This window comes from Rhipicephalus microplus, chromosome X (assembly GCF_043290135.1).
Source record: "Rhipicephalus microplus isolate Deutch F79 chromosome X, USDA_Rmic, whole genome shotgun sequence".
Classification (NCBI taxonomy): Eukaryota; Metazoa; Arthropoda; class Arachnida; order Ixodida; family Ixodidae; genus Rhipicephalus; species Rhipicephalus microplus.
This window is the reverse complement of record NC_134710.1, coordinates 3,224,809-3,368,987: the sequence shown is the minus strand read 5'-3', so window position 1 is coordinate 3,368,987 and position 144,179 is coordinate 3,224,809. Positions and strand designations below refer to the sequence as shown.

The 144,179-nt window shown below is 45.2% G+C and overlaps 1 protein-coding gene and 1 non-coding gene across 2 annotated transcripts; both read left to right on the top strand.

Moving 5' to 3' along the window:
• The first annotated feature begins 27,006 nt into the window (after positions 1-27,006).
• On the top strand, positions 27,007-94,578 carry klu (zinc finger protein klumpfuss). The gene is made up of 2 exons (XM_037426522.2): positions 27,007-27,730; positions 94,057-94,578. Exons 1-2 carry the CDS (start codon positions 27,007-27,009, stop codon positions 94,083-94,085), a joined length of 753 nt encoding a protein of 250 aa, XP_037282419.2. The 3' UTR covers positions 94,086-94,578.
• Positions 94,579-99,901: 5,323 nt separating this feature from the next.
• Positions 99,902-100,020, top strand: LOC119177416 (5S ribosomal RNA). The gene has a single exon (XR_005110602.2). It is a non-coding gene; the product is annotated as a 5S ribosomal RNA (ribosomal RNA).
• Positions 100,021-144,179: the final 44,159 nt, after the last annotated feature.

Genomic DNA, 144,179 nt, shown 5'->3' with positions numbered 1-144,179 from the left:
AGCAGACACGGACATTTGATTAAACACAAACAAGCATTTGCAATAGGCAGGAGATTACAAAAATAGCAGATAAGAGAAAAACGCTAACACGCGATGAAAAAAAAACAGCTACAAAAGAAACTATGCTCTACAAGAACGCTACAGAAGGTACAAATAACCACAACGCGGAATGTTAATAAAATGAGAACATGATGAAAATAAAGAGAATTACAAGGAAATAATTACAGAGCAAACATTATTCTCTCGCTTCTGAATGTCCACGTGCGGCGCAGCGCACCCAACTACCCTTATTGAAAAGCTGGGTATAATAAAATAACAGTTAAAAGAAGTCACAATAAAGAGGTATTAATAAGGGCGGACAGACAGACAGACAGACAGACAGACAGACAGACAGACAGACAGACAGACAGACAGACAGACAGACAGACAGACAGACAGACAGACAGACAGACCAAAATTTTTGCGTCGAAGGTTCCGGAGAAACACTATCGTCTTTAAAAGTTCCATATAAACCATGCCAGCTCTTGGTACACGTAGGGGAGTTGACGGGGTGTCGCTGAAGATCTCGCCAGCTTAGTGGACGACGTGGATGCCCAGTAATGCAGCCGTCTTAATACGTTGGGCGGGCCACTCCATGCTCGTCGCCTACGCGAGCCTCGTGACACCGACGACCGCGCTTCTAGCTGGTCGTATGTCAACTGCCCATTTCAAAGCAGTCAAACGTTTTCTTGGCGCACGCGTGCTCCCGTCCTTTCTGGAGGTCATTTCTTTTTTTCTCGAACATATGCGTGCCCCTTTCGATAAAGTTGTAGGGAAGACGCGGTGGCGCCGTTGCTCGGTCGTTAGTCGCCGGATGTCGTCTTCCCGGCACAAACGCGCTCTTCGTTGTACGATGGGGCGCGCGGGAGAAGTGAAAAATGCGGTCGTTTTTGACATTTAAGGAGCCGAGACGTTCAAAATAATCATACGGCTTGCCTTGTATATATAGTCATATAATTTCAATGATCATTTCACCTTTTTTACATTGTCTTCCCTTTTTGCGGCATTGTAAGTGACCGAGGCAGTGTTCATTTTTGTATAAAAAACATGCTTGCCCCATTAGCCAGGCCACTCTTATAGCGCTGTTGTGTACCTGATCCATCGATGAAAGCTTTCTGCTGAACGGTTACTTAAGATTTTAATTGTATTTTCACATGCGCGTACACGTGATAAACACAGTGTAGCGCAAAACGCGGTCAGTCACTGAGCTTTCCTGACTAGACTTATCGACAGTCCCACATTTCATGGTGAACAGAATGAGAGAGAAAAAAAGTCATATGCGTATAAGGTGCGAATGGTGGTACTGAACTAATCGCACAGATATTTGGGCTTTCTACGATCTTTCTTTCTCTCTTTTTTGTAGCTTGTAGATGACAAAGATATAAAAAATAAATAGTTCACTCACGCTACAGCAATGCGTTGCAGGTGGAACGCAAGCTTACTCCGTACAAACAACAGAGCAAAGGCGTGATGTATTGCGAAAGCGTGAAGAGAGCCATACACGGCACGCATATCTATGAAAGGCAGCATGTGCTTTACTCGCGGTTAATGATAACGTTGTATAAGATTCGTGCCCCGATTCATTAGATAAGAGCGTAGATATTAGCAGTAAATTGTGGTTGGCGCATTTTATCCGCCAACAATCGGCTCAGACCGCATGCAAAGGAGCGCCGCGCGCTCCATGTATTTGTATACGCGCCACCAACCGCCTATCCACACTTGCGCGGAGATGGTACTGCCACCTATAGTCCGATGTCGCCACGAATAGCCTCGAAGTACAGTTCTTTTGCCTTTACTTTTATTAATTTTACCCTATTTTGGTGTATCTCGTGGCCAGTTGGTTCTGCGTGTTCAGCCAGTGCCTTCGACGAAACCTTCGCTCTTACATCCTACATGGGCCGCTCCAGTCTTTACTAAAGCTAGGGTGGCTAGAACGGGGAGGTGGGATGACCGGCCTCCGAAGGCTGGTCCAAAAGCATGTTCCTGCCACGCGATGGCGTTGTCAGCGGGGGCACCGTACTTTTCTCGCGTCGACTGCTTGCCTCTGGGTAGGCAAGGGATTCGACTGCACTCAGTTTGAACGCTGCAGCGTTTTCGATGCTGATGGACTTGTTTATTTAGTGTATAATGAATGGATGATGACAAAACTAAGAAAAAAACATGCATCATCGCAGAGTAAGACCACGAGATCGGCGCTCGAGCTCCACCATCTTCCTCGTCCTGTCGGTATCTCGAATCTTCCACCTGCCCATTAGGTTCGCCCAAAAAACCTCTTTAAATTTGGTGGATCGTGCTGAGTAACCCCATCACCTACACCCTGGAACTCCGATCGCGCACTCTGCCGTCGACCATGCAAGTTGACGCTGCCCAACAAACAGTACCTCTCGCGGCCGCTACTTGCCCCGGCCCGGTTCCCCAGCGAGACCCCCCGATCTTTGCGAGCACCGAAGACCAGGATTTCGAGAACTGGCTGTCGTCATACGAGAAAGTCAGTGGACCCAACAGGTGGGATGACGCTGCTAAGTAAAGCACTGTCAATTTTTATCTCATCAACGAGACCAGCTGTGGTATACGAACCATGAAACCGAGTTCGCGAAGTGGTCCGCCTTCAAGGTGGTGATATGTGCTGTTTTTGGTCGCCCTGCCTTATGGAAGCTACGCGCCGAACAACGTCTGCGCACACGGGCATAGGAGCCAGGTGAAACTTTCACCTCGCAAATAGAAAATGTGATTGATCTCTGCCGGCGCGTCGATGCTTCCAAGAGCGAGAGTGAAAATACAGCACATTATGAAGGGCGTCGACGATGACGATTTCCAGATGCTTCTCGCGAAGTCTCCAAGCACTGTGGCCGAAGTAGTGACTTTGTGTCAGAGCTATGATGAATTGCGGAGGCAACGAGCTCAGACGTGATGCTCATTCCAGACAATCCAACCAGTGACCGCACTGGACGTCATGACTGACCAAACAAACCTTCTCGCACAAATGAAAGACTTCGTGTGAGAGGAAGTGGCTCGGCAGCTTTCTCTACTGCCTTTTGCTCAACGCCAGGAGCTCTCGCAGCAACAGCCACTGCGACACCCACCGCCATTGGCTCCCATGATCCGACATGTGGTCCAGGAGCAGATTTCCGAGGCTATGCCGGTGCCTTTGCAGCAGCCCCCCGTCACCGCGCCTCTTACTTACGCGGAGGCACTAAAGCAGCATCAGCTACACCAGCCCCCGCCGTTCAAGGGACTGCCGCATATCTCAGCCCCGACTCAGGCATCCACCGCCTGGGCTCCTCTCATTGCTACCACAGCCTCAACTTACCCGTCCGCCGCAAGGGCTGCTCCCCTCTTCGCCAATACTTGAAGAACGCGCGATAACCGGCCCATCTGTTTTGCGTGCGGTGGTACTGGCCATATTGCCCGATACTACTGTCGTCGAGTACCGCGATACACAGACGTCCGGACACAGAACAGCTTCATTGACCTTCCTCCATCTCGTCTGGAAAATTCGGATTCTCAGTCAAGCTCTCTTCACGGGAATGTCCGCGTACTATGTCGGGTCACTCACCTTCACTCCATCGTCGCTCCCTGTCCCCCATGCGTCGTCGGCCAGCTCCTGAACACGAGGGAAACTAACCGCCGCCGTTCAGGAGGCAAGGACTGCGCTGTCGAAATGCTCAAGTCCTCGGACATTGCCGTCGAATATTGTCGAAGTTTTTGTAGAAGGTACTCGAGCACATGCTCTATGTGGATACAGGTGCTGCCGTTTCCGTGATAGACGCTAAACTTTGCCGCAAGCTCTAAAAAGTGACTACGCCTCTTGATATGATGTCCTTGCAAACAGCGAATGGGGACCCTGTTCAGCCTGTAGCCTCCTGTACTGTCCGACTGATGATCGCGAAGGACCCCTACACTGTTGAGTTTATTGTCGTTTCGTCAAGCTCACACGACATCATACTTGGATGGAATTTTTTATCGTGTAACCATGCCGTTATTAATTGTGCAAGATCGGAACTTGAACTCTTCCCGTTTTACGAACAACCAACCAACCGCATTCAGCCTGCCGTACAAAAACTCGTCGTCAAAAAAGGCACTGAAATTCTGGAGAGCAACACGGGGAGCAACACAGCAGCTGTGTTGCTCCCCGTGTTCTGTGACGGCATTAGGGACGAAACTGCATTCGTTGAACCATCAAGCCTCTTCCTAAGTCGAAGATAACTTCTTCTGCCTTATTCAACCTTCTCTATTTCTGAAGGAAACAGTGCTGTTTACCTCATCAATCCCCTTCCTTATCCCGTCGAACTGTTTCAAGGTGAATCTCTTGGACACGTGCATGTCATTGATAAAGAACAAATTTTTAGCATGCCGCCAGATTGTTCCGGTGACTACGACGCCATCAGTGCCATCAATCCTTCCATTGTGCCACCTTCCGAGCTTTTCGATTCATCGATCGCCGATGAACTATCGCCATCTGAACGCTCTGAGCTTCTTCAGCTGCTCTACCAGTTCCGTGAATCCTTTGACGTTGCTCAACCTACCCTTGGCCGAACTCCCAGTTTTTGAATGCGAAGCATTTCTTAGCGAATTTCGGTGACTTTGAGCGTATCTATCTATCTATCTATCTATCTATCTATCTATCTATCTAGCCGCTTACGTTTGGGCGCTCTCGTGGTCACCCCCTTAATGTGACGTGAACCAAAATATTATGGGAGGGTAAGATGGTTTGACGAATATTATGCGCTCGTCAAGACATGAATAATATCAGAATCCCGTCGCGTACGTCGTCAAACACTTCCCGTCAGACAGTGGCACATACCCAGTGGCTGGTATGTGCCACTGGTATGCGGGTATGTGCCACAGGTAATTGACACTTAGTATCTACCCAGAAACGACGTCAACACTCGTGGACAATTTTAACGCGCGAGCGTCAAGAAATACCCGACATCGGTAGCGTCGACCCGACGAATTTAAAGAATAAATGTCAGGCTCCCAGCTGGAATTGAACTTAAGCATTCTGCGTGGCAATGAAGCATTTTACCACAGAGCTACGTCAGGTCTCGGAACTACTTTTCAAATAGACGCCATTCTTCGTGAAACGTCAATAGTTGTTGCAGTGCTGCCTACTAAAATTTATAAACATTACTTATGTACTCCTTTGATGCAGCCGTCACGTCAGGTTAAAGTAAATTGTGGTTAGTTGCCGTATGCGCTGAAGTTGATTTATGTAGCAGTGTTCAGGGCCACCATCCTCGCGAGCATCGGTGCTTCTTATCAGCTTCTCGTGTTTCTAATACGCATGTTCTATTTGGCATCGTTGCGCAAGCGCAAACAATTCGTTATGTAACTATCTGCAACTCTTCGACTTATGTATGTGCGTGCAACATTTGTATATATATTTAGCGTCATATCATGACGTGACGCTCAATAAAAAATTGACACGGTCACCTTCCCTCCGCATGCTTCGCATAACGTTGATTCCTAGGTGCGTGGGATCTGCCAAATTTTTTTTCATTGCATCGACACAGGTTCCAACGCACCAGTACGACAGCGACCATACCGTGTTTCCGCCGCGGAACGTCTGCTTATCTCCGAACAGGTTGACGATACGCTCAAGCGCGACGTTATCCGACCTTCCCAAAGTCCATGGGCATCACCTGTCGTTCTTGTTAAGATTGATATGTGGGGTTTAACGTCCCAAAACCACCATATGATTATGAAAGACGCTGTAGTGGAGGGCTCCGTAAATTTCGACCACCTGGGGTTCTTTAACGTGCACCCAAATCTGAGAACACGGGCCTACAACATTTCCGCCTCCATCGGAAATGCAGCCGCCGCAGCCAGGATTTGAACCCACGACCTGCGGGTCAGCAGCCGAGTACCTTAGCCACTAGACCACCGCGGCGGGGCCGTTCTTGTTAAGAAGAAGGATTCTACAATTCGCTTCTGCGTTGATTACTGGCGCTTAAATAGGATCACTCGCAAAGACGTGGACCCTTTGCCCAGGATTGATGACGCCATTGATTGCTTACAAGGTGTCGAGTTTTTTTCGTCGTTAGATTTGCGTTCAGGGTATTGGCAGGTGCCCTTAGCAGATGCCGATCGTCCGTAAACAGCCTTCGTGACACCAGACGGGCTATACGAGCTCGATGTCATGCCCTTCGGCCTCTGCAATGCGCCGGCCACATTCGAGCGCATGATGGACTCGGTTCTGCGGGGTTCGAAATGGAACATATACCTCTGCTACCTCGACAATATCGTCGTCTTCGCACCCCATTTCGCAACACATCTTGTACGCCTGAAACATGTCGTCACGTGTCTGAAGAATGCGCAGCTCCAACTGAATCTGAAGAAATGCCACTTCACTGCTCGGAAGCTCACCATTCTCGGTCACGTCGTATCAAAGGATGGCGTTCTTCCCGACCCGGCTAAACTACACGCTGTCGCTGAATTCCCCAAACCGACTACTGTAAAACAGTTAAGCAGCTTCGTAGGATTGTGCTCCTACTTTCGTCGGTTTGTGCGCAACTTTGCCTACATAATTGTCCCTTTGACCCAACTTTTAGGCAGTGTCATTGACATCTCGTCATCGTCTTCCGAGTTTGATCACGCATTTACCACTCTTCGCCGTCTTCTCACATCACCGCCTATATTGCGCCACTATGATCCCACGGCTGCAACTGAGATCCATACAGACGCCAGCGGTGTCGGTCTCGATGCAGTTCTCGCTCAACGCAAGCCTAGATCCCCTGAGTATGTCGTCGCCTACGCCAGCAGAATGCTCAACATGGCTGAGGTAAACTACAGAGTTACCGAAAAAGAGTGCTTAGCTATACTTTGGGCGATTGTCAAGCTTCGCCCATACTTATATGGCCGCACGTTTACTGTGGTTACAGACCATCATGCCTTATGTTGGTTGTCGTCGCTGATGGATCCATTAGGTCGCCTTGCTCGTTGGGCTCTGCGACTTCAAGAGTATGACATCCGCGTCGTGTACCGTTCCGGCAGCCAACATGCCGATGCTGATGGGCTCTCGCGATCACCAATTTCCACTGAGGCTGCCTCTATATCTTCTATAGAACATGCGCTGTCAGCTATTGACATCGACATAATGTCCTCTGCACAGCGCGACGATCCATGGATAACTCCGCTTCTGGATGTTTTATCTGGGGTACCGACACTTCCAACCACTCGAGCAATGCGACGCCAGGCTTCGCACTTCACCATTCGAGGTGGCCTCTTGTACCGGCGCAATTACTAACCAGACGGCAGGAAGTGGCTGCTCGTTATTCCCCGAAAGCTGCTCTCTACAATATGTGCATCCTTTCACTCCGACACGCAATGCGCTCACGCCGGTGTCTTCAAGACCTACGGACGTTCAAGGAGGCGGTACTACTGGCGTGGGATGTTTACATTCGTTCGACAGTTTATTCGCGGCTTCCACGAGTGTCAGCGACGGAAACAGCTACCGAATCCAGGAGCAGCTCCACTACAGCCGCTTGCGTGCCCCGACCGCCCTTTCGATCGCGTCGGAATCGACCTTTATGGACCACTGCCATTGACTACAGCAGGTAACCGGTGGGCTATCGTTGCTGTAGATCACCTGACACGGTACGCCGAAACCGCTGCTCTCTCTGCGGCGACCGCTCAGCACGACGCATCTTTTATCCTCTATCGGTTTGTGTTGCGTCACGGCCCTCTTCGCGAGCTCCTCAGTGACCGGGGCCGTGTATTTCTATCCGACGTAATCCAAGCACTTCTCCGTCAGTGCCATATTGTACACCGGATGAGTACTGCTTACCCCCCTCAGACGAATGGCCTGACTGAGCGGTTTAATCGGACCCTGGGTGATATGCTCGCGCCGCATGTGGCATCTGACCAAACGAACTGGGACCTAGTTCTTCCGTTTGCCACCTATGCGTACAACACCGCTACCCAAGTCAGCACCGGCTTTTCCCCATTCTTCCTTCTATACGGACGTCAACCATCGCACACAAGTGACACTTTGCTGCCATACGCACCAGATGCATCTGAATGCACGACCGTGATAGCAAATAAACTATTATAGCAAAAATTATATAAACATATTAAATATTTATTGAGCAAATATATATTGAGCAAAAATACATTATTGAGCACAGAACAACACTCATGACTCGGAATTGGTACGCAATTACTGTCACTTAAAGGTATTGTTTTCTGTTTTTAACCACCTACGACATTCCAAAACTTTTTGGCGTTCATTACAAGTAACGAGAGAAGTGTGTTTTTATAAAACGTTTCCTTGGCTTTCTCGACTGCCTGCCTATACTGCGTAGTACATTCAAGATAAGCGCACCATCGACTTGATTCATTACTCAGTTTGGCCTTTTTAAACGCACGGTTCTTCCTATTTAACAGGCGATTTAACGAAGAAGTAAACCAAGGGAACTGATGTTTACCTGAAATAGCACGCACTTGGATGTACCTGTCAACCAAACCTGCAACCTTGTTATTAAAAATATTCCAGTTGGATTCAACAGACCGTTCTTCAAATTTTAGCATGTATAGTCGTCAAGGAACGCACCAAGTTCGCGGTTAATTCCAGCAAAATCTGCCCTGTTGTAATTTCTCATAAGCTTCGGTTGGCTAACAGAGTGTTTAAATTTACCTTGAATAGATAAAGTATACGAAAGAATGATCGCTTAAGACGGGTAAAAAGCATAGTTTATGAACCATATTGGGGAAGACGAGGTCGAGTATATTTGCGCTCGTCGAAGTTGTTCGGTTGGTTCGGTGATAACTTCTTAAAGATGTAAGTCATGGCACAAGTTTACAAATTCTGAGTCTTTACGGGATAAGTTGCTTTCGAGAGCACCCGTTGAAGACCACTTAATGCTTGGAAAGTTGAAATCGCGCAACAAACATAAAGGCGCGTATGGGAATCGGCAATAACATATGACAAGGTGTCGTGCAAATCAGTGAAAAACGAGGAAGAAAAAACAGGTGGTCGGTAGCTGCAGCAAAAAATAATGTTACGGTGGTGCGTACGCACACAGAAATAAGCCATAAGGAACACGTGGTATAGGTACAACGTATGAGTGTAAGTGATTTGAAATGGCGATTAAAACCCGTCCTCCCTGTCTATTATCGCGATCACAACGATAGATGTTGAAGGCCACGCTACATTCAAGTATTTCGTCGCTAGTGACACTTGGTGAAAGCCACGTTTCGGTGAGTGCTGCTATGTCAGTATTACACATGTCGATAAGGAAGGACAGGTCAGTTCGCTTGTTCACTAGGCTGCGTACACTTGAAAAAAGAAAAAAAAACATTTCGACCGGTAACCTCGGTATCATGTTGCTCACAGCTCGATAGCTACACTGAACAGGCCTGTCCATCGGATAAAGTAGTAGCGTCCTTCACAAGAGGCACTTCGCTGCCGTCCGTGTCTATTTTGCATACGCTACCAAATAACGGGAAATAAGCATAACACTTTTTGTTAATAAATAATTTATCGCAGCGAACAGAAAATTGCTGGCCACTGGCCTTTCCATATTTAATTTCTGACGTGAAGTGCGCATGGCAACACAATAATCGTCAGATATTTGAATATTGGAATTCCTTAGCTTTGACCAAGCGGACAAAACAGACTCCTTTAACCTAAAGCTTGAGAACTTCGCAATAACTGAGTGGCATTTGTCAGGAAAAAATTTCCCTAGTCTGTGTACCCGTTGAATCGCGTCCTCAGATAGTTGCAAGTCAAGTGCGGAAGACAAAAGTTCGCGCACTCTTTTTTCGGATTCGGACCAATGACTCAGATTGACTGTCCTTGGAGCCACAAAAAAAAAATCAAATTACCGCACTTCGAACGGTCTTCATACTCGTCTAGACGTTTGGCGAGACTGCTTGATTCTGAACGGGCTGCTTCTGCGTTTACTGTCCGAAGTTCGCTCGGCTTTTGTGCAACAGCCAGTTTTTTTTTCTCGACAGTTGTAAGCCTTTCCTTTATGCTGTTCACTTGCTGCTCGAGATTTAGTTGCATTTGTAATACTTCAGTAATCTGGCAAAGTACTTCCGCATGGTTTTTGTCCATTTTAGTGCTTGAACGTTTCAGACTTTGTTAGAATGGCAAGGGTCTTTTTCCGGCGGCCCAGGGCTAAGTGCCACGTCGCCGCCTAGCAACAATAGCTTCATAACATGCACACATTAACAAATGCAGCTTATGAGAACACTGGGGCATGAAAGCAGCAGCAAGTTGACGTTACTAAAACGCTTACAGTGCAAAAATTGACAAGGGCTAACCTGTCGAAAACTGCAAAAAAACATTGGATGCGTCTGCCTTGTAGCCGCTCTTCTATGCCCACTGGTCAAGTCAGGTGGCGGGCCTTGATTTAAAGGCGGCTGGAAGCGTGATGTCTGGGTCGTGGATGCCATCGTGGTACACGAAAAAACAGGCGTTTTCACTTGAAATTCCGGCACCGGACAGTATGGCTGGTCGCTCAGCGGTGAACTACGCAAGCGCGGTTGTTCAGGGCTGTCCATGGCTGTTGCACACGAGAGCGATAAGCACAAGCCGGCTGGCCGTAGTATCTGTAGAGAAATGCAGAAAAACTTTGGATGCGTCTGCCTTGCAGCCGCTCTTCCATGCCCACTCATTAGTTCATTGGTTCACATATTAGTTGAAAATCGAAGTTAAACATAATAGTAACATTATTATATCGTATTTGTGCTACTTGGGGTTGTACTGTGCGTTAAAAATTCTTCGTGGCAATATTACACGAACGATGTGCGCATGTTTGTGTACGTGTAATAAATATTGTGTGCTTTGAGGGTAATTTAATTGATGTTATGTTTGTGCATGGTACGGCTGCGCACAATTTTTTATGTAAAAATTTCATCTCATATTGATCTCAAAATGTTCCCCGATGGTTGTGAATAAAAACCCCCATACTGACCTGAAAAAGTTTCCTCATTAATGTAAATAAAACCCCTTAAAACCACGCGAAAACCCCGTCCTGTTGGAAAATAAATTTTTGCTCCCTCCAGATGGTGTTTATAAAACCTCCATTGGGGCATGCTTTAGAGGACAAGCCATTTACTCCCATCTCTGCCTATTTTTTGTTTACAATGTAGTGTTGAGAGAAGCGCTCACTGCGCGTACTTCAGCTGACTGCACGTGTAATTTGCCTGTTTTTTCTTACTCTTAATTCTTCCATTCGCAATCTCATTGCTCTGTTAGTCATAGGAAAAATACTTTTATTCATTCCATCCTTAAGCCTGTTCATTTTGCGTGTTTTTACGCACGCACCCACGTCCTAAAGCTAAGGCCACTAAAGCTAAGGTCACGCTGATGCCGCTTGGAACGTGCGTTTTTGCATTCTTTTGTTGCCCTGGTCACTAACACAACGCTGAAAGGTTGCTAAGCTGCATCTTACACCGCATTATCAAAGCTAAGTAAACTTCAAGTGCCCTGTGTGGAAACACAGCGCGAAAACCCGCAGGGCGTATACGCCCCTCGCTTTCCGCGCGCTCCCGGGCGCGGAAAGCCCCCGTGTCCTAGGGTGCCTCGGTGCGCACGACCCCGCTCAGGGTGCTGCCACCTTTTGTACTGCTCCCTCCGCCATTGTAGCGCCTGCAGCATCTTCTACAAGCTGTAGATCCCACGTGCCGAGGCATGTTATGGTGGCTAGAAGGGGCAGTGTGACGGGCAGAGGCCAGCAGGTGCACATACGGGTGATGCAACATAGCGGCGGGTTTAGGTGGCGCTGCGCGCGTCAGGAGCGCGTTCCCTCGGTTGTTCGGGCGCGGCTGACGGATACTGTATTTTGAAATTTCGCTGATTGAGCGGCATGCATTCGTCGCACGCTAAATTTCGCATATAATATGCCACTGAGAAACTTTGTTGAGTTGCCAGTCTCTGCCCGACATATGTACAAGGTGGGTTCGGCGGAAGGGCAGGAGACAGAGGCTACTGTTTCTTATGTAAATTTCTGTGCTAGGCGTGCATTATATAGATAAAATGTGCTGAACTTTTTTTTTTGCGTTGCCTCGTTCACCTCGCCACGGTGGTCTTGTGGTAAAGGTACTTGGCTGCTGACCCGCAGGTCACGGGATCCAATCCCGGCTCGGCGACCGCATTTTATATGGAGGCAAATATGCTTGAGGCTCATGTGCTAAGATGTATGCGTTAAAGAACCCCAGGTGGGCGAAATTCGTGGAATCTTCCACAACAGCGTCTCGTATAATTATATGGTTGTTTCGGGAAGTTAAACCCCAACAGTCATTATTAACTTAAATGCTTAAAATGGGGCTGCATTCCCTTACTATTTATATACTGTGCATGTCACGATGCTACATTTTGGTCATTATGCTACCATTAAGTATATCCAAAAAGCGTTTCTGGCAGTGTAAAAAGATATGCTTGCACGATGCATCCCGCTGGTTCTGCAATTTTTTATTTTTTTACTTGGTAATGCATAAGTTGAGAACGGCAAAAAAAAAAGATAAACACAGTTAAAGAGAACAAAGCACTACAACAATTCAATTAGCACAGCTGAGAATTTCGAGAGAAAACAGCCACAAATTTTCACTTCTCTCAACCTGCTGGCACCTTCGCAACTTTGGGTGCTTCTGTTTCTGCCGCTGGACAGATGTGTCTTTATTCAGTGACTTAGTGTAAATGTTCAGGCGTGTGAGCAGAAAAAACTGCACAATTTTCACAGTAAGCTATTAGTTGTTGTTGACACAGCCAACTTTATGAAGCCTAACTGTGCCCAAGAACACAAAATCATGGATTATGACTGCCTACAGCCTCTCAGTGGAGAAAAAAAAAGTAAATGCTTCTTCCGATGTGGCTAGAAGAATGGCCAAGTCATCTCCTGTAAGTAGCAAGCCTCCACGACCAAACATTTTGGTAAATATATTGTCTTCTCCGTCTGCTACATCCTCTTTATTTATAGTTAGCTTGAATGCACATGCATTGCAAGAATTTTTTTTCTGAACTTCGTGGCTACATAGCCTGCCAAGTAGTAAACCAAACGACTGTCACTTTTTTTTCGAGCACACAGCTACTGTGATCGCTTCCAAAAGCAGACTGAATGGCGTAGTCAGCGCTATATATATCTCCAGCCTCGAGCGTGTCTTCAATGATATCTTTCAGTCCAAATACAGCACTGTTACTGGCGCCTGCTGAGATGTGTCTAGTAGAGCATTCACAGCCTGTGCCGGGGAGCCTCCGGACTTCGGCGGTCGCGCGAGATTGTAGAAAGTCAGACAATTTACAGTAATGAGAAACTGCCCAAGGCTTGGGTGGTCATTGGCACCGGAATATTGCCTTATTATGCCAAAAAAGTTTTGCAACTTGTCTCGACTTAGTCTTGATGTCGGCAAGTATTTAAACATCACTGGCGATGTGAGATACTGCAGAAGTGAGAGTGTACAGCGTATCGTAACCCTCAGACCCTCAGCAGTACATTTGCTTATGAACCCACCTCCGCATTTTTTGGAAGCTTCTTCCCATACATCTTAGAACACAAGAAATGCGTCAACCTCAGCAACATCTTGTGATGACGATTTAAGTCCGTGTTTTGAACACCTAGACGTCATTGTAGAAATAAGCAGACTGAGGCGTCACACAAGTTTTTCAGTCGCGGACACTGAATTGGAGCACTGCGGTAGATCTGATCGGTACAGAAACATGCCTTTAAGAACTTTCTCACTAAAAAGCGTGAAAGCTAAATTTACTTTCAGCTTCTCAAATGAGTTCGGTCTGATGTGGGCCTTTGTTAGATGTGGCATCGCTTTAAGGGTCAAAGAACTGTTGTCCCTGTCCCATGCTGCTTCTATACCTTCAATACGAGCACGGCAATTCGGAGTCGCGAACCCTGTGTTAACAAATGTATTCCGGATGCATTTCACTAAGTGTGAAAAATCTGAGCAGGAGCGACCGTGCTATTTTAATTATTAATTGTAATTTGCTATAATAATATATCTTTTGCAATAAATATTTTTTGCTCAATATATATTTGCTCAATAAATATTTAGCTGTGCTTCTTGGAAGACACGTTACAACTATAAGAAGTACGTTTGGCATGTACTTTGCAAACTCGGAATTGCTGAAGCCAATAGCAGCTGGTAATCGCAATAGCCTCTCTAACCAAGATGACCTACCGCAACATGGCAGCCCCCATACAACCCAGACCACCTGCTTTCATCCAAATTTGCGCTTTTTACTGGTGCTCTACCCAGACAGCAAGAAATAAGCGGTATAACCTGTCATCACTTAGTCTCATCTAAACCTGAAGACAAGGCATCAGGTATCCTTGGCGTGGGAAAAATACAGTCATCTAACAACCCAGGGATCCAGCTGTACACAATAAACAAAGCTGGTGTAGCCAACGTGCCCAGTAAGACCACTATTTGCACATAACTACTACACTGACCAAAACACATATATCCACCTTGTACGTTTAACTGAAAGCAAACAAATGCAGCATAGACCACTATTCGCAGACTGTTTCGCATGAAACCCATTCTCACAAGCTGTTGTATGTGCTGCATTTTTTCTTCTTTTGATTCAGAAATTAACATAACTGAGCTCGTAATACATATGTATTTACACTCTAAGTAGGATTATTTATGAAAAAAAAGCATAAACAAAAATGTTAATGCCTTCTTTTTTTACAAAAGAACACAAGAAGGCTTGTGAGAAAGTTATCCATAAACCTAAAGGTGGTAGAACTGTTTACTTGAGCTCTTCGCAATAGGAAGACCATCAATGTTTATAAGAAGTGGGATGGTATTACTTGTGATACGGCCTGCTTGCATCATTTGTTCTAGCATTGATTTGATACCAACGTAGTGATAAAAACCAGATGCCCCATTTTTCTTTATCTGCAAGACCTCGGTGTCCGCATTAGGGTTGGTTCGCGAGTCACTTGGTAACTCTGGGCGGTGTTTCTTCATTTTTTTTTTCAGAAGCAGTGTTAAATGAGATGCGCACGCTTTAGCTTCACAGGCCTGAAGTGCCAGCTCGCTGGCCAAGCTCAGCTGTTCTTCATAACTGGCCTCAAAGTGACTTCTGCCACATTGCTGGCCAATATTGACTGTTCCTTATTCACAGTCTGCCAACTCGCTTCAAGCTCTTCAATTCCTACAGTTGACGTGCTTGCAAAAGCATTTGTAGGGTCGACATGCTCTTGATCTGAAGCCTCCGTGATATCACTGCTACTGTTGTCTGCTTCATCATTTGTGAAACTGTTATCCTGCTCAGAAAAAGACGAAGTTGCAATGTCTGCAAAGAGTTCGTGCACACATTCAGCAACTCCTTTTTTTCTCTGCAAATGGCCGACATGTTGTGTCTCCGGTACTGTTTCACATCTGCATATGATATAGTGAGTGATTTCAATATAGGTTGACACACAATGAAAACTAATTACTGCGGTTATGCGTGCTAAAAGTGTGATAATATGGCATTCCACAGAGAAGGGGGTACTCAGTATCAATTTAGGCCAGCTGGGAATCTTTTATGTGGATTGAAATGTATATGTTTCCTTGTACTTAGCCGCTTCGCGATGCGGTGGCTGTGACCTCGACTTCAGCTTCATGACAGCTGCTATACACTGCCATGGAGGGTAAAGGGAAAAGTTCAGAGGAAGATGGAAGCTTGAAGACATGAAAAATTTGCGAACACAGGGTGTCACTGGAGTGAACCTTTCGAGAAGCTGATTTGTTTCAGCCTGGCAGAAACCTTTCAAAATGTTGGCTCCAGCAACACTCTGTGTGCAATAATTTCTCCTCTCCATAACCTAAAGGTTATGCAAACGTCACAAGAGTACTTCTGGTCACAATCAAGCCCGATCGTTTCTAGATCGCAAAACCGGTGACACAAGGACGCTTCTGATCATGAACCACTACCTCGCGTTGCAGCCTGATCTGAATCGTGTTCGGTGCAAACATCGCACAAGTAGCGATTGGACCTGATCGCGATTAAAATTGACTGTAGAAATGGTGGAACACGAGAAGTTACGGCCGCAAAAAGGGGTGATCTGCAGAAAGGATGCTTTGCCGGATCAGGTGCTGGTATACTTTGCCACCTCAAATTGCGATTAGCCGCTATCGCAACGCCATCTAATTTCCAGATGGCGCTTTGACTGACGGCTGCGCCAAACTCGATTCATGGATTGAATTTTATATCACCGTGGTTTTGACGTACAGTGCTGGTCAAAAGTTCCAAGGCCACTATTCCACGTATTCCTATGAAAGCGTGCCTGGGAGCTTTTGACCCCCCCCCCCCCCCCCACTCTGTTTTTTGTCTCATCCACGGCGCGGTACCACGTGACATTGGTATGACATGCATGCAGTGGTTGCACTTCATCGAGAGTAGCAGCTTTAAAGTGCAATGAACTCATTTATGCTTACCTTCAATTACTGTCGCTAACAGTATTCACAAGCGTGAACGAAAAGCGCACCGGTCTCCTCACCACTCGTTTACGCTCGCCAAGAAAACACGAACCCCCCCCCAAAAAATGGCACTTCCATGCCGACTAGAGCCAAAACATTAAAAAAGCATGGTAGGTGTTGTGTGAAAAAAGTAAATGTTGCATCTAATTATAATTGCCAGTGTGTAACAAAAAATTGCATAAACAGACCATTGTTCAATAAAGTAGTTTTTGTTAATCTAATGAAAATGTGTTTTTACGTTGGTGTTTTTCAAAGCATTAGTAAACTCTTCACTAGCGTCGCCAAACCAGTTGAGCAAAAGCAGAGGCAAAAACGGGGCTGTGCCCGTGAAATGGCATGAAAATGGCTGCAATCGTAGAAAACGAGCTCCGCTAGGGCTGCAATGGCCCATAAGTGAAATTGGCGTCGTAAAAGGTCGTAATCGTAACAAAATTTGATGGGGGGCATCGTTTCGCAACATATGAAGTGCGTGTGCATCATCTGCAAAACTCTAAGGCTTGTGTTGCGACATGTAGGTACCGGACGCTGACATTCGATAGTCGCACAGTGCCCCGCTCACAGATCTTTTGAGACTCTCAGCGCTCGCCTACTGTGCTTTTTATTTGATAGCGCAAGGTGTTGGTGCGTTGATGCCGACCTGTCCCATCTTATGACATGTTGCCTAGAATGTGCTAGCTGTGTTCAGCGTGTTACCAATTAAGGTCAGTTGGTGGTGCTATGCAGCAAGGGTAGCTAGTCCAGCTGCACACTTCTTTTGCGCGCTGTCTTCGCGCCATGCATTCACCGAAGTGGCGAAGATGGGAATGTGTCCATTGGCCATATTTTGTTGGTTGAGATGTCATGTCTGTGCATGTATTGACTTTCGGCAGGACATTTTCAGACTAGTGTTCAGCTATTTTGACTGAGTGGGAGACCGCACGTACAGTTATATACGAGGCGTGTTACTCGCACACTTGCGTTACGTCTCATATGTAGCTTCCCTGTTGCTGTTGTAGCTAAAAAGTTATATTGGCTTAATGCTTTTCATGGGACATCTCGTTTTTGGCCAATTACGGCGTTTCATTTGGATTGTACTCCAGATGAAGGTGTAACTAACCTCATCGTATTAACGCAGTGCCTACAATCCTGACTGAGTTGCTGCATCTCCATTAAGTTAGCACAATAAGAAGTTCAAATCAATCGCAAGGTGCACACAACAAAAACGATGTGAAATCTGGTATTGGTTTTTGTCGAAATATTGTTGCACTAGAACAGACTATATGACTGCTTGTAGAGTGTTCTTACTGCCATGCTTCCTTTTGTGCAATAAAATTCGAACAGCCGAGACTATCTTCACTGTCATTTCATGATGTTTTAACCATCTGGTGTTCTTAAACGACATCGCAGCGTGCAGTTGTCGGAAAGCTTAACTCGAACGCTCCGCAGCGTGTCTTGGACTGCCTTGACTGAGGCCAGCCGCGAAACACGGGGCACTGTTGCCGAGATAATAGCTTGGTAAGCTTGGGCAGTATGTCGGCATGCATGCGTAACACCTCAGCGAAGCTGCATGGCGCTGGCGTCAACCAAGCTGTTTCAGGACAAGCTTTGGAGCATTCGAGTTAAGCTTACTGACGACTGTACAAAGGCCTCTGGCATTTTGCCTCGGTCGAAATGATGTGTAGCTTTGGCTGATGGTGTTGAGACGGTTAATGAAAACAAGTCAAAATCAGGAGCATTCTTTACATGCTCACACTACCATACTTGTAGGGAGCAGTAATTGTTACTGAGATGAAAAAAACGTTTTGACATGTTAACTACAAAAACCCCATAAATTATCCGAGATTCTGGTATCAGCGTAAACTATAAAGAATATTTATATTGATTCTAATGTAGTGATATACAAAAACTAGCAAAGCTTGTTCTAAGCCGCTCAGTGCTTGAAACGGCAAAACTGGACGATTGTGAAGGCTTATCTGGTTGCTTCTAGGCTTTAGCTAGGTGGTGATATTATGTTGTTCTTACGTTGATCTTCAGGCCAAGAAGTCCATAGACAATCACAGGCACGACACGGTTATTCAAATTCCAGAGACAGAAACTCGCCCTGAAACTGAGCGTCCACGCCTCTTACAGATCGACAGGCACGTCTTTAGCACAGGCCTTCCGTTACTTCGGGGTCTTTTCGCCGCTGCTGTTGCCTTTCTCATTCCCTAGTGCTTTCTCATACGGGCTCGGGAGTCTTCGGCTCGATGTTGCTTCGAAGCTGTTTGTCGGGCAAAATTTTGCCTTCATCATTTTTAGGTGACCAGTGGCGAGTAGTGAGATTGGCCTAGTTTCTGTCACATATACCCATTTATGATAATGATAGTTTTCTAGTAGGCTGCACAGAGGCACATACCTGTTACAATAATAGTTTTCTGCCACCTACTTGCGATTTGATAAACAGCTTCGCTTTTCGAAGTCTAAAGGATCGCAAAAGCCTGGTGAGGTCATGCTACGATGTAGTCTCTCAATTCTGTTATCTTGTCTTTTCCGAATTACCACAATTTAAACTGGTCTTCTGAAATAAGATAGTTAACAATACTTACAGAGCTTCCGGCAATTTTCATTATAACTTGCATTTTGCCCCTTCATGAGTCAAATTCTCGAGCTTTCAAAACACAAATTGGCCAGAAGTAAAGTAATTATGTGCAGTTTGAACCTAGCCCAAATGAAATCTATGGAGCTTGACCTTAGCCGTGCAGTTGTATTAACATGCTACAATTACTCACACTGTACCACCTAGTGTCGCTCAGATAAGAACTCAGGCGTAGACATAACGAGGACCTGCAATGCATAATTACTAGAATACACCTGTAGCACCGAATGCATACGTTTCATTTTAACTTCCAAACAGCGACATCATACTTCAGCTCACACTCATTGCCATAAGGCTGTCTATCCACCTCTTGTTTGCACAATGACCCACTATCACTCGTTCTCTAGGCCCCCCAGGACTGGAACCACCATTCAGCGTCACCATCATTTAAACCTGGATAGCTTAAAATCTTTGTTTTATTTACAATATTTGGATCACTCCCTCATGTAAAGCATTGGAACCTTTCATGTGTACTACATAAATTGCATTACTGTTTTGCCAACCTTGCGTGAGTTATAACACCAGTGATCTTGGGAATGAGCAGGGGGCGCAAAAGCATCATTTGCCCAAGGCACACAAACACCGCAATGCGACACCCAAGACCAACTCATGCCGACGTCGATGGTAGTGTGGCTGCTAAAGTACATGCCACAGTGATGCGTGAGAAACTTGAAAGCTAGCACAAATAAATGACCAAAAGATAGCTGTGCATGACATTTCAAGCAGTGAGACCCGTTCGTAAGCACACATAATAATTGATTGATTGATATGTGGGATTTGACGTCCCAAAACCACCATATGACTATGAGAGACGCCGTAGTGGAGGGCTCCGGAAATTTCGACCACCTGGGGTTCCTTACCATGCACCAAAATCTGAGCACACGGGCCTACAACATTTCCGCCTTCATCGGCAATGCAGCCACAGCAGCCTGGATACATAGCATACATATAATAGCTCCAATATGCACGAAGAATAGCCGCATTGACTGCACTGTGTTATTGTAAATATGATTATTTGGTGTCACTTAAAAACAATTTCATTTCTTTAATGAAATAATGACATTGTTTTCTCTATATTGCATAGAGCATTGTTTTACATCATGAAGTATTTCTCTGCAGCAATAACTTGATAAACTTCTCGGTTAATGGGCCTTCTTGGCGAATAATGATGGTAAAATGTTGCATGAATATTACTGGAATGCTTACCTATTGCGTTAATTATTCGTGCGATTTTAACATTTATTAATGTTTAAAATATAGTATTCGATGTGCACTGTTTTATTTTAATTTTGCACAACTGTTCCACATTCAACGGTATTTTAACAGTATATTTCGAATATATATACTGAACGTTTGACATACAACACAGAACGTTATACGTTTCATGTAAAACATAAAACGTGTCTTCACCATTGACAACAAAAATACAGCGTTACTGAAATATTTTGTGCTACCTGGGACGCAGATGTCTTCAACAAAGAGGAACGCTGGCGGCATCGCTACGACAGATGAAGCCAGCCGGAAGGCACGAGCCGGCCCAGCATGTGCACGAGCTTCTACCGAGTGGCCAACGAGTGCGAAGAAGAAAACGACGGTATTCGGGTTGCAATTAGGATTGAATTTGATGATATATATCCCAAGAATGCAAAAACTATTACCATATCAGAATATAAATGTCATCTTGGAAGATCATTTGGTCAATCTAGAAACATCCATTGTGATAGCGACTGACGCTTCTGTTTATGAAGGGAAGGCTGGCGCAGGAATCGTGTCATCCTCTCTAGATTGGGCTTTCTCAATTCGATTACCCGACTTTAGCCCCTTTACCAAGCTGAACTACTGGCAATAGTCCTAGCATTGCATAAAGTGCCCCAAGATCTCTCAACGGTGATTGTTCTAACAGACGTCTCTCGGTCTGTACTACCTTAAGCTCACCAACTTTTTCGCGTACCTCATTTAGAAACTTTCTACTCGCTCATTCCTAGACATGTGCGACTCGTTCGACTAGTTTGGGTACCCGATCATAGATGTTTAGCTCTAAATGAGAATGCAGATGCACTAGCTGTATCTTCCCTTGTTTGTCATGTTTTACCTATTTTGCCTACCTCTGAATATACCACAGCAGCAAGCTTTCAAAAACGCACAATGGCCAATAACTTTGAAAAATCTCTTTTGTTTTTATCAGACTATCCACAGCTTAAGTTCCCTTGGAAGAACAAGTGGTGTTCATCAAGAAAGGAAGAAATGGCAAATGCCCATAAATTACAAGAAAACTGTAGCTATGACTTTCTCAAATAAAAAACAGCCTCTCAGTTTCAGTTATAACTACAATGGGTCCACCCTAGCACATGTGAGTGAATTCAAATACCTAGGCATCACCTTTACACATGACCTTAAATGGGGCAAACATGTTGATCAGATAACTTGTCAAGCTCTAAGGAAACTTGGTTACTTAAAGCGAAGATTGAAAAACTCCACAAAAGATTGTAAGTTAGCTGCCTACAAGACACTAGTGAGACCGATGCTCGAGTACGCCTGTGTGGTTTGGTCGCCTCATCTTGAGCAAGATAAAAACAGGTTAGGATCTGTGCAGAATAAGGCTATACGGTTCGTTTTTAACCGTTATGATCGGGACTTCTCCCCGTCTTCACATGCTCATTTGTTGTCACTTCATTCACTGGAACACCGCCGTACACGTGAGAGTATTATCTTGTTGCACAAGATTGTACACAAAATGACCCGCGTTCACGCGCCCTTATCTTTCGCTGATATACCAGCGCGTACAACACGTAGTACAGACGCTTTGAACCTTGTACAAACCCATCAGGTCTCGTTTGGATTGTTTCAAATTCTCTTTTTTTCCGCGTGTGGTGGAAGTTTGTAACAAGCTTGATGGTGCATTGCGTAGAATGAACACTGTAGAGCTCGGGAAAAATTTTATGTGTTAGTCATATAAATTTGTGCGCACTATTGTTTGTTTCTGTGCTTTCGTTGATTTTTCTGTACCCGCTCCTGCAATGTCCCAGGCATGGGACAGCAGTATTTGTAAATAAATAAATAAATAAATAAATAAATAAATAAATAAATAAATAAATAAATAAATAAATAGTGAATGCAAGGCTGCGTTGTCGGGTCCCTTCATTGAACTTTTCCCTTCACAGGTCGGGTCTGGCACAGTCGCCGTTGTGCATTCACTGTAATGACAGTGAATCTTTGGAGCATTTCTTTTTGTCATGCCGAAAATTCAAAAGTCAAAGGAAAAAAACTACTAGAAGAACCTCTACGAAAACTGGACTTAAACTTGACACTTCCGGTGATTCTTTCATTTGGCGCAATCGCATATGGTTTCAGCCACAGCACCGTTTTACCGCTGTTACAAATTTCTTTCGTGAATCTAAAAAAAAATTAAATGCTAAACATAGATGAATTGTTTAATGTATAGATTTTTTCTTTTTTGTTTGTTTATTATGTTATTTTTTCAAGTTTTTTTTTGGTTTCTTTAGAAGTCTAATACCTCTGAATTATTACCTATATTACCTAATGAATTCAACCCTTCCTTTCAAGAAGTGAATTTTTAAAAAGCAAGGCACCGTGCCATTCATGGCCCATCCCCCTAGGTGGATTGCGCCAAGTTGTTGAGGAACCAACCAACCGAGGCTCGCTAGTACTATGGACGTTTGGCTCTTTTTCCTAAATGCTGTGTATTTCCTTTGGCTTTGGGCACAAGTTCGCCCTTATTAAACCTTGTAAACAGAACATCCTTGTAGTGATGTCAGGCTTTTTACATTTTCTGGTGGAGCTGTAGGGTAAACTATTCTGAGCTTCACATGAGAGCCAAGTCCAAGTACTGATGAGCCGGAAGCCGTGGAGCTTTACACAAGTGCACCAACGGGTCAGCCACCGTATCCAAGGGGACTCGCCAGAATTCAGACCACTTTACCCTGTGTCAAGGGCATCGATGACGGAGACAAGTGACACAACCCCTTTGACGAGTCAAGTTACGCCGGGAAAACTCATCGTAAGCCAACCTGTCATTTCAAAGGTGTTCCACAGTGACCCATTAGAGGACGCGGAAGACTGGTTAGAATATTTCGAGAGGGTGGGAAAGCTAAATCAGTGAAACGAGGAAAGTAATTAAGCTGCGCAACGTCTACATTGCGTTGGAAGAATCTGCACGAGTGTAGTATGAAAACCACGAAGCATCTCTGACGTCGTGGCAAGTGTTTTGGCGGCAACAACTGAGTACGTTCTGCAACAGTGATCGCCAGGAAGAAGCAGAAGCGGCTCTTCATACACGAAATCAACGAACGAACGATGTACATAGAAGACATGGTCCGACTTTTCAAGCGAGCTGACCCCGGCTTGACGGAAGACAAGAAGGTGCGTTACCTCATGCATGGCGTAAAGCAAGAGCTTTTCGCGAGACTCGTTTGCAACCCACCCCGAACTGTTTCTGAGTTTCGGTCCGAAGCAACAACCACCGAAAAGACGCTTCCGCAGAGCCCGACAGTACAACCGCGACGTATAGCCAGTACATCAGCTGGAGTCTACTCGGCAGGCATCGTGGATAATCTTGACACCTTGCGGAAGTTCGTCAGGCTGGTTGTCCGGTAGGAACTACGGACACTGCAGTCACCCCATGTCGCCCCAGAGCTGTCTCTCGCTGAAGTTGTCCGAGAAGAAATTCGGCAGTCCATTCGGGAGCCACGGATTGATGCGCCACCGACACGACGGGTGTCAACGTACTCTGAAGTGCTCAGGTGACCTGCTCTGGAGTGTGCGTCGATCGAGACGCCGACTACTTACGTGCAGACAACACGCCGTCGACAGGGTGGCGACCGTGAACACTCTCGCAGCTCGCAATGCGTGGACCGAGAAGCAGAAGTGGAGTGTGGCCGTGGACCGCCTTCGGGGTGGTGCCGCGGCATGGCACAGGTACGAAGGCATCAGGCAGCAGTCCTGGACAGAATGGAGTGCACCACTGATTGCCGCTTTCGGCCGAATTCTCCGTGACTCCAGCAAGTCCTGCTCGATATTCACCGAGGATGAAGCTCAAGTAGGGCCCCACCTCGAGGCTGCATCTGCGTGCTGCAGCTCGCCCGCAGAGAGCTGCACAGCTGGGCCTTGTAACCACACAGGACTGAAGATATGCTGTTGCTCTGCCTCAATATCCGGTGCCAAAACACCCATTCCAGTGGTCGAAAGCTTTCCGCATCTATATGGATCAAGAAATCTGTACCCATGCTTGCCATCACTTGAGCACTTAAATGCACAAGCCCACGTCGCAGCGGGTGTTCCATCCCCTATCAGGCGCCTCGCTACGGATTTCACAAACATCTTCTCTGACAAGACGGACGCGGATCTGCGTGTGATGCATTCATTGGCCGAACGTAACAGCCCTATGGACTTGCTCAGAGAGGACTTTTCAGAAGACACGAAATTCTGTGAGCTCAGAGAGGACTTTTCAGAAGATACGAAGTTCTGTGAGAAGTCTAACATCAAATTCATCGAACACCTTCATGTGCAGCCCAAGTCTTCTTTTGCAACGGCATCCGACGATGATCTCCCACCTGTGCGCAGCGAGGCATCAAGAATTGCAGACTTGATAACGTTCAAGAAACCAACAGCAAGCCCTCTGCAAAAGCACCAGGCACACCACAGGTCGGCGCCAGAACTTCACCTTAAGTTCACGCAGAAGTCGAGTAGGACATCTAGGCACCTCTCAACCAGCTGCAGAATGCGCAGACGGCCTCGCGTGGTGCTACCTGTTGCGTTGCTGGATCCACCAGTTCGTGCCCTGTCTTTCAAAATGGGGCGAGACAAAGGGAGGTGTTCCGGAATCAACGTGCGACCATGTCAATCTAGTCAGGACAACCACCAGAAACATTACTAAGGAAATTGGACTCCCAACCACATCACTGCAGGAAACTTGCACTACCACGAGACTGCCTGCTCCATCCATCAAAGCAAAATCAAACTGCTTTAACTAAAAAGTCGCAGCGTAGCCGAGGTCGTAGACCACCATGACGCAGTCAATGTCGACCACCAGAGTCATCATAAACAAAGGGATCAATTGAGACCCAGTCTCCATCGCGACATGACCAACGACTCAGATGACATGGCCAGTGTCAACCCCCGGAGCCAATTTTGACAAACTTCCAGCGTGGTCGGGGCCGACCACCACGATGCAGCCAACACCACCCACCTGAAAGCAGCTCCACGCGCACGCAGGCATGACCGAGTGTGATGACAGCGGCATCGGAGCTCCATTGCGCGAGGAGCTAGGCGAGCGAAGAAGGCAGAATAAGAACAGCCGGCCTGGCATACAGGCGTTGTCTCTTTCCTCTCCTCTACAATATATATATATATATATATATATATATATATATATATATATATATATATATATATATATATATATATATATATATATATATATATATATATATATAGAGAGAGAGAGAGAGAGAGAGAGAGAGTAGAGGAGAGGAGATAGTATATCTATCACTATCACTATCTATCACTAAGGAAATTGGACTCCCAACCACATCACTGCAGGGAACTTGGACTACCACGAGACTGCCTGCTCCATCCACCAAAGCAAAATCGAACTGCTTTAACTAAAAAGTCGCAGCGTAGCCGAGGTCGTAGACCACCACGACGCAGTCAATGTCGACCCCCAGAGTCATCATAAACAAAGGGATCAATCGAGACCCAGTCTCCATCGCGACATGACCAACGAGCCAGATGACATGGCCAGTGTCAATCACCGGAGCCAATTTTGACAAACTTCCAGCGTGGTCGGGGCTGACCACCACGATGCAGCCAACACCACCCACCTGAAAGCAGCTCCACGCGCACGCAGTCATGGCCGAGTGTGATGACAGCGGCATCGGAGCTCCATTGCGCGAGGAGCTAGGCGAGCGAAGAAGGCAGAATAAGAACAGCCGGCCTGGCATACAGGCGTTGTCTCTTTCCTCTCCTCTACTATATATATATATATGTATATGTATATGTACTATATATATGTACTATATATATATATTGATTGTAGTTCGGCGTCATCCGATGAAGTTGATTTATGTAGCAGTGTCCAGGGCTACCATCCTAGCGAGCACCAGCGTTTCATGTAAGCTTATCACTTCTGGTGTTGCTAATACTCGTGTTCCTGTCAGCTTCATTACATAAGCGCAAACAAATGGTTACATAAACATGTGCAGCTGTTCAACATATGCCATTGTGTGCAACATTTGTATACTTAGTGGCATTCCACAACATGTGCCTCAATAGGAAAATTACAACACACGGTCACTTTCCCTCGGCATGTTTCGCATAACGTCGATTGCCAGGGTACGTGGAACCTGCCGAATTTTTTTAGCCGCTCTGGGTCGAGCAAGCTTGGATATCTCACCGCCATATCGTTGGCCGGAATGCTTGTCAAGTCCCACTCTCAGGTCACTCGCGCGCTTTTAAAATATTCGATTATATAATTAAGCGCTCTACCAAATGCGTGAAAGTTTCGCCAGCTTAAACACACGTGCGGCCACAGATTATGATCGACAACTGCGACACAGTAACGATGAATTCTTTCGGATTGATAAAATTTACTCCGAAAGCACTAACATCGTTCATTTAATCAATGTGGGCATATCAGCAAAGGAGAAAATCACGGCTTTTAAAATTTTCTGTCAAAATCTCTGCGCTTAAAGATTTCAAAGATAACTTTAGGTGAATTGCATTGAAACTTGGGTCCCATGTAGAACAGCGCACTTAATTTGTACTGATCAGTGTAGGACGCTGTCTTTGACGTCACAGTGATTGGGTCGCCACCCACATTCTCCCAGCGTCTTTCGGCGGTGGTGATTCTGGCACAAGGAAAATCTCGTCAGCGTTGAAAGCAGCGCACCGCGGCGATCAAGCGAGGGATGTGGGCGGTGGCGGGGGAGGCGCTGGGCGCTCATTGGCTGCGTGGCGCACGGGGGCGGCCTGCCTCGCAGCCGGCGCCGCAGACGCGCGCGTGGTGGCGGCGCGTGCACGCGGCGACCACGACCAGGTGTGCCGCGCTGGCGCCGTACGCCGAGATCGCCTCCAGCAGCGCGGATGGCCGCCGGGCAGCCTGGCCAGCCTGGGCCGCCGACGACATGACGAGCAAGCGGCGCCGCCTCAGCGCCGTGCTCGACAAACTGGCCGAGAGGCGCGACGTGTTCTCGCCGCCGGCCACCAGCTCCTCGGACTCGTCGTCGTGCTGCGCCGAGGACGGGCCGCTCGACCTGTCCCTGCCGGCGCACGTGTGCTCGTCGTGCGGCCAGGGATTCGCGCAGCGCGAGCGGCTCGCCAAGCACGTGGCCTCGCGCCACGGCCGGCCCGACGGGCGCGCCTACGGCTGCGACGTGTGCGGCCGCTGCTTCGCTCGCAGCGACATGCTCACGCGCCACATGCGCCTGCACACGGGCCTCAAGCCGTACACGTGCCGCGTGTGCGGCCAGGTGTTCAGCCGCAGCGACCACCTGAGCACGCACCAGCGCACCCACACCGGCGAGAAGCCGTACAAGTGCCCCCTGTGCCCGTACGCCGCCTGCCGCCGAGACATGATCACGCGCCACATGCGCACCCACGCGCGCTACGACTCGAGCGGACCCGAAGACGAAGGTATGCCATCGGCACGAAAGCCACTCATTTTCACGCGTCTATACCGTCGGTAAAGCACACCCGTCAACCACAAAGCTGGTCGTCAAGTGAACAACCTCACAAGAGTCGCTGGTATTGAACGCTTGGCTATTTAACATTAGCTTTATTAAGTCGTACTTTGAGTACCAAGCTATTTTCTCCTCTTTGGAAAAATGCAACATTCTGAGGGATACGAAATTAGATAGCCAAGTTCGCGCGTTCATTTTTTGTTGTTGTTTTCGCAGAATATTTGGGAATATGGTTTCTTCCCTTTCTTTTATTCTGTCTGGTATCGTGTAAAAGCAGGTCTTTCAAAGGCCTTGAAATTTAAAAGTACATTTTCAAGGCCCTTGAAGGTCCTGCAATTGTTTTCTTTAAAACCCTTCAATTTATTTGTGCTTAATGTGGACTTTGGGTGCTGCTGAACCGCCATCAGTCTTCAAGGGCACATTCCACTGCAATGTTTTTATAGTCGCTCCTTGCCTTCTGGGGAGACTTTTTAAATGAGGCGCCCCAGCGGAAGCATATCTTATAGCTCCTTACGCTGACGGACCTGATAAATCTGTACGGGTGGGTTATATACCAAAGGCTGCTTGCGATCAACTATTCGCTGTCATGCACTGTCCTGCTCACTTGTCCATGTGTTTCGTTCAGCGCTTGATTCGGCAGAGTAGCGCAAAGAAGCATACGGACAGGTCATCCTGATCCGTCTGTGTGCTTCCTGTACTGTTCTCAGTCTGTTTTTTTTTTTTTTTTCAAGTTAAATGGATATGCTCCAAGTTGCTTGGCGTTCCAAGACAAGTTCGTTTTCTACGCGGGGGAGTCACATGCGTAGATAGTGACTATTCTTCAGATAGTGACTATTTCCAAAAGAGAATCAATGTGACTCTCGAAAGAGGGTGCTCACTCGTATAATAACCGAGTCAAAGAATGCCGTTTCCTCTTGAGTTCGCAACCCGAGGACAGCTTAACAACCGAAGGACATTGCGATTCCATTTGCTGCTTAAGCACTCGCAACATCACCTCCAGTGTTGAACTCAACACTTTGCCAGAGTACTAAACAAAATTACCTCACAGATGCAGCTGCTTTTAATTTTTTTTTGCAACATACCTGAGCATTTGCAACCCAATTTCGTGTTTGTACCGCACAAAAATATTCATATTCTGTAGTGAATGGCGCACCGGAAAGAGAGAAATCGCCTTTTTCGTTCTTTTCTGCTGAAATTTCTACCAGTTTTTCTTGCTTTGCGTGCTTAAAAACCCTGACAGGTACCGTGGCATTCGAAATCTGTATGAAGCCAGTTAGATAAAACCAAATTGTATCTCTCGTTCGGAGACAGCCACCTCGAATAGCTTGGTATAGCGTAACCTGGAATCAAGAATAACGAAAAGATTCACAGCTATACAGTTTCTTGTGTGGAACCGACCGATGTTGTGCAAGGAAATTAGAGGCGTCGGCTTCTTTATGATGCTCCTGTTAAGAGTAGAGCTTTAGAAATACTTTACTAGCAATCTCATGTCCCCGTTTACTTTCTAGTTGTGTCGTCCAAGCATTTTCTATTGGGATTCGCGCCGCTAAGTTTATACTTGCATCGATACGATGAAATATTTTGAAAGTTACTGGACAGAAAAAAAATAAACATTTATACGCGTAAATAGACATGAGCAGAAGCAAAGGTGTCAGTAAAAACTGATTTACACGGTGCTGCCATTCATTTCTATCCTCAACCAACTTCCTTGTTTACCTCTTTTATTTTTATGCTTTGCTTTTCGCGTAACAGAAGTCTACCTTTACTAGATGTGTTGTTCAATGCTAGCCACCATTAACCGCCACTGCAAGCAGTTGAACGAGAATGCGTATGCTAGTGTTGTGCATTCGGGCAGATAGGCACCGATAAGGCAATGATAGACGCTTTTAGTTTACTCCGCGCAGGGCTGCTTACAAACAAACGCCTAGAAGGAACTGTAGTGCTATAGCAGCGGCACGTCTCCGCTGTGGTTCCGCCGTCACTTTGCAAGGAACGATCAATTTTCTCGCAGCAGCGGTGGAAGTCTTACTTCGTCGTGCATTTGCTGGTTCGCTCTACATTTTTAGATAATTACCCAGTTCCTGCTGCTGTGGCACTGTTTGCCGAAAAAAAAAAAATGGCATGGCTCGTGACCTTTGTCTAGCATGTAAAAAAAATCAATCAGCAATGACTGTCATAAGATCACTTGCTGCGGTTACATATGGCACGCATTTTCTGCCACAAACGACGCAAGGAAAGGGTGCGAGAAAGACGTGTTACTCACGAGGCTCAATTACTGCCACGCTGGACTCTATAAGCTGTACTGCAAAGACAGGTTGTGCGCATAGACTCGATGATATAAAAATACGTCTCAATCATCTTGCGCAATTACCAACCCAGTTTGATCGCATGAAAAAAAAAAAGCATGAAGCGAAAGGCTCTCTTCTGAATAAATGCAACAAAATAATGACAAAAACGCAACCTTGCGGCATGCTAACAAGGCTCTGCAGCGACAAAATGAGAAGCTGTTGAGCCTTGTCATGTCCTTGGAGGAATACTCAAGAGCAACAATGTTGAAATCAAGATAATACCTTTGACACGGAATGAGAACTGTGAATTACTAGTTCAGAAACTCCAAGACTATCTTAGTTATCCAATTGAATATCAAGATAAAGACGTCTGACATCGTATATTACTGGCGCACAACGCAACTGAGAAAACATAATTGTTCGGTTTGTCTCAAGGAAAGTCAGGAACGAGTTTCATCAACAAGCAAAAAAAAAAAAAAGCGACTTTCCGCGGATGTACGGGCCTTTTCCACCGTAGCAAAATAGCCGATCTGCATAAATAAGCACCTCACCCGGGAAAACCAGAGATTGTCGGCTGATGCTCTGAAACTAAAAAAAAGAAAAACAAAGTTGGTGTTTGTTTGGACAGAACGATGTCAAATCAAGGCACGTCAAGGACCTGATAGTTCTGTAGTGCGTGTTACTTGCGTCGTATCTTAGTCGCATCGGCTAAATAGCCAAATCAGACGACGTCATGACTTATCTCTCAGCGGAAGATTTTAATGCTTTGACAGTTTCTGAAGACGTGCCGCTGGGCGCACGTTTCAGTGCGCGAAGTTTACGGAAAAAAAAAACCAGGACGAAATGAGCAACTTTATTGGCCTATTAGGCATAATGTTCCCCTTTATTGGCATATCAGAGACATGGTTGTCTGCAAATGAAGTCAGACTGTACAATAAACCTGGTTACTATATAGATGGAAGCAAAAAAAGAAAGTCGTACGATCCAGAATTAATCTATCATGACTCATGGTGGTGCTGCTCTGTGCATAGATGACATTATTACATACAGGCCTGTGTGCTCAGATTTGGGTGCACGTTAAACAACCCCACGTGGCCGAAATTTCCGGAGCCCTCCACTACGGCGTCTCTCATACTCATATCGTAGTTTTGGGACCTTACAACCCACATATCAATCACACACAGACGACGATTTGACGTTGAATTTGTAACACCTCATTGTGAGTCAGGGTGGGTCGAAGTCGATGAAAGTCAGTCGTAGCTGTCACAGAACCTTATTGTGGACGTAATATATAGGTCACCGTCTGCACCTTATCAGGGCATCTGTGAAAATGTTGACTCATTCTTTAATACATTCTTGGGTTCTCATGCGATAGTTATGGGTTATAATAATATTGATGTAAGTGATGATCGTCATTCTTCTTCTTGTTATGCGTTATACTAGTTATGGCTATTCACAACTTATAAACAAACCAACTCGCCTCTCCGAATGCTTAGCAAACGATGTATTGTCAAACGCCCCAGTTTGCAAACGTACAGAAGTTCTTGATGTGTGCATTACCGATCACTATCCTGTGCTTTTCAAGAAGTGTTTTAAACAGGCAAGAAGTGTTTTACATGGACATTATGCAATGCAGACGTATTTGTGCAAAATGTAGACGTGATTGATTGGTCGCCCGTATATTCTTCGAAATGTTCTACCAAATCTTACAACGCAGTTGTAGAGACGTTTACAGAAGCTATATCCAACACTGCAGATATCCTTATAATACCCGATCGTGAGGAATCTAACCTAATCAATAAGCTTAATTTTGAATTAGAAATATTGCACAACTGTTGCAAATCGAACGCTGTTAACTTAAACCCAACGACAAAAGTTTTTATTTTATTACACTCTAAAAAAATAACAAAGAAAAACGACTGTTCATTCCGGCGTCATTTACAATCACTATCCCATAAAACATTTTAGCGAGACAAAGTTTTTTGGTATTATAATCAACAAAACCTAAAATTTCACCTTCATGTGCGCTCTGTAGTTAACAAAACTATCTATGGCTTGCACGTACTTTCAAAATGTCGCAACTGCTTCGCTTCCAACATACTTATAAACCTTTACTATGCATTTGTTCACCCTCACATTAGTTACTGTGTAGGGTTTGAGGGTAGCACATACAAAAGTCATTTGTCACCATTATTCAAGCGTCAAAAAAAAAAAAAAAGAGCTCTCCGCATTATAGGACCTAACACGACGCACATTAAGAGCAAACATTCATTTCAGAGTATCAATATTCTCAATATTTCCGTTCTGATGACATAGAACATTGCCTTACTCATGCATCAAATAATCAATGAAAAACCCGTCACGACAACATTCTCGCTTCAGCTAAGTAATTGCAATGTAAATGTGAAGAAAAAAAAAGTGCACGAAAAGATAACTTGGCAACAGCAAGATCCGAACGTGCGACCTTCAAATAACGCGTCCGATGCTAGAGCATAGGACACGTTATTGAAAAAAAGTTAGAAAAAACAAAGATAACGTTAATAATAAAATGATCCCACTCCGGAGCACTGGGAGTGCGGGATGTCGAGCTCTCAGCTCTAGATTCAGATCTCCTGGGCTTGATCTGCCGAAAGCCACACGTTCGGCAGTTGGTCTAGCTTTTGATCACTAGGTTAATTTGACGTCATAAAAAGTGATTAAGCGTCCTCGACATTTTTAAATGCTGCAATGAAGGTCGCATGCATTACAAGGTGAAAAAAAAACTTCATTTTGGTTTCATTCTTAGAAAGTCTGCAACGAAATGTTAACAGCTGAAGGAGTGATTTGCGGTTTAATTCTAAAACTCGAACTGTTACTGGATGGCTCCTTGTATGGTTGATTCAAAAAAAAAAAAGTGAGATGTGTTGCGTGTACCTATGTGTTGCACTTCACAAAAATGAGCTGCTCAAGCGCGAACCGTAGAACGCAGGAGTATGTGGGGTAGTGTATTGTAGTAATGCTTCCCTAGCTGCTAACACGCGTAACAGTGGTGGCGCTTTCCCCCTCTCCCCCTAAAACAGATTGAGCCTGTGTTTAGTTCGGCGCGTGGGTTTTCTTTGAGAATCGGGAAGGCACCGCTGCGGCCGTGGTTACCTCGGCTTTCCTGCTTCGTGCGGCTTCCGGAACCAATGCTTTCAAAAGTTTGTTCGCTCTCTTTGTCTGTACGAAGGGGGAGTTCATTGTGTGCGACTGTGTGCAGCGCTGACTATGGGAACTTCTCTGACAGAGGTTCGGACGAACGCGCCCGTGTGTCTAGACAGGGAGGACAGTATGGCAAAAGTTTGGGAAGGGGGGGGGGGGGGGGAGAGGTACAAGGTGAGATTGCAGTGAACAAAAGCACCGTGCCATCATTAATACACATCACAACTTCAAAGGAGCACTTCTGCGGTTCGTCACGGTTTTGACTGCCAGGGGACGAACTGCTTAGTCCTCAGTAGCTTCCAGCAACGAAAGGTCAAGGAATAAAAGTTACCCCTTTTTGAAGAAAGTGGCTGTGTAGGGACGGTTTATTACAATTTCTATTGGAATTATCGAGAACTTGGAGGTTAATGAATGCATTTGAGAACATATGCAATCAATACACAAGAAGTAAATTCATAAGCAAACTACGGAATATTCACGACATACACAGGATTCGAACTCACGACCATTAAATTAGCAGTCGTGTACGCGTACCACTATATGGCATTCCAGTTTTTTTTTATTTATGCACCACACCACTGTACATAGCAGAACGAAAATTACCGGCGCATATGTAGGCACCGTCTGGGCGCGGCGCGTTCTGCCGTGTTGTTCAACCTAGGAAGATTCCTTATGTTAGACTTAAGCTTTCAGGGTGCGGCAAACAACCATCCGGTGATGACGATGGTTAAAAATGTAAAATGCGTTGAATAACTATTTCTGCGCGCGTGCTTCAAGCGCACTTGCGTGCTTGATGAGTGTATGTATCTATATATGTTCTCATATAGGTTGTCGTCGCTGTGTCAAACTTGCTCACTTCTCATAGTACAGAGCGTGGTTGGTTATGTTGTTCAGCGAAATTATGTTCAATGAAGAAGATAGAAAGTAAAACGGTTTAAAAAACAACCAAGTTTATTCAGCGAGTCGCGTCAATTCGGTGCCATCGTGCGCACCCATCAATTCAGGTTTTTATTATTACAAAACATAGGATGGCTTCCCTGAACTCCAGGAAAGACAATAAAAAATGCAGTGTTTCATGGGAATGGACGCTTTCCAGCCGACTTCACCAAGTGCACCCGCACCATCGACAGCTGCTTAGAGCTTGTTCATAGCTGCAAGATGTTGATTTTCCTGGGAAGGCGCAACGCTCTCAGTTTCCTGAAAAAGTAATTGCAGAAGCATTCATTATTTCCGACAGAACTTTTCGTGCACTTGTAGTTGCGTCCCATCGCCTCAGCTGCAAATGCCGCATGCGTAAATATTAGAGGAAAAATGCTTTTTCACTAAACCTGTCATAATGTGAACCAACAGTTCAGAACGTGTTATGAAGCTCAAAAATGACGCTTGGGGGCCATGATTATTAATCGCAACGCTCGTGCTTCATTTTAGAGATGTAGAATGAAAAGATTCCTAACATCTCTACAAACGAGTGAACTCGCCAACATGGTCACCGACTGCCTGTGTTAGCGATGCCAAGCCAAGCTATACTTCCAGTGTTAACAGCCAACCTTCCTAAATTACTTGTTTAACTTGTAAAAGATGACAGTGTGCGGTGTTTAAGTGAATTTTCTTTTCAAAAGCCGCGTAAATTTTTGATAAACAATGATTATTTTCGCTGCTCTGAAAACAAAACAATTTAACAGCTGTACTTGCTACAGCTAATGTTGAACCCTCATTGAGGCTACCTCGTTTCGATGGCCCAGCCATGGCGCTGGTAAATCTGTAGCAGACGGGGCAGCACTCGCAACGATGTGCAGCTTGTGCTCATCAACCATGCGAGTTTGTTTGCGAAGAACGTGAGTGTTCAACAAGCGGGGATCGTTATATATCAACAGCACACAGGTAAAATCTCGCGGAGCGATGGCAGCCTTGTTTACACTCACCTCTCAGGTGATATCCCAGTCGGCGCGCATAGAGTTTCCATAGCGTAGCACTTCATTCCAGTAGCGGATCACATTTGCTACAGCGCAAAGATGATTAAAAACACACAAGAGACAGCAATCACAAGCACTTAACAATAACACGTCCACAACGCACCGCTACATCAACGAGGGTTAGCTTGCCGAGAACACCACGCCGCGCAATGATACAGCGCAAGCATATTTCTTTCTTTTCTTTTTTTTTTGGGGGGGGGGGTTACACTTTCGCTTATATTTATGCTATATAAACAGTATTACTTTGCTCCTGGTGTGTAGTTGCCGTAATTGTCACGGCCATTTCATCATCATCATCATCATCAGCCTGACTACGTCCACTGCAGGACAAAGGCCTCTCCCATGTTCCGCCAGTTAACCCGGTCCTGTGCTTGCTGCTTCCAATTTATACCCGCAAACTTCTTAATCTCATCTGCCCACCTAACCCTCTGTCTCCCCCTAACCCGCTTCCCTTCTCTGGGAATCCAGTCAGTTACCCTTAATGACCAGCGGTTATCCTGTCTACGCGCTACATGCCCTGCCCATGTCCATTTCTTCTTCTTGATTTCAGCTATGATATCCTTAACCCCCGTTTGTTCCCTAATCCACTCTGCTCTCTTCTTGTCTCTTAAGGTTACACCTACCATTTTTCTTTCCATTGCTCGCTGCGTCGTCCTCAATTTAAGCTGAACCCTCTTTGTAAGTCTCCAGGTTTCTGCTCCGTAGCTAAGTACCGGCAGGATACAGCTGTTATATACCTTCCTGTTATATACGGCCATTTACACTGTATTAAACTGTTAACAGCTGAGTTCTTTGATGAACTATAGCTTACGCGCATGCTGACGAGTCCTTCGAGGCCGCCACTGCGCCGGAAAGTTCCATGGAAGTAAACTTTGCTCCGTGTGGTTTACCAGTTCCTCCCTCAGTTTGCACACGGCACCCTCATCTTTCAGTTAATCCCTCCCTTGACTAATTGTCAGTTGCGTGTACGAAATGGAGCACTTAGTCCTATTTATCTCCTTCGTGGCTTAGAGTGTAATGTTCGTGAAAGGGTAGTAGATGAAGAGTTAACTGTTTTCCGAATTTGCTTAGAACTTCTTCATAACATATCAGGTAAGGTAGAAGAATAGAAAGAACGTTTGACTTTAGCTGCGAGGGTATCGAAAAGCTTTTCACTTGCTTTGTATTTATCTCATGCGTACTCGGTGTCTGAATGGTTAGCAGAGCGGAACTGGCGCTTCATTATTTTGAAGACGTTTTAGTGATGCGTCGAACCATGGGGTTAAGGTAACAGCGGAAACGTAAACATTTATCAGGTGCTGTAGTTTGGGTTTAAATAGGTGCCAGTTTGTTTTGACAGTGCGCAAGAAAAAATTGGTTGGGAAGGATTCAGAGAAAGAGTTCATCATTTATAGATGTGTAGTCGCCCTTATCGTATAATGTTGTTCTTGGGATTAGGTAAGTGGAGCTGAGAGGTTGTGTGAAAAACAGAGTTATCGATAATGGCTGTTACATATCACACTGTACTAAGATAATCTGGGTGAGACGTCAGCAACCTATAGGTCCAGAATATTGTATGAGTGCTACGTTTGTCGCGTCCGTTTAGAGATAAGTTGTTATAGGTCAATCGTTAAAGAGGAGTTTAAGAAGTGGCTTCAGCGTTGTGCTTTAATGCAGTCAGTGTCGCATTTGACTATGTTATTCTGGAGAAATTAACATCACAAAGTAAAATAAGTAGTGCGTTTGGAAATTCAGTTGTGACAATATAAAATGCACCATAGAAACGTTTTGTGAAAGACGTATCGGCTTCAGGAGGATGGTAACACACACTGATTAAACAAGTGAATTGAACGCCTGGCAACGCGCAAAATATTTCTAAGGGCGAGGACACATCAACGACGAAGCACTGCATGCTGTTATGGGATACCAAGATACCGCCATGTCACGTTTGTTTTCATGGTCGCAGCAAAAAAACGACGAAATCAGGGAAACAGCACTGTAGTTCGGCGTTGTAAACGGATGAATTTAGCCAAGTTGAAAATACAAAATTACACTCCGTGATATCTGTTACGTGTCAAAGTGTGGGCGTTTTGGCAAGATACTTCTTACGTTCGTATATACGAAAGACAGGGGTGTGCGTGAAAATTCTTGCTGAGAACAGTACCATGGTTGTTGAACGACCTTCTTCTCAGTTGAATCAAAATGTTAAGTAGTGTTATGGAGTATAAGTTTATCATAATGACGTTTGAAAGGTTTACGTTGAGTTCCACAATTTTTTTTTTACGGGCGAGGCGAACAGCTGGCGAGAAATGTGCATGTCTCGTAGTTGGCGCGCTTATATGTCCCGCCGCGGGGTCTAGTGGCTAAGGCATTAGGCTGCTTGGCCGCAGGATCAAATCGTGGCTGTGGCAGCTGCACTTTCGATGGAGGTAAAAATGCTGTAGGCCCATGTGCTCAGATTTGAGTGCACGTTAAAGAAACCCAGGTGGTCAAAATATCTGGAGTCCTCCGCTACAGCGTCTCTCATAATCACACGGTGGTTTCGGGACGTTAAACCCCACATATCAATCAAATCATCAATAAATCAATGGCCCGCTTCTTGATAGTACGCCCTCCTTATTTTTAAGTGAGAAAACCGGACAAATATGGGTGATATGGTCGAAAGTGGCCCATCGTGTGAGCGCGGTCTATGCCTCTTGGTTGCAGAGAAGTTTCAAGGTTCGTGCTGCAGAAGTCGATGATTATCTTTTCTGATTTCTCGCATGTTTAACATTCTTTGAGTCCAAAATACACTCGCCTTGAGCGTGTAGCCGTATATCTTGGGAGTCGTCCAGTCTGGTAGCCAAAATTGCGCGTAACTTAGTACTTTGCTCTGCCATGCCTCGAAACAACGGGCGTTTGTTCTTCGATCACCTCACTCAAAGAACGAACGCCATCTATTTCCTCTAGATTCTTCTTTATCTCTTCAAGAGATTTGTCATTTTCTGATAATTTTATGGGAAGTGATTTCATTTGATCTAATAGTGTTGCTTGTCCGGCCTGAATTGCACTCAGCACTGGAATTATGTCATCAGATAGCCGTGATGAAGAAGACCGAGTGTTAGGACCAAGGTTTTCTTCAATATTGCCTGGTAGAAGCAAGAGGTTAAGAATAACATGAGTACACTCACGAATCATGACAATGCAACACCGTGCGATTAGCAACGCGACTAATGCCGTGTGTCGGGTACGGCGGGGAAGAGAGAATGAGAACAGTTTACCTGCACGAAAGCCAAGCGTATCACCTGAGTGTAAGCCGTTGCCGACATGCTGCCAAGCCCACTGGAAGCAGGTGACGTTTTGTCAGGCTTTATATAGTGCTGCTGTGACATCATAGTGGTTGACGTAGCAGTGAAACATCCACAGAAGAAAAGAGCACTGGGCAGCTGAGTGATGACGTAGGCAGGGGTGTGCTTGCGAAGAAGATCAGGCCACTCGTTTTCCGAGCCAGGATCTGAGGTGCTATGGCCGAGTTTGGCCGAGTTTATCCCGAGTTTCGCCAAACTCAGGAAATTACTAAGCTCTGGCGACACCCATATGAACGAACCAACATTAAGAAAAGTCAAATCCACCCTTCGGTGCGCGGCGTTTCATTGGTTACGATGAAACCAGTCATCGCGTGGAGAACGGTCGGCTAAGTCTGGCGGTTTTTTTTTCGAACCAGAAGCATCTTTTTTCATTAGTATGTCGTTCCACTGAGTGCAGAAGTGCACCCATGCAATAAAGGTGTCGAAGACTTTTCGTGATGATGTTTTTTTAGAAGCACTGGGTATTTAAATTTGTTTGAAAGCTTTTAATGCATGTACCAAGTTTGTTTCGGAGTAATCAGCACGGTGGACTCTGAGATCAGTACCGGCCGAGCGTTTTACAACATCGCGACCGCAACTAAACCCGAGGCCACGTGTTAATCACCATGGTCAGCCAGTACATTATAGCGCGCTGCTTGGCCGGTGCGCGTCATCTTAGTCGCCATAGCCCGCTAGCACATGAGCACGTGTGGTCGCCTAATTAGCTATTAGGGGCGAACTCCTAAAGTTGTGGAGCTCGTAGTATATGACAGTCTAGTTCTAAGAATCATTCAGCAGGTGTGGACGGACGGGCAGGCAAACAGACAGATGGACGGATGGACGGATTGATTGAATATTCACAGTTTACTGATAAAACCCTCCGAAGCTTCGCCCCACTCATCATCATTCACTCTGTGGATATGCCATGATTTTTTGGCTGGATGGCATACTTGGATGACATGCTATTGACCAAGCTACTTAAGCCAAGTCATGGTAAGGCTGAGGTATTTACGCCACATTTTAAGACCGTGCTAATGAAGCCATGCAAAGCTAGAACCGGGAACCAAGCACAGCACCGGGTTAACTGGCGGAACATGGGAGAGGCCTTTGTCCTGCAGTGGACGTAGTCAGGCTGATGATGATGATGAGGACGCGCTCCTCACTTCGAAGCCGACCACGCACTTGAGTACATGTCCAACTTAAAAAGAAGTCACAGCTCGCCGCAAAGGCGAAGCAATGAACGCGATAGCAACAAATTGAGAAGTCACGCGCAGTATGGCAAGTAGATAGAAAGATGCCCCGCGTTTCTCACGCAGAAATGACGCAAGAAACGTACTCACAGGTACAGATGGATGCGAATAAGCGTCTCGGTTGTTACTTCGCTGTGTCTGGAGAGCGCGTTCTTTTCGCAAACGAAGGTGGTGCAACGATTGCAGTGACTATTGTGCGCCCGGTAACTACAACAGAATCGTACCGGTGAAAGCCCAAGGCCAGCCAGGACGTACAATTGTCCCCACCGCGAGATAAGCGCGGGCCGTTCACCCTGCTCCCCCTCCGTGGGGCAAAGTACGCGTGGGAGATGAGAGCGCGCGCCGTCGTGTCGTGACGATGTGGCGACGCACGCTCATTGTGATATCTTGCTGATGATCCTGAAAACACGATTGCCCCCCCCCCCCCTCCCGAGAAGATGCCATCACCAGCGGTAAGCGAATATAAATAGCTTGCCGTTTGAACGTTGAAGGAGGCGCTCCTTCGTGGCTCAGTGGTTAACGCATCGCATTGACAATTCAGAGGTCCCACGTTTCATACCGCGTGCCACAGTCGCTTTTTGACTCATTTGCGGCATGAAATTCATAAAAGCGTGGGTCTTTCCATCCCTTGTATGTATGTACGTGACCGCCTAAAGTTCCACCTTCGCCAACTGCCCACTACTTGGTGCTTGCAAACATCTCACTACGCCCCATCACCAATCCACCACTTCATTATCCAAAGTCATTATAATGAAGGGGGAATGAAAGCGGCGTATATATACCACTTACAAATAATGGAATTTGTTGTATAAACAACACAGTGTTTGTCACGTCTTTGATCATGTAGTGGGCGATCTTCGCGGATAATCCACGGTTTAGCGACTAAACCCTCCAGCGCTTCGCCCCACTTATTATCATGTACTCCGTGTATATGCCGCGATTTTGTTCTGGCGTTTTCACACACACACACACACACACACACACACATATATATATATATATATATATATATATATATATATATATATATATATATATATATATATATATATATATATATATATATATATATATATATATATATATATATATATATATATATATATATATATATATATATAGGCAGGCATGGTGGTTGAGTGGCCGTAGCGTTGCATATAGTCCAGTAGATACTCCGTGAGTGGTCACAACGGGGTTTATTTCGACGTTTCGGCCTAGAGTGTGGCCTTCATCAGGATTATAGATACAGTTTGTTGGTGCTCAGCTTTATACAATCTCAAATCAGAGGGTGAGGAAAGAGGAAAAAAGACACAAAAGAAAAAAAGGAAAAAAGAAAAAAAGAAAAATACAAGAAAGACAAGAAAAAAGAGAAGAAGAAGAGAAAAATAATATACGGTGGACGCCCCTCGGGTGCCCCCTTCCACTCTTCCTTCCACTTCCCCCCTCCACTCTTCCCTCCACTTCCCCATTCATCTCTCTCCCCCTTCTCCCCTTCACCTTTCTGATGAGGGGAGAAGGGGGGGGAGAGAGATGAAGGGGAAAGTGGAGGTAAGAGTGGAGGGGGGAAGTGGAAGAAAGAGTGGAAGGGGGGCACCCGAGGGGCGTCCACGGTATATTATTTTTCTCTTCTTCTTCTCTTTTTTCTTGTCTTTCTTGTCTTTTTCTTTTTTTCTTTTTTCCTTTTTTTCTTTTCTGTCTTTTTTCCTCTTTCCTCACCCTCTGATTTGAGATTGTATAAAGCTGAGCACCAACAAACTGTATCTATAATCCTGATGAAGGCCACACTCTAGGCCGAAACGTCGAAATAAACCCCGTTGTGACCGCTCACGGATGATTGATTGATATGTGGGGTTTAACGTCCCAAAACCACCATTTGATTATGAGAGACGCCGTAGTGGAGGGCTCCGGCAATTTTGACCACCTGGGGTTCTTTAACGTGCACCAAAATCTGAGTACACGGGCCTACAACATTTCCGCCTCCATCGGAAATGCAGCCACTACAGCCGGGATGCGAACCCGCGACCTGCGGGTCAGCAGCCGAGTACCTTAGCCACTAGACCACCGCGGCGGGGCAACCGCTCACGGAGGATCTACTGGACTATATATATATATATATATATATATATATATATATATATATATATATATATATATATATATATATATATATATATATATATATATATATATATATATATATACATATACATATATATATTTATCTCTCTCTCTCTCTCTCTCTCTCTCTATATATATATATATATATATATATATATATATATATACGGTGAGTGACAGTGACGCCCATGTCGATGCCGGCGCCTGCTGCACAATGCAGCCGAGAGTGTCCTCATATTTTTCTATCGCAGTAAAAGCTGCAAGAAGCGCTAGGTGAGCAGAAGCTTCTCTGTGGCTCCAGCCTCGCACAAGTACTTTAAGCTTACCAAATTACTTTATATGCAAAGAATCTGCTGCTTAGCGTTCATCGCATCAACGCTTGACAATCACACTGGCACTATCACAGTCACGGGTTGAACTCGGGCCTTTTCAGAATCAACGAATTTGTATCCGAGTTCACGCGTCAATCAGTTTGATTGACAGACGCTCCCAGCAAAGCTCAGGTACGCTCACAACGCTTGCTCTTGCCGAGTGTCGGTACTCACGTCGAATGGCATGCTTAATCTATTAGCTTTATCGCGCAGACTATGCACACGTGCACGCATAAATAAAAGTATATACAAGCAGCTACGATGTCTCGCATGAAATTTCACCGTGCTCATTAATTGTATGGATGTGGTGGATTGTTGAGTAGCCTGTTCTAAATCCTCCTTGTTCCAGTGGTTAGTTAAATCCTCATGTGTTCTTAATTTTGTCATCAATTACCTTTGTAAATAGCTTGCATACGACGGAGAGCAAGCTGATCGGCCTGTAGTCCTTCAAGCCCTTAATTCTCATCTCCTTTCTTATGTAATAAGATGATTATTATCATTCTTCCAAGATTCTGGTACTCTTCCCGTCAGGAGACGCTTCGTAAACAGGGTGGCTATAGTTTTTCTAACACATCTGTCCTCCGTCTTTCAGCATATCTGATGTTACCTGATCTTCGCCAGCAGCTTCGCCTCTTTGCATTCCCTCCATGGCTTTTCTTATTTATTCTCTCATTACTGGTTGGATGCCATCTGGGTTACTGCTAGTTCTTTTATTAAGGTCGTGGTTGTTCCGGCTATTGTAGACATCTCTGTAAAACATTTTAACTCTCCTATACAAGTTGGTAGGTACTTCGCCTTCCTTGTTTCTTAGTGCATAAATCTGGTTTTGGCCTATCCCAAGTTTTTTCTTCTTCACTTTGATGCTTCCTCTGTTCTTCAGAGCGTGTTAGATTCTCTCCATGTTATAACATCTGAAATTGGATACCTTACGCTTATCATTCAACTTCAATTTATCTGCCAATTTCATTTAGTCTGGTGTATTTTAGGCTTTCATGCTTCTTAATGAGATTCTTCGTTTTCTTGACAGCTTGCCAGTGTCCTGTCTAACTACCGTACCTTCAACTTTCATTGCACACTCCGTAATGGTACTCGTCAGATTAGCATTCATTGCGCCAACGCTATGGCTGGTTTCCTCAATAAGAGCCGAGTACCTGTTCTGAAGCGAAACTCTGAATTCTTTTACTGTCCCTCTCAGTGCTAGCTCATTGATTGCTTCAGTTTTTGTCGTTACTTCTTCAAGTCTAGGCGAATTCGAGACTGTACCATTCTATTGTCACTGCATGATGCCTTCCCAAGCACTTTCACATGTTGCGCAATGCCTGGGCGTGCACTCATTGTAAAGTCTATTTCGTTCTTACTTTCGCCATTATGGCTCCTCCATGTCCACTTACGGTTCTCTCGTTTTCGCTAGAAGGTATTCAAGATCCGTAAACTATTGCGTTCTGCGAATTCTGCTGATAGCTCTCCCAGGCATTTCTTGTACTGATGCCATAATCTACTGGCTGGTCTCCAGCCTGCTTTTTCCCTACCGTGGCATTGAAGTCGCCCATCAGTATAGTATACTGTGTTTTTACCTTACATTGCCGATTCCATGTTTTCATATAAGCTTTCAACTAACGCGTCATCAGGGCAGGATGTAGGTGCGTAAGCCTGTACCACCTTCATCTTGTGTCTCTTATTGAGTTTATTTACTATGCCTACCACCCTGTTATTAATGCTATATTGTCTGAGTAGTAACCACACGTCCAGTTCTCTTCTGTCAGATAAGCCACGATAGCAAACGGCAGGCACATTCTGTAGCACTGTATAGGCCTCATCTTTCCTCCTGAGCTCACTGAGCCTTATTACACTCTATTTACCACCCTCTAGAATCTCGAATAGTACAGCTAGACTTGCTGCACCAGATAAGGTTCTAGCGTTAACGTTGCCGAGTTCATGTGTCAATGGCGGCCTGTCCAGACCCAAAGATTCTTAGCACCACCTGCTGCGTTGCTGACCGCCTCCATGGTCAGCTGCTTCGCAGTCGCTGGGAACAGAGGACCTTGAGTTAATTGACGTATGCATGTGGAAGGTAGTGGCCAGATACTGCACCAGGGTGGCCAATCCTTCTCTGGTGAGGGTGTGCGTTACCGGTGGTCGTCACCGGTGAGGCCGCACTCCAGGCCTGATGCAGTTCCATTGCCACGCAGATGTTTTTTTTTAATCCGGTTTGGAGCAGCATGGCACCGAGATTCTAACCACGGACCTCTTGCTCGTGAGGCTGATACTCCAACCACTGCGCCATCAGTGTCGCTTTACAGATAGTACAAGCTCTTAACCCGTTCATAGGCACGGAAAATGGCAACAGAGCTAAGCAGTGAGAATAACACTAGGAATAAACAGTGGTAGACGCGAAGCAAAGCAGTTCAAACAGCCCAGTCATCTGGAGAAGTAATCTCATGAAATCGCAGAGTGATGATCAACTTGAGGGGGAGTTAGTGCCGCCAGTGTCAGTTTCACTTCACTCCGAAGTGGGAACAGGGATAACTCGTTTACTGAGAAGATGGGGGATTTCAGTATTAAGGAAAGTATGTAAAAAAAAAGAGTGAACGAACAAGAAAAAAACCTCTCTTTGGAGCTGAGAAATGGTGTTTTGGTGTCGCTCATGCAAGGATATGCGCAGAGTGTAGCGAGACCAGGTAGTCGTTCCCCACAAGTATCACGCAGACTTCTGCCTGTTTCATACGGCCCAATTAAACTATAAAGCAAAAGCCCAATTAAACTTGGGCTTTTGCTTTCCAATTAAACGGTTCAGTTAAATTTGGAAGCAAAAAGGGGAAAAAGAACTCTCTTCTGCAAAGTGCGTCTCACCAGTCCGTTACAATTGGAGAGTGACGTTCCGGTGCGAGGTGTTAACGCTTATTGGGAGCTATGCAGTACATTCCTCATAAAGCAAAGCCGAGTATTTTTTATTGTCATTTTAAGCAGATATTTTTATGTTAATTGCCACAAGGCTTTGCCGCCTTTCCTGTGAATATTCTGTTCACAAATGGAATTAAATTCAGCGCCTCCGATTAAAAAACGCCTTGTGGCACAAGCAGTGTTGCTGCGGAAGTAAAAGATAGCGCGGCGCGATCGGTAGACAGCAGTATTATTCGAGGCGTCCCAAAACAACCACAAGCTTTTGATAGACTTCGGGTTCCGAAAATCACGACCACCTGCAGTTCTTTTCGGTTCATCTTTATCTAAGCACGTAGGCGGGCCTCGGTAACATTTTGCCTTCGAAGAAATTTCGCCTGGACTCGGTCGCCAGTCGAGAGCACATGGGTACTGCGGTAGATAAAAAAAAATAATTTTGGTTAAACTTGCTCGAGGCAGCGCAGGTATACCGCAAAGCACGCGCGGTGAGCTCAAACGTTGAAATAAGACACGATCGATTGATTGATGTGTGGGGTTTAACATCCCCAAACCACCACATGATTATGAGAGACGCGGTAGTGGAGGGCTCCGGAAATTTCGACCACCTGGGGTTCTTTAATGTGCACTTAAATATGAGCACACGGGCCTATAACATTTCCGCCTCCATCGGAAATGCAGCTGCCGCAGCCAAGATGAAATAAGACACGATGAAGTCATGAAACAGATGACCTCGTTATTTAAGACCCCGATCAGGTCCATGACTCATAATTTTTTGCATTCAAGTCGCTCGGGCTTGTGTACAAGTTCTACTGGTTCTATAGCGTACACGAATAACCCCGTTGCGCCTCCGATCTGATTAAAAACAAATCTGATAAAAACAAGATCAACCGCTAAAGAATCTGCGAAATTGCAGAATGTTCAGTTGGTATCCAGATATCTAGACACGCGCACGCACGCACACGCACGCACGCACGCACACGCACGCACATAGTACATATATAACTTAGTTCGTGAACATGGTGTTTTTCCAGAAGCCACGAAGAAAGCTCGAGTATCAGTCATTTTAGGAGCGAAGCTCCTTAAGGCGTGGGCTGTGCGTCCCCTGTATGTAGCCACCTCTCGTTCAGTTCTAAGTATTACGCTAGCCACCACCCGATCTAAAGGGTACAGCCATATCCATCCGTCCATCCGTCCGTCCGTCCGTCCATCCATCCATCCATCCATCCATCCGTCCGTCCGTCCGTCCGTCCGTCCGTCCGTCCGTCCGTCCGTCCGTCCATCCATCCGTCCGTCCATCCGTCCGTCCGTCCGTCCGTCCGTCCAAAAGATGCAAGATGTTATAAACTAGACGGCGGCACGTGTAGTTGATTATGAAAGATGCGAGGTGTTATAAAATAGGAATGATGCCACATATGGCGCGTGTCATCGTTCGATATAGTGCGGCGACGTACGCTAGGGGGAGCGTTGCAATAAAATTGGGTGGGCAAAATGTACGGAGGATTCATGGTTTACCAGGTTTACCTCCGGAGCTTCGCCCACTCATCATCATTCACTTCGTGGATATGGCGGCATTTTTTTAGTCAGGCTGGGATACACACGTAAGTTTTGTTTGCAAAAAGCTTTTTTCGGTAACAGGCGTGATGTCTCATTGCCGTAAGATTTTGACGCTCAAGGTAAAATTTGAGATATACTGTGAGCTATTTAGTTCCCATCTAATGTATTGCAGGCTTGTATGGGCCACTACAAGCAAAGCAAACATAAATCGAGTCGTTACCTTGCAAAAAAAAACATAGTCTGCCAGATTGGAAATTTTGAACCGCTCGAAACGACGCATGGAGCCCTCAAAGAATTCAGTAAGATACGAGCTAACAACCTTTACACATTTCACCTATTGCTCACACTTTATTTTTCGTATGGGGAGCTCTCCAACTTTATCAGATAATTGCCATGCCTTGAACATCGTCTCATTACAATTCTCACAAGAAACACAGATATTCGGTTCGTACCACGTTTCCGCTATACATCTAGATGCCAATCCTTGGACTACAATATTCCCACAACACTTGACACGCACGAAAGCACAATCACCTACAACAACATCACTCACATTTCTGCCCTCTGGCTTCATCGTAACATGCGCAGAAACTATTCCCATGGTTCATGTAAAATTTTTGTTCCATAGTTTAGTTTACTGTAAAGAACTTTTATCATGTTACATCTTGTTATCTTGCGTTGTACTCGCGATATGAATGTATGTGTGTTCAGGTAAATGTATACATGTGTTTTCTTAAGCTTATAAATTTTAATGTATTCGATGGTCTATGCATGGATATTGCTTTTTGGAAAACCATTTTTTATTATAGATGTAGAATAATCAGTTGGGAAACCATTTCTTGACTTAGTGTGCATTGTTCATGTTTTATATTGTACTTGTCTATGATGTACTTGTCATCGTTTCCGCGCTACTTCCATGGGCATGTACGGGTCTTCAGGGCCTTTGTCAAGCCATTCGTGCCTTTTAGTCTTGGCAACTTTCCAGTTATGTCTGGTAAATAAAATTTTGAATTTGAACTTGAAAGCTGAATTGGAGAGAATGTAACGATTACCGAATGCGTCTAGTTTTATGTCGCTGCCATGACTGTAGCACGAGAAGGCATTTTATGTGAACGATTGATGAAACATTGTTGAGGAGTTAGAGTTTTTGCGCTTCCTATCATAAAGTAGCGATTCACCGACGCCTGCTTTTAGCCGCTCCTCTTGAACCCTCCTACCCGAGATTAGCCGCGGCGCTACCCAGAAATAGCCTTACGGCTCTCCCAAACAGACGCCATTGGGGTGGTGCTTTGAGCAATTCTGAGGTTTTAATGTCGATACAAAGCCGTCAGTTGATACTCCTCAGGTTAAAAGAGTGAAGAGCGTTTTTTGTTTGTGCTACATTTTCATCAATTCGACACTCGTTGCTTCCTAAAATATTCTGGACGTGCCAGCATTATCATTTTCCAATGGTATCCGATCCTAATTCATTCGGTCGTGTTTGGCTGCGAGCCGGTTGATCCTCAGAGCCGGTTGATCCTCAGAGCCGGTTGATCCTCAGAGCCGGTTGATCCTCAGAGCCGGTTTCGGAGCCTTGCGAAATGCAAGGCTCCGAAAAAAAAAAAAGGGAGCGAGAACTTTCTAAAAGACCAAACACAATCGCGTTTCTTGGCTCGTTAAAACTTGTAGAAATTTATCTTTTTATTGAAAATCGGAGGCTGTTGCTTGGCGTTTTTATTCCTGTAGCAAATTAGATGTTTTTTGTAGTTTGTTTCTCCAAAATCTTCAATTTTTCGAAAACCGTTGTTTGTATTGTAAATTGCTGCAATTTGTTAACCTTATTTACAATGCAAATGCGTTGCTGATAATCTTCCATCCCTTCATTTTATTACGCCCTTTAATAAAATTGTTGATGTGCACTGTTGTAAACTTGGAAGCTTGGAAAGGTGCTTATCAGCTGCTTTTCCGAACCTCCCTCGTCTTTTTCATGAAAAATAAAGGATAATCATTATACCTCCCAACTCATAGATAAAGAGATATCTAATACGTCTGGGAGCTTTAAACGCTCAGATACACATACAGACACAAGTATATGGATACAAAACACCTCTTTTTCTTCGTACATCACAACCTTAAAGGGGTCATGACACCCGATTTTCGACCATAATCTGAGTTGTGTGGGTGTGTTCTTGTGCGTTCGCAGACAACCTGGCAAAACGCTAGCGCATTTGGTCATGTCGTTAATTAATAATCGAATATTTTAATAAACGAGTGAGTGGCCTGAGAGTCGTGCAACACTGGCGCGCTCACTAGCCGTGACGTGAAGAGCCGTTGGCTGGGCGAGCTGCTGCACAGTCTGCATTCCGAAGGACGATCGTATTCCGTGGTCAGCTGCGCTTGCTATCAAGCTTTTTCTGTGTTGTTGAATTTGTCAGTGGAACTAAATGACTGGCAGTAGATGAAACAATGCTACTGCGTCGCCGATGTAGCGATGGTACTTGCATCAAACAATTTCTGTCAATCTGCCTGAGATCTAAAAGTCTGCTGTGAATGCGAAACGCGTGTGCCGTTTGCCGCTACGGAGAAATATTTATTGAAACTATTCGCAGGTAGAATCACGGTTAAACCTCACACTTGTTATTTTTTACCGGAACCGAATGCAATCGACAGAATTCAAGCAAAGAATCCGTCGAAGTGTGTATCGTGAGTGATCCTAGCGCCGCATGACATGCCGTTTGGTTCGGCTAATTTTTACGTATGCCGAACAACAGTCCCAACGCGCAGAATCGTTACGACTACTTATTTAATATGTTCAGCGCCGAAAGTCGTGCATGCGCGTATGCTGGCAAACAAGAATATGCTTGCTTTTTCCATTCCACTTGCTCGCGAATGCAGCGTCGACAGGCCCCGTAACTCGCTTGTCAACCTCGCACGCTTGAAATAAACTGCTTATCATTGCGGCAGGCCGTCTGCAACGTTGGCCACAACATCGAGGTCGTTGGCCCCGTCTTCGTCACTTGACCATGGGGTCGAAGTGACGTCGCTGCTTCTGCCGCTCCATGAACCACGTGCTGCCCCAATCGTAAGGTGATGATGGGCGTGGCGATGGTATACCGGTAGCACGCCGCAACACATTGGCACGAGCGCACCACGCGGCAGGAGGATGCAACTATATTACAAAGGGTTCAGGGGTTTCAAGCTGGCCGCTCGTCTGCGGCGACCTCTTCTGCCCATGCAAGCAACATTCGCAAAACAGTGAACACACTGACCGCGTGTGATAGGTACTGCTTGGTAGCAGACACGGCTCCTTACGGCTTTCGATGTCACGCATGCCATGGCGAAATGGTGGTTGCCGGCGGTGGGTGGAGTTTACAGCCGACGATTTCTACGGCTCATTTCGGATTAAAATATTCTTTTACAGTCCAGTTTTCACACGCGTACAAGCATATTTGACCATATAGCTTCTTTTTCGCCGAAAACCTTCAATTGCTGGATGGCCATCTCATGACCCCTTTAGAGCTTGTAATATAAGCAAGCATTGATGAATCTCAACTTTGAAAGTGTCCCTTAAACGTTGAAAAGGCCTTTTTTTTAAAAAAAATCAGAGTTTTTTGTATACATTTGAATTGTAAAAATTTTTTTCCGACGAGTGTTCATCAAATTCTTTTCAAATGTTTCCGAAAACAGAGACCCCTAGTGATAAGGCATGCTCACAGGGTCAAGTCCCGAATGATGGAAAACATGAATTTAAGGTCGAGAGGTGGGCGAAATGATGCATTTTATTCTTCGAACCAAAAAAGTCCGCTTCGCCGCAAGGGCGAAACAATCAATGTGAAAGACTAATTAGAGTGTTAATCTGAGAACTGCAAGTAGATAAAAAACGTGCAGCGCGCTGCTCACGCACAAATGACGCACGAAAACCACACACACAGGACGAGAGCCAACTAACAATGTTTACAGCTTGACACTTTACGCGCTGTTTAAGCAAAAATGATGGACGAAACGTAATCACAGGTACAGCTATGAGTGTGAACTAACAAGTGTCTCAGTTGTTGCTTCGCTGTTTTTGAAAAGCCCGCTCTTTTCGCTAATGGAGCCTGTCCAAGGAGCGAAGCAATCTTTGGGCGCCCGGCAACTGATCGCAATCGTTCCGATCAAAGCCGAAGCCACACGATTCTATCCACCACAGGGTAAGTGCGCGGATTAGGCCTCTTTCCTCCGCGCACAAAGCACGCGTGGGAGATGAGCGCATCGGCGCATCGCGACGATCTGGGCGCCGACCTTTGCGCGGAGCTAGGGTTTCCTTTTTTGCCGCTTTGGAGGGTGGAGACAACTGCGTCGTCTGCTACGGAGTCCGCCATTACGATGCCTTTTACGATGACCAGCCAACGATTGTTGCGCGGCCGCATGCAGAGTTTTTTTTTTTTCGTCAATACGTTCGGTACGCAAACAACATGAGAGAAATACCAAGTTTTCGCATCGGGAGTGTGAAGGTCTTAGATTTCTAGTCTCTAGTCATCATTTTTAAAGCGACATTAGCAGCTAGAGTTCCTCGTAGCAGAAAAATACCATCGACACCTGCCGAGTTAACACCTTCAATTAGTGTCTTTTTGACTAGTCAGTAATTATTTATACAGGTTAAAGACGTGAAACACACGCACCTAAGTCACATGACTTTTCATTGTGGCTGTGTGTTGTGCGCCTCCCACAAAAGTCTAAAAACAGTTTGCCATTTGCCAGCTGGCAGGAAAAAAATAGAAAAAAATATTTGTTGTCGTGAAACGAAAAAAAATCACAGCATATCCACAGAGTGAATGATGATGGGTGGGGCGAAGCGTCCATCCGTGCTGTCCGCGCGTTCCTCCATGCGTCCGTCCATCTGTCCATCCGTCTGTCCGTTCGCGTGTACGTGCGTCCGTCCGTTCATCCATCCGTGCGTCCATCTAGCATATCCAAGGAGCACAACATAGTACGGACGGACGAACGCTTCGCTCCACTCATCATAATGAGTGCATGCGTTGAAGCATACGTCCGTACGTGCTTCCGTTCTTGCTTCCGTCCATCCTTGCATGTGTCTGTCTGTCTCTGTCTGTCTGTCTGTCTGTCTGTCTGTCTGTCTGTCTGTCTGTCTGTCTGTCTGTCTGTCTGTCTGTCTGCCTGCCTGCCTGCCTGTCTGTCTGTCTGTCTGTCTGTCTGTCTGTCTGTCTGTCTGTCTGTCTGTCACTCACACTAGCATGACATGCTGAGTGAGCCATACAATTAGGTGGTTACGATCCGGTCACATAAATGCAATGACAAACCCATGGTTTTACAAGCTTCGCCCCTAAAACTGTGATTGCGTACCATACTTTCATATACTGTTTTTGAAGTATTCAGTAGCTACTTCATTTACAAATCACACCCCGCAACGCACAGTATACTGTATTTTGTTTTCATCTCTTTTACCCTACTGCAAACAGTAGATTTGCAAAAAATTGTTGAGCCCCGCCCTGGTGGTCTAGTGGCTAAGGTACTCGACTGCTGACCCTCAGGTCGCGGGTTCGAATCCCGAGAGCATTGGCGAGAGCATTTCCGATGGAGGCGGAAATGTTGTAGGCCCGTGTGCTCAGATTTGGGGGACGTTAAAGAACCCTGGATGGTCGAAATTTCCGGAGCCTTCCACCTTAGCCACTTCACCACCGTGGCGGGGCTAGCCTGGCAATAGAGAAAAAAAATTCACTAGTGTAAATTGTACATCAGAGCGTATAAAATAAGAAATAAAAAAGTCACAGGTCTGCCGCAAAGCCGACGCAGTTAATGCGATAGCAACAAATTGGAAGGTCACGCGCAAAATGGCAAGCAGATCGAAACGTGTCCCTTGTTTCTCACGCACAAATAATGCACGAAACGTACTCACGTGAATGAGCGTCTCAGTTGTTACTTCGCTGTGTCGGAAAAGTGCGCTCTTCTCGCAAACGGAGACTGTGCAACAATTGCAGCGACCTTTGTGCGCCCGGTAACTACAACAGAATCGTTCCGGTAAAAGTCAAAGGCCAGCCAAGGCGTGCGATCTTCTCCACTGCGACATAAAGGCGCTTCAGGGAGTGTCCACCCCTTCTCCGCGAGGCAATAGTACGCGTGAGAGATGAGAGCGTGCGCTGCCGCGTCATGACTGACTATGTGGCAACGCGCTCTCATTGTGCCATCTTGCTGGTAGTTGTGAAAACACGATAGTTCCCCCCCCCCCCCATCTGATATGCACGTCACCGTCGGTAAGTGGTAGATATATATAGCTTGCCGTTTGATTGATTAAGGACGTGGTGCTCCGTGGCTCAATTCTTAACGCCTCGCACTCACGTTTCAGCGGCCACACGTTTGCTTCCGAGTGCTTTAGTCTTTTCCTATATTTTTATTTCTTGCGTTTCATATCTATAAATACGTATCCATGTACGGTGAGTGATGGTGACACCCAAGTCGATGCCGGCGGCAAAATATAGCTGAGGGTGTCCATATAATTGCTATCGCAACGAAAAGAAAGCGGCAGGCTGGCGCTGAATGGGCAGCCCATTTCTAGCAAAAGCTATAAGAGTGGCTGTTCTAAAGCCCTTTTTTAATGGGTCTTGTCATGGTTACTCAACGATTGACGGTTTTCGGCCCAAAACGGAGGCAAAATATAGTTCTTATAAGTTCCTATAAGTTCTTATAAAAAATTCGTAAATGCGGCTGCTTCTTTGTTAAAACATTTAAATTATGTGTACATTACTGCTTTTTTGCGCTTTATAGTCTGGGACGCGTTACGGCACCTTGTCAGGCATTAATTTGCCTTTTTGCCAACTCTGCCCTTTACTTGTGTCTACTGTATTCTGTATATTTCTATAATAAAAAAATGGTCCAGTATGCTAGTACGCATGAAAAGTCAGCTGTAAACTCTACCCACCGCCGGCGACCGCAATTGTGCCGTCGTCTGCTACCAAACAGCGCCTTTCGCCCGCGGTCAGTGTCTTCACTGTGTGGCGAGTGTTGCTTGCCGCGTGGGGCGCACGTGTCAGTGTGTGGCATGGGTCTCGGCGTATTACCATCGCCCTGTCGTCGGCCCCATCTTCACGTCATGATTCGGGCAGTGGTTCATCGAGCAGCAGAAGCGGCGATTACGTCGTGTACGCTGCGCATTTTATTTATTTATTTATTTATTTATTTATTTTTTCAGCATAACGGTCGATGCAGGGTGGAGTACTGATCAAGACAGACAATGCATCTGACAGCTTTAATCTAATCTACACTATACAGACCATACAAATCGTAATGCGAGCGAAAAGCAAATCTAACCAAAAGTACAACACGCAAAAGTATTCAAGTTTTACAAAGCAGTGAGCAACATTGAGCGGAGAGTAACACAATCACAGACACTACACTCAACATACACTGTTCCGATGCAAAATCAGCGCTTCAAGGCATCTATTCTTGCTCTAGAAGTGGCCAATTTTATACGTGTTAGCGTTAGGAATTGTCCAAGCATTCAACCTAACACACAGGAGTGGTCAACTGATTACACACCTATGAATTCCGGGACACAGCGGCCTGGTTGGTAACGAAATAGCCGATAGCGAAGTAAGAGCGGCAGTATACAACGCTCCTATGTACGTCAAAGTACCGTATTGGCGAAGTGACGTCATTGCATTCTTGAGATCGCTCATGCGCGAATGCGCTGCCACTTACTGGTCGCTACCAGATCATCGGAACAAGCGTCTGCGGGAAACAGACCCCGGTATGACTTTTCGTCTTCCAGATAAAATAAGCTGAAGACATGCTAATATACTGCACCGAATTCGCCTGGGCGTCGCCTTCACTCGCCCCTACACCCACCTAATCGGCCGTGCGGACAGCCCGAATTGTGAACGCTGCCAAGTGCGCGAAACGATAGCTCACATATTTTGTGACTATGCATTATACGGGACGCAAAGAAAAATGCTAACTGCAACGTTGGCAAGCATCGGACGAACACCATGCATTAAGTGAAAGCCACTTGTTGTCAGCAATGAACGACTAAACAGTGTCAAAAACTGCTACAAAGGCTGGTTTAGACTTTATCAAAAGCACTGGACTAGATACTAGACTGTAGGGTGTTATGCTAAGTGGCTACTGTACATACGAATCACCTCTTCTTGTCCTCATCATCATCCTTCATCTCTTTTCTTCCTCCTTTCTTTATACCCTGTGTAGAGTAGCAGGCTAGAGCGAACTAGCTCAGGCGGACCTCTCTGTCTTCTAATAAATTCTCACTCTCACTCTCTCCATACGCTTCAAAAGTATAATAATAAAACTTGAGAACTTTTTTTATCGTTACGTTTAATTATTTGAACTCATATCAAAGCATACAAGCCGCTTATCACTGGGGAAAGATAAGAAAGGTAACAAGAAATTTATACCCCATCGCCACCAACTCAAAGAGATGAAGGTAGCGTTGAGGACGGGGCGAACCCGAATACCAACAGCCTCGGTGTGTGGTAGACATTGCAGACGGCCTTCCACAATCATTAGGAGCTTTATTTTAAGCGTGCCAAGTTGAAAAGCGCTTTGGGGATATGGAGGTCTGTCGACGCTGCCTTCGAGAGCAAAGTGTTACATTGCGCAATGGAATGCTAAAGCGTGCAGATTTTTGTTTGCCGCCATGCGTACATACACGCACGACTTAATAAATGAGTGGTCGTAACAATGTTCTTCGTTTCTTTTCTGCGGTTGTTGCGTGCGGCATGTAAACATAAGCTGAAGTGAACGGCTTGTCAGTGCGGCGCTAGGGTTACTCACGACATACATTTTGGTCGAAATTTCGCTTAAACTCAGTCAATTGCTTTCGGTTACGGCAAAAAATAGCAACAGTGATGCTTAAAGGGAAATTCCGGCGTTTTTTTTTCGATATTCACTCATTTCAATGAAACTTTGCATATGCGTTCGCGTTGGTACCATAGTGATATGTGCCAAATAATACAACCACAAGTCATTTAGTTTTTCAGAAAACACATTTTGAACTTGGTAGCTGATTCTGGAATCACACTGGTAAACGCGGGCTACCCTGTGTATATGACGTTAGGGCTACTCTTTTTTCCAAAACCCCGCCTTTTCCAGCAGACAAATGCAGCGCACGATTTCTTCTACGAGGTGGCAACGCGAGCGCAGTTCAGTTTTGTCAGCTCCATACAGCGTGTTAGTAGTCGTTGACGTCGGGTCCTACAATATTGAGCAACGAGGAAATCGATTCGGGGCATGTCCGACGCTTCAGGCGCCGGAGGGTCGAAATCGAAAAGCGATGCTTCCGCGCTCAGATAGTAACTGCAATAATAGCTGAACTTGTCACTGGTAAGTTCTGACGAGCGGCACAGCGTCATTCCGCGTCGGACGATATCGCCAACTAGCTTTTCGCGCATCAGAAGATCGAGGCACGTGAGCTATGTTTACATCCTGGCCAGCGGCTGCGGGGTGTAGCAGATCTCGTGACGTCATCGGATACCCACCATGGACGACAGAGCCGCTCTGTGTTTGGGTTTCTGTTTTGACTCGTCGTTTTTTGCTTGATTAAAATTATTGACGAGTTCCTGGGCAGAATGATCTACCCTAGCTTTTTCAGGACTGTCAATACTATTAGGAAACAGCATTATCTCAGTATGGTTGAAAATGCACCAGAGTTACCCTTTAACCATGGCACTGTCTACGAGGACTTTCAATAAATATTTATATGTAGTGACAAACGGCATACGCGTTGCAGATTGACTGGACACTTTTTCGTGTCAGACAGATTAACAAAAACTGTTTGCTGCAAACACCAGTGCTGCATGGGTGACGCGGTAGCATTGTTTCAACCACAACAAGTCATTTAGTTTCAGTAGCAAGTTGAACAATGCAGGAAAAGCGCATTTGCGAGCACAGCTGATCACGGAACACAATCGTCCTCCGGAATGCCTACCGTGCAGCAGCTCGCCCAGCAAGCGCGCCTCGTTAAGTCACGGCTAGCGGGCGCACAAGTGTTGCGCGGCTCTCAGGCCGCTCACTCGTTTATAAAAATATTCGACGGCAAATTACGGCGTCACCAAATGCGCTTAAATCTCGCCAGCTTGTCTGTGAACAGAATCAACCTACACAACACAGACTATGGCCTAAAATTGGGTGTCATGACCTCTTTAAACACATGTCGGGTAGTTTTGCAGATGCGTTATGCGGAAACCCGCAAGGTGGCGGAAGGGCCAACAAAGTTTTTCTAAGAGGTTTTGATTCTCAGCAATCCGTACGGATTTACTTCTGGCTTGGGGCTTCAAACTGGTGGTTGTCTTTATTCTTAACTCGTTGGTTAACTGATACAGGCACCCTTGCAGGATACGCATGAAGTTGTAATTCAACGAAATTTCAAGCGCCGGCGTATATAGCTCAGTGGTAGAATACTGCGCTGGCACGCAAATGACCCTGGTTCGACTCACATTGGGGCCATGGTGTTTTCATTCACTTGACTTTTTTTTTTTTCATTTCGCCTTATAATGGTGGTGGACATCGGCAGCGGTGGCAACTACTGCGACAAAAACAACTGTTGTTTTGATTTAATGAAACATTTCGCTGTAAAAAGGGAATACCTCAGGTAAGCACTAGCCGGGCTATCAAGTGGGTTAACCCCCACTTCAAAAAAAAAAAAAAAATGTCGAGCGCCCCACGACTCGTTCTGCCAAGCACCACCTCCATGTGTTTCACATTCCTCGTCACCAATCTCGTCAGTTTCTTTCGCCTCTCTCTGCTCGGCTGCTGACCCGCAGGTCGAGGGATCGAATCCCGGCTGCGGTGGCTGCATTTTCGATGGAGGCAAAAATGTTGTAGGTCCGTAGGCTCAGATTTTGGTCACGTTAAAGAACCCCAGGCAGTCAAAATTTCCGGAGCCCTCCACAACGGCATCTCTCATAATATGGTGGTTTTGGGACGTTAAACCTCACCCATAAATCAATGTAGGTAAGGAACTTTTGATGCGTGCGAAAAAAGAAACGAATATGCAAAAGGCCATAACGCTAAAACGCCTCATAAGGTTAGAGTCATGTCTTCCGTACCACTGGAGTACCACCCGCTGAATTAGCGGCGAGGCAGCTAGAACCGCTGGGAAGCAAATTGATGTGCTATACCCTAGTTTTTTCTCTCTCTTTTTTTTGATTCTCGCATCGTGCTTACACTCCCATTTTAAGAGAATGTCGACTGTACAGGTGTTCAAGACCTGCTGCGCGAAAGCGGCTCAGCGGGAGAGGTTCCGAATTTCAGGCACGATATGATATCGGGTGCACGACGAGCTCCGCCATTGGCGCAAGCGGGAAACTTGTGCGAGCGGGAAACCTGCGCAGCCACTGTTTAGCGGCCAGGGACAGCTGATGCGCAGTCAGTTTTCATTCGATGGTTGGCGTGGTCCTCGGCGTTCCGCTTTCTATCATTTTCTTTTTATTCGCTGATGTAAGTCACTGCAATTGTTGTATAGGTAGTCGCTGTAGAGTCATTCCACACCAAACGTACCAGCCATTTTAGCGACCATCTGAAATGTATTTGAAAAAAAAATTGTGTTGATTTACTGCATTGAAAACAGCGACATAGTAGAATATTTTCGAGAAAAAAAAAATTGGTCTCGTGGCTGCCTTCCGAACTTCCCGGAAGGTCGTTTGGGTGTTGTTTGTCGATACATTTATTTTAAAAGTACCGCTCTTTTTTTCTGTACCAAGTTTGGTCAACATGTTAGGTAAAGGTCCTTGTGTAAGATGTTTGAAGCTCAGTAGTCTTAGTGTAATTTTACTAGCACATATAGCGCTAAGTATTTAGCTAAAATGTGTTGTTTGAACTTTTTCTATTGTATTACTGCACTTTGTATCAATATCTCAGTTAAAAATACTTACTACACAGAAGGTTTGTTTTGAGAAAATATATTTTTAGACCGTTCAAGTTGCTAAACTTTGCAAGAAACTATCACAATTTTTGTGAAGTAGTCATTTCTGCCCGCATTGAGACACAATTTGCACCATGTCGTGGTCCACTTAAAATCAGCTTTATTCTTAAATAGGAAGCAAAATTGCATTTCTTTTCACATGGCAAGTCTTACCACTACATTCTTTGTTTTAAGGAAGAAAATAATTTTTGAACTTTCCCATCGGCGCCTATCTTGCCGATTGGTCATAAGACCGCTGCTGCCTTGCAATACCTCATCGCCGTCAATGGGAAAGTTCAAAAATTATTTTCTCTCTTAGGAAAAGAAAATTGTAATGATAAGATCTGCCATATTAAAAGACCTGTTATTTGCTTTCAATTCAAGTATAAAGGTGATTTGTGATTGGACCATCACATGGTGCAAATTGCGTCCAATATGGACAAAAATAACGATTCTGAGGAAGTGATTTTTTTCTCGTAAAGTTTAGCAGCTTTAGAGATCAAAAAATGTTTTTTATTTAAAATATATCTTCTGTGAAGTAAGCATTCACTACTCAACTATTCAGACAGAATGCATTATTGCAATAAAATGCAAACAGAACAGATTTTGACTAAATTCTTGGAGGCGTATGTGCCAGTAAAATTGTACTTATATTACTGAGCTTCAAGAACATTACACAAGATGCTTTACTTGATATGTAGACCAAATTTGCTATAGAAAGAAGCAGCGGTACTTTTAAAATAAATTTTTCAACAAACAACAACCAAACGGCATTTCGGGAAGTTCAGAAGGCAGTCACGGGACCGAAAACAGTTTTTATTTTCGAAATATTCTATTGCTTCACTTCTTTCAATGCAGTAAATGAGCACAATTTTTTTTTTCAAATATATCCGAAATTGTCGCCAAAATGGCTGGGACGTTTGGCATGGAATGGCACTCCGGCCTTTCTGACGGAGTACAATCGAGCGCTTGCATGTTACCACCGACGTCGCAAACGAATATAACTGTCTCGTAACTATAAGCCTCTGAGCGTAGACGCCCCAGATGTAAGTTTAATGCGACAAGTTAATGGGGTAACTTTCGGTGATAAAAAAGAAAACATGGTTGTGGGATCATAAACGTTGTGTGATCATGAACGCAGGCTGAAAGCGCGTCGCATCGATACTCATCCCTCCTTGTGCGGACGCCGTACGCAAGAGACAAGGGTTCATTCAAGTTAAGCGATAGCAAGGCTTTACTGTACAGTCATTCTTACTCCTCGGCGTAGCATGTTATTCAACCCCAAAGCACCGATGACATGTATAACTGACTCGGCCGGTAGGGCCTACATTCGTCCGGAGGTGTGTGTACTCGTACCGGTCACATTTAGTTGGACCGATCTCGGTGCAGGTAGCTCGCGAAAGTTGAAGTTTGAGCATTCCGCAAGCCTGTCACTGCAGGTCGCAATAAAATACAGACGAGATAATCAAAACTATAAGAATCGTCATAGATGCACTTGAGTTGTGGCTTTGCTGACAGGCGTTGCTTTTCTGGCGTACACACCGCGGCATTGCAAGTTAGATCGGACGCCGGATCGTAACGCTCGTAGATAATTTCTCGGTCAGCACTGCTGAAAGATCGTACCAACTGTATTTGTAAGCGCCTATAGCTACAACTCTCAGACTTCAGCATAAGTGGCTTCACCGCATTGAGAACGATATGAGAGAATGCCAGCTGATAATTAGAATTTAGTAATGAAAATGGTGTTTAATGGCATGCAATTTTATAATAACAGGTCGTCGTGCCTACAGAGTACCTAACGATCACCAGATACTTTCACGTGCTAGATATATATTTGCTCTTGAAAGTGCGTATAGTAGAGATGTTGCGCCACCTGCACTAGAAGGCGGCTAGACACCATGAGTAAAAGTACCGGTTCTTGTATAAATGGTTGTCCAGAGGTATACATGTGCAGTGTGTTGCTCTGTTGCCTATGATTATCATGTGTATGCAGATGTTCGTCCGGTATGTGTGACGAACACTTGACGTAATCTATGCAGTGAATTGTGTTCAGAAAATGCTCGATATAACTTTTTTTAGACGTTCGCCTTAGCGCAGCAGGAGTTATTCAACCCATCGAGGGAGTTGATGCACTCTAGCCCTACCAGATTGTAAAACTCTGTGAGAGAGTAGCACAACTCCTGCAGAGGGTGTATGAACTCTATTTCAGAAGTGTGACTGTACTCTGGCGAGGGAGCCTGTTCACCCTCGTTCAGCCGGAGTGCAGGCACTCTGTCGAGAGAGTGTGTCTACTCTGTTCAGCAGAGATTTCCCAGCACTCCTGAAAAGAGAGTGAAATATGGTACAAGCCTCTACTCGCGCAAGGAGCACTCTCTTGGGGCTGTGAGTGCGACGCATGGCAGACAAAAAGGCCTGGCGGCAAAACCCCGGTGGCCAGGTTCCCGGTGCTCGCGCACGCGGCGGGAACGAGGCTCAGCGGTTGGCAACACTGCACACACATTGCAGCCACGCCTCGCACATTCCCGGCAGCAAAGTTTCCTGTCCGGTGGTCTTCAAGCGAGCGGGAGTAGATGGAAAAGAGGGCCTTTGATAGATTTTTTTTTATAGAAAGGGTACTGCACCACGTTCTACCGTGCGTGCTTTGGAAGGCTAACCAAAACGCCGACTAGAGTCTTTGTGAACTTCATTTGGGGCACTCTCAGCTTTTCTGTCTTCTCTCTCTCACTTTCATTTCGGAGGTGACGTATGATGATTGGAGGTGACGTATGAATGCAGTGGAGTTTGCTGGATGCATCGCCATGTGCTGGTTATCTCACTCAAACCCCACGGATGGAGGTCAGTCAAAGGCGGTATAAATGGGTAGAAGATGCGAGTTAAACGTCTGAAATGATAAAATCGAAGGCATAAAAAGGTGCGAAAGTGCACCTTCCTATGCTCTCGACATCTGCGACCAGCCATAGATGGGTCACGAAGTCGTCTGAAAAAAAAATTACACTACCCTCCGAGTAGCAGAGATCGATCCTGCGTTCAAATGTTGAAAGCGCGAGGCACAACCTGAATTCCGCCACAACGAATTCGTGTAAACCGATTAGTCCAAGGCTCACTTGCACTTTTAAAGTTCAGCCATCGGGACTAGCAGTGTAGCTGGAGTGCTGGTCCAACTAATTGGAAAAAATTACACCATCTTGCTCTAAAGGCAACCATGTGTAGATGTGAAGCAGAAGGTGCTATCGCTTACACTGGCGGCGATTTTGATGCTGGCACTCATCGCGCAGTTCGCAGGAGAGAAACCTGGAGAAGCGCAAAGCACACAGTGATAGATTGCTGTTTCCTACTGGAACGTGCCAATCGCTGCTAATGGGCAGAGGGATACCGAATATTTTGAGTGGACACAAAGCGTCCGCTTTTAGTTAACGCGCACCCTACGAATTTTGATTTTTCTACAACGGACAGAAGAAATCTCGTACCAGCGCTACCATAGAATAAAGAACCACTTTAGAGAAGGGAAACTTTAGGCTTGACAACTGTACGAAAGATAAGCAGCGGTAGCACATGGAACTGCCGAGGCCACCCAAGAGATGGCGCTGCGTAAAGAGAAATCAGAGACGAAAATTTGTTGCGTTTTGTTTGTTTAGGTTAAAAAAAAAGGCCGTCTTTTTTTCTTTCGTACTCCGTGCGTATGCGCCTGCGTGGTTGCCTCGGCTGATTCTCTCTTCTACGGCTTTCCTTTTTTAAATAGAAGTGGACGAAAGACACCAGGACTTGTACAGGGCTACGGGTGTCTCGTTATCTTTCGCCTGATTGTTTAAAGCACATCGATACGCCCAGCAGCACACCAAAGCGTCCTTCGGAACACAGTACCTGTGCGTACATAGCTTACATGGGACCGAAAGGCATTCAATGGCAGCTGGCACCAGTAAAAACAATTCTCGAGTGAGTACGGGTAACAATATTGTTTTTATTGACAGCATACTAGCAATCATATTTCAACGCAAAAACAAAAAGCATCGTGTTAGAAGCATTATCGAGATTTCGCAAAAGGCACGCCTTCGTTTTCAGAAGCAAAACGAACAGAAAAGCGTGTCTCGTTTGTATGAACTATCACTACAAAACAGTCGTAAAAATCAGCATCAGGTGCTTCAGCGAAAGCTTCGAATAGCAGCTCCTGCTTTCGCCGAGCATGGCTTAACACCCCCAATTTTTAGTGCATTACGACATAGTGCAGTCGAGCGGAGGACACAAAAAGGTGGGGTTTCACGGTGGTGCCAAAGTCGAGAGAAGCGCAAGCATTCGAACACGTGCAGGACCAGCGAATATGTACATACGTATTACACAAAAACAGCACCGACAGCGGAACAAAATCTGAGCCAATGAGCCCGCCAAACTCGCTAGCAGATGCTACCTGCATCGGCGTTGCGAAATGACAGGGGGGAAGTGTATGGAATGAGAGGAGAAGGGACGTGCGTGCGCGATGGCGGAGTGAACGCCGCTAGCAGGGATGCCTGGAGAAGAGAGGGGGGTCAGCGAGCAGGCGCTGCCTGCGTCCCGCCTCTTCCAGGCAGGACGCAGGCAGCGCAGCTCACAGACTAGAAATGTACAATCTGGCACAGTCAACCTTTAAATAATTTTAGAGTTCACTGCCTTGATGTTGTGGTATTGATGCACCCCGCTTCTCTCGACAAGGTCCAGGCGCTTGCGTGCATGTAAAATAAATAAATAAATAAATAAATAAATAAATAAATAAATAAATAAATAAATAAATAAATAAAAGCCTTTTCGGCGTACACTGACTTAAAACGCTCAAGCAAAATCTTGATGGTTTTCTTGGCGCACTTTTTCGCTATTAAGATACGCTTACGAAAAAAAACAACGTTGAAAGAGTTTCAATAGTGCAGTCGGGCTTCCGCCTTCACGTTTTACAAGCAATGTGATCATCGTAATCAGTAGCAGCCAGACTATAGCGTCTGCTTTACAGCACATTCCACTCCCTTGTTTCAGTGCTGTTATTCAGATCCCCAAAAGGATGTGAATATCAACTGGCCATTTAATACGCTCGCCTTCTGTCACGTTTAGTGGCCAACAGTCGTCTTGCTGCATCGTCGCTTGTCCTGCCCATTTTACTGTGATAGCTGTGTGGCTGTTGTAATACTTGTGAACGTCGTGTGCTTATTTGTGCACGTGTGATTGATGTTGCGTGCTTGGATACTAATTCAATCAAACATCCTCTGGCACATGATTTGACATACGTTTATTTTTTGATCGATACAAAGATTTACTTCCGTAACTACCTAACAAAGTTCCCCGAGAGACGTAAAATAGTATTACCCTCAGTACATGCAAAAACTCTGTCCCTTATGAAAGATGGAGAACCCCCATCGGAGTGGGAGGAAGGTGACGACAAATCATTCACTCCCGGCATGGCTTTATTTTTCTCACGCTGTAGAACTCAACGTGACCAAATTCTATCATTCGACTGTTAAAAATAGGCAAACTCCTTTAAGATCCTGGATTGACCGATCATTCGGACACCGTAAGCAACTGGCGCAGCTTGCGCTCACTCGAGCAAGGCTGGCGCCGAGCAAAGCTGGTGTGCACCCGGCTGGTCCTGGCTTTACTGCGCGCACGTGCATTCACATGCCCACGCTCGGAGTGTTAACGTGGTCACATTGCCATTTACGAGTATTGCCTGTGTATCGATCGTGTTCTGATGGGAATCGCTTGGCAATCACAGGACCAAGTACTATTAAAAAGCGGCGGAAATCATGATGACTATAAGGGGGACGCGCATGTTGCAATGGCGGTAATTTTTTATACATGTTTTAATAATAATAATAATAAACGACCATGAATATCGGCACCTGGTCAGAAGAAACAGGATTGAGTATCCAACAGTCTATAACCGGCATCACCTGGTGAAGTTAGTTTAGAGACTCGCTGGCAGGCACTAACATTTTTGCAGCTGCATCATCCGGGCTAAAGCAGCATGCAATAAAATTGGTCGCATTTCTGCTAATGCATAAACGTATACGTGCTTAGAAGTACTTCATTTTTGTTCTATGAATTACACTTCACAGTTTGTTTCACGGAAAGTGCGCAAAATGGGAAGATAAATGTCGAGGGAGGACACTCGCATGGGCTTTGCTCCAGCCTGCAAATAAGGGGGCGTCCTGGCCATCCATAATTCACTGCACTGCCTTTAAAACCTGATTTAGTTTACTTGACCTAACTAGCATATTCGAGGCTTGACCTCAATTAGCTGGATTTCCTTGTCAACCTACGCCTAATTAGCCGAATCAGAAATAGTCACACACAGACTTTGTTAGTATTAATTAGTGTTAGCTCGGCACAACTCACCGAGCTTGGCGTGACTCGGCACACGGGAGTCTCAGCTTGGCTTAATTAGGTTTTATCAATTCAGCTTTCTCTTGATCAGCTTAGTAATGCGTAGCTAATTTCGTTTCACCATACCCAAGAAGGTTGAAGAGGACTTGTCTACTACTACCTCGGCTTAATTAGGCAGGGGTAATTCTAGACGCCTAAAGCGCCACAGCAAGAAATAATCACAGAGAAAGAGTGTCTTTGTGATTATTTCTTCATGGGGTGCTTTAGGAGTCTAGAATTACCCCTCAGTATGACGAACCAACTAGCCCAACAACAAGTACTTCTAAGTTACATTTCTTCTATAGTGGGCCCTGCTTTCTGTTCTAATCTTTCCAACACGGAGCCGCTACTACTAGTCGCACACATTGCTTCTGCTACGTGTCATGCGAGATATTTGGCTTTCTGCATAACAGTGGAATAATTCCTCTTGAAGTGCAAGCCTTGTTCGGAACAGTCAAGCCTTCAATGGGCCATTCGAAGAGGGTATGCCGGATCTGGAAATCTGAAGTTAGGAGGCAAATCAGGTTTCTGCAAGACTGTCTACGAGCAAAGTGCTTCGAGGTGGACACGGGGTGGTACGCTCATCACAAGTTAAAAAGATATCATCGAGTAATCGCCCAGACAACGGAGTTTTGGTGGCGATGCACACTAAACTTTTTGCCGAAGAAACCCAGGAGGGTACCTGCCGATCCAGCCGAGCTTCATTTGCCAGACAACGTGGAGCTACCTGAACGAATTTCTAGCCTGTTGAAGAAAGGAACGAAGTTTTCGGTACCACCGAACCTCCGGGTTCACGAACTACTGGCTACTAATAGGAGGATAGCCAAGGGTGCGCCCGGAGAGGACGGAGAAAGGTGCCTATTGGATGGGGTGGACGTTCTTTTGAAGAACGTTCAGCGAACGCATCTTCACCCTAAGGATTCTACTAAGGCTGTCGTCACGCACTTTCGGAGGAACCATCTACAGCTCATGCAAGCCAACAAGGAAGGTGGTTTCGTGGTACTGACAGCCAAAGCCTTTGGTGAAAAGGCTATTCAAGCTCTACAGAAGAACTTCGTACCAACGACGTCACAAGCAAGCAAGGTGAAGGCTAAAGCTATTCTGCTATGTAAAGATCTTGAACTTTTAAAAATTTCTAAGGCTATTAGCACCTCCAGGCAGGCAACCCTGTCCGTGTTCTTCAGTGCAAAAACACACAAGGTTGACGTGCCTTTCAGGTGCATTGTGAGTGAACGTGACTCGTGGCAGTTGCATGTCAGTAAATTTTTACTCAAGCACCTTAGCACGGTTAAAGTCAGAGACCCTTTTGCAGTGAAGAACTCGAATGACGTTACGCAGACTCTGCACTGCCTCCAGGGTGGTGCGCACGGCTTTTCAGTCGATGTTGAAGACCTTTTGTATTCTGTGCCGCACTCGGAGCTATTCGAAATCGTTAGAACCTGTATTGAGACGGAGTTCTAGCGTTCGAGAGGGTCGCAGGCGTATCTCTAGATAACTTTATGACGTTGTTGGAGTTCAATCTTACCTCAACCTTTGTATTACATGATGGTAATCTTTACGTTCAGCGACAAGGGATCTGCATTGGCTCTTGTGTCGCTCCAGTGCTGTGTAACATGTTCTTATCCGCCTTAGACACTGCTTTAGCTCAAGCAATTGACGATGCAAAGCTGCTGAAAGTCTTTCCGTACGTGGACGACTTTTTAGTCATTTTAAACGCTAACCCTCTGAGGACCACCACTAGTTTAGTGGATGATATTTTAGCACTTTTCAGACAACATGCTAACGGCCTTTCGTTTAAGCATGAGCTTCCCACTGACAATAAATTGCAGTTTTTAGACTTGAGCATCATGTTCTCGGAGCGACACGTGTGCTGGGCGTATCATCCACGTTCGCGCAAAGAGCTTTTACCTTTTGATGCAGCTCATTCTAAACTTGTAAGAAGAGCCATCGCAACCATGTGTCTCGAGGGAGTGCTAGTAAAATCATGCCATCACAGGATGCAGGATAGCTACTTGAATCAGGTTAGGCGGCTGCATTCAGCTGGCTATCCTAACTCTGTCATTGTATCCGTTTCGGAAACCCTCCTTCAAAAGTTCAAGGGCAAACGAAAATGCAGGCAGCCGAGGGATAAACGACCTATGGTTGTTCCATATGTTCATAAGGTAGCGCACAACCTTAAGAACGTGGCGAGCAGGTACAATGTGTCTGTTGTTTTTTCTGCGCCACGAAAGCTGGCTGGCCTATGCCCACGTATATCTAAAACACCGAGCGCCTCCACCTGTGGAAAAATACACGCTTCGATGTATGTGGTTTGCGTAGTGGGTGTGGTGTACTTAAGCCCACTTATATTTGTGGCCGGGTTTACATCGGCCAAACTGGATGGTGTTTTAACGTGAGAATTAGGGAACATGAGTTTTCTATTCGAAATAATTCCGGAGCAAATTTGCCTGCGCATTGCCGTTCCTGTTCTTGTGAGGCGAAGTTTTCAAGCGTTTCTGTCCTCGCCAAAAGCCCAGATGCTGTGGCCCGTGAAATAATTTAAGCGTTCTGGATAAAGAAAAAAGGTGACTTGTGTATAAGTGACACGTCAGTCGTCTTGTCCAAGTCTGAGTTTGATTTTTGCGCTTCGTTGCTTGATTAGATATGCCGGTTGAACGTCCTCAGTTTATGTCTGTGGTCATGTGACTAGGTGAAGTAGTGTGCTCTGCACATGCGTGTGCGGCTATATATTTCCTTTCCTGCGTTTCTTAGATAGATTTGTGGGTTTAACGTCCCAAAACCACCATATGGTTATGAGAGACGCCGTAGTGGAGGGCTCCGGAAATTTCGACCACCTGGGGTTCTTTAACGTGCACCCAAACCTGAGTACACGGGCCTACGACATTTCCGCCTCCATCGGAAATGCAGCCGCCGCAGCCGGGATTTGAACCCGTGACGTGCGGGTCAGCAGCCGAGTACCTTTCCTGTGTTTCTCCTGCAAATAAATCAGTTGCGAGTTGACGCTCTTTCTCTGTGATTACTTCTTCATGTGGTGCTTTAGGCGTCTAGAATTACCCCTCAGTATGACGAATCAACTAGCCCAACAACATGTACTTCTAAGTTCATTAGGCAGAGCTATTAGGTTGTCTTGGCGCACCAGCATCATGGTGGTTTCTTTACATCGCAAACCGAAGCGCGCGTTACACCTCTGCTGTAAAAATAAAAAAAGAGCAATGAAGTAGGAAATAATTAAATGTGTTTGGCAGTGCTTCCAAGCTATGCAGTGCAGTCGGGCATCGTTTTCTTTTTCTGAAGAGTAAAAGAAGTCTTCGCCGAAGAATCGGCGAATGACTTGGCATTTTAACGTCCCAACACGTTGCTCTTACTTTTGTCATCGTTGACGACTGATGGAAGCAAGCTATGTCACGAAGGTCTGGGTTTTGAATCATTTTTGCTTTGTTTTGTTGCTTTGTTTTTCTTTCCGGGGCGCTGCTCTCAGCTTCACGCGAATTTAAAAAAAAGATGAAAGCCATACAGTACAGGCTGGAAGAAACGCGAACTAAACGTTGATGTCCAGAAAAGCTGGATCTTGTTACATGTGTTATCAACACTCGTCACACTACTGAGCATTCATGTATCGCTTTTTCCGGAGTTGTTTCACTGGCGGGACTTTCAGGTAGAACAGCTGCTTGCCACACGGAAGACGTGATATCTATTGCTTTAGGAAAACGTGAATTATTATATATTTATTCATTTCCACCTACTTCAATTTTCGGCTCACAGACCTGCCATTGCACGAGCGTGCTTCAACAAACCACACTCACGCTTTTGGCAATGTAGGCGCCAAGTGGGCTGCCGACGTTAGTTCTCGAAGAAAATACTAACGCAGTAGCGGTACGATTCTCCTTTTGTAGCCAAGACGTACCTTTCGCGAGGAGTATTTGTTTACAGTGGCGTCTCTTTGATACATGAGAGGAGTGCATACTCGCTCGGAATCGTGCACATACCAATTTAAATACTGAGGTGAATCGAAAGTCTGGAATCGGCGTCCACGTGCCATAACCATCATCATCAGCCTGTCTACGCCCACTGCAGGGCGAATGCCTCTCCCATGATCCGCCAATGAGCCCGGTCTTGCTCTTTCTGCTGCCAAGTTATACCTGCGAGCTTTTCGTCTCATCGGTCCACCTAACTTTCTGAATCCCCTTTGTGCACTTGCCTTCTTTGGGAACACAGTCAGGTACCTCTACTGGGCAGCGGGTATCCTACCCATGGACTACGTGCCCAGCCCATCTCCATTTCTTCTTGAATTCAACCATGATATCCTCAACCCCAGTTTCTTCCTTGAACCACTCTATTTTATTCTTGTCTTTTAGAATAGCGCCTATTATTTTTCCTTTCCATCGCTCGCTGCGTCGTCTTCAATTCGAGTGGTACCCTCTTTGTAAGCCTCCACCTTTCTGCTCCAAGGTATGTACCGGCAAGATGAAGCTGCTATGTACCTTACTCTTGAGTGTTAGTGGAAGATTACCCTTCATGATTGAAAAATGCTTGCTGAATGTTATTCACCTCATACGTATTCGCCTAGTTATTTCAATCTCATGGTTCGGCTCCGTGGTTACTACCTGTCGTAAGCAGAAATATTCCTAAACAACTTCCAGTGTCTCTCCACCTATCGCAAAGTGCTATTTTCCGCCGAGACGGTTGCATATTATTTTAAATTAGTGAATATTAATTTCCAGACATGCTTTTCTGCTTCTCGTGCACAGTACAGTAATCATGACCTGTAATTCGTCCACTGAGTTACTCATCAAGGCAATGTCATCAGTGAATCGCAGGTTACTAAGATACTCTTCATTAACTGTTATCGCTAACTCTTTCCAATCTAGGGTCCTGAAAACTTCCTGTAAACGTGCGATGAACAGCATTGGAGAGATCATGTCCCCCTGTGTTACACCTTGCTTTATTGGGATTCCGTTGCTTTTCTTATGGAGAATTATGGTGGCTATGGATCCACTGCAGATTTCTTCCATTATGTTTATGTAGGGGTCGTCGATCCCCTGATTTCGTAGTTCATGCATTACTGCTGATGTCTCGACTGAGTTAAACGCCTTCTTGTAATTTATGAAAGATAAGTATAGGGGTTGATTGTATTCCGCGCATTTCCTTATTGACTATTTTGATAGTATGAATATGGTTTATTGTGGAGAAGCGTGTACAAAATCTTGCTTGTTTTTTTGTTGATTGAACTCTAATGTCTCCTTAATTATATAGCTATTATTTGTGTAAATAGTTAGTAGAGAATGAACGGTAAGCTGATTGGCCTGTAATTTTTAAAGTCCTTGACGTCTCCTTTTTCATAGATTAAGATGATGGCGTTATTTGAAGATTCTGGTACCCTTTCCGTCAAGAGACACTTTGTTTGGTGGCCAGTTTTTCTAACACACTTTCTCCACTATCTTTCAGGAGCTGTGCTGTTACCTTATTCTCACCAGCGGATTTGCCTCTTTGCATTTCTTCTAGGGCTTTCATTTCATCCCCTGTCGTTACTGGTAGGATGTCGAATTCCATTGAATTATTATTGCTTCTTACGATATCCCCCTGGTTGCTTCGTATTCTGTACAGCTTTCTGTAGAACTCCTCCGTCACCTCGACTACCATATATTCGCTATGACAGTACCATCCTTCTCCCTTAATGCATACGTTCGATTTTTGCCTATGCACAAGTTTGCCTTCCCATAGCTTTTACGTTTCTGCCGCTTTTAGACTGCTCAATTCTCTCCTTGTTGTATACCTTCTGATGTTGGCTACCTTGCACCTATTGATTAATTTCGAAAGCTCCCCTATAGCTCTATATTGTCGGTTGCATTTTATACTTTCATAGTTTGTTGTCTCTTAATGAGAGTTTTGTCTTGTGAGATTGTTTCCTGGTGCCTTTTCTAGAGACATTACCTCCGACTTTCATTGTACACTTTTTGATGATACTAGTAAGATTATAGTTCATTGTGTCAACGCTAACATTGGTTATCGTCTTTAGGGTCTGGAATCTATTCTGAAGCGAAACTTAATTCCCGTACTTTCCCTCTCATGACCAACTCATTATTTGACTTCTTGCGTATCAGTTTATGCCGTTGCTTTTTTAAAATCTAGTTGAATACGAGCTCTTACCATTCTATGGTCACTGCATCTGATCTGGCAACAAATTCTACATCCTGCACAATGCCTGGGTGTGCACACAAAAGGTGTTTTATTTCAGTTTTAGTTTTGTTATTAGGACTTCGCCACATCGATTTACAGTTAGCTCGTTTTCTGAAGAAGGTATTCAATATCCGTAAATTATTACGTTCTGCGAACTATAATAATAACTTCCCTCTAGCATTTCTAGAGTGGATGTCATATTCCCGCATTGTGTGGTCTCCGGCTTGTTTCTTGCCTGCTTTGGCAAAAAGTTGCCCTACAGAGTAGAATACTATGTCTTTAGTTTAATAGTGGCTGACTCTACGTCTTCATAGAAGCGTTCAACAAAATGATCATCATGGCTCGATGTAGGCACGCAGGCTTGTACCACCTTCATCTTGTACTGTGGACCAAATCTTTAGCTATCGTGCATAAGTGGCAGTTTTATCAATCTTTGCCATATATATATAAAGCTCAAATAAAGGTGAAAACAAGAGTATGCCCACAGATCACATATCCACAAAGCAGTTTTCTGTAACTTCGTTCCATAATGAAGCGCCTACAAACAAAAAAGGGACCCCTGCACACAATAGCATAAGTTCTTGCTGACTGTACTTTTTGTTAAACTTAATTCCAATACTTTCCACCTTTTCACTAATGCTATAGTATTCCTCTATGTTGGCATCGATATTCTTGTGTATAGGACACCCCACTCCTAGTTCTCTTCTGTCAGCTAATTCACGGTAACATAGGAAATGTTCGTTCTTTAACATAGTATAAGACTCGCGTGTTCTGGTAAATTCGCCAAGCTCTATTACATACCATTTACCACCCTCTAATTCCTCGAATAGCACAGCAAGAATAGCCTGACTAGAAAGTGTTCTAGCGTTGAAGGTTGCAAGTTCATACTCCAATGGCGGCCTGTCCGGACCCAGAGATTCTTAGCACCCTCTGGTGCGTCGCAGGTCTCACCGTCGCCTTCGACAGTTGCTTTGCAGCCGTTGGGGACTGAGGGCCAAGGGTAATTGGTGCTTTTATAGGAGAGGTAGAGGCTAATTACTTCACCAGGGTGGCCAATTCTGCTCTGGTGAGGAAGTGCATTACCGGCAGGTGTCGCGGATGAGGCCGCACCCCACACCTCTTATTTTTTCTTTTTTATTTTTTAGCATTTTTTATTGCGCGTTTTAAGCAAATATACGATTGGAAACCAAATGATGTCATTGAATGCTAGGCTGCTGCGCTAGCTCTAAATAGGAGGTTTTGTTGCACTTTCGGAGCACTGTGAAACACAACCTGACAGCTTTTCAGTTCTCAACTTCACATAACTCGTAGTTCGCTTGGCCTTTTCTTAACTGTCTGAAAGTCCATATTTCCATTACAAAAAAAAAAAAAGAAAAACTGGTGCTGTTTCAAACCTCTGACCTTGAGAGCTTAGGCCGGCTTAGTGCATGCCCTGGATGACCATCCTTTTCACGCGTTTATTCTCTCTTATATTCTACCTGTCTCGCTAAATTTTGACAATGTTGGCTTGTCCGCAGTGTCGGAGTTTTGCTGATTTCGAGTGGCTCCAGTACAACTTTGACATTTACTGTCAACTTAATTGTTGCGCGCTCCTGTTTTTCGCACCAATTGGCTACTTTCATGTGATTCTTACGTTGAGAGTATAAGTCGCGGGAGGTTAAAGTGCATGAAAGTAAAACTTGAAAAGTTTCTAGCTGCTAAAGAATGTACTGGCACTGCTATTGAGACTGTACACTATTTTTTAGGCGTTTTGAAGTAATACATGAAAACTCTGGTAAATAAATATAGTAGTAGTCCTCAGTCGGGAGTCAGATATACGTACTTGTAATTACATCTACGGCTAGCCTAATGACGTAGTATAATAGATGAAAAGGTAAGTAGTGAATTATATCTAATTATAGAGAGCGGTGAAAGGCAAGCAACTTTGTACGAAAGTAATGACGTGTTTGCATCACTCACCGCATAGCGTTAGCTGGAGTTGATAGATCTTGGCACCATACACAACGATGGGCCCACGTGACACGATCAGGTTGTAAATAATTCTAGGAGCCCTCGTAGTGGTACGTTTGGTGAACGCAACTTGTAGCATTAGGTGGCTATGCTTTAGAATGAATATTTAAAATTTGCTGCTTTGTTTAGGCTGCGTACAATTCATCTCTTGATATGATATATATGGTCATATGCAGGCAAGAAATTTCATGCTTGTAGGCCAGACAGTAATTAGTTTTAATGAGCTTCTGATCCTTCTGTTGATGATTCTTCTGCTCAGTTTGGGTACTTCGCAGTGTTGCCCCGTATTGTATGCGAATATGTTTACAGTACATAGTGAGTAGTCATGCTGTATTGACTGATTTCATCGCAGCACTACTCGGAAAAAGTGGAAATGTCACGTCGAAACCGAATAGTTGGCAAGACTTAGCAAGTAAAGAAAAAGAACGGAACAACTTTGTTAAAATAGATGTCCCAATGGCTCCATTAATCATAATAAGCTTTGTGTACACCAGGAACATAACCTCGACAAGACTAGAATTGTTTATCGTGTTTTTTTTCTGATGCACTGAAACTGTCCGCGGTGCCAAGTGCAAAACAGTCTTACTTTGGTTACTGCTTCGCGTACAGGGATATCTATTCACAATGACTTGACCGTCCTTGAAAATTAATCAGCTTTATCCTGCGAAGCTTGCACGAAATGCTTCATAACTCTCAAAAAAATTTACGCCGAAAAATGGGGCACCACGGTCTGTTGAGGTGGCGTTGAAAAATTGCATAGTTTTTGAACAGCGCGAGAACGGAACACCGAGACTAGTCTACAGAAGAGAAGCACTGACTTCGAACATTGCGCACATGATCAGAAAGAGACAAGGCAATACACGTGATAAAAGTAATGACTAGGGGTTTAGGCTTTTGACGAAGATATGCAGTTTACTTGTGTTTCTTTGACCATATATATCGCTCTTGCGCAATAGAGCCCCCTGTCGGGCTGTGTTGCGTGCTTTATCTGCAATTTACTCATTCTGATTTCTTCGAATAGCTATTTTTACCTGCCAACAAGCTCACTTGACCGCTGTTTTAAATGTTTTGTTACAGAGCCTAAGTCGTATCGCTTACAAGCATGTAGCAGGGATTGCTGCCACCGGGTGTATGTGACCTCATGGAAAGCTTTCGATGCAAACTCCCACCTGCCACGAACGAGTTGTCCCGCTACTTGACACGGGAGCATTTTTTTTTATTTTGGAATGCGCGGGGAAGGGGGAGTGCCACCGTCGGCCAGGGCGCTGACCGGCGTGGGAAAGGCGCCGAGGTGTGGGCGGCCCAAACTGGCCACTGGGCCGGACAAACTGGTTTCCCGACCTCGTGACCCCGGCCGCTCGTGATCCGAGCGCGCAGCTCCCGGTGGCAAATCACTGAGATTACCGCGCGCTGCTTTTGTCCCAAGGCTGGGAAACAAATTCGCCCTCCCGGCGGCTACTGGCTCTGCGCACGGCGCGCCCTTTCGCTCCATCAATCAGTGCTCGCCTTCCGAGCACCGCCAGATGCCGCCGCAGATTGCAATTAGCTAAGTTTTGGAAGGCACATTTCACGACGGCCCGCGAAAGAGACGGAGACCACAATATGCACTCATTCGAACAATTTTATTCCTCAGATAAAGTGCACTATATACACCATGCACGATGACACAGGATTGTGTTCGCAAATTTACCATGTCACAATAGCAACTCGTGCAACATAGGCAATATTTTGAGGACCCGCAAGTTATAGAGAAATATTATATTGAATGAATTTATTTATAGAACGACCATAAGAGACAGTGTCTGCTGCGAAAGAATTGAGCAACAAGCGTAGTCTCGGTGATGCTATTCAAATGGCGTATGTTGTAACATTCCGAGCAACGGAACAGCTGGGAAACACAAGGTGCTCGACTATGCGTTTCTTTGTCCTCTTTCGGGCCCACACGCTGTCCCAGCTGCAGAAGACGAAAAATTCCACCCGAAAAGAGGGCATGATTTTGGTTGAACTTCAAAGTATGTGGACGTCAGCTGGCAACCGGAAAGTCAGGCTTATTGAAAAAAGAAAGAAAAGAGAACCATCACTGAACCTTACCAGTTATGGGAGAACAAACGACATGGTACACAATGCTCAATTTAATTCCCGAGTTTCCCTTTGAGCATAGAAATGGGCCAACAGCCTCAAAATATGAAGTCACAAACCAAAGCTCGCTATAGGCATAAAATGCAGCCGACAATAAGTTTTACTGTAACAAATATAACAAACACTATCTCACGATATATATGTAAACAAAACGCTTGCTACTTCAATCCACAATTTAATCCACAGATGCTGAAACATGGTTTCTGCGCCAACCGTACAAATAAACTCCCTTCAAACGTGACTGCACATGACACAGGTAGTATGTGTATTATGTATCATAAAACATTCAGCAACAATACAAATTCGAATGCAATCTACCGCACTTTTCTCAGACATGTTGCTCAATTGCATTCCTGGCTTAACGAATATCAATAAAAAAACATAGCACATATTAGCAGCATAGCATTCGCAAGATGGTCAAGATGATCTCTGTGTTTTCAAACGCGCTGACCGTCTGACTAAACAGCTTACAAGCCGGAAGTCAAAGGCCATTGTAGTATGTATCGCTAGACATGCGGAAAGTGTACGACAAAGCGCAAGCTAAGAAGCACAAGCTAGGAACAAATGTGAAGCTTTCCTTGGTTAATAGAAATACTATTCGCAGCGCCTGAGGGGGCGGGGAAGTGGCAATGAAAAGAGTGACCTGGATGTATGTACTCTACTAAACACAATTCTAGAGCAACTGGTAGAGCTTGAGAACCATCCAGAGCACGTTGACAGCATTTAGGAAGCTATCTTTCACCAATGTGACAAATATTATTTGATTCTAAAGGCCGTGAATCAGCAAGACGCAGAAATAAAACGCTATGCAATTGTGTGGAAGTGCTCGATGCTCACGACAACACCTCATAGTTTCATGACTTATTGATTGATTTATGGGGTTTAACGTCCCAAAACCACCATATGATTATGAGAGACGCCGTAGTGGAGGGCTCCGGAAATTTCGACCACCTGGGGTTCTTTAACGTGCACCCAAATCTGAGCACATGGGCCTACAACATTTCCGCCTCCATCGGAAATACAGCCGCCGCAGCCGGGATTCGATCCCGCGACATGCGGGTCAGCAGTCGAGTACCTTAGCCACTGGACCACCGCGGCGGGGCCTAGTTTTATGAGCACAATGTTTTTGTGCATAATCTTGAATGGAAAAACCGTAGACATAACTTGTTTTTCATTGATAAGTTCGGGCAGCCATGGAAAATTTACTTTCTAAAATTAACCCTGTTGGGCAGTGCTCTTTTTGAAAAAAAAAAAACGACGTAAAAGATGTGCGCTGGTTTTTTGTCAAGGACGGGGAGTGTTCTTGAAGTCATTTAAAAGTGGGAACAAAAAATGAATGGCTGCAGGACCTTGAGAGAAGGGCAGTCTAAAGTGTCAATCATTAAGCAGACGACGCAACACAAACTGGCAGACTGCGAAGCAATGGGTAGATCGCAATGACTAAGGATGCATGACACCGCGATGGCAATATTTATGTGCCGAAAGCTGGCGGGGAACGGGCTCATGCAATCCAACGGGCAAAACATTTGATGTAACTAGCTATGTGATGCTGTATCTGTATTTGAGCACCTCATACTTCACGACGAATTCTCTGTATGTTCCTCCTAATAACCTTGGCATACTGGACACTATTTTTACTTTGTCGCTGCCACAATTTAACATTCAGTCAATCCGTGATAAAGAAGATCTTGTGGACACGTTTATTCGTGAATGCAGTTTCGAATTTGATGCAATAATGTTGACTGAAGCTTGGATGTCTGAGAATGATTGTTTGCTCTAGAAAACTATCATTCTTTTTATTTGCACCACGTTGGTAAAAGTGGAAGAAGTTTATGTTTGCTGTCGGTAAAATACATGCAGTCGCATAGAATTGAACGATTCTGTGCTGCTACACGGATTATGAAGTTCTATGCGTGCTTTTTGGGAAAATGTTTTTCGTTGGTGTATATCGCCCCCCGTGTTGACGCATTGACAATTTCTTTGAGAATAATAAATGTTTTTTTGAGTTTGCATGTCGGTGCCAATACACTATTTTTCTTGGCGGTGATCTGAATGCTAATATTATCGAGGATTCCCCAGGACGCACACAGCTGTTGCTTTCGCTTGAGTCTTATTTGCTTCAAAGTATTCTCCCTGTGCTGACCCGTGTTACCTCGTCCACTGAAACTGCACTTGACTTGCTAATAACTAATGAATTTGTTGAATGTGATCTGCAGGGTTTATTAATAAAGCATTATATGCTCACCTCCCTGTGTTTTTGTACGCAACGTCACACCCCGAGGAAAATTCTCAGTGGCCTCATATTTCGACACAAAGTATTAACGTTAGCTCAATAAAACTTCAACTTACCCAAACTGCCACACGTCTATGTCACTAAAGTTTTAAAGATTGTTATCACCTGTTTCGCTTATAATTAATGGTGTGTGTCAGTTATGTTGGGAAAGACCGAACGGACAAGTTCAATGACTACTTTATATTCCTTGTTCAAAGTGAGCATCACCCTAGCACTCTATATTACGTAAAAAATCGAACGCTTGATGCCATGGCACTTATTGAGTGCGATTGCGATGATGTATCAGCCGCTTTTAGACGCATGAAAATCAGCAAATGCGCGGACGCTTTCGGTCTAACAATTAGACCTGTATTACACGTCCTTGATGTCATTTGTCTGCTCCTTAGCATATTTATAATTTTTCTCGCCGCAGCGGCACTTTTGCATCAGAAATGAAAAACCGATAATAATTATTCTTCATAAAAAAGGGGCTAAAGAATCATGGTAATTATAAACCGATATCTGTTGTACCATTTTTCTTCTAAGGAATTAGAGTGAGCTACTTATGTGCGTATTTCAAAATTTTTCGAAAACTATTGAATTAGAACCAGTACTCGATTTGGTTTTAGGGAAAGATCATCAACGGAAGTTGCGCTGCTAAAATAAAAATACCTTATTCTTTGAATGAAGATTAAAACAAAAGATATATATATATATATATATATATATATATATATATATATATATATATATATATATATATATATATATATATATATATATATATATATATATATATATATATATATTTTAAGCCTTCGATAGAAATAATTATAAAATTCTTCTTTTAAAACTTCTATCCTGTGGTGTCTGAGGTGTTTAGTTGGATCTAATAATGACTTATTTGCGTGACCGCACTCAGACTGTGGTCATCAATAACTACCACTCATCCTGTAATAAAGTCGAACATGGTGTTCCTCAAGGTAGCCTACTTGGCTCGTTGCGGTTCACTATCTGTATTATTGATCTGATAGGAATTGACACTAGTGTTCAATATATTACACATGCAGACGACACTAGCTTATTCTTATCGGGTTCAGATGCAGATGATTTAGTGAGTGAGGCCAATATCGTCCTACATAGGCTACATTCTTAGTCTCTTAAAAACTTCCTTCTTGTTAACTCCAAAAAAACGAAGGCTACATTTTTCAGAGCAAAAAAGGTGAAGCTGTTTCTGTCAGTGATACTCTTACCTCAGGAGGAAGCGGCTTGGAAATCACTAACACCGTTAGAACACTTAGAATATGTTTTAATAAATTTGTATTCTGGGATGCTCGCATTGAGCATCTTCAATGTAAGCTTTCAGGTACGGTTAACATTTTGAGAAAATTTCAACATTCATTGTCACAAAAAACGAACCTTTTAATGTATGCCATGCACTGTGCGAGTCACAGTTAATATATTGTGTATTGATCTGGGGAAATACAACACACACCAATGTAGAAAAACTGATCGTAATGCAGAAAAATGTGCTTAGAGCGACTGCCGGTGTTCCTTACAGAACCAAGGAATCGCATCATGCGCTTATCAAACATGTACGAGCATCGCCTTTACAGCTCTTCAAATCACAGATTGTACATGACCTTTTGCTCTTGTCTGAAGTCGCCACACCAATATTTTTTGTTACCGTATAAGGCACCACAAATATTGGTTGGTGCCTCACTCACGCACAAATGATGGCTTTCAAACCATAATCAACACATTGGCTTCTCTGAATGACTAGTTCGGCTTTTATCACACATCGATACGCGACATTTCTTTAAACTTCCTTCGAAACCTATTTAAATAATCTTTGCATTGATCGTCATTTTAATTTTTTTGTGACTACAGTATCTTTGAATGTACCCGGAAAGATATTGTACTTGTATTAGGGGCCATTTTTAAAGTGCACCGTGTTTTACTTCCCTGTTTCCTCGATATTTAAGTAATTTCATGTATGTGCTATTCCTGCACCTTGTATACCGCTCTACCAATGTGTATGGGGGGAAAGCAGTTCACAAGCCGCAACTGAGTGGCTTTTTCCCCCCTTCTTCGCATTCATGCTCTTATTTCTACAAGTCTGAAATAAATATTCAAATCAATTTAAAGCACTCAATCAGAAAGAAGATGCAATGCGAAGTATGGCATTATAGCAGCCACATGCCGTGATCATATCCGTGGCTCAGCAGAGATGAATAAAAGAAAGATATTGCTTATAACTGTCCCATTTTCTTTGTCATATACAAAAGTTCATTCCTCTGTTTTCAAACGCCCTGACCATCTAAATAGTTAGCTTACAAACAGGAATTGAAAGCGAATACCAGATGTATATCTAAACATATCTGGAAAGTGTATGACAAAACTTTCATACAGAAAGCACATAGGAATGCGAAATGTGACATTATTGCAGCCACGTTTCATGATCATACCCCTGGCTCAACAGATATGAATAAATGGTACAGCTAATAACTACACCGTTTGATTCGCCACATAATAAAGATGTTTTTTGTGTTTTCATAAGCCCTGAACACCTGAATGAACAGCTTGCAAACAAAAAGTGAAAGGCGAATGTCATAATTATCTAAAACATGTGCAAAGTGTTTGACAAAACATCCATATAGAAAGCAGACTTTAATGCCAAATGTGGAAACATAGCAGCCACGTTCCTTTATGACACCACAAGCTTAGCAGATATGAAGAAAAAACACAGCTAATAACTGCACTATCTCATTCCCTAGATGCTCAAATTTCTCTGTTTTCTCGCACACTGACAGTCTGAATAAGCAGCTTGCAGACAGGAAATGAAAGGCAAACGCAACATGTATCTCTAAACATGCAGAAAGTGTATGACAAAGCATCCATACAGAAAGCAGACTTTAATGAATAGTATGCCAACAGTGCATCCACGTTCTTTTATAACGCCACAAGCTTAGCAGATATGAAGAGAAGACATAGCTAATAACTGCACTATTTTATTCCCTAGATGCTCAAATTTCTCTGTTTTCTCGCACGCTGACCGTTTGAATAAACAGCTTGCAGAGAGGAAATGAAAGGAAAATGCAACATGTATCTCTAAACAAGCAGAAAGTGTATGACAAAGCATCCATATGGAAAACAAATACGAATGTTAAATATGGCATTATTGCAGACACGTTCCTTGATCGCACACCTGGCCAAGCAGATATGAATAAAAAAAAAAGACATAGCCAATAAGTGTATCATTTTATTCGCCAGATACTAAAGGTGATTTCTCTGTTTTCACACGCCCTGACCATATGTAGAAACACTCTACAAAGAGAAACTGAATGCCAAATGCCATATGTATACCTCTAAACACGAGGAAAGTGTATGACAAAGCATCCATATAGAAAGCAGATTTGAATGCGAAGTATGCATTATTGCAGCTATTTTCCTTGATCACACCCGAGACATAGCAGGTACAGATAAAAGAAAGCCAAAGCTAATACCTGCAGCATTTCATTTTTCTGCTGCTAAAGATAATTTTTGTGTTTTCAGATGGCTTGAACGTCAGTTTAAACAGCCTACCAACATGAAGTGAAAGCCAAATGCCATATGTATCTCTAAACATGCGGAAAGTGTATGACAAAACATCTACATAGAAATTGATGATTGATTGATATGTGGGGTTTAACGTCCCCAAACCACCATATGATTATAAGAGACACCGTAATGGAGGGCTCCGGCAATTTCGACCACCTGAAGTTCTTTAACGTGCACCCAAATCTGAGCGCATGGTACTACAGCATTTTCACCTCCATTGAAAATGCAGCCGGGATTCGATCCCGTGACCTGTGGGTCAGCAGCCGAGTACCTTTGCCACTAAAAACCACTGCGGTGGGGCAACCACATAGAAAGCATATTTGAATGCGAAATATTGCATTATTGCAGCAACGTTCCCTAAACATACCCCTGGCTTAGTAGGCATCAATAATACATTCATTGCTGATAACTGCATCATTTCAATCGCCAGATACTAAAGACAATTTCTGTGTTTTCACGCGTCCTGAGCATCTGAAAAATCCTCCTACAAGCTGGGTATGAACGGCGATGACTATGTGTATCTCCAAATATGCGGAAAGTGTATGACAAAATTTCCATACAAAAAGCAGTTTCGATTGCGAAATATGGCATTATTGAAGCCACGTTTCTTGATCATACCCTTGGCTTAGCAGATAATGATAAAAGAAAGACATAGCTCATAACAGCACCATTTCATTCGACAGCTGGTAAAGACAATTTTTGTGTGTTCAGACGTCCGTAACGTCTGAGTAAACATCCTGCTGACATGAAGTGAGAGGCCATATGTATCTCGAAACACGGGATGGGAAAGCATCTATATAGAAAGCAGATTAAAACGCGAAATATGGCATTATTGCAGCGATATTCTTTAATCTTGCCCCTAGCCAGCAGATATCAATAGAAGAAAGATATAGCAAATATCCACACCAATTCGTTCGCCACCTGCTAAATTTCATTTTTGTCTTTTGAGATGCGCTGAACGTCTTTGTAAACAGCCTACCAAAAAGGAGTGAAAGCCGAATTTATATGTGTTTCTCAACATGGGGAAAGTACATGACAAACCACCCATATAGAAAACAGATTGGAATGCGAAATACGGCATTATTGTAGCCACGCTATTTGATATATAAGAGAAAGACATTGCTCATAACTGCACCGTTTATTCGTCAGATAATAAAGATAATTTTGAATGCGAAGCATTTTTTAAGTGAACTTCGGCGAGTATGAGCGTATCTATCTATCTATCTATCTATCTATCTATCTATCTATCTATCTATCTATCTATCTATCTATCTATCTATCTATCTATCTATCTATCTATTTATCTATCTATCTATCTATCTATCTATCTATCTATCTATCTATCTATCTATCTATCTATCTATCTATCTATCTATCTATCTATCTATCTATCTATCTATCTATCTATCTATCTATCTATCTATCTATCTATCTATCTATCTATCTATCTATCTATCTATCTATCTATCTATCTATCTATCTATCTATCTATCTATCTATGTTTGTATGCTCTTAGCTCTCTTGGCCGTTGGGAATATGGGATGTATACCAAAATTGGTACGGAATAACATGACTGTATGACGAGCACAGCTGACTAGTCAGAATATGAAAATCTAGACATGTATGTCATGAATGTCTTGATTTCATGATGAATGCCGTGATAGATAGATAGATAGATAGATAGATAGATAGATAGATAGATAGATAGATAGATAGATAGATAGATAGATAGATAGATAGATAGATAGACAGATAGATAGATAGATAGATGCGGTCAAACTCGCCGAATTTCACTAAGAAAGGCTTCGCATTTAATATATAAAAGACATAGCTAATAACATCACCATTTCATTGACCACAAACTCAATATGATTTCGGTAATTTCACACGCCCTGACCATCTGAATTAGCAGCCTAGAAACTGTTGATTGATTTGTGGGGTTTAACGTCCTAAAACCACCATTTGATTATGAGAGACGCCGTAGTGGAGGGCTCCGGAAATTTTGACCACCTGGGGTTCTTTAACGTGCACCCAAATCTGAGTACACGGGCCTACAACATTTCCGCCTCCACCGGAAATGCAGCCGCCGCAGCCGGGAAGCCTAGAAACTGTTAGTGAAAGGCCACGGCTATATGTATCTCTGAACATGCGAGAGATATACGACTACACATTTATATAGGCAACGGCCTTGAATGCGATATATGGCAATATTGCAGTAACATTTCTAAGTAATTCACCTGGCTTAGTAGATATGATTAAAAGAAAGACACAGCTAATGACTGCACCAATTCTTTCGCCAGGTACCAAAGACGATTTTTGTCTTTTTGTGCAGCCTGATCATTTAACAGAACAGCCTACAAACAGGAAGCGAGAGGAAACATTGGCCCCGTATCTGCATGTAATCTGCAAATGTCGTCGAAATACGATAGTCTTGCGCGTGGAGAGAGTGAAAAAAATCATTTATTTGATGTTCTACGCAAGAAAATCGGTGAATGATATTCTGGAGGCGCTGCCTTAGAGTGCCTCGAGCGTGTAGCGGAGGCGAACGACCGCATCAAGTCACGTCACACGTGAGACATGAGCGCCATCTGACAGTTTCTTTTGGAAAACAAAGCGCGTGGCCATGCGTGCCCGTCTCTGAGGTGATAAGGTGTAGATCGCAAGGCGACGGCTAGGTGCCACCCCCGTGTCGTCTTAGCAAAGCGTTGGAAACACCGTTTCGTGCAAGCGTTGCATGGCCAGCGCAGCGTTATGAAGGCTACCATCCTTAAAATAACTTATGTATGCGTTTTCTAGTAAGAGATGCATATGCAAAATATATGCGTGTTGTTAATGTGCCCCAGACCTGTGCAATAATTGCTTTTTAGTTGACAATTGCACAAGCATGAACTTTTCAAGTACCCGATGCCGGTATGAATGAACAAAGAGACAAATGGACAGACAGAGAGACCAAAATTTTTGCGACGAAGGTCCCCAAGAAAGACTATCGTCTTTGAAAGCTTATATGTATCCGTAAAGATGTGGAAAGTGTATGACAAAACATCCGTATAGAAAACCAATTGGAATGCGAAGTATGACACTATTGTAGCCCCGTATTTTGATCGTACCCCTTGGATTAGCAGATATCACATAAAGGAAGACATCGGTAATAACTGAATAATTTCATTCGCCAGCTGCTAAAGATGATTTGTGTAGTTTCACATGCGCTGATAGTCTGAGTAAACAGCCTACCAACATGAAGTGAAAGGTTAAGGCCATATGTAACTTCAAAAATGCGGAGAGTGTGTGAGAAATCATCCATATATAAAGGAGATTGAAATACCAAATATGGCATTATTGCAGCCACGTTCCTTGATTATGCCCCTGGCTTTACAGACATGAATAAAATATTGAGGTCATAACCGCGCTATTTCATTCGCCAGATTGCGCCACCCTTCATTTGCCACCTTGCTCAGCCGGACCATTACATTTGAACGCTAACCCCGTAGGTGTAAATAAATATGTCGGCCATGTTGCCTGTATAGTACGTTTTGTATTGGGAGGCTGCCTTTAAGTCCCCGTGATAATAACGTACTTTCCCGCCGCGGTGGTCTAGGGGCTGAGGTACTCGGCTGCTGACCCGCAGGTCGAGGGATCAAATCCAGGCTGTTGTGGCTGCATTTTCGATGGAGGCAAAAATGTTGGAGGTCCGTGGGCTCAGATTTGGGTGCACGTTAAAGAACTCCAGGTGGTCGACATTTCCGCAGCTCTCCACTATCTCTCATAATCATATGGTAGTTTTTGGACGTTAAACCCTAGAAATCAATCAATCAATAAAAACATGTGTTGACGCCCGATGGCAATGTACGCTTGTACAATGCAGTATTACCACGATACACATGTTGTATTACGACACGTGTGTTAGCAAGACATTAACACTGTTTTCACGGCATTTCTGAGCACAGAAAGTTATTGTAACTCTATTTTTGAGTGAAAGCGTGGCTGCTGTGTAAAGGAAAAGGAGAAGCGCGGCTGTGTGCGGAAACGTCTGCTTGCCATGGAAATGCCTGGCTGCGATCTTTATCCGGACCTGGTAATTTATTATTCATTTTTTGCATCTTTTTCGATTTTTCGCTCATGCTCAAGATGAATATTTTTCCCTGACACAAACGACGCTCACGGTGACGCCAATGCCGGAATTTGTGCGAAATAAACTCTTCCACACTATCACGTGTGAAACTTATCTGCGGATGCAATTGGCGAACCTATCAATCTGGCACACGTGAGTAATAGCTATTCAGACACTTAATTTGATATTTATGGAGAGTTGTTGGCTCATGCAGGCGCTACTACTGTGAAACGTTTTTCTCAATTTCTGTGTCTGTATCCGAACTGCGCATTTACCGATTTTTTTACGTGACGTCAACTTCAAATAGATTTGATGGTGAGCCTCCGATTAGCGATTTTTCATGTTACATCTATGTCTGGCTAACATAGTTACCAGTGTGCCCTACGGAGAAGCGGCCGCACTTGTCCGAAGTTTAATACCCTTACGGGAATCATTATTTCACGAAACGCATGTCTTTCCGCTTCACTGACTTGCTCATTCTGTCTCTGTACGGCAGAACATGTGGTAGCTCTGCTATTGGCAGCCGTAAAAAATGCCCTAGCTAATCCGTGACTGTTTAAGTAACAGCTGGAGAACTTTGTATTGATGCAAAAGAGCACCTTCAAAGTTTTCCTCCCAAATTCTTTTTGCGCACATAAATTGAAAAAGAATAACAGAATATGTGCACATTTCCACAAAGTTTTCTAAGAATATCGCATGGTTCAAAGGAATGCATGATTGCGTGAATTAGTTCACCCCGCGCAGCCAGGTCAGCCAGGGCACAAATGGAACAGATTCGATGTGGTCACATTTGTTGTTATGATGCCTTGTCAGCCATTAAATTGCCTTTTCGCCAACCATGCTTCTTACATGTGTTCACTGAACTTTGTAACTTTGTAGCGATGGTTCACGCAGCAATAGTTTAAAGGATCTGGCTCTGTTTCATTCAAAGAGATACCAGATTTGGCTCATTTTTTTGTTGTGAACCTGCCTATTTGAGGTTTTTACCCTGATGAATTGCTCAATTTTATCTACAGATGTTTCAGGATTGAAGGACACTTCAGCGCACTTCAGGTTGCCGTGCAATTCAGCGAAGCTTTGGATTCTTAAATTCGCTGTTTTGCAAAATAGTGACGCATCTTTAGTACCACAATGAATTATTTATATTAACTGAAGGAAAGCATCACCTATATGAGCACATGTATCTAGGCACATGTGCAAGCGCCAAGCATTTTAAGGATTCCCCCATACCAAACATCAGAAGAAGAATGAATGTGCATGCTGCAGGTCAACATGTCACCGGGCAACAAAGCCAGGGAAGCTTGACGGAAGCCACAAGGTCTCTTAGCAGGCTTTTGCAGATTGCACCTATAAATTTACATAATGTTCTTTTTTTCATTAAAAAAATGTATGGAGGCTATAAGTGGACGCCAACGCTTAGGCTAAGCTCGCTACCTCGTGGTGCGTTAACGCATTGACAAGATTTCACTTTTATTCGAAACGCGGCGAAAAAGATAGACGCGCAGCAACGACGCATTGCAGGAACTAATCACGGAGGCGACGTTCCTGGTGCAGTACTTTCCTATATCTCGTAGAGGGCGACGCTACCCCACCGACCAAGAGCACTGTAAGAGGATATAGAAGGCCTTTGTAAGGATACAATATTGTGGGACCGGGGCGTAGTGGATAGCGTGCGCGGCACTTGTCGCTGACAGGGCTGTCGTTGGTTAAACTCCATCTGACGGAATTTTTTGTATTTGCCATCTGATTGTGTGAATTCTTCGACATCATTTCTGTGACGGAAATACGTCACTGAAGGCTTGGCATAAAACACTTTCGTGTTAAAGCTTCTGACTAGCTACCCTATACTGCTAAAAAGATGAGACATGACTGTATTGAGCGCTATCAGTAAACTGCTCAATGCAGGCTTAAGGAATGCTCAAAAACAGGTTAAAATAAAGAAGCCAGGTCTAAATCGAAATAATGAACAGAAATAAACAAAAAGTAATTGCGAAAATAATTAACGGCGAATTTCTCTGATTTATTCGAAGCGGCCGCCGAAATTCTGTAGGGAGCCCCGCCGTGGTGGTCTAGTGGCTAAGGTACTCGGCTGCTGGCCCGCAGGTCGCGGGATTGAATCCCGGCTGCGGCGGCTGCATTTCCGATGGAGGCGGAAATGTTGAAGGCCCGTGTGCTCAGATTTGGGTGCACGTTAAAGAACCCCAGGTGGTCGAAATTCCCGGAGCCCTCCACTACGGCGTCTCATAATCATATGGTGGTTTTGAGACGTTAAACCCCACAAATCATTCAAATTATGTAGGGAGCACTCATGTTTGCGCCAGCGAAGTGCGTGGATGCTCCGTGTGAGGTCGCTCCAGAAGGTTTTTGTACATACGCCGTGTAAACCAGCTCCGGAAACTACTTCTTTCTTGAATCATCATAATCAGCCTGCCTATGCCCACTGCAGGGCGAAGGCCTCTCCCATGATTCACCAATCAACCCGGTCTCGTGCTAGCTTGTGATATCCGTCTTGTGCTTTCCTTTCTTGAATACACGTGCACAACTTCTTAGGCATGGTCTTCGGGAGAGCCCGCAACGGGGCAGGGAGTGGCATGATGATGCACTCTTCAACATATTTGGGTTGCGCGAAAAAACACGGACTCTCCTTCGTCCGTCTTTAGCCACTAGTGCCACTAGACCACCGCGGTGGGGCCTTAGCAATATTCGAATGCGCTGACGCAAAATTCAGCACCATTTTCGCTGAGCCAGGACTGCGCTGCCGAAAATAATGCACGCATGCATCTTTTAAAAAATTGTACCAAGAAACTGCAAATTATCAGAGCAAGACACCTCGTAGTGGAACTCTAGTCCGCGATCACCCGACCACGGACAATTAATTGTTCAGCTTGATTACTAGTAATTGTCAAATAGTTATGAATTCTGTGTTCCAGCTTACGTTGCTCACAATAACCCGCAGGTGGCAGGATCGAATCCTGGCTGCGGCGGCTGCATTTCTGATGGAGGCGGAAATGCTGTAGGTCCGTGTACTCAGATTTGGGTGCACGTCAAAGAAACCCAGGTGGTCGAAACTTCCGGAGCCCTCCAATACGGCGTCTCTCATAATCATAAGTGGTTTTGGGACGTTAGACCACACATTTCAATCAATCAAGTCCTCAGTATGCCGCCTTCTGCGATTCAGCGTATCTGCCCACTGAGAATCAAGACAAAACTTCACCTTGAAGAGACTAAGAAGACTGTAGAGAGCGAAAGAAAACACAGGGAGTTGCTTAAACGAGCATTTGACAAGCGTACTAATAACAAGATCCCCGATATTACTCTATGTGATCTAGTTTTGATACGGAAAGGCTATGGCGGCCATAGTGCAAAATGGTGTGGACCATTTAATGTGACCAATATGGCTACAAAAGACGGAATACTATAAAGACCACCCGCTACCGAATCGAAGATGGTGTCATGGAAATAGCTGCCATCAGCAATGTGATTCCCTATATTCAAAGGAGTGACAAAACAAAGCCAGGGAGCAACCCAAAGACGAGGAATAACTTCTGTGATGGGGGAGGAGAAAGAAGAAGAATAAAATATATTGTGTCTGTGTGTGTTGAAACGTTATAATGGAATCTCCCACAACTTGAAGAAGGTAGAGGAGCGGGCCAATGCAAATTTAATTTTTTTCTGTTTCGAAAAAGCTGTCGCACTTGCGTACTAAGAATGTTTCAAATACAAAACTCGATTGTTCTAAAAGGCACACAACCCCGTACCTCACGTGCGAAAGAAATATATTCTATCAGATACCTCTTTCATGTGGCAAGCAGTGCATCGGACAAACTCGCTGCTGTTTTAATGACCGGCTCCGTAAACGCCCATGTTACGTCAAGAATAGTCGCGATGGTTTTTCGGCATAGCACTGTAGCACTTGTGGGAACCACTTTTGCATGCCATTGTGAATATTGGAAAAACCAGAAATAAAACGGCGAGGGAAATATTTTCGCGCATGACAGTTGTGGGCTTCTTCATTCAAGCTTTGCTTCTTCTTCAAGCTTTGCTATCATTTTGCGACGGCAGTGTTAACTCGCTATGGACACGATTCAAATTTTATTGCCACTTCTGCATTCGCAATTTCGTTCCAGATAAACTTAAAAAAGTTGGCCGTACAAACCCCTAGATAACGCGCGATCTAATTCACCTAAAACGCAAAATTAAAAGGCGAAGAAAGCAAAAAATAGCTAATGATGTAGTTCTGCACGATCTAAGAGATACTTTAGCATCCAAGTTGAAGGAGGCTAGGGAACATTATTACACCGAGACACTAGGCCGCTTTGCGTCAGAGAGCCCACGAAAATTTTACCAGTTCTTACAAAACAAAGACAACCGCATCCCTGATGAAATAATGAACGGAGAAACCGCTGTCACAAATAAAAACGAAATAGCAAACGCATTTAATTCCTACTTTCAGAGCGTTTTCTCAAGACCACAAAACTTCAGTATTATGACGGTGCCAGGTCCTTCAAGCCTAATAAATATATCCTTAGAAGGGGTGACAGAACTATTATTGCGGCTAGACGTAAAAAAAATCGACCGGCCCTGACGGTATCCCAGCTGTTTTTCTAAAGAGGTATGCTGAAATTATAGCTAGATTCCTAGTAATAATATTTGATGTTTCGATTAAAACTAGTTCAGTGCCCGACGATTGGCTGCTAGCACGTGTAATTCCGGTATTTAAGAAAGGTAACAGATTATTAGTCAGCAACTATCGACCAATCTCCCTTACCTGTATTTGTTGCAAATTACTTGAACATATTATAGCGAAATATTTAAATACTTTTCTTGAACAAAATAATGTAATTCACAGCACGCAACATGGCTTCCGACGGGGATTATCTACCACCACACAATTATTAGCAACTGTTAACGAGTTCTCCAAAGTTCTGGACAAGTCTGGACAGGTTGATGTCATCTTTATGGACTTTTCCAAGGCCTTTGACAAGGTCCCGCATATCAAGCTAATAGATAAAATGAAGGATATTGGCATTCTTCCGGAAATAATTAACTGGGTCATAGAATACTTAACGAACAGAAAACAGTACGTAGATATAAACGGTTTCACCTCTGGTTATTTAGGGGTGTTATCTGGAGTCCCGCAAGGGTCAGTTCTCGGACCAATACTATTTAATATTTATATTAACGATTTAGTTCAAGCCATCCGACCTGGCGTGTCTGTTAAGTTATTTGCAGACGATTGCATAATTTTTAATACCATAAATTCTATCTCTGACCAGCGTGACTTGTGTGAGAACTTAATCTACATAAAAGAATGGTGTAAAAAGTGGGAAATGGTAATTAACTTTGAGAAAACTGCATATTTATGTCTGAGTAACAAAATCCGAAAACTGGAGTTTACTTATAATGTAGGTGGATACGCTATCAGGCAAGTAGAAGAATTCAAGTACTTGGGCGTAACGATTACATCGAAGCTTAGCTGGACAGCACATATTGATGGTATATGTTCTGCTTCCAGGAGAAAATTAGGCTTTCTAAAATATAAATTGGGTCGTTCTTCTAGTTCACTAAAACTTAGAGCCTATAAAGTCATAGTTCGTCCTTCTCTTGAATATGCCAGCATTGTGTGGGACCCCCACACAGCTGGTAATATACAGAAAATAGAAAAAATACAACGATTAGCTGCTCGATTTATATACAACCGGTATAGATGTCGCGATTCGCCGTCAGCCCTGTTGCAGGATGCGAACCTCCAACTTTTGGCCGATCGAAGGAAAACTGCACGGCTTAACTTTTTCCGCCTTTTATACTTTTTCAGATCAGGATTGCATGCACCAGATTACATAACACAGGACACAACCAGGGCTTCACGTCATAAACATAGTCGTAACATTACACCTATATTTGCACGCACTAACATTTACAAGTATTCATTTTTCCCGAGAACTGTCTCTGATTGGAATGCTCTGCCCCATGATTCCCCTATGCTCGACACGCCGAGATGAAACTATACCCTTTTCTTGTCGCTTAAGTCTGCTTCTTTGCCTGTATTTGTCCCTTGTTTTTCACGAATTTTTAATGTACATGAATTTCGTTCTGCAGTGAATGTATACTGCAGCGGAAGTGTATGTATGTAGAAGAATTTTGAACTGTATTGCCCTCTCCTGCATGGACCATACTTGGTCCGCAGTATGTGATAAATAAAATAAAATAAATAAATTGACTTTTTCGTTTGTTTTTCGCATGTGTGGAAATAAATGTGGTCGGAAGTACGTGCTCCCCTTCGTTCGTTCTCTCTTGTCCAGTGTCTCATATTTTTCGCGTTCCACGCGCTTCCCGCACAGCCGCAACGCACGTGCCTGCACCCCTACCGCACGCAAGCGGGGGACAAATAAGCCAATCGGCGACGCTCTTTGACCCTCCGCAGCGTCGCCAATTGGCTTATTTGTCCCCCGCTTGCATGCGGTAGGGGTCCCGCCACGTGCGTTGCGGCTGTGCGGGAAGCGCGTAGAACGGCCTTACGTGATCAGTTCCTCTTGCCCCGAATGTGCTCCAAAACAGACATTTTCCGGCTCTAGATGTTGCTTCAAATCATACACTGGCTGAACCGCCACTGGGCGCCGTACGTGCAAGGTACCCACTATACGCCATGACGAACAATGACTGGTATATGGCGCCTCGAGATGGTCTATATATCACTGGAAACAACCACAAGGGCACAGACCTCGTGTTTGCAGGCTAGATGCGATACCACAAAGCAGTAATAATAATGGATCAACTCGTCATACCATGTGTCGTGAATAAACATTTTGTCTTCTTTCACAGGGAAACTTGTTATGAGATCAAAACTCGGGTCACGTGCGGTGCCGTAGTTGTCCGCCGCCGCTGGTGTGCGTAACCACTATCAAAAATTAAGAAGCAAAACCTACCACCCAGAACACAGTGGGGCTCGAACCCGGATCCGCTGCGTGCCAGCCCAGTATTCTACCACCAAGCCACGCCGCTGCTTGAGAATTGATCGCAAACTTGCCTTAGGCAAGCTTGATGTCGGGAAAGGAATTGCGTTAACAGGAGTAATAAAACGTTTTAGAACAGCAAAGGAACAACAAGGCGTCACACAATGCGAATAGCGTAGCGAGCGGGTCGTCCAATGCTCCAACGTATTAAAAAAGCTTGTTATTGTTAACCTATTAACTGTGGTGCATAGCCACTTCAAGCATATTTCTTCATTGTCGTCAGCCACAGCATGTACAATGGGCAGAAATTTCATTGGAAGAGTTTAGCCTATACAACGCTTTTCAGAGAATGACGAAAAATAGCATAGTGAATGCTGGTCTATTACGCAGAGATAATAATTGATATTAATGACGTAGTGAGTGCCCAGCAAGTAATTGATTGATTTGTGGGGTTTAACGTCCCAAAACCACCATATGATTATGAGAGACGCCGTAGTGGAGGGCTCCGGAAATTTTGACCACCTGGGGTTCTTTAACGTGCACCCAAATCTGAGCACACGGGCCTCGACATTTCCGCCTCCATCGGAAATGCAGCCGCCGCAGCCGGGATTTGAACCCGCGACCTGCGGGTCAGCAGCCGAGTACCTTAGCCACTAGACCACCGCGGCGGGGCTGCCCAGCAAGTATGCTTGCAGCAGTTATCAAGAGATTGTTCAATAAAGGCTCTGAAAGGCTGCTCTTATAGCTTTCGCTGGGACTGTGTGGCGCCTTCCACGCAGGCCAAGCGTCTTAGCGTCTTTTATAACCGTCCACCACTATTTCACTCATTCACATGCGTGAGTGGTCAATGTCGCGGGTGATTTACGGTAACAATGAATGATCCCTCGGTATCGCCTATTCATCATCATTCATTTCGTGGATGTGCCGCGATTTCTTATAACCTACGCAACCTATTGTGTTTCACTTGGCAACTTTGGCTTTGCCTTGTGTTAGTAAAATATTATATAGCGTTGTAGTTATTGTATTGTTCGACACCTGTGTTCTGCATCGAAGTATACCGTCTCTTCACTTATGATTCAACTTGGGTTGTATTTATGTTACTTTATTAAAATTACTACTCAGCTCATTTCTCGCACATTAACTCGCAAGGTTTATTTGGCTGTTCGCTTCTGACGCTTCATGACGCAAACCTTGCATCTGGGCCTATTTGATGTTGAAATTAAACGTTAACGAAGCCGCATGCCCAGTTATATCTGGCCGACCAGTTGACAATGAGTCACAATCGCCTGACCGTGCATCGCCTTCAGCCTCGCTTAACCGCAGTGTATCAATGGGCCCATTTGCCTGATTCCATTTTCTGTTTCGCTATATTTTTACAGATATGATGTTGCTAGACTAGTTTTTAGTGCTTAAAGACCAACACATGAGAGACGGCAGGACGAGCGCTACTGACAACTGGGTTGCACGCAGGAAGCGTGCCCTTATTTTTCTTTAACAGCTCACAATGCCCATCTTTCCCCCCGTTCTAGAAAGTGCTCATGTGGACAGATATTTCATGAAGCCTGAGATTCAAAGAATAGGCCGGAACAAATCAGCCCGTGAGGCATATAAATAAAAAAAAAGAACTGACCTGTCCACCTCGTTTTTGTGAGCGAGATAAGTTTCCAAGCGTGGTGTGCCTAGATATGTCCGTTGGCGCATCACCAAATAAGGAGTTGCCAGTTGCGCATACGTATAGCGCGTAAATCAGCCGGTCATCGCAGATTGGGTTGTTGCGTGAATGATAACTGACTGCGTCGAAATACTGCGCAGGTCGTCTGCCCAAGGAGCCAGGCCGCTGAAGGATCTCCCGTGCGACTGCTGTGATAGCGGCCAAGAATAGCCGCCATGCTCCACTCGTCGCTGCTATTCTGGCGGCGGCTACCGACCGGACCTCGATCGGATGCAGCCCCGCAGTACAAACCTCCGCCTGTGCCAAAAACCAACGGCGGGCACTTGCTCAACGCGGACTCCCATAGAGCCCTGTGATCCTCAACACATTCCCCGCCAAATCTATTTATGAGAGTGCTTATTTATGGCCTTTTCGGTGTGGTGTATGGCAGCAAAGCGGACCACTGATCTTGATGGTGGGCCTTTATACAATGCCGGAGGATGTGGCCTTGTTTTTATGTTTATCCATTGTCGATGTCTGATTATCAATGAATTGTGCCTTACATACTTGTCCTGTCAAGTTCGCGCAGCCTTCGAAAGAATGTTTTATAGGGCAACTGTTATAAACGTTTCATGATGCACTGCCCGACCCTTTTACTTTACAATAAATACCTTCATGGACGATGTCCTTGTCTCGTCTCAGCTCCGATAGTTTTGTGTGGATTGCGAAGTTTTTGATTGCTCCCTCGTGAAGCATTGCTTTTGAACAGGTGAGTCGCAAAAAAAAAAAAAAAAACTGGCCGTACAGTGGGAATCAATGACATGGGAAGCGAGAATGAGGAAGGTGTATATGTTACTTTCAAAGCAGCACAACATTACGAGACGGACGAACGTAGTACACAATGAACAAGGGGAGAAATGTTATCTGCATTCACGTATCTAGGTAAGATGCAGATAGGTTGTTCATAGCCGCGTAACAACGACACATTTAACGTTTCTCATGCCAGTGCCAACAGTGGTAGGCATATAAACTATCCCATACATGACTTCCATGTCATGATTCTCATGTCTGCACCTGGCATGTGTGTTCGTCGTTCAGTCACGTCAAGTAATACCAAAATTGTTATATGTGAAGCTAGAAAAACGGCCGCGAGCGCACTATGAGCTTAGCATGTAGTCATGCTTTACGTTACACGCATGTCATGATTATTAGGCCTCAAAGTGTCATGTTTGCTTTCGTCGTCTATTCCCGTCCCGTAAAACTAAATTTAGTATATGTAAAGCTAGCGAAAAGGCTGTGAGCTCATCATCAGAGTGGTATGTAGTCATGTATAACCTTCGTCATCCATTCACACCTCGTAATACTAAATGGGATATAAGTGAAGCTAGCAAAACGGCCGCGAGCGCAATATAAGCATAGCATGTAGTCATGTTTAACGCAACACGCATATATTAATATTATGTTTCAACGTATCATTTACCTTCGCCGTCCGCTCGCGTCACGTAATGACCAATTAGGCATATGCGAAACTAACAAAACAGCCGCGAGTGCATCATGAGCGTGGTATGTAGTCATGTTTTTACATGACACGCATGTCATGATTATGGTGTTTGCAGCAGTCATACCTTCGTCATCCATTCCGGTCACGTATTACGAAATTCGCTATATGTAAAGCTATTGAAACGGCTGCGTGCGTGCTAAATGAGTTCAGCATGTAGTCATGTTTTGCATGAAACGCATTTCATTATTACCATGTTTGCACCAGTCCTATACATTCGGCATGCATTCACGTCACGTAACACCAATTTTGGTATATGTGAAGCTAGCGAAACGGCTGCGAGCGTACTATATGAGCGTAGCATGCAGTCACGTTTTCTGTGACACGCACACAGGGATTATTTGGACGTGTTATGCACCTTCGCCGTCCGTTCGCTTCACGCCATACCGAATTTGGTATATATGCGAAGCTGGTGAAACGACTGTGAGCGCATCATGAGCGTGGCATGTAGTCATGTTCTTATATGACACGCATGTCACACATGCGTGTCTTGCGTGACACGCATGATTAGCATGTTTGCACCAGTGATATGCCTTCATTCATTCACGTCACGTTATACGAAATTCGGATATGTGATGCTGGCAAAACGACAGCGAACGCACCATAAGCGTGGCGCGTAGTCATGGCTTACTCGACATGCGTGCCATAATTTTCACGCTAGGACCTGTCGCTCATTCTCGCCATGTCAAACCAAAGAGGTTTTGCAATATGTCATGTGAACGAAACCTCCGCAATAGCAGTAAGACCGTGACGTAGAAATTATGACAATTGTCACATATTCGGATTTTCATGTAAATATTGTTCGCTTATGCTCGCCATACAGTCATGTTATGCCATAGCAGCTTTGGTATAGATAGTATTATCGAAGCGGCAAGGCGAGCTTAACGTCGTAGGTGGCTATATAGACGGATAGCCAGGTGGATACAGTCGAAGTCGCCGAAGTTCACTAAGAAATGCTTCGCATTTAAAAATGTTGCGCTTTTCTTCCGCATAGGTGGAGAGGACCTACTTGACACCTTCGTCACAGGAGTCTGCATAACACGAAAGGGACACACTGTTCACGAATGTAGTCACATTTTCATTATACAGTCGTGATCATAAGCTTGGAGAGTGCGTGGATCGGTGCGCCGTCTGGCGGCTAGATGGGTCTCGCATGCGCGGCTATTTCAGTCTCGCTGTCCCGCCGGTACACGGAATGGTTCAATCGCTCCCTCCAGTAGTGCTCGCGGCACAGAAGCCACAACGTTCGAGTCGTTTTGCGATAAATGCTACTGTCTGCTAGCAACCATAGTTGGGGCTTCTCACGAGCATTCGACTTTTCGCTGTTCTTATTAGTAATAGCTAAGTGGACTCAGCCCAAGGCTAAAGGAAGAGTAATAGCTGTCCGATGCTCTGCCTCGTTCAGTGTAGTATATATTTATTACTTTTAGGCAGTCATGGGCATGTTAACAGTAAAAAGTCGCAGTGTTATAGTTACAGTTACCTCAGCCAAAAAGCAACTTTGTGACAGCTACCGAGTTTCCGAAAGTAATTTAGTACACTTACAGTTACCGTGAAATAGTAATGTTCTTACTTTTCCGTGACCATACAAAGTAAGTAAGGGACTACATGCCAAATGGTAGAGTTCTTTAAAAAATTAACAGATCCCACGTACAGTGAGAATTGATTATATGCGAAGCGTGAATGAGGAAGGATGGCATATCACTCAAAAATCGGCATAACGTTACGAGTCGGACGGACGTAGTAAACAAGTAGAAATGTTATGCGCCCTCACTTATCTAGATAAAATGCAAGTACTTTATTATTAGTCGCGTAACGACGGCACCACTAAAGTTTGCAATACAAACAACAGCAGTGGTAGGCATGTAAATCTTTCCGTACATAACTTCCATGTAATGATTATCATGATTGCGCCTAGAATTTGTGCTCGTCGTTCGTTCACGTCACGTAATAACCAATTTGGTATATGTGAACCTAGTGAAACTGCCGCCAATGCATTACGAGTGTGGCCAGTAGTCATGTTCTCACATGACACGCATGTCTTGATTATCATGTTGGCACCAGACATGTTGGCACCTTCGTCATTCATTCACGTCACATAACACAAAACTTGGTATATGTGACGGTAGCAAAACAACCGCGAGCGTGCCATCAGCGTGCCATGTAGTCAGAACTTACATGACGTACATGCCTTCATGATTTTCATGTTAGAGTCTGCCACTTATGTTCGTCATGTTGTCATTTCATGCCATACCAGTTTTGCAATATGTCATGTAAACGAAACCACTGCAAGAGCAGCAAGACCGTGACATATATATAATGAAAAAAAATGACATACGCGTCATGATTTTTATGTCATGACTAGTCACTTATTCTCCTCATACAGTCATGATATGCCATACATATTTTAATATAGATCCCATTTTTGAATCAGCCGAGATAGCTTAAAGCCGTACGCGCCTAGATAGATAGATAGATAGATAGATAGATAGATAGATAGATAGATAGATAGATAGATAGATAGATAGATAGATAGATAGATAGATAGATAGATAGATAGATAGATAGATAGATAGATAGATAGATAGATGAGTGCAGAATTATCTGCAAGGGGCATTGCGAAGATCGGCGAAACGGGCAGCAAATGAGTAAGAAAGGACCACGAAAGGAAAGATTGCTAATGTCCAACACAAGCTACGTGGTCTAAGACGGCAAGAACATAGCCCGATGTTGTTTTTTGGTAGGAGGGGGAGGGGGATCAAGAATACTTAATGTATGTCCGTGCGTGCATTTTATTGATTGATATGCGGGGTTTAACGTCCCCAAACCACCATATGATTATGTGAAACGCTTTCAACTACCTGGGGTTCTTTAACGTGCTCCCAAATCGGAGAACACGGGCCTACAACGTTTTCGCCTTCATCGGAAATAGAGCCGCCGCAGCTCGAATTCCAACCCGCGACCTGCGGGTCAGCAGCCGAGTACCTTAGCCACTAGACCACCGCGGCGGGGCTCCGTGCGTGCATTTGTATATGGGCGTGTATAGCGAGAGTTCGAAGTGAAGCTTTACCAATTTTGTAAAATTAGGTGCTCGATGGCACGTGAGAACCACTTGTGCAAATAACTTAAGTGGCCAGGGGATAGAAAGTTAGATAATAAATGTCGCTGTCAGCAGCCCACTAAACTAAAACTTATTAACTAACTTTTTACTAGCTGTGGTCAGTTGGCATGTTTATATTGAAAAAAAAATAGGCAGTGGTGTTTGTACACAGTTTCAGTTCGAAGATTTTTTTATGGCACGCCTGTGATTCGAGATATCCGGGTCTAAAGTTTAATTGTGTTTCACATGATTACGCATGGAAGATGGTGAGACTCGGCGCAAAGCTCCTCGTCGAAGTGACGCATTACCCCGCCGCGGGCGTCTAGTGGCTAAGGTACTCGGCTGCTGACCCGCAGGTTGCTGGAACGAATCACGGCTGCGGCGGCTGCATTTACGATGGAGGCGGAAATGCTGTAGGCTCGTACGCTCAGATTTGGGTGCGCGTTAAAGAACCCCCAGGTAGTCAAAATTTCCGGAGCCCTCCACTACAGCGTCTCTCATAATCATGTGGTGGTTTTGGGACGTTCAACCCCACTTATCAATCACTGAAAGTGACGCTTCTGTTGTGTGCGGTGTTTAGTGTGTGAAAAGGGTGGAAGCGTAGGCATAGGTGATAACAGTTAGCTTTGCCCTCTCTGCCGTCTAAATAAAAAAATCGAATAAACCTTGCAGCCAGTGTCGTAACAGGCAACTGGAGAGCCTCTAACGATAGTGGCAGATAACATGCCGAGATAGTGGTGCGAGTGGAATATCTCCATGCCAGTGCGCGTGCGTAATAATGACAAGAGAAGCATGCGTGGTCGTTACCTGGGCAGCGCAAATAGCGTGACTGCTGATGTCCAAGTACTGTAACTTTATTGAAATCAAAAGAAACAATTCCACCAATGATAACAGACAGTTTCATCCTTGCAATGCATATTTCCTGCTACATAACCTCAAAATCAGTCATGAACAAATCTAATTGATACCATTCAACTCTCCAGACATGAATGCCCCAAAAAGTGTTCCGAATGACAGCCTTCGGCAGCAACGCAAAGCATGAACCGCCCTCGCGTCGACTCGGTGACTCGGCGCACTACTTCTGCAGGAATACTCGCACAGGCAGATGTTATTCTGTATTTCACGTCATTAAGATCGCTTCGTCTCTTTTAGGTAAACTAGATTTTTAACGTAGCCCCAGAAGAAAAAAAAAAGTTCGACAGATCCCACGTACTTGGGAATCGATGGTATGTGAAGCTCGTGGAGGGAAGGTGACCATGTTGCAATTTTTGTATTGAGCGACACGCCATGAAATGGCGCTAACTATATGTACAAATGTCGCACTTACAGAAATATCTCGAAGACTTCCGCCATCGGCCATACCATGCTGAATGCGCCGGTTCTCGTCCGATCACCGAAGCTAAGCAGCATTGGGCTCGGTCAGTACTTGGGAGGGAGACCACCTGGGAACACCGAGTGCTGATGGCACCTTTTTAATTTTGGGACGTTAAACACCACAAATCAATCGAAGACTTGCAGATGTTTATATAACCAGTTGTTTGCATTTGCGCATCGATGCATCTAGAACATGCGTATTAGTAACACCAGAAGCTGATAAAGCGCTGATGCTCGCGAGGATGCTGGCCCTGGACACTGTTACATAAATCAACTTCAGCGCATAGCAACTAACAACGATTGACGTTAACCCGACGTAACGGCTGTGGCAAAGTTGTACACATGTAATGTTTATATAGGGTAGGCAGCACTGCAACCACTATTGATGTTTCACGAAGATTAGCGCCTATTTGAAAAGTACTTACGAAACCTGGCGTAGCTCTGTGGTAAAGTGCTTCATTGCCACGCAGAATGCTCGGGTTCGATTCCATCTGGGACCCTGACATTTATTCTTTGCATTCGTCGGGTCGACGCTATACCGATGTCGAGTATTTCTTAACGCTCGCGCGTTAAAACTGTCCGTGTGTGTTCTCGTCGTTCCTGGGTAGATACTATGTGTAAATCATCTGTTTACATACCGGCATACAAGCGGCACATACCCGCCCGTGGGCATGTGCCACTGTCTGGCGGGAAGTGTTTGACGACGTATGCGACGGGATTGGGACATTATTCATGTCTTTACCGGCACGTCACATTCGTCAAAACATCTTACGCTCCCATGCTAATTTTGGTTCACGCCAAGTTAAGGGGGTGACTATGGGAACACCCAAACGTAAGCGGCTAGATAGATAGATAGATAGATAGATAGATAGATAGATATGTTCAAAGTCGCCGAAGTTCGCCAAGAAATGCTTCGCATTTAAAAGTCGAGTGAAGTAAAGTCAGGAGATCTTGGTGGCCAAAACATCGCCCCTGCAAGCCCAATCGGCTGTTGTGGAAAACATCTGTCCAGCCAGCTCTTCGCCCTGGTAAAAAAAATGTGGTGGAGCTCCATCGTGCTGAAACCATACTTGGCGCAGGTCATTCACGGAAAAACTACAGACAAGGTCATCAATGAGAAAACCTAATATTACTTCTGTGTGCATCTTTCCGTTCAAGTCGTCCACAAACAAGTGAGGTCTGATCATCCTGTCCCCGAGTATGCTGCTCCACACATTCACACTCTAGCGAACTTGATGCTTGTGCTGCCTCAACCAGTGTGGGTTGTCTTGTGCCCAATACTGGGCGCTGTGAAGACTAACACTTTCATTACGTCAAAACCGAGCTTCCTCAGTCCAAATCGTTCTGTGCAAAAAGTCATTTTCTTGATCAGTTTTAATGAGGCCCCGCTTGCATGAGTCAACTCGCCTTTCAACGTCAGCCTCATTCAGATGCTGATAAGGTGGAACTCGTGCTTTCTTAGAACATTTGTGACTGTTCCGATGCTGCGACCACACTGATCGGCAATCAGTTGGATGCTGACCTCTGGCTTCGAGGTTACGCCCGCGATAACGTCGATTTCAAAGTCTTCATTGACAACTGCCTTCGTGGTCCGCCTTGGAAGGTGGACAGAGCTTGTTGTGCAAAAGCGTCGAAATAGGTTTATGAAAGTGGCCCTTGTTGGAAGGAGATCGTGTGGGTGACGATACGCGTCAACTCCATTGCTAACGAAGCATCGACATTCATGTCAGCCATTCCAAGCACAACGTCTACTTAAGCACGACGCCTCTTCATGTCATCTATTTCTTCCTCATGCCTCATTTTAAACAAATCAAAAACTTAACTTAGAACACCCGTTATATGCGCAAGTAAAATCACAATCAGAGTTTGAACCTCCTCCGCAATCTAACTCCCCTCCTGGCAACTCCCATGATAGATGAAGCTCATTTAATTCTGCTGGGCAGGTCATAGCTTCGACCTAAACAACGCGAAGACTGCACAGGGAGGGGGAGGAGGGGGGGTCTTCTGGAAACTTTTGCAACGTCATGTGTGGCTGATGGCCTAAACAACGTTCACTATTTTTTGCCACTGTATAGTGAAGATGCTACTTGAATAGGACGTGAAGCGCTTGCCATTTTGTAAATAATTGTTCTTTTAACGCGGAGTATACATACCAGAGTTAGTTACACATAAGTTTGAAAAAATTTCTTCGCCAGTTTGTGGCCTTTTGTCTTTTCAGCCGTTTTGCGTTGCTGTTTGCTAGCATCTTGTTAAACGCTATTTGCTAGTAACCTCGAGGAATGCTCCTCCGGCATATCAAGTACAGCGCTTGAACCCCAAGTGACATTAAAAATTTTATACCCCCCCTTTTCTAAAAAGATGAAGCAATATCCACGGAGTCAATGAGGATGAGTGGAGAGAAGCGTCCGTCAGCCCGTCCGTGCTTTCGTCCGTCCGTTGGTACCGATCGTTCTTGCTTTCATCCGTCCGAGCGACCATCCGTGCGTCCATCCATGCATCCATCCGTCCGTTCATGACTCTGTCTATTCATCTTTCTCTCTGTATGTCTGTATGTCCGTCTGTTCGTGCGTGCGTCCATCCGTCCTTACGTCCGCACGTCTATCCATCCGTCCGTCCGTCGGCTAGTCTGTCTGCCCGTCCGCCCGTGCGTCCATCTAGTGAACACTCCAAGTACCGCCATCTTCCATCTCGCATCCCCGTTGCACCTACCCGCGCTAGAGCAGGTATGTGCCACAGGTGGCTACGTACTACAACATGCATACAAGGGATGGATAGACCCATGCCTTAAGGAGCTTCGCCTCTAAAAGGAAAAGGTGTCATGAGCTCAGGAAATTGTTGAGTTGTAACTTGATCTAGTTGCGGCATGCAGCTTACAAACGAACCCCGAATACAAGCTTGTGGACCGAGATCATCTAATCCTCGAGGGAAGCTCTATTGTGGGAAGTGAACGGGGGAGAGGACATGGTAAAGAAAAAGTTCCATTAAGTGGAAAGCGTTTAACATAACCTTTATGAGTGTTGCTTTTGGACATTTTTTTAAAACAAAACTAACTGCCATGGCATTATCCGTTGCTGTTATTGAGTAAAAAGTAAATGTTAGTTACAAGTTCCTTTAACTGAAAAGGAACTGGTTACAGTTACATGTTACAGAAAAAAGTTACTAGTTACCGATAAAGCGTTACTAGTAACCAGTTGCTGCTCAAGACTACCTTCTGGAAGCATCGTTCCGCCAAGATATGCCATGTTACACTCTGTCGCTATGCGGGAAAGCCACTTTTTGCCTACGTAGGAGCCGTGCTCGCGGGGCAATGCGAGTATTTCGCGCTACACTTTGAGGCTATATCGCGAATGATAGATCGGGGTAGCATATAAAAACAGGAACAAGAAGGAAAGAGACACCTTGCGGCTCGTTTGAAGCATGGTGGTGAGCGGAATAACATGTAGCGTACCCTTTTATAATCTCACAAAATCTGAGACAAAACGTGCCGACACCCTCTTGAGAATGGCATTCAAGACTGCTTACGGCCTGCCGACGAGTGCATCTACTAAACAAATTGATGGCAATAGGGCTTCATAACACCCTCAACGAACTTGCTGAGGCGTTCACGTCTCACAACAACGACTTGGCGTACTCGCACAGACCAATTGGTCCTTCAGAACTTGGAATTCCGAGCCTCCACCATGAGGGTTCTAGTAAGAGACCTCGTCATGTGAGGGAGGCTTAACCTGTTGCCCGAATCCCATGCAAAAGAGACCCACATCTTACGTGGTGGAGGAGGGAGCATAAGGGCGCTATACTTTTAGAAACCCTATGTATTTGAAATACGGCTCGTTTCGCACCATGTATGGGAGGACAACTGAAACAGCAGTGGCAGTTGTACATGACCATCGAGAACGCGTCACCTCTGTTGCATCAGTCTGCACTTCGCAGCTGGCAGATGTCGAAGAGCAGGCCACTACACTTGCCATTCGCGAAAGCCTGCGTGCAAAGAAGCCGTACTCTAAAAAAATATCGTGTAAAAAGGGTGTTTTTTTTGTCCCACAACAATAATCGTCATCAGGCTTGCGTGCGTTTCCTTTCGGGAAAACTCGGCGCTGTCTACTTTCCTATCGAGAATGCAATGTAACCCTGATAATGGGAATGTCGATCGTGACCGGAATCTACCGGGCGCGGGGCGATAGCGCAAGAATGGAACGCAATATAGATGACGATTATTGTTGTGGGACAAAAATACACCCTTTTTACTCGCTCTTTTTTAGAGTGCGCTGACAATATTCGCGGACTCTCAGTCCGCCTGCAGGAGCTTCCTGCAGGGCTGAATCGGTGTGCCTGCAGCGCAAGTCTTGACACAAATACCAAAGGAACACACAAAAGAATCCTACATACGGACCATCCTATGTGTACCGGTACACTCCGGCATGACAAGTAACCTGCACGCCAGCCGGGCAGCTCGAGGATTCGTACCCAACCGAGCGCCTTTACGCTGACTGTTGTGTACCTCCAGTATGCCACAATACTGAATTATACAGAGGGCGACGGTATGCACCACCTCACCAAAAGCTCACGACGGAGCAGGCCACTGCTTGGCGTAGCGCAGCCTATAAAAACCTACGCACACAAGATCCTTACATCTCACAGGGATGAATGGCCATGGTGCGAGGCCACACCAACCGTCACGTAGGAGTGTACACTACACAACCTCGAACACTCGTCGTGAACACTGCGAGTGAGCAAGGGGAGACACTGCTGTCCAGCTCAGCCTTCGACGACCAGATCAGGCTCTTTCAGAGAGCAGAGTGGATGACAAGAGCCAGTGGAACGCTCGACTTAAGGCTCCGACTATCATCAACCCACAGCATATTTTTCTGCCTCCAGTTTGTCATCATTGAGCGCACAAAAGGACACGGACAAGTGCAAAAAGCGTGCACAGCATCGCCACCCTGTTTGTTGCGAGTAGGTTTTTTTATTTTTTGTCCACCTCCTATTTACGGCCGCGATTATATTGTCATATGCTTGCTCAAAAAATACGATGGCAGTTGTGTATGTGCCATGAAGGACTATGAGATGGACAAAAAAGAACTCACTTGCGCGTTCTATTAAAAAGACCGACCTGCTTCTGGTGTCTCAATCTCTGTAGCAAAACCTCTTTTTTGACGTCGTGACACTGGTGGAGGAGCTGGAGCTACAACTTGATGCAGAACAGTCTTGATCAAACCCTTTCATCTAGTTCAAAAACTCAGACCCTCGTCACGACTCCGGTGCACCAATTCAGTCGGCTTTCACTAGGCCTAAGTCCGGAGTCCGCACCTGTTCCGCCTCTTACCAGCGTGGCATCTCCTACGACATCCACGGTTATCCTGCCATCGCAGACCCCTCTTCCCTCGCAGGTGACTCTTGAACATCCTCGCGTCCCTGAAGTTTTCCGTGGGGAAGAGTACGAGTATGTCGAGAACTGGCTCGAACAGTTCAAACGGGTCGCTGTGTCCAACCACTGGAACAAACAGCACAAACATCAGCGTGCATATTTTGCACGGGAAAATAGCGCTCGCACGTGGTACGAGAACCGCGCGGCTACTTTCCAATCTTGGGAAGATTCACGTCGAAAGCTTCTCGCCACATTTTTGAACTCGAACTGACGAGATTACGCGCAGCAACTGATTGAGGACCGTGTGCGAAAACCCAACAAAACAGCCGCCATGTACACAGAGAGTACAATCTGTCTGTTTCTACGAGCTGATCCTAAGATGCCCGAGACGAAAAAGGTGCGTCACCTAATGCAGGGTGTTAAGGAACCAGTGTTTGTGAGTCTCGTATGAAATACACCTACAGCAGTAGATGAATTTATTAGAGAGGTGACTGTCATCGAGCACGCAGTGCAAAAACGATGCAGACACTTGCAGAACCACACGGCAGTAAGTGCTGCAGCTCAGAACACTCTCGTCTGCGAAAGTTCCCTGTGACGAATGACTGGGGAAATACTGCGTGAGGAACTTAGGGCCCTCTGCGTTCGTCCTACCCAACCGCCTGTCACGTCTGTTGCCGAAATCGTCCGTCAGGAGTTGAGGCAAGCCGTTACACCACCCGCGCCAAGTCCTGAGCCACATCCAGTGAGCTACGCTGATGTGGTCCGTCATCGTCCACCGTCATTTGTGGCGACACCCTTCAAGCCACGACCCGCCGCCGTACCTTGGTGGCAACAGTGTTCTATGAGACGACCACCAGTTCACCGAACTCACTTATGGCGCATGGCCAACCGTCGACCTATTTGCTTCCGCTGCGGAGAACCACGCCACATTGCCCGCTGATTCCGTCATGGCGATTCCAGGTCTGGGAACTTTTCTCGTCCCGCTTCTTTCCGCTCTGAAGACCGTCGCGCCCATGATGCCGATCAACTGTCGACTGACCTAGCAACTCCACCGCGTCGCTTGCGATCTCCATCACCTGCGCGTCACCATGACTTCCCTAAGAGCTACGTGGACGTCACCAGAGGCCGTTCGCCTAGCCCGCACCGGGGAAACTAACTGCTGTGACCTCCGGGGGCAAGGTTACCAATTGTAGAGACATTGAAATAAATGTTCCCCCTATCATCGCAAGAAGATATGATGGCAACGACGATGAATACGACGACGAATACTAATGCCGATCACGTTGCACGTGCCGATCTTGGCGTTCTCATTGACGGACATCACGTTACAGCACTGGTCGACACTGGCGCCGACTTCTGAATCATGCTACACGAGCTCGCCGATCACCTCAGAAAGGTCAAGACATCGTGGACAGGGCCCCACCTAAGGACTGCTGGTGGTCAGCTGATGACTCTCACGGGTAAACGCACCACTAGACTTCGCATCGGAGTTTCTAGCTTCGTGGCCACTTTCGTCCTGTTGCCAGATGGCTGTAAATAGCCAATTTTGGGCATGGATTTCCTTCAAGATCATGGTGCTGTTATCAAAATCCCTCAACGTATGGTGATGTTTTGCACACATCTGTTTTTCGACAACAGCAGCGATGAACCACACGGCAGTTCGCGAATAGCCGACGATGTGAAGCTCCCACCGCGACGCTCCCACCTGCCTTGTGTCGGTGTCCAGTAGGCAGCCTTGCAGTAAAGATGTGATAGCGGAGCGCATAGTCGCTCTTTTGCTCACGCAAGGCATTTCCATCGCGAGAGGCGTCCTGGCGATTACTGGTGGACTGGCAGAAGTGCTCTTCACAAACTTCAGCAACGAGCGCCGTCAAATCCAGAAGGGTACCACAATTGCCTATACTACGACGATGTAGACCAAGCCGGGGATTGTTTTGCTTTGCAACCAGATGACGTGACTGTCCCTGCCTTGACAACTTTGTCGGTGAACATCTGCACCACGCTACCGCCTTCTGATAGGAAGTGCCTGCTTTAACTTACACACCCATTCGAAGACTGCTTTTCCCGCACGTCAAAGGCCCAGCAAACACCATTGACCAAGCACCACATCATTACTGATGACAACACGCGACCGATTTGGCAGAACCCCTACCGTGTGGCTCCGAAAGAACGCAAGGCGATTCAGAAGCAAGTACAGAAGTTGCTTGTGGATGACGTAATACGACCTTCGACAAGTCCTTGGGCATCTCGAGTGGTTTTGGTCAAGAAAAAAGATGGCAGCTTGCGCTTCTGTATTGATTATCGCAAGTTGAACCAAGTCTCGAAGAAAGACGTCTATCCACTGCGTCGCATAGACGATTCAATTGACCGGCTGCGTCATGCACGCTGTTCCTCTTCAATGAACCTCCCACGCGGCTACTGGCAGATGGAAGTCAACGAGAGAGATCGTGAAAAAACGGCCTTTGTGACGCCCAAAGGCCTTTACGAATTTAAGGTGCTTCCCTTTGGGTTGTGCTCGGCGCCAGCCACTTTTCAGCGTCTAATGGACACCGTACTATCAGGCCTGAAGTGACAAACATGCTTGGTTTATCTGGAAGATGTTATTGTATTCTCAGCAACATTCGAGGAACATCTCAGCCGTTTATTCACCGTCCTCCAAGCCATACGTTCAGCTGGCCTTACTTTAAAACCGCAAAATTATCATTTTAGTTTCAACGAACTCAACTTCTTAGGCCCCGCCGTCACTCACGAGGGTGTTCGACCTGACCCGGCCAAGATAGACGCCATAGCGCAATTTACTGCACCACAAGACGAAAAGGCCGTGGGATGCTTCTTAGGGTTGTGCGCCTATTACCGGCGATTTATTGAGGACTTTTTGTCTATTGCAGCGCCATTGATGTGACTCACGCGTGAGGACGTCCCCTTCTTTTGGTGTGAACAGGAGCAAATGGCATTCAATTAACTACGCTCTAAGCCAAAATGGTGCTAAAAGGGTATGTGGTTCGTCCTTTCGGGGACTAATGGGTGCTGCCACAACCATTCATTCTTTTAGGAACAAACTGCACCGGGTCTAACAGTCAATTCGCGCAGACCAGCTCCAGAGACTAACAATTAATCTCCACATTTACACCATAGCAGGTAACCGTTAGTCCCACAAATCCCCTCAAAAACTAACAGTCTCCACATTTACACCTTACCGGGCAACCGTTAGTCCTCACAGTTGCACCTTGTTGGACGAACGGTTGGTCCACTCAAATACTCCAATTGGATCAACTTTTTATCCCCAGTTCAAATATTGTTTTCCATTTATTCTCAGCCTGGCCTAATACTTTTCTCGCCTGTTTTTTTGTGTAGTGAGAAACAAATGGCGCGAAAAAAGAACACGCGAAAAACTATTCAGCCAACTTAACTGTGTGTCACTTCTTTCGCAGTCACTGCAACAACGAAAGACAAAAGTGAGACATTCAAATCTTTTATTTTTCTTTATACACGTGAAGGTTCTCTATTCCTCAAAAGAATTTGCAGTGAAACGTACAATTCCGGCCTCGTTGTCCCATCTTGCCCAGTCCTTGTGAAGCTCCACCGACGGAAGCCATAGATAACAGCCATTGCAGACGCCAGCGCACATACCCTTCTACATGTTGTGTGCCCACGGCTGTACAATTAGATAGTAAAAACAGTTAGTCACACGTGACTGAAGATGAGGATGCACGCATATGACAAGTACGTGCAAGTTGATATAAAACATACTTGTAAAATATGACACGCAAATAACTTTACCTTCACATCTCTTACAGTCCTTCTGAAGCTGGTCCGACGAAAGCGATAGATGACAGGCATTGTAGACGCCAGCGCACACAGCCACAACCTTCTGCACGGTGTGCGCCCTAGGCTGCACAATAAGACTGTACATATAGTTATTCACACGTTACAGAGGATGAATATGCATGGGTATGACAAATACGTGCAAGGTGAGATTAAAACAAACGTGCATAACAGGATATGTAAATATTTTAACACGATGTCACACATCGTCACACCTCGTCGGAGATGCATTTCGATCACCGTAGCGCAACAGATTAAGTGCGGTAGCCGCAGTCATAACTCCGACGCGCCGCCAACCTCCGTGCTGCCAGTGAAGCAGCGAGTTCTAAGCGAGCGCCGCCGTTCAGCTCGAATAAGCGAACGCGAGACCGAACACAGCGTTGCACGTGAAGCGTCTGCCGCCAGCGAGCTTCAAAGACAAGAGCGACCGTACGCTGGGCTGCCACCATGAACAGCGCTTAGTTGGTTTGGAGCGAGTGCCTATAATGCACCCCTTTTCCACAAACTCGAGCGAGTGCAGCGCGCAAACGCGAGTCCGCCGCCGCGGCCAACGGACGGCGCCGAGCTGCTTGCAACCGACTGACGGGGAAGCCAACTGTAATTGCGACCGATTTTCACCAAGTTCCGATGCTAGCGAAAGCCCCGCCAGCCCGTGCTGGTGCACTTACAGCGCGTGACATGCTACAACCAAGCTCGTTACGAGAACCCGCAACGTGTTTTCGACGACTCCCAACACAGCGACGAGGTCTCAGCCCAATATCGTGAGCCCGGAGCTCATTGCGGTGGCGAAGACAGGCGAGCACTCGATGAGCGAGCGTATGGGAGGCCGACGGCAATAGCGGTCAATTTCCAGGCGGTCGCAAAACACAGGCGAACTGCAGACGCCGAAGTTGACCTTCGCGGTGCATTTCGTGCGTGCGATATACGACACGACCGAGCCCGTTGCCGCAAGCGCGATACGTATCGCACACCCGACAAGTACGGCAGAATAGAGAATGATCACCTACTTGTGAAAGAATCAAGCGCTGATTTCTGCCCTGAGTCAGACTGAAATAACGTATCCGACAGGCCTGCTGTCTTCTCGATCGCCATGTTGGCCGTGACTCCCAACCGGTGGTGTTGGGAGTTGCTCGTCACCATATTGAGTAAGCCAAGGATATACAGCACGGTATGGCGATGTGTGGAGACCGCCTGCAGATTTTATGGGTGCGGCGAAACGTAAAATCAGCAGCGCACACTCTTTCAAGCGTACACACGAAAACCGCGTCGTAAATCCTAGATCGTCGAGCTCTCCGAGCGCGACGCTACGCGTACCGTCGCTAGAAAAATCGGGGGGAAGACTGCTAGTTTTCTCGACAGCGGTTGGCGCACGCCCCGCATCTCCCGCGTGGCTCATTCCTTTGTATGGAAGAGGGAGACTAAGTGGTTTGCACGCGGCACGCATCCCTCTGTGGTTACTCCTCAACGGTCTATTCGTTCATCGCGCGCGCCTATTGGGCTCCCTTACTCTTTTTCGGGTACTTTCGCCTTATAGTGCACGACAACGCCTGCAAATACCTCCAGTCCTTGCGCACTTCGACCAGGAAGCCCCTACTGCACTTCACACTGACGCCAGCAAGTAGGTCTGGGTGCCGTTCTGGGGCAGAGGCAAGACGGCTGTGAAAAAGTAATAGCCTACGCCAGCAGAACTCTCTCTCGCACGGAGAACTACTCGACTACCGAGAAGGAGTGTCTCGCCGTGGTGTGGGTAGTCATAAAATTTCGTCCGTATTTGTATGGCCGCTCCTTCAAGGTTGTTAGCGACCATCACTTTTTGTGCTGGCTCACCAATCTCAAGGATCTACCAGGCCGTTTGGCGCGCTGGAGCCTAAGGCTTCAAGAGTTCGACATGACCATCATCTGTAAATCTGGGAAGAGGCACACCGACGCCGGCTGTCTCTCACGGTCACCAGTGGAGACTGTCGCTCCTGATAACGAAAACATCGACGCGGAATTCTTGGGAGTTGTCAACACGGCCACTATTGCACGAGAGCAGCGCAGTGACCCCGAGCTGTTACCACTCATTGAATATTTAGAAGGACGACGTAAAAACGTGCCGTGGTTATTTGCTAGAGGACTGCCATCTTTTTGCTTGCGAAACGCCGTTCTCTATAAAAACTTCTCACCAACGGGCAACCCGCACTTGCTCATCGTGCTTGCCTCTCTGCGAGAAGAACTTGTGGAAGCGTGCCATGATGAAGCAACTTCTGGTTATATAGGCTACACCCGAATAATGTGCCGACTACGATGCAAGTGCTACTGGCCAAAGTTACCTACTGCTGTTAACCATCACGTGCAAACTTGCACCGACTGCCAAAGACACAAAGCGCCTCCCAGCGAGCCGGCTGGTCTTTTACATTCAGTAAAAACACCAGCAAAGCCATTCACCCAGATTGGAGTGAATTTCCTGGGTCCCTTTCCAACTTCCACAACAGGGAACAGATAGATTATTGTGGCCACTGATTACCTCTCCCGTTATGTGGAGACTAAAGCTATGCAGCCCGATACAGCAGCCACAGATAGATTATTGAGGCCCCTGATTACCTCTCCCGTTATGTGGAGACTAAAGCTATGCAGCGCGATACAGCAGCAGAAGCCACTCAGTTCTTCATCGAAAACATTGTCCTTGATTTGGCGCTCCGACAGCAGTGATCCCAGACAGAGGACCTGCCTGACCGCAGAGCTTTTGGAGTCGGTTCTCAGACTCAGCAGTATACTTCACCGGAGAACAACTGCATACCATCCGCAGACAAACGGACTGATGGAGCGATCAATAGAACCCTCACAGACATGATCAGCATGTACCTTGACACGGAACCTAAAAACCGGGATCAGATATTGCCGTACGTGGCCTTCGCCTATAATACTGCTCGACAAGAAACCACTGGAATGAAACTGTTCAGTCTCATCTATAGTCGCGAAGTCACGACAACGTTGGACGCCATGTTGCCCCATAAGTGTTATGACATCCATGTAGACGCCGAAGAATTCACTCAGCGCGCCGAGGAAGTTAGACAGCTCGTGCGTGTGCGCACCTGTCATCAGCAGCATCAAGGTGCACAACGGTACTACCCCCGTCACAAGTTCATTAGCTACACACCAGGCGACAAGGTCTGGGTCTGGATTTCGATACGTTGACGTGGACTATCTGAAAAACTGCTAAGACGGTACTCTGGCCCATACAGCGTCATGCGATGGGTGAGCGACGTGAACTACGTAGTTGTTTCGGACACTGATGGTAGTTCTAAGCGCCAAAACCTTTTACCCGAAGTCGTGCACGTCGTGTGTATGAAGCCGTATTGATCGAGTTAATTAGCTCCCGGTTACCCTGTTGGTGCGACCACTTCATACGCCTGGTAGAGCGGCTAAGTTGCGCATCGGGATGATGCCTCTTTCGGAGGGAGGCAAATGCCACGTGCTTGCTCAAGAAAGACGATGGCAGTTGTGCATGTGCCGTGAAGGTCTATGAGATGGACAAAAAAGAAGAACTCGCTTGCGTGTTCTATTAAAAAGACCAACCTGCTTCTGGTGTCTCATTCTCTGCGGCAAGACCCCTGTTTTGACGTCGTGACAATGTGCTATTGATCTGAGTATGCAATTGTTGCGCCGAATAGTGCCTATTATCATCATCATCACCGCCACCATCATCAGCCTGACTACGTCCACTGCAGGACGAAGGTCTCCCCTATGTTCCGCCAGTCAACTCGGCCCTGTGCTTGCTGATGCCAATTTATAGCCGCAAACTTCTTAATCTCAACTTTCCACCTAACTTTTTGTCCGCCCCTAACCCGCTTGCATTCTCTAGGAATCCAGTTAGTTACCCTTATCGACCAGCGATTATCCTGTCTACACGCTGCATCCCCGACCCATGTCTATTGCCTCTCTTGATTTCAACTATGATATCCTTAACTACGGTTTGTTCCCTAATAATTGATTGATTGATATGTGGTGTTTAACGTCCCAATACCACCACATGATTATTAGAGACGCCATAATGGAGGGCTCCGGAAATTTCGACCACCTGGGGTTCTTTAACGTGCACCCGAATCTGAGCACACGGGCCTACAATATTTACGGCTCGATAGGAAATGCAGCCGCCGCAGCCGGGATATGATCCCGCGACCTGCGGGTCAGCAGCCGAGTACCTTAGCCACTAGACCACCGCGGCTTGGCAGTTTGTTCCCTAATACCATCTGCTATCTTTTTGTCTCTTAAGGTTACACCTACCACTTTTCTTTCCATAGCTCGCTGCGCCCTTCTCGATTTAAGCTGACACCTCTTTGTAAGTCTCCGGGTTGCCGCTCCGTGGCTAAGTACCGGCAAGATGCAGCTGTTATATACCTTCCTCTTGAGGGATAACGATAATCTACCTGTCTTGATTTGAGAGTTCTTGCCAAATGTGCTCCACCCCATTTTTATTCTTCTAGTTACTTCAATCTCGTGGTTCCGCTCCGTGGTTATGACCTGTCGTAACTAGACATAGACTTATACAACTTAGAGTACACTATTACCTATCACGAAGCGCTGTTCTCTTCCAAGGTTGTTGTACATTACTTTCGTTTTCTGTAGATTAATTTTAAGGCCTACTTTTCTGCTCTCTTTTGTCTAAATTTTAATCATGAGTTTCAATTCGCCCCCTGAGTTACTCAGCAATGCAAAGTCATCGGCGAAGCGCTGGTTACTAAGGTACTCTTCACTAACTATGATGCCTAACTGTTCCCATTCTAGGCCTTTGAAAACCTCCTGAAAGCACGCGGTAAATAGCATTGGAGAGATTGTATCCCCCTGCCTTACAACTTTCTTGATCGGTATTCTGTTGCTTTCTTTATGAAGCACTATAGTAGCAGTTGATTCCCTGTAAATTTCTCCCAGGATGTTAATAATGCTTCATCTACGCCCTGATTCCCAAACATTGTAGTGTCCTCAATAGGAAAGACACAATAAATATGGTGCCTCAAAGTACAAGCTCATTCTCCACATTCAATTCACAATATTCATAGCATATACCCCAAAAATTGCAGTCGTGTATCATCACGCGTCTGGCTTGTCATGATGCAGAAACCACTGGCGTGTAGGCGATTTAATCCATTTTCCGTGGTGCTATCACAATTCGATGGGCAATATCCCGACATAGAGTGAAAAAGCTGCCGTGTCATTCAGGTGTTTTCGGATGTCGAGGAAAGATCGCCCTCAATGACTAACGCAACAACGCACTCAGGAGAGGTAAGACTTTCAATTCCGAGCGCCGGAAAGCATTTTCCGGATTACTTTTCTTTCTTGCAGATATATATATATATATGTGTATATATATATATATATATATATATATATATATATATATATATATATATATATATATATATATATATATATATATATATATATATATATATATATATATATATATATATATATATGCAGAAGAATAACTTCGGTTGCCGCAAGGTTATAAATATGAAAGTAGATGCGCTTTCACATAACAACTGTTTATTGTGCCGACGTTTCGACGGGAACCCCGTATTTTTCAAGGCATAATACTATTTACACATGTTCCGTGTCTTCTTATAGTCTGTCGAGACAGGAGGGAAGGGGTCAAAAGAAAAGTAAAAAAAAAGAAAAAAAGAAAGAAAAAAAGAGAAAAAAAAGAAACAGCGAAATGGGAGGACAAACAATAAATAAAATATAGAAAATCTAGGAGAAGAAGCAAGACCGACACGGCGTAATTAGAAAGGGGCAGCATCTCTACAGAGTAGGGCAGAGGTAGATGAACAATGTCATCATTGTCAACAATACCTCCCCCGCACCCACTCTTCCCCAAGTGGGCAGGGAGCCACCGTTCTTGTATTTCACCTTTCCGTGTAGTCCGCTGGCGGCTCGTTCCTCTTTGAAGTTTAGGACAAGTTAATGTGGAGGGCTTAAGTGCTTCGAGTGCGTGCTGGTGGCGTCGGGAGGAATGAAAAAGCAGGTGATTGAGGCACCGCCATCGATATTCATTATATGCAATGGCTCCTTGTCAGTGAAGGAACAGAATGTGCGTTAAAAGTTAAAGAAGGAAGAAAAAGAAGAATAACAGGGGGGGGGGGGGGAGACTGTACGACATCCGGGACAGTCACCACACAGTTGCGGCTCACTGGGAAGGCATGCGCGCATGTATGAAAAAGTTAACGAAACCACCTTGCTGTCAGCTCGTTGTCAGTGAAGGAACAAAATGTGCGTTAAAACTTAAAGAAAAAGAAAAAAAAGAAAAAAAGGGGGGGGGGGGACCGTACGACATCCGGGACCACTTATCTGTGCGTTCCGGCTGTGCTTGATGAAGCAAATCATTTATATGTTGTCAGATGCATAGGCCAAAAGCTTTGTTAGCGATTAATATTATTGTCGTAATGTAACCGGACTGATTAGAGAGAAGCGTTTGCGTCATTTGGCGGTCGTAACGCTGACAGAGTGCCTGGGTGTTCATTTATTTCGTATTTTATCGTGTTAAATTTGTAGATAAAATAAGATTCCCGTTGTTCCCGTTCTCTGATTGTTCGAAAGTTGTTTTCTAGTAGTGTAACCCTGATGTCATCAAAGCTGTGGTCTTTTAATGTGCAGTGTTTTGAAAGTGGAAGGCATGGCAGAGATCGTACATGTGCCCGATGGTTGTTGAACCTAATTCGAAACGGAGTGTCTGTCTGGCCCACGTATTGCTTGTTACGTACCCCACATTCCAGGAGGTATATGACGTTGTCTGAGTCACAGTCTAGTGCACCTCTTATCCTGTGCTTAAAATCTGAGTGGGTGCTTTTCGCCACTGTCGTTGTCTGCATGTGTTTGCATACCTTGCATCTGCTTTTTCCGCAAGGGTGACACCCAATTTGAGTTTTCACACCTATCTTTGAATTTATTAAATGATCCTTTATATTTTTCGGCCGTCTGTATACAACACAAGGAGGAGAAGTGAAAATTTTGGATAGTCGCACGCTCTGTTCGAATATGTTAAAGTGTTTTCTTAGGACCTTGTTTATGTTCGGTGGGTTGCTCGTGAAAGTTACTAGCAAGTTTTTGTTGGGGTGTTGGTCGGCGTTTTTCTGGTGGTTGAGAAAAATCTGGCGGTCCAGATTTTCAGCTTTTTTGATGGCGTCATCGATGATAGCTGGCGGGTATTCTTGATTAAGGAGTACTTCGCGCATTTGTGTGCTGTTTTTGTGGAAGTCCTCGGTGCGGGAGCAGATTCGTCGGAATCTGTGTGCTTGGGAATAGGGAATGCTGGTCTTGCAATGTCGCGGGTGGCAGCTTTTGAAGTGCAGGTATTGTTGCCTGTCCGTAGGTTTTCTGTATACGTTAGTTACCAATGCACCATCGTCAACTCGAATGAGTACATCAAGAAAGTTTATTTCAGTGTTAGAGTAGGAGTGTGTAAAACAAATGCTGGGGTGTACCTGGTTGAATGTCTGTATGAATTTGAGGAGCTCGTTTTCCGAATCTGTCCAAATTATGAATATATCATCTAGGTACCGTTTATATAGTAATGGTTTGATATTACAAGATGAAAGAAAATTGGACTCTATGTGGTGCGTGAATATGTTAGCGTATAGTTTGGGGCCATTCTTGTACCCATTGCCGTGCCGCTGATTTAAAGATAGTACTAGCTGGTTGTTAAATTCAAAGCTGTTCAAATTGAGTACAAGTCTTGTGAAGATTTCAATTACTTTTTTGCTTGGATAAGCGACAGGGTTGTGTGTGCCATACGATTCAACAAGCGCCCTTACACCATCGTCATGTGGGATATTTGTGTAGAGTGAGCTAACATCCAATGTTACGAGAAATGCACCATCTGGAATTTTCACGACTGCTATTTCCCGAAGGAAGTGGTTTGTGTAACGCAAGAAGGACTCAAGTGTGGGTGGTATGTCTTTGATTAAAGAATCAATATAACTGGAAATGGGTTCCGTTAACGTTCCCGTGCCTGATATAATGGGTCTGCCAGGGTTATTCTCTTTATGAATCTTCGGCAGCATGTAAAAACGACCAGGCGCCGAATGTACCGTAATAAGTGCCTTTTTAAGCTTTGAATCAATGACGCCTTCACGTGTGAGATCCTCTAGGGTTGTTACAATGATCTTTTTGTGCTCCGTGGTAGGGTCAAATTCGAGGTGTTTGTAGAATTGTTTGTTATTTAGTTGTCGCTTGCCTTCCTCAATGTAGTCCGATCTATTCAGAACAACAATCGCGCCTCCTTTGTCTGCCGGTTTAATGACGAGATCTTCGCAGTTGCTCAACGTGAGTAGTGCCTCTTTTTCTCTTTTTGATATGTTATTCATGCTTGGTTTGTGCACCTTGTACGCGTGTATAACATCTTTTTGAACCGGGTCTATATAGAGATCCAGATGTCGACTCTGTTGGCGTGTGGGGTCCATTGCCGTCCGATTACCCCACGAAAAAGTGCGTTATCTTTTTCGGGTTTATCAAAGAAATATTCCTCCAATCGTAAATTTCGTGCGAAGTTGTCTAGTTCTTTTAGGAGCGTGAATTCATCATACTTTCCGTTGCCAGGGCAGAATGTAAGTCCGCTTGATAGTATACTCAATTCTTCTTTGCTAAGTTCTTTGTCGGAAAGGTTATTAACGTTTGGCTCTTTGGGGTGTGGTGGCAAATTTTTTTTGAACGTGAGATGGTTTGGTATTTTTTCTGTAAGCAGCAGTGGGTATAGCTTATGACTCATTGTCCCGCGTAAATTTCTTCCTCCGTTTTTCAATTTCCTCCGTTTTTTTTTTGTGCTCAAGTACGTCGAGTTCTTTAGCTTCCCACTCCGAAAGAGAAAAGTTATTTCTTAAGTACCGCTCCTCGTCTGTCAGTGCGTTTAGAGTCTTTCTACAGTGTTCGATGGTGACCTTAGTTAGCTCCTGTGTGGCGTGATCGAGAATTTCGTTCCACCGTTTCATTTCCCCTTCGGCAAAGTTATGCATCGATGGTGTTAGCGACAAGCGCAGCCCCTTCGGAGCCAACAAATTTAACACGATAAAATACGGAATAAATGAACACCCAGGCACTCTGTCAGCGTTACGACCGCCAAAAGACGCAAACGCTTCTCTCTAATCAGTCCGGTTTCATTACGACAATTATATTAATCGCTAACAAAGCTTTGGGCCTATGCATCTGACAACATAGAAATGATTTGCTTCATCAAGCACAGCCGGAACGCACAGATAAGTGGTCCCGGATGTCGTACGGTTCCCCCCCCCCCCTTTTTCTTTTCTTTTTTTTCTTCTTCTTAAAGTTTTAACGCACATTTTGTTCCTTCACTGACAAGAAGCTGACAGCTAGGTGGTTTCGTTAACTTTTTCATGCATGCGCGCATGTCTTCCCCGTGAGCGGCAACTGTGTGGTGACTGTCCCGGATGTCTTACAGTCTCCCCCCCCCCCTGTTCTTATTCTTCTTTTTTTTCCCTTCTTTAATTTTTAACGCACATTCTGTTCCTTCACTGACAAGGGGCCATTGCATACAATGAATATCGATGGCGGTGCCTCAATCACCGGCTTTTTCATTCCTCCCGACGCCACCAGCACGCACTCGAAGCACTTAAGCCCTCCCCATTAACTTGTCCTAAACTTCAAAGAGGAACGAGGCGCCACGGAAAGGTGAAATACAGGAACAGCGGCTCACTGCCCACTTGGGGAAGAGTGGGTGCGGGGGAGGTATTGTTGACAATGATGACATTGCTCATCTACCTCTGCCCTACTCTGTTGAGATGCTGCCCCTTTCTAATTACGCCGTGTTGGTCTTGCTTCTTCTCCTAGATTTTCTATATTTTATTTAATGTTTGTCCTCCCGTTTCGCTGTTTCTTTTTTTCTCTCTCTCTTTTTTTCTTTTTTTCCTTTTTTTCCTTTTCTTTTGACCCCTTCCCTCCTGTCTCGACAGGCTATAAGAAGACACGGAACATGTGTAAATAGTATTATGCCTTGAAAAAGACGGGGTTCCTGTCGAAACGTCGGCACAATAAACAGTTGTTATGTGAAAGCGCTTCTACTTTCATATATATATATATATATATATATATATATATATAGTGAGCATTATTTATGCGTCCCATCTTCTCCTTTGTACATACTCATCATCAACACTTCAGTTTGGGTTGTGGGGCACGTACTAGAGACAATAAAGAGCAGTCTTGAGGGTCCTGGACGCTGTCGTACAAGTGGTGGAGAGTGCTTCCCGGTACCTGCATCCTCTCGCGCTCTCGGAGACACCCCCAGCGTTTTCTGGAACACATCCCTGGAGCTCCGTTCAGGCCACCGCTTAAACGACCTCGGTTCGGTAATGTCGTAAGCCGACCAGCCCAACGTGGCAGCTTCGCCAACACTCCCACCGCCAACAAGCCCTTCTCGGCTGGTCACGAGCCCTCAAAAGGATCCTCCGCTGTTCGCAGGGCTTCCGGGTGAGGACGTTGAAGACTGCCTCGAGGAGTATGACCGTGTGAGTGCATCAACAACTGGGATGAGCCTGCGAAACTCACCCACGTTGCATTCTACTTCAGTGCCGTTGCAAAGACGTGGTTTTTCTACCACGTTACAGATTTTCCGACACGGCCCAGCTTTACACATGAACTCCGCTAGATTTTCGCGAACCCGTCAGTGCCCTCGGATATCGCCAAGAAGAGGCTTGGTGCACGTGTTCAACGCCCCGCCGAGTCTTACACTTCATAGATTGAAGATGTTCTCACCCTCTGCTGCCAAATCGACAGCTATATGGCAGAAAATGACCGTGTGTGCTACCTGCATGCTAAATAGCATTGTGACTGTAACTTTTAATGTGCTTGTGGTGTATAAACGCGAGACCGTAGCTGATGTTGTCACTACCTGTCAGTGCCTTGAAGAGCTTCAGACCACTGGAATGCAACCTGGTATGTCTGACCTGAGCTCTAGCCATGGCACAACAGAGCGGCGTGCATTGATCCGCTTTATCTTCCGCGAGCAACATTATGGGCAGGCTTCGCCTCGCCACTTTGATATTCTAATGACGCCACATGCTACTAATCTACGCGACGTCGTGAGGAAGAAACTGGCCTTGATGACTGGCGCACCAGTTCCGAGCTCACATCCCTTGCCCATGCCAAGTTATGATCACGTTGCTGCAATGACACCTGCGCCCCACCAAGGCCTGACCTTGATTACTGACACACCTGTTCCAAGCTCACATCCTGTGTTTATGCCATGATCAGGTTGCTGCTATAGCACAAGCACCCCAGCAAAGTCCCATGCTGCTATCAACGCCCGGAGTGCATTGTTCTCTCAACACACTCGCACCGCAAGCGTCTGCCCGGCCTTAGAACGGCTGGCGCACTACGCGCCTGACTTGCTTCTATTGCGCCATCCGTGGTCATATTTCAAGGTTTTGCCAACGCCGTCAGCAAGACGAAAAACGAAGCTACGATGACTTTGACTTCTGCTCCACTGGACCACCCGATCGCCGACTGTATCAGAACAGCACACGTCAGTGCGGCATGAGGGCAGTTTTAAGAATACGGCAAGGAACGAAACATTGGACTTCGGACACGTCATTGACGGGGAAACCAAGTTTCCGCTGGCCTCGAGAAGAGTAAGTTGTATAAGTCCATGTCTACTTAAAACAGGTCATAACCACGGAGCGGAACCACGAGATTGAAGTAACTAGAAGAATGAAAATGGGGTGGAGCACATTTGGCAAGCGCTCTCAAATCAAGACAGGTAGATTATCGTTATCCCTCAAGAGGAAGGTATATAACAGCTGCATCTTGCCGGTACTTAGCTACGAAGCGACCACCCTGAGACTTACAAAGAGGTGTCAGCTTAAATCGAGGAGGGCGCAGCGAGCAATGAAAAGAAAAATGGTAGGTGTAACCTTAAGAGACAAAAAGATAGCAGATGGTATTAGGGAACAAACTGCCAAGCCGCGGTGGTCTAGTGGCTAAGGTACTCGGCTGCTGACCCGCAGGTCGCGGGATCATATCCCGGCTGCGGCGGCTGCATTTCCTATCGAGGCGGAAATATTGTAGGCCCGTGTGCTCAGATTCGGGTGCACGTTAAAGAACCCCAGGTGGTCAAAATTTCCGGAGCCCTCCACTATGGCGTCTCTCAGAATCATGTGGTGGTATTGGGACGTTAAACATCACATATCAATAAATCAATTATTAGGGAACAAACCGTAGTTAAGGATATCATAGTTGAAATCAAGAGAGGCAATAGACATGGGTCGGGCATGTAGCGTGTAGACAGGATAATCGCTGGTCGATAAGGGTAACTAACTGGATTCCTAGAGAATGCAAGCGGGTTAGGGGCGGACAAAAAGTTAGGTGGAAAGTTGAGATTAAGAAGTTTGCGGCTATAAATTGGCATCAGCAAGCACAGGGCCGAGTTGACTGGCGGAACATAGGGGAGACCTTCGTCCTGCAGTGGACGTAGTCAGGCTGATGATGGTGGCGGTGATGATGATGATAATAGGCACTATTCGGCGCAACAATTGCATACTAAAATCAATAGCCCATTGTCACGACGTGAAAACAGAGGTCTTGCCGCAGAGATTGAGACACCAGAAGCAGGTTGGTCTTTTTATTAGAACACGCAAGCGAGTTCTTCTTTTTTGTCCATCTCATAGACCTTCACGGCACATGCACAACTGTCATCGTCTTTCTTGAGCAAGCACCTGGCATTTGCCTCCCTCCGAAAGAGGCATCATCCCGATGCGCGACTTAGGCGCTCTACCAGGCGTATGAAGTGGTAGCACCAACATGGTAACCTGGAGCTAATTAACTCGATAAATACGGCTTCATACATACGACGTGCACGACTTCGGGTAAAATGTTTTGGCGCTTAGAACTACCATCAGTGTCCGAAACAACTACGTAGTTCACGTCGCTCACCCATCGCATGACGCTGTATGGGCCAGAGTAGCGTCTTAGCAGTTTTTCAGATAGTCCACGTCAACGTATCGAAATCCAGACCCAGACCTTGTCGCCTGGTGTGTAGCTAATGAACTTGTGACGGGGGTAGTACCGTTGTGCACCTTGATGCTGCTGATGACAGGTGCGCACACGCACGAGCTGTCTAACTTCCTCGGTGCGCTGAGTGAATTTTTCGGCGTCTACATGGATGTCATCACACTTATGGGGCAACATAGCGTCCAACGTTGTCGTGACTTGGCGACTATAGATGAGACTGAACAGTTTCATTCCAGTTGTTTCTTGTTTCAACGGCAGTGAGGGCAAAGCTAACTGTTATCACCTATGCCTTCGCTTCCATCCTTTTCACACACTAAACACCGCACACAACAGATGCGTAACATTAAGGAGGAGTTTTGCGCGGACCCTCACCCTCTCACATGCGTAATCATGCGAATCATGCAAAAGACAAATAAACTTTAAACCCGGATATCTCAGAGCACAGGCGTGCTATAAAAAATCTTCTAACCGAGACTGTGTGCGAACACCATTGCCAACATTTTTTGCAATATAAACATGTCATCATTCCACAGCCAGTGAAAAGTAGTTATTAAATTTTAGTTATGTTAATTGGGCTGCTGACAGCCATAATTATCATCTAACTTTCTTTACCCCTGGCCACTTATTTGCAGAAGTGGTTCTCACGTCCCTTCAAGTATCTAATAAAAAATCATTATGCCTAACTTTTAACACCCGGTATATACAATGTGGTACCCCAGATATCTTTAGCTAGAGCTTAAAAATATGCCAACAGACGCAATTATATATTGCTGACCGTTGTCTCGAGTTATACTATTTTTGTGTTCTAAAATATTCTTTAATTAAGTATGTTTCAATAACTAACTTGAACGAACGAAGAGGGATAAAAACTTTCAATGAGAAAGGGGTAGTTTGGTTTAAAAACGTCCAAATAGACAGTGTGAAACTTTATATTTGTTAATTATCAGTGTTTTTGCTAACTACAAATACCCACAAAATACCAAAAATACCATGTGACAAACCCACTGGCGCGCGTGCACGCACGATGTGATTCTGGTGCTTTCTAACGTTTCGGCTACGAACGATACGGACCACTCGCAACAGTTCATGACAGCGATAAGCATTCAAACAGGTTATCGCTTTTGTGGCCGATAGCCCCACCGCGGTGGTCTAGTGGCTAAGGTACTCGGCTGCTCACCCGCAGGTCGCGGGTTGAAATCCCGGCTACGGCGGCTGCATTTCCGATGGAGGCGGAAATGTTGTAGGCCCGTATACTCAGATTTGGGTGCATGTTAAAGAACCCCAGGTGGTCAAAATTTCCGGATCCCTCCACTACGGCGTCTCTTATAATGATATAGTGGTTTTGGGACGTTAAACCCCACAAATATAATCTAATCTAACCTTTTGTGGCTGATAGCAAAACGCGTTCTTCGGAAAGCCAACACAATCTTTGCAGCCCTCTAGATACAGCGCAATCGGGCAAATGCTATGGTCATTCGTACGCAGAACTGGCGCGCGAGTGAGTTTGACACGTGGCGTTTTTTCTCGCGGGCATTTTTTGTTAGCCGAACACTCTAATAATTAACAGATATAAAGTTCGAAACTGTCTAATCAAACGTTCTGCGAACCGACCTACAACTTCCTCATTGAAATTTTTTATTCATCTTCGTTCCTTCAAAAGTTAAATAATTTAACATATCTAAGTAAACAATATTTTATAACACAAAAAGTCTACGAAAACTTTTTGTTTCTCCTACGTTTAAGCCGAGGACTGACCTAGATCTGATAAAACACGATGCAAAAATGCGCTTTGCTTAAGTATGAAGGGGCCCCTAACACGTAAACCATCCCCATCATACACTGTCTACTGCAATTTGGCAAGTAATGAATGGTGAGCCGAGAATGTTAAAGCAATGTCAAAGCAATGTCAAAGCAATGCCATGAGAATGCATGGATGATGTTTCCATAAAGGAGATCACATGAGTAGCAATTTGGAAACCACGACCATATCTACAAACAAATAATCATACTTTAACACCTATATAGCAAATCGCACACACACACAAAAAACATAACAAGGTATAGCAGAAAACACTCGAATGAAACAAGATGCGTTACTAACAATTTCATGGGGCGCAAACAAAATCGATAACACAATGTCAAGAAAAGCACTGCACCAAAGCAGTGTAGTGAAAATCTGTGTGTGCAGTGACTATGATAAAACTGTGATAAAGATAAAACATGCTTCTGCGCCGAAATAAACGTCAGTTTGCCTGCATTTTGATTTACACCAGATAAGATCACGGTTAACTTGTGTATAAGAAATGACTCGCACAGTTCCCTATCATGGTGTGAAAGGAAACCTGTTTCCAGTATAGTAGGTGTTGGTTTCTCGAAGGAGTGACCAGCGCTCTTAATGTGCCTACGCAAAAGTCGATCGGGTAGTTCACGTGCTACGTGACGCTATACATTCCTTGGCATTATTGTCAAGGAATGTTGAGGAAATGTAAAGGGGGAGTTATTAGAACCAATGTAAAGTAAATAAGAAGACAGAGAAGTGGGTGAAAAATAATTTGCCGCGAGCAGGAATGGAACCTACGACAACGCGCTCAATGCTATATATATATATATATATATATATATATATATATATATATATATATATATATATATATATATATATATATATATATATATATATATATATATATATATATATATATATATGCTATATATATATATATATATAGCATATATATATATATATATATATATATATATATATATATATATATAGCATCAAATATATATATATATATATATATATATATATATATATATATATATATATATATATATATATATATAGCATTATATATATGCTATATATATATATATATATATATATATATATATATAGCATATATATATATATATATATATATATATATATATATATAGCATCAAATATATATATATATATATATATATATATATATATATATATATATATATATATATATATATTTGAAAGTAGATGCGCTTTCACATAACAACTGTTTATTGTGCCGACGTTTCGACGGGAACCCCGTCTTTTTCAAGGCATAATAATATTTACACATGTTCCGTGTCTTCTTATAGCCTGTCGAGACAGGAGGGAAGGGGTCAAAAGAAAAGTAAAAAAAAGAGAGAGAGAAAAAGAAGAAGAAGAAACAGCGAAACGGGAGGAGAAACATTAAATAAAATATAGAAAATCTAGGAGAAGAAGCAAGACCGACACGGCGTAATTAGAAAGGGGCAGCATCTCAACAGAGTAGGGCAGAGGTAGATGAGCAATGCCATCATTGTCAACAATACCTCTCCCGCACCCACCCTTCCGCAGGCGGGCAGTGTGCCGCCGTTCTTGTATTTCACCTTTCCGTGTAGTCCACTGGCGGCTCATTCCTCTTTGAAGTTTAAGACAAGTTAATGGGGAGAGCTTAAGCGCTTCGAGTGCGTGCTGGTGGTGTCGGGAGGAATGAAAAAGCCGGTGATTGAGGCGCCGCCATCGATATTCATTATATGCAATGGCTTCTTGTCAGTGAAGGAACAGAATGTGCGTTAAAAATTAAAGAAGAAAAAAAAAGAACAGGTGGAGGGGGAACTGTACGACATCCGGGACAGTCACCACACAGTTGCGGCTCACTGGGAAGACATGCGCGCATGTATGAAAAAGTTAACGAAACCACCTAGCTGTCAGCTCCTTGTCAGTGAAGGAACAGAATGTGCGTTAAAACTTAAAGAAGAAAAAAAAGAAAAGAAAAAAAATGGGTGGGGGGACCGTACGATATCCGGGACCACTTATCTGTGCGTTCCGGCTGTGCTTGATGAGGCAAATCATTTCTATGTTGTCAGATGCATAGGCCAAAAGCTTTGTTAGCGGGTAATATTATTGTCGTAATGAAACCGGACTGATTAGAGAGACGCGTTTGCGTCTTTTAGTGGTCGTAACGCTTGCAGAGTGCCGGGTGTTCATTTATTCCGTATTTTATCGTGTTAAATTTGTAGATAAAATAAGATTCCCGTTGTTCCCATTCTCTGATTGTTCGAAAGTTGTTTTCTAGTAGTGTAACCCTGATGTCATCAAAGCTGTGGTCTTTTAATGTGCAGTGTTTTGAAAGTGGAAGACCTGGCAGAGATCGTACATGTGTTCGATGGTTGTTGAATGTAATTCTATCTAATGGTGTTAAATCTAATATATATATATATATATATATATATATATATATATATATATATATATATATATATATATATATATATATATATATATATATATATATATATATATATATTGTAACAGACTAGAAAAGGGTAGAGAAGAGAAGCAGAGGAAGACGAAGAGTCTTGGCACGATCGCAGTGTGCTGCCGCAAACGACCATCGTTCACCTCCTGTAAATAAAACCATCTTATCACAGCTCGCTGTTACAGTTGTGGTGGACGTGCTGGGTAATCGACACCCGAAGACGGAAGGTGAACCGCAAGTTCTTCGACGGAGCCGTCGCATTGCTGGACTTCCACCGAATCCATCTGGGCTGGACATGTCCCACAACGCAAATGAACACCGACCCCTCTCGACTTCTGCGCCGACCAGTTTGGCTCCACAACTGAGAGATGCTCTTCCCTTCGCCGGCAGACCAGATGAAGACGTCGAGGCTTGGCTCATCCATTACAAACGGATGAGCGCCGCTAACAAATGGGATGCCGCTTCTCAGCTTTTGTACGTCGTGTTCTTTCTGACCGATACTGCATTAATGTGGTACGAGAATCGGGAGGAAACGCTAACGACGTGGGACAGATTTGTTTCTGAAATCAAAGAGCGTTTCGGTGACCCAACAACGATAAAGAAAACAGCAGAACAGACGGTAATGCAACGTGCTCAAGTGCCAGGTGAAACTTGCACGACCTACATTGAGGAAGTCATAAAGCTATGTAGGACCATTGACTCCGGAATGTCTGAGGAAGACAAAGTCGGGCACATTCTAAAAGGAATCACCGAGGATGTTTACAGTTTCCTCATCGCGAAAGACACCTTGACATCTGTCACCGATGTCATTCGTCATTGCCGCAATTTTGAGCAACTAAAGATGAGGCGCATCACGCCAAAGTTCGGCAGGCTGCCCAATGTGACGACCATCGCGAGCATAGACAGCAACCAGGCGCTTGATCGTGCAACAACAATCCGGTAGATCGTACGTGAAGAACTCGGCCTGTTCGCGCAAGTGGCAAACCGCCGAAGCACTCATCCTCCCTATCAGCCACCAGAGTTCGAGCGAAACGTTGCTTCATTCTCCTCGCACCGAGTGGCGGAGGGCTTTGAGGATTCTGATGCCACACCTCAGTATCAGCCACGTCTATACGATAGAGGCCCTGCCTATGACGCGCGATCACGACGAGCACAGCCACATTCATGTACTCAGGGTTCTCAGCCGGACTACGTCCCGCTGCGGCAAGGACAGTACCGACCCTACTACCAAGATGCGACTTACGGCGAATACAGTGGATTCCAGACAATGGCAGAAACCCGTTCTTCGCCTGATAACGAACTTCCTCGGCGACAGCAGCGGCCCAGGATTCGTTCCGATGAATACAGTATAAACCGTGACCCTCCCGTGTGCTACAACTGTGGTTTCACTGGGCATATTGCTCGGTATTGCCGCCAACAACGCCGCCAATCACGAAGGACACCAGCCATGTCTTCGCCACTAAGACCCGGTGCTTGAAATGACCTGCGGACAACCGACTTGTTTCCAAGGGACCGTTTTTGCACGAGACCAGACGCAGTGATTCACCAGCATCCGAGCGGAGTTTGACACCACCATCCAACCGTTCTCGTCACTCGCCGTCTCCTCTGCGTCGTTCTTCTCCGCCGCCGGGAAACTAGCATCCGCGGCCAATGGAGGTGAGGTCGCCGGACGGTCTTTTCAAGATATACCTCTGCCTATTGTTATGATCAAAAACAAAGTGAATATGTTGATTGATGGAATACCAACGATGGCGTTAGTTGACACTGGGGCGACTGTGGCTGTGATGAGCCTCGCCTTCAGAAACCGCTTAGGTCGCAAAGTTATGTTTTCATGGGACGATACAATCACCTTTCGTGGTGTAGGCGGTGAGTGGCTTAATCCTCTTGGTGTATGTGCTGTCAGTGTTTCATTGGCTGGAAAAGTATTTGTATCAGAATTTCTGGTTCTATCTCGTTGTTCGCACGATGTCATTCTTGGTATTGATTTCCTGGAGCAATGCGGTGCTTCCGTTGACTGTGGTAGTGGGGAAATATCACTAAACAGTTTGTTTCTACCGTCGCTTTCCGAAGAAGACTACCGTGGCGAAGACAGGAACACACTTAGTGTGATTGATGAAGTGGTAGCACCATCTTGGTGCCTGACACCCGTTCGAGTCTCCTCCACAACGGTTGATGATGCTTGTGTTGACCTCGTAGTGGGGCCTCTGCGCAAGAACTGTTTTAAGAAGGACATACTTGTGTCTTGTTCTGTTGTGTGCATGACGAAAGGAGTAGCAACATTGTGGGCGCTGAACTGTTCTGCCACGCCGGTTGTGCTTCCTCGCGGGATGGAGATAGCTCTGTTTGATGAAGCCTCAAGCAACTCGATAGCAGCAATAGCTACGGACCTCCTCTTCGTCTTCCTCTGCTTCTCTTCTCTACCCTTTTCTAGTCTGTTAGAATATATATATATATATATATTGCTACTAGTACAAGTTCTGAAAATATTATTTCCATAGATGCCGGCAGGCTTGTATGCGCCGCTGTTTAGAAGAGGAAGAAGATGCGCGTGCAGAGAAAACGATGAAGTCGTATTGCCGTTGTTCGAATCAGTTTGATGTCCTTGTGTGTGATTATCTACAGGTTACAGTTACGTTGTAACGTGAGAACTGGTGGAGGTGCTGGGTAATAGTCTATGCACTGTTACCACGAGGAAGATCTCAGCCCCAACATCGACGCCTTGTAGAAACAGCCATTCTTCAACGCAGTCGGTGGCAACTAGGCCTACCACCCCAATTCAGCCCTCTTCCAGAACGCTCCAGAATCATGGCACACGCGACAACTGCAAGCCAGACTGAACAGACCGCGACTCCACCAGCTCCATGGCTACCAGCCTCTCGAACGCCAAAGCCCTTCCATGGGTAGCCCTACGAAGACGTTGAAGACTGGCTGGACTAATACGATCGAGTCGCCGTCGCCAACAAGTGGGACGAGCACCGGAACCTGCGGTATGTCTATTTCTACCTGGAGGATTCGGCGCGTATTTGGTTCGAGAACTCGAGGCCACCCTGACAACCTGGCCGGTGTTTTGCACTCAGCGGCGGAACACGTATAGTAGCGCCGACCGGAAAGAACAAGCCGAACACCTCCTCAATTCTCGCAATCAAAGACCCAATGAAAGCGTGGCCATGTTCGATTAGGAGATGTCTCCTCTGTTCCGTCGAGTGGATTCTGCAATGACGGAAGACAAAAAGGTACGCATTCTGATGCGGGGTGTCAAGGAGCAGCTGTTTGCAGGACTTGTACGAAACCCACCAGCTACCATGGCAGAATTCCTCCGTGAACCGACGACAATGGAGCGAATGCTAAGCGAATGCTGGAGCGAATGCTAACTCCCGTTTGTTGCAAGACACTGGAACACATAATTTATTCTTGCCTTATAAAACACCTTCAAGATAATAATTTTTTCACTCCGTCTCAACATGGCTTTCGCGCAGGCCTTTCGTGTGTTACACAGCTAACCGAATTCGTACATGACATCGCTTCATCATTCGACCAGGGCATTCAATGGAGGCTGTATTTTTGGACTTCAAAAAAAGCTTTTGATGTCGTCCCCCACAGTCTTTTGCTTCATAAGTTGTCGTTTTTTGGTATTCCTAAAACCCTCATAGACTGGATTAAGGATTATCTCAGCGGCCGCAAGCAATGTGTTGTGATAAATGGTGTGTCTTCATCAACAGCTGATGTACTGTCCGGGGTGCCACAGGGGTCGGTCCTGGGGCCACTTCTGTTTTTGATTTTTATCAATGATTTTCCACTGGGTTTGAAATCAACAGTGAGGCTTTATGCTGATGATTGTGTTTTGTATTGCCCAGTCAAGTGTTTTGATGACGCCACTGTACTTCAGTCTGACCTCGATAAGATTGTGTCTTGGTGTTCTCAGTGGCAAATGAGTTTGAACCTAACTAAATGTTTTCATGTGCAATTTCATAACAAAAAAGGTAGTATCCAGGTCTTATTACCTAAATTCCTGCGCAGTACAAAAGGTAGATCAAGTTAAGTATCTCGGCGTAACATTCACGGCAACACTAGATTGGACCAGTCACGTAGATCTAATCACAGCCAAGGCTTCGCGCTTAATTCATTTTTTCCAAAGAAATTCAGCGACGCGCCGCAAACACTCAAAGAAACCCTGTATATTACAAATGTGCGCCCAATTTTAGAGTATGCTTGTGTTTCTTGGGACCCTTTAACGAATGTACTGAAAGAAAAGTTGGAGAGGGTGCAAAAAAGGGCTGCTAGGTTTGTTACAGGAAACTACGATTTTAGAATAAGGTCTTCTGGAATTCTTCAGGCCTTTGGGATGGGAACCCCTTTGTGGACGACGGAAAGTTCAAAGGCTTAAATTTCTCTATATTATATATCACGGTAAGACTGGTCTAAACAAAGAGCGGTATTTAAAGACGCTTAGTTATATGTCCGAACGGAAAGATCCCTTATATAAAATTAGAGCATATACCTGTCGATTGAATGTTCTTAAATACTCTTTCTTTCCAAATTCTATTAGTGACTGGAATGCGCTAAAAATACCAATATTCTCTGATTCTAATTTCCTAACAGCCATTGAAACAGCATTTTGAGCTGCTGAAATAACCCATATATTTAACGTTGGCTTTGTACTTTTCTTGGTTGTTGATTTTTTTATATGTATAATTACTGCTTTCGTTGTATAATCCTGTGTTTTGTACTTTTGTTCTAATGCTGTACTACAAGTGTTGATTTCTCCTGTATACTGTAATGCACGGCTTATTTGCTTTTAATTTTGCTGTTTTGTATTCTATCTTCTACTGTAACCCCCCTACAACAATGCCCAATGGGCGATGTAGGTACTTGTAATAAATAAATAAATAAATAAATAAATAAATAAATAAATAAATAAATAAATAAATAAATAAATAAATAAATAAATAAATAAATAAATAAATAAATAAATAAAAGAAAGCGGTCTTCGCAGTATGAGCGGTCCGACAACCTTGCATGTCTGTCAGCACCCTTGGTAACACCCGATGTCACGAGCGTGAGAGACCTTGCTCAGCTAGTCCGTAGCATTGTACGCGACGAGCTGCAAAAGCTTCACGCAGTGCATTCACAGCCTCAAGTGGCTGCTCTGACAGACATCGTCCGTGAAGAGGTGCGGCAGCCGGTACGACCATTAGTGCCACCTCCAACCAAAGCTCCTCTGCTAGCATACGCGGAAGCTGTACGCACTCCTACACCGGCAGCCAGCTATTTCCCCCGACCGACAAGCCTGCAGACGCCGCAGCACTTTTCGGGCCTGCCACACTATGAAAACCAACGACCGACTTGTCTGCAGATGCCGCAGTACTTCTCGGGCCCGCCACACTACGAGAATGCGCGAGCTAGTTTGCGGAAATCTAGCGTATGGCGCGTTTCCGACAATCGGCCACTATGCTACCACTGTGGGGAGCCAGGTCACTTGTACCGGGAGTGCTCGTACAGACAGATGGGCCTACCTGGATTTTGGCCAGACGCTCGTCGGCCCAGGGACGGGGAACGACCCCGCGGCATCGCAAAATGCTTAGAAAGTCTACCATCTCCGAATCTTCAGCGACGCCAATCACGCTCTCCGTCTCCTCGGCGCTCTATGTCCGCGAATAAATACTCTACTTTCGCCGATGTTGTTGCGGGACGATCCGCTAGGTCCTCAAGTCCACACCGGGGAAACTAGAATCAGCGGCCTCCGGGGGTGGGACCGCTGTTAAGCTATTGTCAAAACAGCCTCCTCTGACCCATCCGCCGACCTTCGACGATTCCTTTCAGCCGACACCTCACAAATCGGACGAACCCGTTTCTGCTGACATTGCCGTCCTTGTCGACAACCGTCCAGTGACTGCTCTGGTCGACACCGGCGCCGACTACGCAGTTATTAGCGCTGAACTTGTGGCTGAACTCAGGAAAGTCATGACTCCTTGGGGACATGGACCAAACCTTCAGACAGCAGGTGGTCATCTCTTGACACCAATCGGGAGATGCACCGCAAGGCTGCAAATCTGTGAGTCGAAGTTCGTTGCTTCTTTTGTTGTGCTTCCCGAATGCTCCCGCAAAGTTATCCTTGGCATGGATTTCCTTCGCGAGCACGGCGCTGTTATAAAGCTTCGAGACTGCCTCGTAACGTTTGCTGACGACTATGGCCCGAGGCCTAGAGATACCGATCCGCAGAAGACTGCGCTTCGCATTTTTGACGTCACCGTCACACTTCCGCCACGCACCAGTATGTTCGTTACTGTACAGGGTGACATAGACCATGACGGTAGTGGTATCGCTGAAGCCAACCTTTCGGTGCTCTTGCCTCAGCAAATCTGCGTTGCCCGCGGTATAATTGAATTTAAACGTGGGGCGACTGAGTTGTTGGTCACCAATTTTAGTGGAGCATACCAAAATTTGGCCAAGCGAACAACTATCGCTCATTTCGAAGCCATAGCCCCAATTTCTGCAGCCGTTGAAAGTCACACCGCGGTATCAGACACAGTCGATGTCAATCCGAAGCTGTCATGTGCGCAGAAAGAGCAAATACGCTGTATCCTCCGCATGTTTAGCGACTGTTTCGCGTCTACATCTAAGATAAAACAAACGCCAACCCTAAAGCACCGCATTGTCACTGACCACACTGAGCGACCTATACGTCAGCACGCCTACCGAGTATCGCAAAAGGAACAAGAGGCAATACGTTCTCAAGTGAGGCAGATGCTCGAAGATGGCATAATTCAACCCTCGAACAGTCCATGGTCATCCCCCGTCGCACTAGTAAAAAAGGACGACACCCTCAGATTTTGCGTCGATTACCACAAACTCAACAAAGTCACAAAGAAAGACGATTATCCGCTTCCGCGCATCGACGACTCACTAGACCGCCTCCGACGCGCCCGATACTTCTCCTCTAAGAATTTACGCAGTGGCTACTGGCATACCGAAGTTGATGAACGCGATCGAGAGAAAACAGCATTCATAACGCCTGATGGTCTGTACGAATTCAAGGTGCTGCCTTTTGGTGTGTGTTCTGCCCCTGCGACATTCCAGAGGATGATGGATACAGTGCTCTCCGGTATCAAGCGGGAAGCATGACTTGTTTACTTAGACGACGTCGTTGTCTTCTCCCAAACGTTTGAGCAGCACTTGCAGCGACTTAGATATGTGTTTGCTGCAATTCGCACGACAGGCCTATCACTAAAACCAGAAAAATGTCATTTTGGTTAAAACAAATTAAAGTTCCTCGGTCACCTTGTTAGCCCTGATGGTATTCGGCTGGACCCAGACAAAACATTGGCTGTCGCAGATTTTCCACCACCTGCCAACAAACATGATGTGCGTCAATTTTTAGGCTTCTGCGGATACTACAGACGCTTTGTGCAAAATTTCGCAAACATTGCCGAACCCCTCACTCGTCTGACAAAAGATGTTCCCTTCATGTGAGGCCCTGAGCAAATACGCGCTTTCTCCGAGCTCCAGCAGCGTCTCCAGTCTGAGCCCTTACTCGGACACTATGACGAATATGCCGACACTGAACTACACACAGATGCCAGTAACATCGGCCTTGGTGCAGTCCTCGTCCAGTGGCAAGGCGGCGTCGAACGCCCTATTGCTTATGTGAGCCGGATTTTATCATCTGCGGAAGCGAATTACACAACCACTGAAAATGATTTCCTAGCTGTTGTCTGGGCAATAGCTAAATTCAGACCGTACCTGTATGGTCGCCCGTTCAGAGTTGTTACCGATCATCATGCGCTCTGCTGGTTGGCGAACCTTAAAGACCCTTCCGGACGTCTGGCCAGGAGGAGCTTACACCTTCAGTAGTTCGATTTGACAGTCGTGTACAAGTCTGTCCGGAAGCATACTGACGTGGACTGCCTTTCCCGAGCTCCTCTTAAGACAGCGTCAGGTGATCACGATCTCGTCGGCCGTTTGCTCTGCGCCGTTACTGTATCCGACTTGGCTGAACAGCAGAAGAACAATTCAGAGCTTCGACGTTTCATCTAATATCTCGAAGGCCGTACGCCGCATCCACCACCAGCATTCGCCCGCTCGCCATCATCGTTCTGCATTCGCAGAAATATCCTCTATAAAAGAAACATCGACCCTTACACGACTGAGTACCTGCTCGTCGTCCCGCCAGCGTTACGAGCAGATGTCTTGTCCGCCTGTCACGATGAGTCTTCCTCAGGTCACTTAGGATTCACACTTACTTTGGCCCGGATTTGCCAACACTATTACTGGCCTAAGCTCAATCGAGACGTGAAGCATTACGTGAAGACGTGTCACGAGTTCCAGCACCGTAATGCAACACATCACCGCCCAGCGGGCTTTTTGAAGCCCGTCACTCCTCCGAAACAACCGTTCCAACAAATTGGCATGGGTCTACTCGGACCTTTTCCCAAGTCTCTTGATGGCAACCGCTGGATTGCAGTCACTACTGATTACATGACGCGCTACTGCGAACGAAGGCATTACAACGTGGCACCGCCATTGAGACTGCCCACTTTTTTATGAAGAACATCGTCCTCTGACATGGAGCACCATCAGTTGTCATAACTGATCGTAGCACAGCTTTTACCGCCCGGATGATACAAGACATCATAAAGCTTAGCGGCTCAGTACATCGAAAAACTACTGCGTACCACCTACAAAGCAACGGCCTTACAGAGTGACTAAACAAGACGATCACCGACATGCTATCCATGTACGTTGACTAAGACCACAAAAACTGGGATGACATCCTCCCTTACGTCACGTTCGCTTACAACACCGCTGTGCAAGAAACAACTGTATTCACACCATTCCGGTTGCTTCACGGCAGGGAGGCCACTACAATGCTAGATGCCATGCTTCTACCAGACAGACGCCAGATTAGTGTCAAGACGAACGAATTTGTCAGACTGGCAGACGCAGCACGTAAGCTTGCAGTCGAACGAATCCACAAGCAACAATGCATCGACTCGCTGCGGTACAACGCTCGTCGTCACGATGTCTCTTACCAACCCGCAGAACGAGTATGGTTGTGGACTCCCATTCGACAACGGGGCTGGTCGGAAAAGTTGTTACGCCGCTATTTTGGTCCCTGTAGAGTTCACCGTCTCAGCGAAGTAAACTACAAGGTTCTTGACGAGGACATAGCTCGTAAATCCCGCCGTTCACAACAGCCACACGTCGTTCATGTTTTGAGGATGAAACCATTTTACCAACTCTGACTATTCGTCAAACTTCCTTGAGTAGACTTACAAAGATTGTGAACACCCACTTGTGTACTGCTTATCGTATGTCTTTTCTTTTCATCTGGTAATTATGTTGTGACATCAGGACGATGTTTTTTGGGAAGGGGGGTAATGCCACTAGTACAAGTTTTGAAAGTACTATTTCCATAGATGCTGGCAGGCTTGTATGTGCCGCTGTTCAGAAGAGGACGAAGATGCGCGTACAGAGAAAAATGATAAAGTCGTATTGCCGTTGTTCGAATCAGTTTGACGTCCTTGTGTGCCATTATCTACAGGGTACAGTTACGTTGTAACGTGACAATATATATATATATATATATGTGTGTGTGTGTGTGTGATTCTAGAACCATCGTATTTTTGCAGTTACCTTCGACAAACATTGTTTCAAATCGCGACCATCTTGTTGCGGAACTAGACAGAAAGCAACGCAGGAGACGGGTACAGAAGCATGGTGCCATACATGTTTTTCTCTCTGCCGCGAACGTTGCGCTAGGACACTTCAGGATGTCACAGCCTTTCAAGTAATTCATTGCTCTAACAACCGCCTAGCCCACATTGCCGTGGACGGTGCACTTAGCAGTATTATAGCACATGCAAGCACCAAGCCATTCCAGGGCTACTCGCGCACGGTTGGGGCAATTGAATTTTCTTTCCCGATAACCCTCGCCAAATCTGTAAACCTTGCCCTTTGAATGTAAACACCCAAAAGCATACGACTAAGACTGTCAGTTGTAAAGGTCACCATTAAAAGCATACATGAGCCACATAGCTTTATATTTAGATTGCTACCTCTGTAAATCAGCATGTAAGTCTTTAGAACTTCGGAAAACAGAAAACACAAAAACGTCGACCCATTTAACCTTTAGCATAGAGGATTAAATTTGGTAAAAGCCTTGGAAAATATCTAGAGGATACGCGGTTAAGTTTGTACCTCCAAAATGACTGGAAACGTGACACTAATTCTAAAAACAGACTTTTCTTTCATTGTTATGTATCAACATGACGAAAAAAATTGGGGGACCGTTAAGCTTCGCTTCTAATTGTTGAACGCGATAGCGAAATCTGGCCCCTAGTTCACCCTTCAACCGCTAAGTGCATACTTACCCGTTTGTTTTGTTACATACACATGCGCGCGCACAAACAGGCACACACTAGATTGGACAAGCACGTGCTATTATCGCCGAAAGGGCTTGTTTTCATCGTGACACCTGTCGAACAAAATGCGTTAAAGGGGCCCTAAAACAATTTTTCAAGTAACCATGAAATGAATTTACTAGAAGAGCGTATTGCCTCGCGAATTCAACGCCGCAAAAATTTTAAGAATTCGTTCAGTGCGAGTGGAGTTACAAAGGTATGTCACATGCTGCAATTGCACTATCTCTTCTCTCGTCCCGACGAAAGCGCTGGAAGCTAAGCAGGGAAGGGTGGCAGGGCAAAGAAACTACCGCGCCTCGTCACCTTGAGCCCCCCCCCCCCCCCCCCGCCTTTTTTTTTCTTCGAATGTGCGGCTTTTTCAGTGTGATCGCGCGCACGCGTAGACAAGTAGCGGCCTCCCGCGGCTATCTCGGTAACTTGATTTTTCTATCACAGACGCACAGACGCTTTTTTGCTCACAGCCAACGGGGCTGACACCGGCGGCGGGTTTTCTGCGATACGAGCTCTCTAACAATATCGCGTTAAAATGCTTCAGACCTGCCATGCCTATGGACATACTTACAAATAAAAAAGTGCGACGAAGGCAGTCGTGCACGAGCCGTGAGACCCTTATAGTACGAGAGATACATGAGACGGCTACACCATCGTTGTAATGTGCAGGAATAACATAGGTCTCTTAAACAAGGTGTCAAGTAAAATATATTCATTTGCTAAACGTCTGGCTTAACGAAAATTACACAATCTTCCGCTATAGGGAACCATGTGTAGATGCGAAGCAGCAGGTGCTGCTTCGCACTCCAGAAAATTTTGGAAAAAAAACACAAAAACACAAAAATTATATTGGAACGATATGACTGTTCCGATAAACAGAGCTTATTAGGCGCATTTTCGAGCGTATGTACTTAAATATAGTGGATTGCGAGCGCTCGGCGGCTGCATGCCTGTGGGCTTGGCGGCCTCCGCCATGTTGAATTCACCATCTAGAGGAGGTCAGCCGGTGTGCTCTCTGCTGCCAAACTACCTTCCTTTCTCCACCTAACCCCACCGAGCGTGGCTGAGCCGTGTCCCCAGATGGGAGACGAAACAGTGTGCCTCTTCCTCAATAACCGCTACTACTACCAAGCGGGTGGCGAGCGCGCCAAGATGGACGGTGCGAGTGACAGTGGTTCCACGAGTGATGGTTGAGATTCGGAGTTCGAGAGTCCTCCAAAACAGATTCGCCTAATAAAACCACGTGCCTTCGACCCTTCTGCTTCGCCGTACAGCGAGTACGACGAGCCAACATCAGCCAACGTGCGTCCGCAACCGGGACCAGCAATTTTTTAAGTGCCTCACGCTTTGCCACGCAGCAGCAACGCCAGTTCGCAAGTCTGCCGTCAGTATGTGCGCTGAATAAGGTACGTAGTCGCGTGGCCGCCGATTCAGCGGCATTTCAAAAAAATGTTCTCCGTGCAGTGTTACATGCTCGCACCACGTTTATTAAAAAAAAAGACAAACTTACATTGCTTGTTCATTTCAGCCGGTCAAAGAATTCTGCACGTACTTGTGGCAAACACGCTGAAAACCACCATGTTACCGTTGAAGGCGATGCAGCTCTTATCGTGCGTAAGTTTCATTGCAATCACACACGTGTGCGACGGCCGGGGAGCAAACGTGGGGCTGTCTGACTAGACCGCGCGAGTGGGGCGCGCCTCGTTCGCCGCATTCAGGTGGGGTGATGATTATCGATGATTACGGGATGAAAACTAACCCACCCAGTTAACTTATTAGTGCCGCCAATTGAGCGAAAATTGAAATGCAGTCGTCAATAGGTCGGTTGCACTCTTGCGGAGAACACCACGCGCCTGAAGTTCATTCTCCCCGAGAAGCAGTTTGGGGCCTCCGCTCCGCACGAGTATGCTGTACTTTAGGCCTCAAATATTGAGATAACGTACGCATACTGTACTGCTACCATTGATGAGTGCGGCGAGTTGGGCAGGTTGGTAACGATGCATGACTAAGAAATCTTAGCGCCACAGAACGGAAACAAAAGAAAGAAACGTAGACAACACGAGCGCTCGTGTTGTCTACGTTTCTTTCTTTTGTTTCCGTTCTGTGGCGCTAAGATTTCTTAGTCCTGCTACCATTGAGCTACATTTTTTTCACGTGCTTGCTCTTCTCCATAATCACTTCTGCGTGCACGCTTATTTTATCAACAGGTGCTGATGTGACGACCGCTGCACTGACCTGGCAACAGAAAAGGAGAGCTTGTGCTGCCAAGAGAAAAAGAATGTGAAGCAGGCAGCTCAAAAAAGGACTGCATAACATTGCATCCACTTTTTTAGCTGTTTTGCCTCAATCGGCATATACTGAACCTCGAGTATGTGAAGCTACAACACTACTGCCTATATAATTTAGAATACATAGAATAGCTTGAGTAAGTGCAAATTTGTTCTTAGATCAACTCAAAATTTTTCAGAGCATCAACACTGTTTTTTTTTTCACTTTGACAGTTTTCTGAAATGAATGCAAACATTGCGAATGTCCGAACCTTTTCTTTTTTTCCTTAGCAAATACAGGCACATGGCATGTAGACAGTTCGTCTGGTTAACGCCTCCTTTAATTAGGTATCAATGCCACCCAGATGGACCCGATCCAGCTGTTCACCCATTTCCTCTAGCCCTTTTCTGCTCTCGCTCTTCACTTAGCCTTCGCGTGTGCTTTGCTGTCATGGGGAGAGAGCCCCCTCATGCAGTGCCTCACGAGGGAACTCATGCGAAGAGATTTTGTTGTGTACAGATCCGTGGGCCAGCGTCTTGCATTCCTCGTGTTCACTATGTTGGCAGTCACGATTGTATCGTGCAAGATACGCATGCGCTGTGCGTACTAGTGCCGTCTCCCACTTACTGCTAACGTCAGCGCCAGCCTCTATAAAACCTAACAGCAGCTATCAATAAACGTTCTTTCTGTTCCTGCTTTAGCTGACTGATACATGGTGTCAGAAGTGGGTCGACCATTGGCCTACTGCGAAATGGCTTGAAGAAACGAACTGGCGTTACGCCAGTAAGCTAGAAAATTGGAACTCCTCAAGCCACCCGATCAGCTGCTTCTGTCCGGGAATCTCGCAAAGAAGTGGGCGTTGTATAAGCAGAAGTTCGAGCTCTTCCTGAAAGCAACAGCGTCAACCAAAGAACCCCAGACGGAGGCTGCTAAGACGGCGCTGCTGCTGAGTGTTGCTGAAGATGACGCACTGGAGGTATTTAACAACTTCACTTTTACGGCGCAAGAAGACAAGGATGACTACGCAACAGTTGTGAGCAAGTTTGAAACGTACTGTCAGGAGCAGCAGAATGATGTCTACGAAAGGTATGCGTTTCGTTCAAAGAGTCAAGCCAAAGGCAAACCTTTTGAACAATTCCTTCGCGAACCTGAGGTAGCTAGCTCAGACTTGCAACTTCTCAACATTAAGTGACTATGATTTGTGACCAAATTGTATTTGGCACGAATAATCCGAAGTTACGCGAAAAGATGCTCAAAGTTAGACTTCACGCTGCTCAAGGCAGAACAGATATGCAAAGCGGCCGAAGTGTCAGCTCACCGAAATGAGATCTGGGCCCAAGCAGATAAGCCAGTAGCGGCCGTGAAACAGCGTCAACGGTTCACATGCGGTAGATGCAATCGAATGCATGACCGTGACAAATGCTCGGCGTTCGGGAAGACATGTTTCATGTGCAAGAGGGCCAATCACTTCGCGGCATGCTGCCGGAAAGAGCCTGCCGTCAGTGCTGTAGTACACGACGAGAACGACTTTGACATCTTCAATGTCAGAGGGTGCTCCATTGAAAGGACAGCTGACTGAACGGTCGTAGCCAAAGTATCCAACCAGCAGGTTGTTTTGAAAGTATACACTGGATCCCAGGCCAACTTGCTGCCCTATTCTGTCTTTCGTCGATTCCAAGCGAATGGTGACCTGAAGCCCAGCAGCTCTGTCCTTCGGTCATACAGTGGCGACGTCATTAAAAACTTCGGTGGGGCCACCCTGCCAGTGGTCATGAATGACATCTCTGGCACCTTTACCCTTTTCATAGTGAAGAAGAGCAAACAAGCGATACTTGGACTACACGCAACGGAAGCGCTGGGATTGTTGGTGCGTTCGATCGACACAGTGGATGCCCAAAACTCGAACAATGTGCTCCAATAATTCCCGCTGCTTTTCCAAGGTACCGGCTGTGTAGCCCGCTCACACAGGATATATATATATATATATATATATATATATATATATATATATATATATATATATATATATATATATATATATATATATATATATATATATATATATATATATATATATATATATATATATATATATATATATATATATAAATTACATCATGGTTTTACAACGTACATTTATTTACAGAAAAGGTGTGCCAACTTAGCACTGGCATGAGCATGAATAAAATAATTTGAAAGATTTCGATTTGAAAAAGAGACTGTGTAATTATTATTTCACATTACTTCAGCATTTACAAATGAGCAATCTGTACTTGAAAAATTGACTATCTCTTTCAGTATGGGTTGTCCCATTCCAATGAAACAGTGTGCTGGATGTGCCAAAGAAGATCACTGAGTGTTGTTGGTGTTCGTTGCTTAGACAGGAAGCGAGAAGACAGTGCGCAGGCAGGATGCAGACGACGGTAAGAATTGTCGGTGGCGGCAGGATGGCAGCAGCGAAAAAAACGACACTGTGCTGAGAGTGCTTGACTGTGGACCTGGATCACACGGGCGTGATCAATGTAGCAGACACTCTAAGGCAAAATTACCCGAAAAAGGAGTAACGGAGCACAATAGGCGCGCGCGATAAACGGACAGACCGTTGAGGAGCAACCACAGAGGGAAGCGTGCCACGCGAAACCACCTAGTCTCCAAACACACTCCAAAGAGATGAACCGCCCGGGGATTCCAGGCAGCGCGAAAAGCGTCGCCAACGTGACTAGCCAGCGCCTCCTAGAATGTGCAAGGTCCAGTCACTCCCTTCGTTTCCTTCTCTGACGTAAGCACAACTAGCCCGACGAACTAGTGGGCATTGTGAGGACCGGTTGGGGAATGCAGGCTCAGTGACTCCCTTCGTTAGGGTGAGCCTGTTAGAACTTGTTTTACCCTTGCAAAGCGAGGTGCTACGCTGCACAAGAATTTCGAAATAGTGCTGGTGGATGTTCTTCGGAGATTTGTGCAAGTTTTGGTCCTGGCTGTGTTATTTGAAGTCCAAGCAGTGAAGTTTGTTCGCGTGAAATCACCAGGAAGTTCACAGGATGGGCCGCTGCGGCGTGTCAAACTGTCGTGGAAATTATGATGGTGGCCTGAAGGTCCGCTTGTTCTCCTTCTCTAAAGACGACCGCAGGATAAAATGGAAACGCGCTATTCGTCGCGAGGACGTCGACATCGACACTCTGCGTGATCCGAAGGTAATAATTTAAAATTTTTACCGATAAACCTTCACATAAAGTGAATTCTGTGTCGCAGATCTGTACTAGTGCAGTGCATTACGGAGCAGCGTTACTCTATAGATCTCAATCCTTGCTAATTATAACGTTCTAGAATGTAATCAGGCAGAAAACATATATAAAATGTTGCGAAAATATTTTAAAACATTCTTTTTGCTTTTCCATATCGCAGGTCTGCGAACTTCATTTCAAAGCAGAGTATTTGAGGACTACCACCACTTACACGGATAGCAACGGAAAGACTATAGAAGTTCCGATGAGCCTTACTCGACTAACCGAAGATGCAGTGCCTACGATGTTTCCGAACAGCCCCGCTTACCTATCCGACTGTGCTCCCATTCGCAAGGAGCCTGACGCAAAACGGAAGCGCCGTGAGGCAGACCAGCTACAAAAGGGCATTCAGATGTCGCTTGTTTCGCACGAAGAGGAGGAACGCAAGAACAGAGTGGCATCTTTCGAGCAGCTCGTGTCACAACTCTCACAACCTAAGTTGCCCGACTATTGGATAGTGAGCACGGAAGCTGCAGATATGTTTTTGCATATTCAGAGCAACACACAACCTCCAGAGGTGGAACGTTCTGTGGTTGTTTCCGATGAACTGCACATTTCTTCCTACTGGAAAAAGATGAAGCTGCACATTGCTGATGTTCCCATTCCTGAAAAACTAGAGGACATTCGGAGCTTGTACACTATTCTTGAAAGTGTGGAGCATTTCAATGCTCCAGACGTCTGCGAAAAACGAGAAAAATTAAAAGCCTGCTTCCACATTATTTTTTTCTATTCTTGATGACCTGTCTGATGGTGACCTCCTACCAGAAGAGAAATTAGAAGCGTTCGAGTTTCTGAAGGAACAGTTGCACCTTCTACTTAAAGAGTGAGGAGCTATGAGATATTCTTCAGATCTTCTTATACTAGCTAGCATTTTTCATACGATTTCTCTTCACGCATACAAATTCGTTCGCAACACTGGGAAATTAATGTTACCTCATGCTTCCGCAATATTAAGGCTGTGCAGTAAGTACAATGCAAGTCCTACAAACGAACAAAGCGATGAAGGCTTTTTGCAGTACATTACAAAAAAATTGAGCCTTCTAAAGCCACACGAAAGAGTCGTAACGCTCATGGTTAGATGAAATCCACATCAAGCAATATTTTGAGTATTAGGATGGCTCAGTAACAGGGACGGCATCGAATTCCTCTGAAGCGGCAAAAACAGCACATGTGTTCATGACAAATTCATTGCTTTCTGCGCACAAAGATGTGGTACACATCCTTCCTGTTTTCAGCATTGAAGCCAGCTATTTGCACGGCATCCTAAAAAAAGTAATTTTGGGTCTTGAAAAAACGGGACTTACAGTAATTGCCATTACCGCTGATAACAACGCTGTGAACCAAAAAGTAATGTCATTTTTTTCAAAAAACAACACAATAGACATTGTGTACCCACATCCAGCAGACAATTAAATGCCGCTAGCTTTTGTTGTCGATACCGTGCATTTATTAAAGTGCATCCATAACAACTGGTTGAACCAGAAAAATGAAGGCTGTTCTATTTTTTATCCCAAATTTTCAAGTGCGACATCACAGGTGCAAGTGAACAAAGTAACATTTGAGACACTTCGTGAACTGTACACTTCCGAGCAACACAATCTCTCGAAGCTTGAATACGGACTTACTTATAAGGCTTTGGACCCCTCTAACATCGAAAGACAAAACGTGCAGCTACACTGAAATTGATCAGTCCATTTATTGCAGAAGCACTAAAAACTTATGGTGCAAAGCTTTGTTTGAGTTGGGCCCGAGAAACTGCTGAATTTATTGAAATAATACACAAATGGTGGTGCGTTGTGAACACCAAAACACCATCGAAAGGCAAGCATCTACGAAATTC

Bases quoted from the DNA above. Each gene is read 5' to 3' on its own strand.
- klu (XM_037426522.2), top strand. From the start codon at position 27,007: ATGTGGGCGGTGGCGGGGGAGGCGCTGGGCGCTCATTGGCTGCGTGGC. The intron at 27,731-94,056 runs GTATGCCATCGG...AATACTGCGCAG, and splicing joins GAGCGGACCCGAAGACGAAG to GTCGTCTGCCCAAGGAGCCA.